This window comes from Strix uralensis, chromosome 18, assembly GCF_047716275.1.
Source record: "Strix uralensis isolate ZFMK-TIS-50842 chromosome 18, bStrUra1, whole genome shotgun sequence".
Classification (NCBI taxonomy): domain Eukaryota; kingdom Metazoa; phylum Chordata; class Aves; order Strigiformes; family Strigidae; genus Strix; species Strix uralensis.
Window position 1 is genome coordinate 6,488,651 of NC_133989.1, and position 127,274 is coordinate 6,615,924.

General features: G+C 43.2%; 3 protein-coding genes across 5 annotated transcripts; all 3 read right to left on the bottom strand.

Moving 5' to 3' along the window:
• Positions 1-43,511: 43,511 nt before the first annotated feature.
• Positions 43,512-59,413, bottom strand: RBM38 (RNA binding motif protein 38). Its single transcript, XM_074888592.1, has 4 exons — positions 59,036-59,413; positions 58,174-58,297; positions 57,509-57,563; positions 43,512-44,952 (listed from the first exon to the last, which is right to left on the bottom strand). The coding sequence occupies exons 1-4, from the start codon at positions 59,201-59,203 to the stop codon at positions 44,652-44,654; spliced, it is 648 nt and encodes a 215-aa protein (XP_074744693.1). The 5' UTR covers positions 59,204-59,413; the 3' UTR covers positions 43,512-44,651.
• A 14,394-nt stretch (positions 59,414-73,807) lies between these two features.
• RAE1 (ribonucleic acid export 1) lies at positions 73,808-83,123 on the bottom strand. 3 transcript variants are annotated; one of them, XM_074887909.1, is made up of 13 exons: positions 83,020-83,123; positions 82,369-82,465; positions 82,112-82,216; positions 81,232-81,324; positions 80,724-80,810; positions 79,087-79,173; positions 78,752-78,823; positions 78,086-78,193; positions 77,651-77,757; positions 77,490-77,565; positions 76,788-76,982; positions 75,087-75,172; positions 73,808-74,172 (listed from the first exon to the last, which is right to left on the bottom strand). In XM_074887909.1, coding segments are annotated over exons 2-13 (1,107 nt in total). In that variant the 5' UTR covers positions 82,459-82,465; positions 83,020-83,123; the 3' UTR covers positions 73,808-74,171. The 3 variants fall into 3 exon arrangements, with proteins under 3 accessions (XP_074744010.1, XP_074744009.1, XP_074744011.1); XM_074887908.1 differs by having other exon boundaries at positions 73,808-75,172; XM_074887910.1 differs by lacking the exons at positions 82,369-82,465; positions 83,020-83,123 and having other exon boundaries at positions 73,808-75,172; positions 81,232-82,012.
• Positions 83,124-83,670: 547 nt separating this feature from the next.
• On the bottom strand, positions 83,671-106,194 carry SPO11 (SPO11 initiator of meiotic double strand breaks). The gene is made up of 15 exons (XM_074888072.1): positions 106,013-106,194; positions 100,530-100,615; positions 99,241-99,367; positions 96,569-96,682; positions 93,537-93,625; positions 92,861-92,927; positions 92,547-92,655; positions 91,819-91,905; positions 90,096-90,132; positions 89,765-89,874; positions 88,744-88,843; positions 87,399-87,436; positions 85,755-85,831; positions 85,438-85,549; positions 83,671-84,711 (listed from the first exon to the last, which is right to left on the bottom strand). Exons 3-15 carry the CDS (start codon positions 99,336-99,338, stop codon positions 84,592-84,594), a joined length of 1,158 nt encoding a protein of 385 aa, XP_074744173.1. The 5' UTR covers positions 99,339-99,367; positions 100,530-100,615; positions 106,013-106,194; the 3' UTR covers positions 83,671-84,591.
• Positions 106,195-127,274: the final 21,080 nt, after the last annotated feature.

Genomic DNA, 127,274 nt, shown 5'->3' on the forward strand with positions numbered 1-127,274 from the left:
ATGCCAGGCAGACCAGGCTGCAAAGAGGGATGCCCAGGAGCTTCCCCATCTTTTTTGAGCTTCCCCATCTTTTTTGCTTCTTCTAAAACCCTTTACTGGAAAAAGGCTGTATTTTTTTCTATTAGTATTTTTCCTAATCAGAAGACATCTTATGGAAAAGGATTTCCATCTTGTGGTCAGCTGTGGTAATAAAACACTCCTGCTGGGGTTTTTTTTAATAGCAAACCAAAATGCTTTTAATAAGAAATAATGCAAATCTGCTGTAGTTCCTTGTGAAGGTAAATGTTGAAAACCTCACAAAGCCTGCTTGCATTTGTACTTGGACATGTCTGCCTATTAGGAGGTAAAAATGTTTCAGGATTAGCCCCCTTCAGAAAGTCATCTTTGGAAGAAAACAATTGGAAAAGGTATAATATAAACTGTTAATGACAGAATATTCTATTTTGACAGATTATACAGTATGTTGGCCCCAGGAGCCATGCACGGGAGCCCAGGCTCAGAATTACTTGTAGCCTTAGTGGAAGAGAGGCAATTATTCCTGAACTTCTGGGAAAATTTCTATCCAGAGCCAAATATTGTTGCTTGGATTTTTTTGCTATTCCAGGATGACTCTTAGGCTCAGTACAACGTCATCATAACTTCATGCAGATATTTGTTCTTCAGGACAAATTTTGAAACTCATGCTCTAATCTCGAAATAGTAAAATGCTGCAAGGTTAAGTGCTAGAGTTCACTGGAAAATCTACTCACTTCAGTGGGAAAGATTTTTTAACATATTAAAAACAAAACAAATTTGGAAAGGTCATTTTAAATATTAAGAACTGTGACTGAAGGGCAGATCTGTGAGCGCTGGAGAAGTTTAGAGCTCCTGGCATTCAGGATCTAGTGTAGGTTGTATCTCTGGTGCTCCTTAAATGACCTCTATTGTACAAGCCTACTAATACAGGTGAGGCTGTTAAAAAGGAATAATTTGATTCTTATGTTTAAATATTATCTTATTTGTCCAGCTGTATACTGTGATGCCACCACTGATTACACCAAAGATACTCGGACTTCAGTGAGAGTAGGACCAGCCCTGAATATTTATGAGGCGAGTTAAGTAAGATCTCAGTTCAAATTCTTATAGACACATGTAAGAACTTTATAAGCTCTTTTTATTTTGAGGGCTTGTAACTAAAGAAGATGTTCAGTGTGTTCCTTAGCGGGTGCCAAAAAGCTTATTTTCAGAAGTGTCTGAGTTTCAGGGAAAGTCAGTGATTGCTATATTTAATCTGAAGTCTATGCAACTGCTGCCGAAATCAAGTCATGTTTCTTTTTGTAGGAATAATAAGAAAAAAAACCCCAGTATTTAGATGAAGAGTCAGGCACCATACATATGACACATAGAGTTATGTGATTTAAAAAAAAACAGTTCAACAAAACCATCTGAGGTTGTGCTTTAAATGTTACTGTCAGGAAAAGTAGAAAAGAAGAAAAAACTGTGAACTCTTCGTAGTATTTGGTAAACAGTTTCTTGAAAAACTTACTTCCAAAGTTTGTACATGGGCCTCGTTCTATTGGTAACTGCAGTTAGTGGGAGTTTTTGCCATTGCCTGTACTGAAACAGGATCTGATTTTTTTTTTTTTTTTCTTATGTGGAAGTATAAATCTTGGACCTTAATCACAAGAACACTTAAGGAGGAAAATACTTTGGTTTTGTATTAAAAAAATAGTCATCGGAACTACTGGTTAGCAAAGCATTAAAAAATACTCAAGGAAAAGCTTCCTTAAATAAAACAAATCTCTCATTTTGCTTTTAAACCTTCCTGGAGAGTGCTGTGTTTATACCATTTATTTTAAGTGTGAGAACTTTATGTCAGATCAAACCATTAGCAACTCTCTGGGGAGCAAACAGCAAAGTGCCCGGCACGGCTTGGGGCTGCTGTGGAGAAACACAGTTTCTACACTTTTGTGTTTCACCACAGGAAGCGAGCAACGGGGAGAAATCAGCCAGAGCGAGGAGAGAGGCAGAGAATTTGGCAATGAAGGGAGCTGCTGACCCCTCCCAGGGTGGCTGTTGGGCAGCTGACGGGGACGGCAGGCTGGGCACTCTGGGTGTCCCCAGCCAACCCTCGCGACTGAGCTTCAGCAGACGATGTGTGATGTGAATTATGCACCCAGCAGGCCAGGCTGGCTGCAGCCCCTGGGGTCCCTCTCCAGTTTTGGACTATTCTGTGAATTGCAGTATGTACGTGGATGGGCATTTCTTCTTTCAGAGTTTTGGGAGTTCAAGCGTGGTCCCATGCCCATGGTAAAACCACCTTGAGGAGCTTTGCTGGGCCTGCTGGTAAAGATGCTGATTTAGTTGAGGGATGAACAACTTTTTTTCTTCAATTTTCTGGATTGCTTCCCTTCTCTGTTTTGAACTACTAAGTAATTATGTCCTTTGAACAACTTCATTTATCTAATGATTTTGACCAATAATGGTACCCAGTGCACTGTGTTCATGTTGGTGAAGAAGTGTTTTATTTGTCTGAAATTGCATTGGCAAATGTCCACTTGCTTGTATAGAGGTGAGGTTTGTGAACGTGCTTGTGTTTTAATTTCAAAAAGTTTGCCTTATGCAAGTAACTGTAATACCTGTGTAAGCTCTTGTGTATTCTGCAGGCTTGACAATAGTGGGTGGGCACCATCCTCTCTGATTTTGCCATTTCCAGCCCTGGAGAAGACTATTTTGTGCAAGCTTTGGTTCCCACATCCTCACCTCTTCAGACTGTGCAGAGGGAAATAAATATGGATGCTGGAGAGAGCTGGCTGACCAAATGGCCTGTTGTTTTTTACCTTTTATTACCAGTTGCTAAGAAATGTCTGAAGGAAGCTGTCAAGCACACTTTTGTGGTGTTACTTTCCATATAAATGGCTGCTAGGGTCACCAAAGCAAGAGTGTGTGGTTGTGGAGGAGAGAAGTAGCTGCTCCCAAGGTCAGGGACAGCAGGGAGGTCTCCCAAGTAGATGCCAGCATCAATCAAATAGACAGGGAGGCACTTGTGATACAGGCTCTCCCGGGCATGGTCTGTGCTGGGACACATCCATGGAGAGTTTCTCTTGCCTTGGAAGGGGCTCTCCTGGCTACTCCACTTGGTTCTGCTTGAACCTGGGAAGTCTCATGTTTTGCAGTCCCAGAACACAGAGTGGAAATCAAATGTCTTGACAAACAATGGAGTTCACAGTACCTCGGAGCAGGGGTTTCACCAGCCTGAAACTTCGGTTGTTTCAATGACCCAAATACGGTGCGTCTTTTTTATTGGTTTTGTATTTTCTGCAGTTCCTAACCGTGGGTGAGCACTGTGACACCAGGCTGCCAGCTTTCAACAGCAGCATCCCAGGAATACTGGTTAATCACTAGTTTATTAGCTTATGGCCTTAGGCAAACCTGAAATCATTAACAGCCCATTTGTTGGGCTAATGACTCTTTTTTACTGGATGTATAATTTAATATATGGTAACTTTCATGCTTAATTATGCTCTTCAAAGCTTCTTTTGAAGGAATTTATTTTTCTGCATGCATGTATATAAAAGGGTTGGGAGCTGGCTGACTTTGCTTGCATGCTACTCTGTGTTAAAATCTAGATAGTTTATTTAAGAAGATTTTAATTTAGATATGGGTATTTCCTCCTTTGCTTGTTCTTTCAATATTTTTGTCTTTGAGTGCTTGAAAAATAAATAATGATGAATTACCAACATGTTTAAAATGGCATCATTTTATGCCCCATCGTATCTTGCTACATTGTTTTGGACAAGACATAAACCCAAAATCCTGATCAACAGGGCCATTGTGCCAGCAGTTTCCAAATGAATGCGAGTCTTGATCTCAGTGTCCTGGCCGTGTTCCAGCCTGGTTCACATTTTACTCAACGTCAAGTCCCACTTCTGTTCTCGCTAACCTCAGTGGGAACAGAGACAGACCACTGTAAAGTGCTGCTAATCCCACGTGCCATTTGCATGCAGCACATTCTGGGATCAGTTTGGATGAAAAAGGCTATGCATGTAAGATGTTTTTCATTGGCATCCCAAATCCGGTAGTATATCAATGAAAGAAGGTTATGACTTCGTCAATCGGGATAATTTTTTTGAGCTAGGCAGCTGATTGAGAAGGATAATAAAAATGAATTCAATTTTCTTTCTGTGAGCTCTAGTGTCCCCTTCATGGAGATTAAAAATTTCCCGGTACTGTTTTCAGCTCCACAGAGCAAGCAAAAGATAATCTCCTGCTTGGATATACTCACACTATTGCGATCCACTAATAGGATCGCCATACAGTTTTGACTTAACAGGCACTGGGAGAGGATAATCCTGTTTATTCGGTCATCCAAAACACTGATGATCTGAGATAATCAGTGGGCTGAGAGCAGGGTAGAAGGAGAGATGTGTAAGGTTCTCTTTGCCTGGGTGGTTAATCTGGTGGGATGCTTAGCACTGGGGAATGGCTTGATCTCATTACTGCAGCCCTGACAGAGCATGGGAGAGTACTAAAAACCTCCTCACAACACCAGCCATGAAGAGGCCAACCTGATAAACAATAGCATTTGGCAGAGCCTGATCCAGATGTTGTGCTCAACAATTTTAAATTGTTCTTTTTGTGACTGATTTAATATAGAAAGACTCAGATAAGTGTCTGGGTGGCCACATGAGGTTCTATGTACAAAATGCTTTAGCTACCAGTTGGCAGTGAGGGCATGGTAGGTGGATCACCTGCCCATACTCACTCACATTTGGGAAGTTAAATAAAGCTAGTATCTTGTACTTGGATCCAAATTAGCTAGAAGTACAACTAATGCCATTTTTGCTAGACATGAGACACTGCTGTTTCATAGGACATTGAGTATTTGTATGTGGCCACTAGATCTCTGTGAGTGTAGGACCACATTCTGCAAATCTCTTTCCAAAAAATACAATCTGTAAGACACTTTCTTCTCTGATGTAGAGATATGCCTTGAAACTGGGGTGTACAGAATCTCTTGAGAGGGCACATTAGTAAGCGTTCAAAGGATTTTCATGTTCTGTCCTTGTAATCATTAAAGCTTTCACACTTCATATTACATCCTAATCACTTGCCCATTAATTTATTGGCTCAGGTTTCTGTGAAAGGCCCTATCTTCACTTCTATTTTATCTCAGGCAATGTGTATGTTTAGCAGTCAATACTTTCCTGTTGTAGATATTTTTGTATTTGTAACATTAACTTTTACAACTGACATGAGCTTCAAATAGTGATGTTGACTTCTAAGCCTTATTTTATGATCTGAGCTTGTCATATTCCAGATGACAGGTTTATAGTTTGGAAAGCCAGTAGCAATGGCTGAGCAATTGCTCACCAGTCTTTATAACTAATGCACTGTAGCTAGGTGCAACTCCTCACCATGGTGACACTTGCAAATATTGAACACACAGAAAATGATTCATGGGACCCAGTATAATACTTTAATTAATATTTTAAAAGATACTAGCTTTATTTAACTTTCCAAATATGAGTGGATGGGGGAGATGATCCAAAGGACAGAATGTTGCTATGTAAAATTTATAGACACTCATATTTGTGTGCTTGTTTTTAAAATCAAATTTAAAAAAAATATTTTTCTTCTCTCTCTGTTGGCAGGTGTTCAGGGCCCTGCAAGTGGCTCCTGGGGATTTTTTGTGTGTGTATGTTGAATGATGAACTCTGAAAAGGGACGTTCTTGCTCTCCTGCCTTCCTCCCTCCCTTTGTGTTCAGATGCAGTCAGTATCGCAGGGCTGTGTTCTTCCTGAAAGTACTTTAGGATCTACCTTGGGCAGGGAGCACCATGCTGTGGCACAGCCCCGGTGGGAGATGCACAGCATCACTCTCTACCTACTGTAGGCAGGCACTGCCGTACCCCAGCCATCAGACCCTTCAGACTCAAGAATTAGCCACTTTCCCCTGCAGAAATGACATGTTTTGGGCAAGTAAAACCAGATTCTTCACTAGAGTTGGCAGAAAATGAAGCAGCGTGGTGGTTGCAGACCTCTGGGGCTCTGTGAATCTCTTCTAAAGAAACAGCAAGGGATAACCAAGATTAACAAAACTTCCGGCACTGCCTATAAGTGGTTTTGTAAATACATGAAAAATCTTGCAGGGTTTGCAAATTGGAAACGACTGATGTTATTCAATGGGTTGAAGTGGTTTTGCAAGGTGCTAGTACTTCTGAAATCAGCCCCCAGGGAGCAGTAAAGCGGCACAGGCTTCGTTGGGTTTGGTGAGTCACTGCAGGGACAGAGCGGCTTTCCCCTCTGCTCATGCCTCTGCCAGTTGAGTACCCTGCCTGGCTGCAGGGCCCGTCCTAGGGGGACTCTGGGCAGCCCCTCTTGCTGGAGAAGACACTGTGGGGGTGGCTGTCCCTGACCTTCCTTCCACCCAGCAGGGCCGTGTGGCCAGCACGCGGTGAGGACCGAGCGCCCAGTGATGCCCATTCATCGACTGAGCAATGCCGAGCGTCCCCCCGCTCAGAAAGCTGCTTCTGTGGCACCAGAATCAGCCTCCAGAATCAGCCTCCGTCTGGAGATGAGCTGGCTGGAGCTGACACTGGGTAGGTGATGTTGATCTGTGAATGCTGTGCTTTCGGGAGGTCCTTTCTAATGTTCCAGTGCTTTCTTCTTCCCAAACACTATGGGAAATCCAAACAGCCATGGCAGCAAAATGTTTCCATAGGAAATTAGCCACAAGACTGTACTTCTGAAGTGGACTGCTGTGATGAGTTTATTCCAGATCTCCATGCACTTTATCTGGAATTCATTCCACCTAAAAATCAGTCTACAGACCAGGAAAAAAGTTTCACCTGACAAGAAGATGCATCAGCCCATCTACCTAGATGGTGTTCACACCATCCTTAGAAGTGATCATATCCAGGTGCTTTCCCTTTGGTTATGTCCTAACAATCTGAGATACCACTTCACATTCATAGCCATCACCTCTTACAGCAATGACACGATGACCAACAAGGAGGAGGCTTGTGAGTGCATAGCTTCACAATGTGGAAACCACTGAAAAAAACTTGTTTCTCAATGCTTAGGTTTATATATAAATTTCCCTTCTACAACTAAGATTTCCTTTTGTAATTTTTCCAACCATAACTGTAAATGAGCAAACATTATTAGATCTTTTAAACTCACAACCATTCTTTTGCAAGCAGGGAAAAAAAATGGCCTGTCATTACTCCTGTTTGTCACATGGCTCAAAGAAGTGCCCATTAGTATCTGTTCAACCCCTTTACGTAAAACTGAGAACAATGAAGACACTGACAGCACTTTTATTTGTCTATATTGAATCCTGCAGAGATACCAGAGAAAAAATCCTGCATTAATAAAATTATAAATTCCTATTCACATTAACATAAAATACCTTTACAATGATGAAAAGATTTGGGTTCACTCCAGTGTGGTTTTCCCTGCATGGTTGGTTTTTGCATTTTTTTTTCAGCTTGCTCTTTGTAATCCATTTCCAGTTGGTTTTTTTCCTTTCCAAGTCTGACATATAGCATGATGTTACAAATTCTGTCCTATGACTGCTTGAGGACTGTGTTTATTTGTTTAGACAAAATCTCTTTCCTTCCAAGTCTATTTTAAATGCGATGGAAATGTTCTCTTAGTCCTGAGGTTTTGTTTGTCATTGTTAGTTATTAAAAACAAGGTTACCAGTGACCCAACCATCCTTTGCAGGAGGCATCTTCCACAGTCCAGGAATGGCTTCGGGAAGTCATGAGGGGATGATGGAGTGGAGAGGAAGATGGAAGGATAAGAACTTTTTCTAGATGATTTGAAAGGTTTCTTTTCCTTTGAAATGTGCACAACCAGAAGTAGCCATGAGGCAGGAGTTGAAAGCTGAAACTGTGCAACACTCAAGCCTGGCGCAGCCCAGTGTCAGGGGACAACCTCTGGTGAGTTTTGTTTCTTCCCCTGTCCTCAGGGTTGGGAATATGCCATGATTTAAAACCACTGTAGCATTAACTGCCCCATTACACAAAGCAGAAAGCTGAGTGACTGACCTCATCTGCTAGAACAAGTGTTTTAATGCTGTCTAAAGTTCAAATCAATCAAAAGGTCAAACTTGTTTAAGGCAGTGAGTGATAAGAGGGGATGGCTCAGGAAGCTCATTCCCAGCCGTTGGAATAGAGCCAACCTAGCTGCAGGAAAAACTCCAGATAGCACAAACCCTGGAAAACAGTGACAGCTCAGAAACTGAGAGCTGGGCCTCCTCTTGCTGGAGTCAGTGGCTGAAGGGAATTCCCATCAAATGCAATAGAAGAAAACTGGACCCTGGTGAATAGGACTTCAGGTAGTTCTCCTGGCAAGGCCTGGTCAGGAGTCATGGTTTCTTTAGTTAGGTGAAATTTTCAGTCAGGTGATGGAACAGACTGTTAGAGGAAAATGTGATTTTCTAGCTGAAAGATTTGTCCCTGTGAGGAAGGAAAGACTGAGGTAGCATTTGTAATTAAGTGTGCTCATAGCATAGTAGTTCTCTGAAATGGCAGATCTCTGGTGGCATCTCCATCAGCATGGGCATGGTGGTTAAAGAGAAATGTGCAAAACTTCTGGTCAGTAAGAGAAGTTTGAGGGAAGCTGAATCTGCCTGAGAAAAAGAGGACAGTTTATCCCCTTTGGGAGGGATGGGAGCGAAGAGGAAACTCATACCTTGTTCAGCTGAGACTGGAACAGACCTTTTTGCCGCACTATCAAAGGTGGAATTTTTCCCTCCCAGTGTTTTCTTCTGTGCAGGGGAGAACATGGGCTCTGTGGAAAACTTACCTTCTGGTTCTGTGTGGGGCTGCTCAGCACCTCCAGCAGCTCTTTGGAAACCTCTTTCCACAGTTTGTACTGGCTGCTTTTCCAGGGATCTAATGGCTTTATTTAAAACAAACCAAACAAAAAAAAAAAAAAAAAAGGAGAGAGTAGGGACTTCTTAGAGTATGTTCCTGCCTTTTGAATTATGATGGGGGACATTACTGGGGAACTAGAAAGCCCATTAGCTTCCGTGGCACATGGCCATGCTTTCATAAGCTTGCAAGGGATGGATTTTTTATATATCTTTTTTTTTTTTTTTTTGGTCAAAGAAAGCATTCTCCAAGGGCCAACTACTGAAAAAAACCCTGGCCTTTTTTGGCAGAATTCCCTGTTACTTAGCCAGGATTTTCTGTGTTCCAGCTCTTGTGTGTGACCCATGTTCTCAACACATACAGGGCCAAATGAGGATCTTTTCACTCAGGGCTGAATCTGACCATTTTTCTTGCATGGAAAAGATGTAAATAATTCTATGGGCAGATGAAGAAAGGTGATACTTGGGATGAGGAAAAGTGGCCCAGGCTACTGGCCTGGCGTTAAGAGGAAGGATGGGTTGAGGACCAAGCCACAGATCTGCAGTATCACAGGACCACCATTGCTTGTTAGATCCAGTGGGAGTGGGGAAAGGACCACCAGACCTGGATGGAGGCTACAGCAGCTTGGGGCTGCGCTGGTCGGTGAACAGCAACTCACTTGTGTTATCATGCATTACTGTTACCTAACTGAAAGTAAACAATAACTGAAAGCAACATGGCTGTCTCTGTGCTCAGTTCTGCAGGAGCAGCATCACAGTGCAGGCAACAGGCATTTTGTGATATTCTGGGCCTCTTTCTGTTGAGCATGGTCTTCTCAGCAGGGAGCAATACTGTGACCCCAGGTTTGACAAGCTGATGGGCCATTGCACAGTGGCTGCACCCCAAAAACATTGGCATGGCAGTAAGAAATACAGGGTCTCCCTTGGGAAGACAGGAGGCATCACGGATCTGGGATGCAGGTGAAGACCAGGCAAAAGTTCCCTGCAGTCCAGCTCCAGACTGCATGGCCCAGGAGAGCGTCTGCACACCCCGTCCCTCCAGCCTCAGAGGTTAGATTTGCTCTGCTTTTGACTCACCCTCAACTTCCCTGTTGGCAAAACCAATACCAGCAGCAACGCTGCAACAGAGAATGTTTTTTTTCTGAGCTCTGATTCATGAAAGCAGATGTGCCTGTGCTTTTTTCAAGCTCATTTGAATGTATGCAATGGATTTCTAGCTTTGCAAAATCATTAGTTACCAGATGTCTTTAAATTGTCTACCTTGCAAAATCACCAGTTACCAGATGTATTTTAAATTGTAAACCTCTGTAGCCAGAGGTTAAATCTGTGTCAAAACAGTCACTGATAAGAATTTATATTACACTTAAAATACACTATGATTTCTTCCAGCTCTTTTCCCTGAAAAGTTCTCTCATGGAGATTTTATGGCTCACAAAAGATTTGCCATCCACCCATTGCTATAGTTTCAGTCCCAGATTTACTGATAAATGCTTTTAATAATTAACAGTTGCAGGGGCTCTGTAAGTCTGTCTGATAGATATCTCATCTCTCTGACAGTAGAAAAAAAGGCCTATTGTAACTGGAAGAGTCATGAGGGCTGTGTGCTGGTGGAAGGTACCTGCAGCTGTACAGTCTGGGTCCAAATGCGGATCTGCTATGACTGGGGTTGTTCATAAGCAGAATTTTGTCCTGGGCCCAGTTTTGAGCTTGAGGTAGCTGGAGGAGCAGGGGTGCTTGCAGAATTCCTAAGGTAAAAGAGGTTTTGGGGCCGTGTGGGGCTGGGAAGGAGCTAGCTGTGCAAGTCAAGAGGATAAGCAGGTTGAGCTGTGACTTTCCTTCCTAACCCGACTCTCCAGGGTCTCATCCAGCCTCTGTGCTGGCTGCCAAAAGCTCATACTGAGTGGCTATTTTGGGATAAAGCAACACCGAGTGTTACTTCAGAGATGTTTGGAGAGAGACTTAATAAAATCAACTAATAAGGTTTGACGTGCTGAAGATTAGAAAGAGCCATGCTGAACATCTGCCCTGACCTTGGAGGTGGGAGGCTCAACAGAGACATGCATGTCCCAGGGCCGGGATGTCCTCTCCCGAGATGGCTGGTGGGACATGGCCTGCTGCTGCGTGCTGCACAGACAGCTCACCTCTGCAAACCTCCTCTGAATTGTCAGGGCAAGCCAGCAGAATAACCTGGCACTGGCTATTTACCTTCAAAGAAATAAAAGAAAAAAGCCAGCTCTAACTGTTGTGTGTTCAGGGCCTGGGAGCAGCCAAGCTCGCGGTGCAGCAGGCAGCTGGGGGTGGTGACTTTGGCAGTTGTCCCCGTGTAAATCATCCTGTCCTGAGGTCAGAAGACTCACGTGTTTCGCGCTGGGGGAGCGGGGGTCCCTGCGACGGCCTGGCCAGCTCTGCTGAAACAGCAGAGCCGCGGGCGCTGCCCTCGCTGCCTGTTACGGGCACAACTGCAAATTGCTTTGGGCTTTCAGCTTCTGGTTTTGTTTTGATGGTTTGGTGGGTTTTTTACCTTTTTTGTCATAGGACCAGCCCAGAATAGAATCATGAGATCAGTTTTTATTACTTTCCAAATAATCTATACACTGTTTTTAGTGCTGACACTGTGTATGAAAGGCTGTGTCACCGCTGTGCTCATGTTTCCATGTGACACTGCAGCTTACTGTTTTTTCCCATTTCATAACTAATAAGTGAAATGAGTTTGACAGCCTTGGTTTCAGCTTTAGCCCGTTGGTTCCCATGTCACAGATAGGCTCGGCTAGCAGCAAATTCTTGTCAGGAGAAGAGAATTACAGTTCAAGCTTGAAATGTGCTAGCTTCCAGTGCAAAGTTTTAAATTCTTGACCAAAGTTAGTTAAAGCCGGCTGAAAGCGTGACGTTTGAAATACACTATCTATTTATCTTTTCCTTCTGACCAAAAATACCTAGAGTGGAAGTATGTGCCTTATTTGCATCCAAGCAGAGAACAGCTGAGGTCCTCTAAAGAAAAGAGTAAATACAGCATTTTAAATATTCTATTTTTTAAAAATCTGTGTAACTCTTCCTCTCCCTATATATGTATATATTATCTATATTTTTAAAAAAGAAAAAAAAATGGTATGTATGTATACACATATCTTTAAAGAAAACAGAATGATTGGTTTTCAAGGTGTAAGAAAGCTTATTTAACTGGTTATAAGAAACAAATAGCTCTCCCACAGTAGTCATTAATAGCTCTGAGTTCCAGCCTGAGTACAGATGGAGCTTTGATTTTACCACAGTTTTGCAGTGGGTATGTGCTGTATATCCTGCTGCTAATCCTGTGGTGGAAATCAGCTCCTCTTAACACCCGGTGCCAAGACACAACCATTTGCCTGAACCTGACACAACTGCTTTCAGCTACATCATATGCAGCCTTGTGGGCTGGATTTGGGCATATCCCAGCTTGATAAGTCAGCACCGGGCACTTTCTCTGACTTGTGCTGCGTGCTGAGGTCCTCCTGCCTCCTCGTGTAAAATCATTCCTCCAAAGCCGCCGTTCTGGACTGCCCTCCTGGGTCTCTTTCAGCTCAGCTATTTATTCAAGCTCCATTTTTCTATGCTCGTTGGGGACTGCTCCTCCCCTCCGGGCACACAGAAAGAGGATTTGTTTTTAGACAATGTTTTTAGTTATAGTTTCCAGCAGGATGAGCTATCTCACATCCCAGCTCCAGCTTGGGCGAGGGAGGAACAGCATGTGAAATACAGCAGCTTGTGGGGTCAAACGAGGAGCAAGTGCCTGTGGAGCTGGGAGCCCCCAGCTCTCCGGCTGCAGCCCTTGGCTTCGTCCGGGCAATGCTGTTTACTGAGCCTCCCCGACTGGCTGTGGCTGGGCAGGGAGCGTGAGTGCTGTAAAACTGAAGTCAGATGTAGAGGCCTGATGTTTTCGGCCCTCTTTGCTAACTTTCGGCCATCAGATCTTGTTCTTTAAGAGTTTTCTAGAAGCTGAATGGAAGACTTTAGGGGGTTTTGGAGGGGCTTTTTTTGGTAACGGTTTGCTAAATTTATGTTTTAGATCTGAAGGGACCCTTAACCTAACCTCTGCTTTATAACACAGAGGATTGAATTTCATGCCCTTAACTCCCACAGTCTATCCAAGAACTGGCTGACCACAGTGCTTTCCTAAGAAAAAAAATGCTCTTAAATGCAGTCATTTCAGCATGGTAGAAATGTTTCTTATTCCTAATAATATGCCAATAGCTAGGAGTCACGCGGATTTTCAAGAAGGCTCTTGGACAAAGATCTCCTGAGTGAGGCTCTCCCTGCCTTCCCCTTGACCCCATCGCTCTCCCCAGATTGCACTCTGCCTGCTGCTTGTCTCCTCTCCTGGTCTTGCTGGAGGTTAGAGAGACATTAAGTAAGCTAAAGGAGCAGAGAGAAAAGAGGTATCCATTTTGGGAATAAGGAAGGGACAGACTGGAAGTGGGGATCATTTAACCCAGCTCAGTAGCAACAGGGTTAATCTGACCTTGCCCTACATTTGGGTGGGAAATTGTCAACTCAAAACATGTATTTATTATTCCACACAGATGTTTGCAATGATGTATGAGCCATCAGTGCTATCCCTTTGCCTTGCAAGAGTGCTGCAACACAAACCCTGTTGGTCTGGGCCCTTCATCAGTGCAGAGCAAAAAGCTGTCCCTACCCCAGAGAGGTCTCAGACTCACAAGGTGATTACTTATCTTCATCTGTTAATTACCTTTCTTCTTTTTTTTGCAGTACCCAGATAATATCGTTTCTCTCCCAGACTCTCTAAATATAATGCCAAATAAATGATTTCATGTAACCTCCTGAGACAGGGAGAACCAAGATAGACGTGTTGCCAGCACGCACAGACCCTCCTGGGGTAATGGAAGATTGGGGGATTTGGCGGGGGGTGCACAGATCTGGAAATTGGCAGCATGGCTTTTCGAAAATGACACAAAGATATTCTAGAGATTATCCTTCAAAACCTCAGTGGTCAAGGGCTTAATGACTTAAATAGCAGTCAGATGTCTGCTTATTATCAATCACCTATTGCCAATTGAACTGCATTAATGAAAGTTTCTTGCTAAAAGCTGCCTTATCATCTGGAGCTGAGATACCCAGTCTAATGTGCTCCTGCAATGCTTGAGGAAATGCTCCTTTCAGCAGCAAAAGAGATGATGTGTTGGTTTCCTGAATTAGGCTGAGTCAAATGGTCAGTCAGGCTCTTCAAAAAGAAGCAATTTCCTTCACCTTTTGGTGTAAAAAGGACTGCGTTATCCATGTGCCAGAAGGGATTCTGGCTGCCTTGCAAGAGTGTGGAGTCCAAGCAAACACACCTTGCTGGCCATTTGCAGTGGCCTGGGCTGAAGGCCACTGCCACAGCACGGGGCAGTGTGATTGCACCCTGAGGGGAGAGCACAGGGGGTTCACTGTACATCCATCTGCCATAACCCATACCGCCCTGGAGAAAATGGGTTGAAAATGGTATTTAATATTGTTGATTACATTTTTTCCAGATTTATTACCTGGTTTTTTTGTTCACTGTTTGGCTGCCTGCTCCCACTCCATCTGCCAGCCCTGTAATCCACCTCCTCTTATCTCAGCACAGTTCGCTCCACCTCTTGCTCATTTTCATTTTATTGCCTAGCTAATCTCATCCTCCTGCTTTTCCTGACACTGCTCCCCCCTCCCCATCTGTGGAGATTAAATCACTGCTCCTTTTGTTTAATGCCACTCAAAATTCCCTCATTTCACTCAGGCTTTGGGATGCTTCCAGGCACTTTTGCTGTTGTTGCACACATCCGTTTTCCTGGCACAAAAAGGCCCGTCAGCATCTGATGGAAGCGTTAGTGAGTCCTCGTTTCAACCAGTTTTCAGAGATGTCCTGAATCTGAAATGGAGCCGAGCTCAGTCTGAAACATGCACAGTGCAACAGAGGCAGCTATATGTGTCTGGTCACTACAGGAACATCAGCAGGATGCTTAGGACAGCTTGGCAGTGGTGTCAGAGCCTGGCACCTGAGTATTAGCTGGGAAAAAATTAGATCTAAGGCATGGACTAGAAACTCTCCAAGCCACCAAAATGTGAAGTTTTGGAAGTGTTTTCTGATATTGTTAGGTGATGTATCAGTGCAGTCAAACCATCATCCCTGTTTACAGCATCTAGTGGCATGCCAGTATTCATGGCCTCAATAGTCTCTCATTCTAGTTACTGCTGAGAGTTGCTGAGGGTTTTAGGCTCAAAGTTGAAACTAGCTTCCATGTCCAAGGGTGCTAAGTGCATCCTGGTTTGGGGTCACAACTGCAGGTACGGGTGGGGACACTGGATTTTCAAGCCATGTGTTTCTGGCACCCTCCCACCTTCCCACAACTGGGAACAATGCTGGAGACTCTCCTACCAATATTTCCTCCACCTGAGTGACCGTGCAAGTCCACTGATTTCAGTGCTGCTAATGTCAGCTCAGAACTAGAACCAGCAGAGCCTTTAACCGCCTGGCAAAGCCCAGACAATTTCAAAATGGCTTACAGCTGAGGGACCAAGTCCATTTACAAGACTCCTTGCAGCTGCCAGTCTGCTGTCCTTCCCCACTGTGAGCACCCAAGTGTGTTTGCTGCCAGCAGTTGGACAAGTCCTGAAGCCTTGATTCAAATAAACCCCGCCTTGAGCATATGGGAGATACTCCCCTCAGTGAGGACCACTACTGTTTGGCCCTAATCATTGAGTTTAGGTATTCATTTTTAATCTGTTTGGTTTTTGTCTCTTGCCTTAATTGTCAACTTGCAATGCCAACCATGATGCATTTGCTATATCTCCCCTCACTACTTTTATCTGCCAACATGTTTTAAATAAGTTTAAAGAGTCAGGAGCTTAAAAAAAAAAATCAGGCAGCTTAAGATAAAAGCCAGCAGCATGCTTTTAAAAATAGGCCAGGCAGCCCTGCGAGAGGTGCTGAGTAAGTGGGTGCACAGAAGGGGAATGGAGGGGGCTGAAGAGGCACTGTTTAAAAAGAAGGTAAATAAGTGGCAGGGGGAGCTGCAGTTCATTTTGTTCCCTTACGTGTTGCTCAGATAATGCAACATATCTTCAGGCAGCCTGGTTCTAAAAATGGATGCAGCTCTTGGGTTTCACTGGGTGACTCTCAGGCTGTGGCTCTTGTACAGAGTCTCCTGTGAAGCATCCGTGGGAGTGGCGCGAGTGCATGCCAGTGAAATGGCATTTAGTGTTTCAAAAGCAGCAGCAATATTCAGGTCTCAGCACTGGTACTTTATGAAGAAGACTTTTGCAGTGAAAAATGTGTGACTTTGTATTACTGAGGTGCCTGATGCAGAAGCTGCCTGTAAATCCCTGAGGTCAGGCAATATTTTGTTAAAATTCCTGTTGTGGTTGACCTGTGAAAACAGCAATCATCTGACAGCGATAATGGCGCTTAATTAGTAATTCAGGACTGAAGTGTCCTGTCCAATGAGTAATTTCACAGAAGCAGAGTTTAGGATTGAAGGTGGTTTAATATGACAAAACAGTTGTCTTGAAAGCCTCCTTGGCATTTTAATGGTGTTTTTCTTTGGTCTAAATATACATGAGAAGTTGAGAGGATGTGTAAACCTGAGCAGAGGATAAAAGGGGCCAAGAGAAAGGCTCAAAGATCTTGTCCAAACTCCATGCTATTGCACAATCGTGTGAGCCACTGTTTTCCCTAGAGTAGGGCATCATCCCAGGAAGCTGCACTAGTCACCATTCCTCCCTCACTGCTCCAGGATGAGCATTAGTGTCTTTATCTTTCTTCTTACCCTCCTGTCTAGTTGAGCTCAGCTCAGCTGCGAGAAGGATGGGTGTTTATTAACCTTCAGTGTCTGCGACAATGATCAACCAGCTCTTCCCTGCTCCCAAGGAGGCTGCATTTGAATTGGGCACATGTTGCTCACTGGCATGGAGAATTCTCCATTTTTTGGCTGAATGAGTCCTCTCAGGCTGTCCCTGTTCTGTAAACAGCAAATCAGGAGAGAAGGGGCAGCAAGTGCTCCTTGGCCAAACCATGGCAAGTAGTTATGTTCTCATAAAAAAGAAGTCAGAGCATGCAGCCTTCCTCCTGGGAATAGAGTGTTCCTCTGTAAAGTTGGTGCCTGTTGGACGAGTTGTTGCCTACAAGGTTAATTAGCTGTAGAGAATGAGCTAGAATACTTGGGATTAATGAATCATCATGAATCGTTATATTTGAGGAGTGACTAGCTGAATTCATGCATGTTTTGGACCTGTTTTAGTCAGAATGGAAAATAGTGCTATGCATTTTTCTGTTGTTCTCCTTTCATTTCTAGATGTTGGGAAGTAAATCAACATGGCCAGAGTTTGTAAGGTCTTGCAATGCTTGATTGCACAGTGCTTAATCTCTCTCCAGTTCTTGAGCTGGTCTAGGAGGAGTAGCTCCTCTGAAATCAATACATTTGCCCTACCTTCAACAAATGGGATTTTGACCTGTTACTGAGAAAACATGAAACTTCTCCTAAGCTAAAAGAGCTAAAAAAATGTTGTGTTGTCCTAATACTATGAGTGGTAGTGTTATCTGGCAGTTCTGATAGAGGTGTAGCACCCTCATCTAGGAAAGTAGATTAAATGATAGATTCACCTCCCATACCAAGGTGAGTCAAGGGACCTATTGGTAGCAAGATTCGTCAGATCCTCCAAGCTCCTGCTGGCCCCAGAAGAATCTTTGGAGTTTTTTCTATGGAATTAGACCTAGCAAAATAGCAAGTTAAGGGGTAGACAGACATTGTAACCCTTGAAATACCTGGGAAATAAGGATAAGCAAGGTACTCCTACCTGGAAGATAGCTTCTGGAATCTCAAGGTAAGATGAAGGACACTGAAAAAGAGGATCTTGATGATAAGAATTTGTTCTTAGTCCCCTTCAAGAATCATAATGTGTCCCTGGGTGAGCTGAAGCCTGACACAAGCTGTTGTGCTTGATTTGCGTTTTTTTGGTGTGGTACCAAGGTTCAGCTGGTTCAAGGTTGGAGGAGCTGTGAGCTGCGAACAGTAGGAGGATTTGAATTCACAGCCTTTCTTTTAAATAGATTGGTGGTTCCAGGAGAGTGAGTGGGACTGCTGCAATGTTTAAGTTCTTTGCTGGATTGATGCCTCTGGAAGTGTTTGGAGAGATTTGACAAATCTTTCTGTCTCTTGAAGGTTCCTACTGGTGTTAGCCCAGCCATGACTATGTGAGGCAGGCTATTGTTTCTGTCACCGCTGGGAGAAGACATCTTTCTCATTCACAGAACAAAGAGCACTTTGGGGTTCAAAGACAAAAGGTACCAACTGACATTTAATATTGCTACTAATTATGTGTCAAAAACTAATATAGGTTAGGACTGAATTAGTGCAATTCTCCAGATGTTTTCACAGTTGCCCTGACTGCAGCACAATGGGTTATGTTCTGAGCTGTTAGGTACTCGTACTGATCTTTCTCATCTCCACTGATGTGGTTGCTCCTAGCATGATCAGGTACAGACTCCCACTTACTAAGTGCTATAAAAGGCATCACTCTGACACAAAGTGGAAAATTCTCCTTGGGGTGCAGATCTCTTACAGGAGGCAGTCAGTGGGGGTGACTGCTTATAGACCTGGCCCCATGCTTTGAGATGTGAATTCATATACAGTATCTTCTGTGAAAGCAGCTATTCTTGCTCTTGCCAAACTGCTCTGAAGACCCATACAATGATGTTAATTGTAAGCCACAAGCTGGCTCTTATCTTTGAATTGTTTTTCTCTAACAATTTTAAGAAGAGCTCAGCATGTTCTCAGTAGGAGCTGATAGATGCTGAGCACTTCTGAAATCCTGCCAACTTCATTTAGGTTCTTAAATGGGGACTGAGTGCTTTTGAACATATGATCCTAAGGGTGCATTTTATAACACTACAGCTCTGTCCATATCATTTCTTTCCTCTCTTACTGTCCCCAGAATGCTCCCAGAAGTGGCAATAACACTAGGAGCACCAGGCTAGTCAAGGCTTGAGTGATGTCTCAGTTATTATGTCAGCTCAAGCAACACTGAACAGAATTAAATGACAGCAGTTAAAAGGCAAGTGCCTGTCTGCATCCTGTCTGCAGTAGGGTCCCCATCATTGCCACCAGCAGACAGATACAGTTGAGATGGCTGTAGTGGATTGTATATATATATGTATGTATGTATATGAAAACAAAAATCTAGTGCTAACTCTGCCTTCTTTTTCAGAGTATTTAATTCTGTGTTTCAGGCTACGTACACTGTCTTGATAATGCTCTGACTCTCAATTTCAGGATTCAGATTTTCTCCAAAGGAAGTTCTTGGGGCAGATATAATGAACATTTTTTAGTGTTTGTGGGGCAGAGGAGGAGGGAGGACAGGCCTTTATCTGAAGCTTTTCCAACAGAGTTAGTGCATGGAAGGCATCTGTTTTGGTCCTGTGAGGCTGACATCCTCTCCCAGCAGACTTGGCAGTGAGTGGAAGAACCACATGTCAGAAAATCTGGGGGGCCCACGCGCTGTGGACAAAAGTATGGCAAAGAATTTAAACATTAGCAACTGGAGTGATGTTGGAGGGCTGGCTAAAAGCGATTAGCATAGCGCTCTGGAATGTGGCGTTTCAATAGCCGCTCCAGAAGGATCTGCAGCCCCATTGACTTTTGCAGTGTCAGGAAAGAGCCCTTGCACTCCGGCTTTTGCCAGTTTGAATGGGTGAACGTGCAGGGCAATATGTGCAGCGATCACAGAGCTCCCTGCCCTGGCTGCTCACAGGGCACTGTGCGCCCTGCCCCACATGCCTGCTGACTGGGCTTTTTTCCTTTGCTCCAGAGAAATCTGATGCCCCAATGCCTCAGGTGGCTACAAGGTCCCTGTGCATTGCCAGAAACCCCCTTGACAATCTTCATCAGTGTTAGGCCATAGCCTTGCTCTTTGTTTACCCGGGGCCAAAGCACTAAAAGCCACCTTTGGCTGTGATCTGGCTGTTGTTAGCTGTGCATTGGGTGGTGTGTCAGTGTGGGGTTTGGGTGTTTTGTTTCCACTGCTGCCTGGGTTTTGGTCTCTTTGGGAATGCACCCAGTAGGACTGAGCATGTGTCTGTGGTCACATTCACTTGTTTTCTTTTCTTTTCTTTTCATTTTTTTTTTTTCCTTTCTGATTTCTAGGTAGATAAATCAAAGTGTGGAATCAGTTAAAAATAACGCTGGGTAGAAGGCCTGGCTGATGTGAACACATACATTTTTAGTTGAGGTGGGAAAACAATGCACTCATTCAAGCCCTCATCTAGGGCAGGGAATTCCCTAGCTTTTGTCTAAATATGGCATGCAAGAGCAGAGCACAGGCAACGCAATACTTCACTGAGTATTGTTTAAAAGGGTGCTTGGCACTGACCAGCAAATAGGATTCTTGTAAAAACATGGCACAAGGAGTTGTTTGACAGATTCTGACATAGCGAAGTCTTTACAAGAGGAGAAGAAAAAATAAAAGAAGGAAAAAGAGAGTACATGAAGCCAGAAGCATACTCTCTGCCTAGGAAGAATGTAGAATAAAAGGTGCTTAGAACCAAGTCATACCCTGCATGCTATGTGGGTCTGATCCTATTAGTGATCAATGTCACCAAGTTAAAAGCCCACTCCTAAATGATTGCCTGCTGTCAATCATTCAGGAGAGGTGATGAAGAAGTAGTGAGAGCTGGGGAAGAGACTGCTGTGGCTTGAACCCACTGACCAGCGTGTCTATCACAGACTTTCCTGGTTGGATGGACCTGTCCTCTGCTGTCCTGATGTTGCTGTGTTTCACCCTGTGGGTAGTGGCATTTCAGTAGCAGATCTTTGGATGCAACACTCAGTCTCAAGCAATCCCGTGGTTTGGGGAGGTGTCTCCCTTTTGCAAAGCTTATGCTGAATTGTGGCTTTGAATACCTATCGCAGCAGTGAGCAACAATTTGTGTCTGGGAAAAAAAAAGTTTCCCACTGCCTTTGTCATGTCTGGAGACATTGCAAGTTCCTGGAAGCACAAAGGCCTTTACACATCTCAGCAATGCAGATTTTTGTCTCCAAAATTCCTAGTCTGCTCTTGAAATATGGCCATTATGTGAGTGTGTTTTGAGGGAGGGAAAACTTATCTGGGATTCAGTCCACGTCTGGAGGTCTCAGATGAGGACACCTCACTCGATGACTCTATTACTGACACCAGCTACTCAACAGTCTGTGTAGCTCATACAGAGAAGGTCTCAGCTCAGCCTCCCCTGTGTAAAGTGAAGCCCTTCCCTGAATTCGCCTTGAATGCAGCATCCATACTTGGTCACAGCTGGAGCTTCCTCACATTGAAGATAAGATTTCCCCAGGCTGGTTGATTGGATGGTGTCTTGCAATGTAAACTAGAATGATAGAGGAGACAAGAGTAGTCTGTTATTAGCACATAACCTCAGGCAGTTTGGTTGTTCCTGAAATGCAAGGATCAAATTGTGTTCTGCTGCAATAGTATTGGCTTAAGGTGTGTCCATTAGCTGCTCTGCATTTGTACTAGTGATACTGAAACCTGTTCCCTAAGAGCTGCAAAACTGTCTGGTATGGAACAGGAACCAGAAGGTCTCAGATCCACTTCTGTGGTTGTCTTCCAGTGAAACCAAAGGGAAACACATCATATATTTTTATGTTGCCTATGAGATACACTCAACGGCAAAGCAACAAAGTCCAAGAGTTTCTGGGTCATCTTAGCAAAGCTCAGGAGGGAGCAAAGGCACAGAAGCACTCACCCACCATTTTTGAGCATTTCAGTTGATGTTGTTAATTGTAGTGGAGCTGCTACAAATATTTCTGAAAGCAAATATTTGATGTCCCTCTCCACTAGAAAATAAGTGGAAGAACCAACCTCCTGCCTACTCACCTGGTCATCTCAACAAAGCCAAGGCAGGGCTGAGAATAAATAGCAACAACTGCTGAGCTTTTGTAGTCAGCTTCTCTACGAACAAGAGCTGTGATGAGAGAGCAAACAACACCTGCCTGGGAGGAACTGGGTGCAGACGGGAAAGGGAGCTGAGGCCCGTGGGCAGCAGCTGTTTGTGCAGCCATTGGTCTCCAGGGTGGGACTGCTGGCAGGAGCAGAGGAAGGTGGTATCGCCACCAGCCCATGCTAATGCAAGAGGCAGGATGGGCGAGCGCCCTGCTTCCCCGTGCCCCGGCTAGCGAGCAATGGGTAGCGGCTCCTCCGTGCCTGCCAGGAGGAAAGCCTCTGGAGTGGAACTGCCCCCGAGTGGGTCCTGCTCTTGGCTGGGGTGTGGGTCACACCAGAGAACAAATCGCAGGGTTGTCACAGGGGAGAAGAAAGGTGGACAGTCCCTTATCAGGCAGAGGAGGCAAATCATTCACCACTCACACCTCTACCCAAGTATGAATTCTGCTGAGGAAACCAGTATCGCTTTGCCCTATCTGGGAAGCAGGGGAGATGGTATGTTCTTTACGTGCTCTGTCTGGGCATATGCACGGCCCAAATACCCAGTGTCCAAGTGATTTGTGTTTGGTTGCTGGGTTTTTTTTCTTAATTTTATTTTTTTTTGGTTTTAGCCTTCTAAAAACAAACTTCGAATTAATCAGATGGAAATGATCTCATCGAATTACAGATTCGCTTTCCTGGGAAACTAAACTTCTGGTGTAATCATGGGAAAGTCTCACCTTCCCTTTTTTATTTTCCTTTAGCTGAGTTTCTATTGAAATTAGCTTGGCAGGCTAACAACTCAGAAGCTAAGAGACAAAAGACAACCCTTTGTTACTATTAGTTTTTTTCCAATCTCATGATTTGCTTACCAATCTCATGATTTTGGGGAGATGGCAAGTGATTTTTTTAATATTTAATGACATATATCCGAATCTATAGAGAAGGCAGGCTCCCTCATAATATATTTTACCAACACAGTAGTCTGTCCCACTGCCAACAAAAAAAGAAGTAAACCCCAATAATTAATTACTGCTCTATCTTTTGTAGTTTTCTTTGAGCTGCAACACTTTCTGTTCACTCCTACTCTTTTTCTACCTCTTAGAAATTCTTTGCACAACTGGAAACCCAGTTCAGCAAATCCAATCCAATATCACTATAGTCAAGCGAGGAAGGACTTGGCTCCTCTTCAAAGGGAGCTTTTATCAAGTGTTTAGTGTGATGTGACAAAGCAGGGAAGTGTGCCATGGATGAGATGGATCCAAATCCCCCCCTTCTACCTTGATTAAACTTGAGAGCAATTACCCTTGCCAGGGTGATGAACCCTGCCAATGTGTATCTTGTTTACAGCTGTGCTGAGTTTTTAACAAGTTTTCCTGTTTTGCACTAGGACAACATGCTGCCCTGGATAAAATCCCCTTTAAAATATCAAGTTTCTATTATTTTGCCACTAGAACTATAGAAACCAGAAAGCCATGTTTCAGACTGGCACCCCAGATGCCCCAGGACACCATTGCTCGTGTATGCAAAGTTACGCTTGGGCCCCAGCAGACCTGCAAGGTCTTGCTGTCAGTGCAGGAAAGCTTTCAATGGGGCCGGTAGAAACTAGAAAGATTTATCCTGGGACTATTTTATTGTGCCTGGGACAAGCATATGCTGTCTGGTGTGAGCAGACTCTAGACGCTGCTGTAAATTCCAGATGAAAATTTCATAGGATTTGCCTTTTCATTTTGCCCTACTTTATTTTGTGTGCTTCCTCTCATTCCTAGATTCTGGTTTATTCTGGATTTTGATAAATTTAGACCATTGGATCAAAGTCTTATTTAAAAAAAAAACCAACACTACAATTTGGCAAAAAATACATCTTTATTTTACCAATTTCCCAGTTTCCTATAGCTGTCACTTTAAAAATGGCTGCATTTAATGAGTTTTCCTTGAAACTATCCTCTTTTTCTTTTTTTCTCTCTCTTTTTTTTTTTTTTCCAAGTAGTCCAGTTTTCAGAGAAACTTTAACAGGAAAAATGCACATCCGCACCCTGTGAAATTTCCATGTTTGGCTTTGAATCTGTCAGTTTATGTGGAGAAAAAATATATGTTGTGAATTTTCTAGTTCAGTGACTTTGTAGTTTGGTGTTCTTGCCTTGCAGTTTGGGCAGAATACACTGGAGGACAGGAGCTTTTCTCCCCAGTCCTTCCTGCCTCTGCCCTGTGTTTCATCCAGCTGGCCCCAGCCCATCACTCTGTGCCCAGGCAGCCAACTGGCTTCCTCCTCTTTTCTCTGGGTAATCTTCTTTTTTTGTTGACTAAAATGACATGAAACACTATTTCAGTTGCAAGAAAAATCAAGATTGTGATATGGCACTGAACCTTTCTTTGCCAAGGACTCACCAGTTGCCTCAAGCCATTCGTGGATGGTGGTGGGATACCAGACCCAACTCCTGGTTGAACTTGACTCTGTGCCGTGACTCCAAGCAAGGCCCAGCGCTGCAGCTGCGTGTGCACCCAGGACTGGCATGGGATCACACACAGCATGGTCCTGGGTGCAAAGGCACCCTCTGTGCAGTGAGGAGGGCTTTCTCGTGGGCACATGCTGAGGCAGCACCAGTTGAGCTCTTTGCTCCTTCGCCTACCTCACATGTGGAAAAAAAACCTTGGCTTAGCCTGGGCGAGATCTACCTTTGAGCGCTTGGAAGGGGGAAGTGCCTAATTGCAGGTTAGTAGCACTGCTGGGAAATAGTGTTGGCCCTCGGCCAGCCTGAAGCAGGGACGTGGCAAAGCTGCCTTTGATTCCCTGGCTCCTATTGAGTGGTAGTTCTTGGAGGGGTGGCCCTGCGGGCAGAGGCATGGCGAGGCTCTCCGGCAAGCTGTTCCCATTCCTGCTCACTGTGGATGCGGCAGCACACCTGCTCTCCCCTGTGCTGGAATATCAGCCGGTGCTGACGCCTTGGCTCTGTTGTTTCAGGCCACAATGGGTAATTTTTAATCCTTCTATTCAGAGAGTTTTGAGGAGCAGGAGGAGAAACATACAGCATATGCTCACCTCAGCTCCCAGGAGGTGTGGGGGAGTGTGTCCCAGCAGCTGCTGGGGTAATCCTTGTCCTTCTGTCCCTGACCGCATCCAAAAGGTGCACGCAGAGTGCCTGGGCATCACCCCACAAGCAGGTGGGCTCCACCAACTGGGCAGGGCTGAGGGGACAAAGTCCCTTCCTCTCCTCTGAGGCCCAACAGGGTCATGGGCAACAATGTGTACAGTGCAGAGGGACCCGAGGAGGGAATCCATCCTCTCCTGAGTCTCCTTCAAGCAGACCAGCTCCACAGTAGTGTTGAGGGCACCTGGAAAACACAATTTTTCCCTCAACAGTCACACTGGGGCAGAGGCTTTCAGGATACAGGTGCCTTAGGCATTTGGAAGTTGGTTGTATTAAGGTTTCACGTTTGACCAAAAGGGATCTGTGGTGAGATCCGGGCTGGACGCAGCTGTGGCCTCAAAGCACATGGGGGGCAGGCTGCAGTGCTCAGCCACCGGAGACCTGCCTCCTGGGATCCTGTACCACGCGATGCCTTCCCTTGGCAACAAATCTGCAGCACGTCATGTCTTGATGTACTGTCATTGCTTATTGTCCTGGCTCTCATCCTGACCCTATTTCAGTCAACAGGAATGGTGTTGGTGGCGTCGGTGGAACCAGCATCTTCTCTTCTCCCTTCGCTTGTTCCCTCCTGTATCCCCTCCTGCCTGCCCTGATCTCACTCTCTCGCTGCATCGCCTGCTCTGGGCACCATCTGGTGAATTTTGGGCTGTCTCATCTCACCAACTGTCGTTTGTCCTGGCTGTGGTGTAAACGTGCTCACATTTTGCATCAAAGGACCCCTAAACCATTTGCTTTGTGGACCAGCCAGCCTGTCAGAGAAGAACCAAGCAGTTGGCACTCAATAAGCAATGAGCATTAATAAAAGCATTACAGTGAGGTTAGTGCCTCATTAAAGTAATGCTAACGAACCGGCTGCCTTCCAGAAATATGAAATTTTAACTAACACTTCCTCCTTCTAATTTTATGTATAATTAAATCTTCCTAGGGAGGCAATATTCAGTTCTCCAGGCTGCTGCAGTATAAGCAAAGCCAAATTCAGAGGAGCTGCTCTGGAAATGCACCAGTGCTCTTGGGAGCGGTCTCCAGCCCCATGCTGCAGCCTCATCGTACACCGTGCAAAATCCCTGTGCAGCCGTGCTGTGTGGTCATGGCAGTGTCCTGGAGCTCACTGTACCATAAACACCAGGGTGCACGCCAGCACTGGGGGATGCGGCTGTGCCTGCAGCCCTCCCTCTCCCCCCCGTGCTGGGTCAGGGCTCTGCCTGGTTTCCTTAGCGTGGGGTGAAGGCAGGCTCTGGACCCACCTCTGACCCACGCTCCCAGCCCTGGCTGCAGCCAGCACACCCGGGTGTGTGGAACTGCTAATTCAGACCCAGGCTGGCAGGGATCTGGCCCTGGGGTGCAGGCAGTGCCATTCATCGTGGCTCTTCTCCACTTGCCAGAAGCAGGGTGCAGCTGGGAGACTGGGCCAAAGGCTGCCATTAGCTTGCAGAGATACTGGAATGAAAGGCTACGCAGCTTGTGCTTGCTGCTAGCAGCCTTTTCCAGGCGTGTCTGGGAGGGAGAGGTCCCACCGCTTATGTGCCGGAGCTGCAGTGCCCTGCGGTCCACGGGCGCTCGCTGCTCCACAAGCAGCACCCGAGCTTTGCCGGATGGAGATGGCTGGGTTTGGGGACTGATGCATCCTGGCCGAGTGTCTCAGATGGGAAGCAGCAGGGATTTGTACTGGAGGGGTTTAGCCCTGGGCCCTCCTCCAGCCTCCTCAAGCACCCTTAGGGCTGGCTCCAGGTGGTGCTCCTGGCTCCCCACGCAGCCCCCAGGCTGCAGCAGCTCTGTGCCCGCTGCAGCAGACACCCAACTGCCCGCCGAGCCCCATGGCTCCATTGTAAAGCAAATTAATTCTCCCCTGCGCCGAGGAATAGCCGTGCTCTCGGGAACGTTTGGCAGCGGCAGTGAGGAAAGCAGCTGCTCCAAGACTCACAGCCTCTTTTTATTTCCTTTGCCTGGGTTTAGCAGCATGTGATGGGCACATGAACGACATCGCTGCCGGACACGCAGCCACCAGGGCATCTTGCTGGCCAGACAGCCGAGGCTGCTGTCTTCCCCGCTCATGTGTGAGCACATGTCTTCTCTCTGCTGGTCTTCCTCCTCTCACCTCCGACAGGTTTTTATTCTCATGCCCAATTTGAAGCAAACCCAGAGGTTTCATTGGCAAAAGATGGTGTTTGATGGATGAATCCCTCTCTTTTACCTTGCCTGATAGGGAGGGTACAGGGCAGACCCAGTTTTTTTAATGATAAATACCACTTTCCTGAATGGAAACAACCAATTCAAATGGTTTCTACTATGTTTAGCAGTCTGTTTGGATGTTCTGCCCAGGGGAGAGGGCGTCTGCAGATGAACTTGGTGTTATACCACTGTCTTATGTTTGACCTGTTGCAGAGACTGACTCAGAGCTGAGCGCAGCTGCAGGTTTGTGCTAAGGATGCTGCTTCCTAAAGCTTATGGGTTAGAGGGAGCTACACAAGCAATCCCTGGCTTTTGGGTGTGCGTGCCTGGGACTGGCAGTGTCTCAGGGTATGGGACAACCACAGCCTGGGGGAGTTCACATCTCGCAAAGTTTCCTCTTTGTTTCAGGCGTTACGGCACAGATTTTCATCTTGCAAAGGCCTCAGCTCTGCAGACAAGCACTATCTTCACTACAGTGAAATTAATAGGGTGTCTAGGGGCAAAGGTAAAACTAAAGTACATAAGTAAATGTTTGCAGGATCAGGACCTTATTCAGGCATAAATCAGGTAGCTCCAGCCAACAATAGAATTACCTAAGTATAAAATCCCATGTAAGCCAGTAAGATCAGCTCCAAACCTGCTATGAATTTGCTTTTTGTTTCCATGCCAAGAATATATCACTTCTAACTGCTGCAATCAGGTCTGGTCCTTTTTATTGTTTTTAAGTGCTTTTGGGCACATTTATTTCCCGTCACCAGCAGATACGCACAGAGCCTGACCCTCCTTTTCTTGGGCATGCCCCAGCCTGCTTTGCCCACAATAAGTTGTCACTATCAGGAAATTTTTTTTTTCCTTTCCTTGCCTTTTCTGTTACTGCATTCAGTAAACAAAGGGACAGCAGTGACGATCCAAAACCATTCTTTATATTTGCCTGGGAACAGAGTCAACTATCTGTTGGTCTTCTGTTGTTATGTTTTTTTTCTTTTTTAGCTGGTGACCATTTAAATGGCTATTGGTACCTGTGGTTCAACATATACCGGTGTTGCATGCAGGATTTGTTACCAGATGGCACTGGGCAATCATGGAGGAGGCGGTGATGAGGACAGGGAACTGCATATGGGAGGTATCAGATCAACCCAAAGGTCCAGGGCACCGTGGTCCGTACTGTCCCTCCCAGAGAACATGAAAATAGCCTGAAGGGTTTTCCTGGTCGTTGTATGTGCCTCAGTTTCCCCAGTTCTCAGCACATTGTTTTGAGATGGTGCCTCAAGACAAGAAGTCTGGTGATGTTTGCACCTGTTTGAGCCAGAATGAGACTGGTTCTTGGAAATGAGCTTGGGCAAAATACCTAGGAGAAGGAAGGCAGGGAGAGATGGTAGAAAGAGAAGGAAGCTGGAGGTGCCTTTAGCTCAAGGGTAGACTTTTGTTGGCCTCTCCATCCCTGGGGCCTGTGCAGCAGCAGAGCAGGCAGTGAAGGCAGCTCCTGGGCCAGTCTCTTCCTAGCAGGCACCAGGAGAAGTGTCCTGGCTGCCATTCCCATCCCCACCTGTCCCTCCAACCACAGCCCACAAAAGGGTGCTCCGAAAGCCCAGGCAGAGCCTTCCCTGCCCCATTACACCAGGACACCGCAGTCCCCGGGACAGCAGCTGTGAGGAACAGGTATGCACTTTCCAAGCGACATTGAGGCTCTTCAATTATTTTTTAAAATGGCCCAGAGGGTCCTAATCCATATGCTGTAGAAAAACGATGCCTGTGACCTGCTTTGCTGTGAACACACCATATAGTGGTTTTTTTTATAGGCTTTGCCTTCTCAGTCTTGTGTCTTGAAGCAGAAGACAAATCCACCAGGTAACTGTAACTGCTGTTCCCACCGTTGTGTTTTCCTTGTGGCATACCTCTGCCATAATCACAGCTTGGTATCTTGGGTATGTCTGAAATGGGAGCCCTTCTCTAACACCCCAGAGGGGATGGCTGGCTGGCAAGGAAAATAAATCACCCTGAGCTGGCATCCTTTACAAACCATTATTTCAATAGACCACAAAAATGAAGAAGTGCTGGGGGGAAGCCAGGCCTGACTTGCAAACGGCCACGCTGGAGCGCTGGCCCAGGCTCCTGCCCTCGGGACGGGAGGGCCCATGTGCCGGGCTCGGCTTGGCTGCCAGTGCTCTCATCCCGGCAGAGCGGCTCCCAGGAGGGGTCTGCAGCGCAGCAGCCTCCTCTCGCCTCTCCGAGCTGTTTCAGGGAATGTTTTGCAGCCCAACGAGGATTTCCACTTGCACCATTCAGCGTGGGAATGGGCAGGTGGGCACTTCTGTGCTGCTGCCCTTCTCGGGTTTTTTGGTGCTTAGTTTTGTTTGACTCAGGAGCAAAACCCAAGGCCTCTGAGTGACCACTCAGACAGTGTCAAAGCATCCTCTTGAGCTCCAGAGTGGTGCTCTCCTCCCATATGTCCCCATGCTTTGGGCACTGTCGTGGGCTGGGGACACCGTGATGCCATCAGACCACTTGTCACCCCCTGGTCGCTCAGGAGCAGGGGTGGGGACTGATCCCCTGCCTCTGCCAGCCAGAACCACTGTGCTGCAAACCAAAACCCCCACAGTGAAACATCCCTGGAAGCCATATGGCATCTCTGAGGCTTTGATCGAATTGAATGAAACCCAAAGCAGCCCAGCAGGTTGGACTGTGAGCCACAGTGAGCCCGGGGTGGGGTGGCCTGTTCTACCCTGCTTGGGGTGTTCAGGCTGCCAGCCCAGGCGTTAAAGCAGCGTGTTGGTGTCTCCTGCCAGTGGGGCTGCTGGTGGGATCGGGGGTTTGCACATAAAGGAGGATGATTTTGTGGTCAAGTGATGCAAGTGGAGGGAACAGCATCTCAGGCTCATGTTTGAAACAGCCAGCAGACAGGGAGAGGGGTCAGGGGAACATTTGCTGTAAACCCAGGCCATAAAAGCCACGAGTCAAACCCGTTCTCAGGACCAAGGCTGGCTCTGCCAAGCCACCATGAATTGCAGGAGAGCCCTGACTTGAGCTCTGCTCTTTCAGACAGGGATAAACAGTCCTGGAGCACATCAGAAGGAGAGGTGCACATGGGTCTTGCCCGCTGGTCTCCACCAAAACAAGTCCAAAATTCACAGAAGCAAAAACCCCATTACCTCACAGCTCACTGCGGTACTTTGCAATGCTTTGAGTTTGCTATGGAAAAATAAGCATCCCAGGTCTGTTAAATCTCAAACCTTAGATTAAGCATTTACTGTCTGGTCTGCAGGGCAGAACTATCTTCCTGCTGTCGGCCAGGCTGAGCCATCAGCCCTGCCCGTGGTAAGACTGGGCAGTGGTGAGCAGCATCCCCCTGCGTCGGGACGCGGCAGGCTGAGGAGGGGTGTGTGCCCCTGCTGCCAGGAGCCATGGGGACAATAACTCACTGATTTCAGGGGACTGCCCATAAAGGAAAGGACCTGGTGCAGAAGATGGATGTTTAATGTTGCATAGGTTTCTGGAGGTTTGCTCTATAGGTCTCGTTATGTAAAAATGTCAGATTTCAGAGTTTACTCTAAAAGAAAAAAGGGGGTGGAGGGATGGTAGTTTCTGACTGATTGTGGATTCATTTTTCAATTGTGTACCCATAATGTGATGGCATGCAAAAAAAAATCTAAGCCCTACAGAAGCTCATTTCAAAATGAGTAACTGCAACATTTTTTCAGTCATTGTCTAAAAGGGATGTTTCAGTATTGCTGGGACTTCCCTTCTCCCCAACTTCATCAGAATACAATATTCTGATATAATTGATGGGGCATTTGGACTCTGATAACATTTGCTTCCACCCAGTTTCTTGTGAAAACCCTCCTGTTGCCTTACAGAACTACATGAAGGTATGTAAGCTTTACTTCCCCAGTTTCTCATTCCCAGAAGAAGGATAGGAACTGGAAAATTCCTCCAGTTCTTCAGCAGAGGGATTGAGGTGATACTGCTCTGCACAAAATAGCTCTAGCAATGGGCTCTCGCAGTACTTTTATCTGCCTGCTGGGCTGAAAGTTGTGACCTCTGCCATTGCAGCAGATGCTCTCTGGAAGCACTCTGCAATGAAATCTGTTTAAATAGCAATAGCAGAACTGTTGGAATGATTTATACATCATCTGAACTAGCAAAGGTGTTAATCTGTCTCAAGGGCAAAAAAAAAAAAAAAATCCTGTGAAACTTCTAGGGGCTTTGCTTGGGTTTTCTGCAGCTGAACAGGCTCTTAGGCCTGTGCCTTGTGCTTGTGCATCGCCATATGGAGGAGAACGCTCGGCACAAAGAGGCCACTTCTGCTAATAACGGGAAAGTTGGTGTTTGGTCCTACTGTCCACAGCCTTTAGCTTGGAGAGAAACCTTCACTAATCAGCTTGCTTTGTAGCATTTTTACAGCAAAATAAGAGATGCCTGGAATTATCTGTTGGTCACCAAGAAAATGTTTTACTGTTGAAATATTCCAGAGGCTGTTTACAAAGTCTTGATCGGCAAAAGTGCTGAAAACTTACAACCTTCCACATGTCCTCCCTTCCCCGGAGGCAACCCAGGCCCATGGCTGGGATGGGAGATGGAGATGGAGATGATGGAGATGGAGATGGAGCTGGGGTCACTGGGGGCTGAAGAGCGGGGAGAAGCTGATTTGTTATGCAAATGTCTGCTTGAGCCTGGCGTAGACAGTGGAAAGCTCTTGAATTATTTTAAGCAGAGGACAAAAGTTCTTTCCCTCCCCCTATCAACTTGGATCCTTGTAAAAACAAAACAAAACAGAAACCTCTGTGTGAACCATCTGACAATGATCAGCACTCGGCTTTCCTGGCAAGAGCGGGGCAGCCGGGTGTACACGGCTACATGGAAATAGAACAATTAAGAAAAAAACTGTATTGGAACCAGACGGGCTTTATTTTGTCTCGATGACAGCATGAACTAATCATCCCCCAGCCTTACCTGTGCTGGGGACAGACATGCTGCAGCAGGCTGAGGGGCTGTCCCTGGGTGACAGGCAGAGATGTTTCCCTGCTGCCTACCTGGGGGCAAGGGTGGGCTGCAGCTCAGCCCAGGCTCTCCGGGCAAGGAGGGGACCCGGGGTGGCTATTTTGGATGCACAAAGCAGGCAGAAAAGCCTGTGCACAAAGCTCATGCAGAAAAGCCACCCGTGCGTGGTGGTGAGCTTCCTGCGCCGGCCGGCGGCTGGGCTCTCCCGCCACCCACTCCCACCCAGGGCACCAGCCGCAGCTTTGCATGAGCAGATGTGCATTTCACAGCTGCTAAGAAAATCCTGTCAGTATTTACATAGCATCACGGGGCGCTGAGGGGACAAAGAGGAGCCTTTCCCACGTGGGCTGTGGGATGGCACTGCTCCACGCCACGCTGCCACACGCGGCTGTTCCCATGGGGAGAGCGGCCGAACCTGTGCCGTGTGCTCCCGGAGCAGGGGCTGTGCGATGGAGCACCGCTGCCCATACTCTGCCCACAGGGAGCTGCAGCAAAAAACAGTTTTCCAGATTGCACCTCTCTGGAGTGGTTTTTCCCTGAGCCAATTTCTCCCCCAGCCTCAACATCCCTGTGACCCCACACCGTGCAAAAGCCCAGGTGGGCAGCTGAGCTCTGGCGAGCAGAGGACTGGTTAAACTGAGGAGAAATCAGCTTTCAAAAAGGGGCTTCAGATGGGTCATTGCCCTACGCTGGCACTTAGGTGACTGCTGGCTGTTCTCATATTTTGGGATACCAGCATGGCAGAAGGGGCTGAAAGAATGCAAGGTTTAGTTAATGTGAGTCTTTTGGGGCCTGTGACTGGTCATGTCAGTCACCACTGGGGAAGCAGGGGGAATCCCTGCCCCTCGAAGTGATGCCTGTCTGCCTCTTCCCCTGCTCAAGGCTGCAGGGGGGTGAGGAGGAGGTTTGGGTCCCCATGGACCAGAGACCCCCACTGGCTCTGCAGCTCTATGGTCAAATGTGGGTGTAGCAAAAGAGCCCTTTCCCGTGGGGCTGCCTGCCTGCCTCGCTGGGCGGCTGCTGGCTGGTGCCAGCACCATGCTGGCATGATCCGGCTGCTGATGGGGGAACCTCGCTTTTTCCAAGCAGCACATGCCATGTGGGATCAGTTCCGATGATTCCTGTGTGGGGCTTCCCCACAGCCCTGTCCCAAACACATCAGGGACGTGGGCTGCCGCTCCTGCCCGGAGACACCTGGGTCCCCAGGGCTTTGCTGGTGTCACTGAGGGAGGTGATCGAGGCCAGAGAGGCTGGGGAAAACCCTTGACAAATATAAACACGCCCCCAAAAGCCCCCAGCCAGCCTGGCAGAGTTAACTTCAAGTCGGTGTGAGCTCTGCCAGCTCTCAACTAAGTACGAGCTTGTATCCCAGGATCCCACCAGCGCACATGGCATCCCTGCGAGCTCACAGCTCGCCTCGTCCCCGGCTCAGCTCTCTCATACGTCATGCAGGGGAACCAGAGGCACTTGGCTGTTACGTGTGGCACCGGCCGCACATGTGTGGGGATGAGCCACTGTGCTTGCGGGTTCCCGGTCACACACCACCACCCTGGCTCGCTGCTGCCTCATCCCATGGGAGCCCGGGGGGGGCGTGGGAGAGGAGGGAGTGCATGCCTCCCCATGGGGAGGTCTGGACAAAGCCCCCACCATAGTCTGCACCATGGGGTGGGAATAAAAAGGCTTGTTCCAGGGCCATAAGCTAATTGGAGTGAGCTCTGTTGCTTTAACTAGTCATATCATAAATAAAAGAATTAGTATCATGAATAAAAGAATAAGCATGGTGCACCACAGCAGCCTGTCCTCAGAGCCAAACTGTGACCAGCCAAGACTGAAGGTGACACTGAGTCGGGGAGGTCTGTGACCACCCCCTGAGCACTGGCTGGAGCTGTGCAACGCGCCTCTGCGGTAACCACAGGGCGGACAAACAGCATGATTTTCCTCGGCATGACCAGGTGATGCGGGCAGGACTGCCCCAGTAATCCCAACGTGCCTCCGCGAGGCCGTCTGCTACGAGGCAGGTGTGAGTCGCTCGCAGTGAAAGGAGCTCCGGTTTGCAGTGTGGTGGCGCGTGGACCGCAGTTTCCTCTCTATATAAAACGCTTCATTTCCTTAGTGCCATGTCTGCGCTGCAAATTCTCCATTGCAGTTCTGCACTGCTTAAAAGCAGTTGCTTTCATGGGCATTTTTGAAATTGTTAGAAAAATCTGTGTGGGCATTACAGCGTTTGTTTTCTCTGATGACTATTTTTAATCTTGTTTTCCATTTAAAAAAAAAAGAAAGATCAAGATAGATATGAATCGAAACTGTGCCTTTATATATGGCATGCTAATAGCTGCACAAAACTAAAAAAAAATTAGGAAGAGTTGGAGTATGTGCCTAAAAAATCTGTGAAAGGCTAAAGCTTTTTAATGACACTCACTTGGCAGCACCCCTGAGAGCCCAGGGACCAACGCCAGGGCACTGCACTGGCCAGCTGGCAGCAGAGGGGTTAAAGAAGTGAGTTCACCCTGCAAGGAGAGACCTGGAGCTGGAGCTGGAGCTGAGTTGGCCTTTCCAGGAGTGGATGCTGACATCAGCTTCCCCAGTCTTCCCCACGGCACCCAGCCTCAGTGAGCCCCGACAAGGCCCAGCCTGCAGCATCCCCGGGCAGCGCCGGGAGCGGGGGGTGGCGAAGGCAGCAAGGGGGATGTTTCACTTTTATGTCCCGTTGGTTTCCAGCGTTGGAGAGGAGCCATGCAGGGAGCTGCACCCTCCCCCAGCTCCCTGGCCCGTCGCTGGGCTCTCAGCTTTTGTTCCCTTGCTGGGGACTTGGCCAAGTGGTGTTCGGCCCGAGCCAAAGGAGAGATGGCCAAGAGGGCGCGGTGCTCCCTGCAGCAAGCTGGGGATGGAGGGCCCTACAGTGGGGCCCTGCGGGAGCAGGGACACCCCAAAAGCAGAAGCAGAGTCTTGCTCTGCAGCACTGGCAGTGCCACATGGTGCTCAGTGCCGTGCCGCCCAGAGAGCGTGATGCTTGGGGACAGGAGCAGTTCTGTGTCTGTGCTGCTTTGGTTTTAGGAACCCAGCCTTCCCCCCGGGATGTTCATGCCCAAAGCTGGGGAGGGAGGATGGAGGACAGCAGCGTGTGGGAAGTGTGGTGGCACAGACCCTGGCGAATGTCATGCCGAGCTATTTTAATATTTTTATCTTGCTGCCCTCTGACAAAAATGTGCTTTGGAGCAGAGCTTATCATGTGCAGTTTGGCACATGTGGGGCCGGTGAGGGGGCAGCGCAGTTTATCCCCATGAGCGGGGGGCAGCCGATGCAGAGCGGGCAAGCCAGCGGTGCAGCAGCGGTGGGTGCTGCCGGCACAGCCACGGGAGATGGGCATGAACGGCACGGGCCTGACCCAGCCAGCCCATCTGGCAGCTCTTCAAGGGGGCAGATAAAAAAACAGTATCTGAGCCAAAATCCCAGCTCAGGTCTGAATCGGGGGAGCACCAAACTTTGCTGTGCTCCCAGCTTCCCAGCATCACCCAGCCCATGGGGCGGCTGAGGAGGGACCTTGGCTGGGACCTTCCCTACCTCCAGTTTCTAAACTTTGGCTCATCCTAAACAGGGTGATTTATCAGACGAAAGATGCTGCCTACTGTAGCCACCTTTCCCCATGGTTATGCCCCAGGGAGCACAGGCCATCAAGTGCAAAGGCAAGACACAGGCCAGGGTGTGTGCCCTGTGGTTCACAGCACCACCAGCTCCCGCTGGCTCCCAGGGGAGGGCAAGGGGGTGCTGGGCTGGCGGGGCACACTGCAGAAACACACACAGTTCCCCCCCTGAGGTGAGGGCAACTCTGCAAACATTCAAACCGGCAGCACACCCCCCCACCCACCCCCCCACCCACTGCTGCAAGCCTGGGGTTCATGTGAGTTATCACCCTCACCCTCCTGGCTGCTGGGGCTGGAGATTAGGGAGCTGCTTCTTATCAGCCGCCGGCCCCGCAGCCGGCCCCGCAGCCGCGGGGCTCCTCTTTCAGTCTTACTCACTGGAGAAATGAGTAAGCCTGTTGTAACCGTTACGCTGTGACGCTCTCAGGCAGCAGGCCCGGGCTGTGCTTGGTTGGGTTGGAGTGTTTGTTTTTTTTTTTAAAGCATCTCAGTACACAAAGTTGTAGCAGCCAGGGTGCGTTGCAGACACCTGCGGGAGCTGGGGCTCGGCTGGGGTTCAGTGCCTTACACGTACGGAGCTCACTGTGTCTGATGAGGCTGGGAAAAGGAAAGTCTCTTGCATCTGTGTGTGTGTGCACGTGTGTGCGCAAGAGGGGGAGAGGGGAAATCCAGGGTCCTCACTGTGCCAACTATCTGGCAGTGCCTCACTCGCACAGAGACCCCCAAACCCACCGCCTGTGCACAAAGCTCTTGGTCCAGTCCCTGAACCTGGACCCAACTCCTCTGTGTGTCCATCCATCCATCCATCTGTCTGAGCAGGTCTCAGCCTCCGTGCCAGGATGCTCTGCACAGCCACCATTTCTGGCAGTTTAGATGGCAGCTACAAGAAAATATTTGTGCACTCTTCAGCTTTACTAGGCATATGACCTGGACAGTGCCAGTGGTATAAACATTTGGATTCAATTTATGCTTTTTTCTGCAGGCTCTGTCTTGGCTGGGCAGCTGCAGAGCAGCTCTGGGGCTGGGGCTGGGGCTGCTCCCCTGCCCGGAGGGAGAAGGGCTGGGGCAGGCAGCTGGCAGTGCCTGGCTGGGGCAGACTGGCAGCATTTAACCAACTCGATGGGATATTTTTAATTTTTTTTCCATTCAAGCCCAGGCAGAGCTGCTGGCAGGACCAAAGCTTTCATCCAGATTGCAGATGCCCAAAATATCTGTATTCTGGACTGAGCAGACTGAGTGCCCGTGCTTGGCTGATTGAAGAGAGCATACGGGAATGCAGAAAGACAGACACCCACAGGCACAGTGCCTGAGCATCTATGGCAGCAGCAGGCAAGAGGATGGGAAACGTCACCGGGCACCGCTCAGCCCAGGGCTCCCTCTAGCAGGAGCCAAGGATGACCCCAGACTGTGCGTGTCCATGTCCCAGCCACGACTCTCACATCAGCATGTGATCTTTTTACTATTTTTTCCAGCCTGCTGAAACGTGAGCTCAGTCCAGGACATGGTTTTGACCTGGACTAGTTCGTGCTCATCCCAGCGATGGCTGGGCACAACTCAAGGGCTGGGTCCTGCCCAACCTTGTCCAGCCTCCCAGCAAACCGCCTGCGTCCACACCAGTGATGGCTGCATCTTACTGGGACAGAGATGGTGTTTCCGTCCCTAAGTAAATCAGAAAAACAGTCCAAGATTTAGCCTGCAGCCCAGGGCTGGGCTGAGCTGCAACAACAGTAAGTGATGGGGCTCCTGCAAAGCTCAGTCAGCCCTTGGGGTGCTCTAGGGTGGGCTCAGCAAACAGAAAGCCTGGAAAGGGAAAACGCTTCAGGAGCGGGGCAAGGGAACGCTGAGCCCAGCACAGTTCATGGCATGAAATGTCTGAGCACCTGTAAACAGGTCCCACCTGCCATTAAATTTGGTTATATTGCTGTTCTCCTAATTCTACAATTCTTCTAATCTACAATTAATCTGGCATCTTCAACAGCCAGAATTCCTGAAATAAAGGTTAAAATATCAGCTGAAATAAGGCATTCATATTTATACTTTCACACACACGCATATGTATGAATACACACAGCTATTGATAGAAAACATGTGTTTGTTCATACATACATGTTTCTAATCAGATTTATATGTAATAGACATATATAAATATTTTTGTACATATAAAACTTATTGGAAACAGGAAACAAAATTAGTTTACGTTATAAAGTGACATGAAATAAAGAGTAGCGTACACTGCTGAAAATAAGGTAGGATGTGGTTTTTGGAGGCTTTTTCTTCCCCTGAGGGCTCCTTCTACCATGTTTATATCTAAAACCTGCTAATTTTAAAGCCAGCTCACAGAAAACTAATGGTACAATTTATTTATTTCATTTCACTTTCATTTTGCAAAGCTCAAGCTTTGCCCAGTGTGCTAGCATGTAAGCAGCTCATGTAAACACATCCAGCTGATGCTACGGGAGAAAGCAAATGTCTCTCGGTATCTGCGTGCGCACGCTGATTGCCCCGGTGTTTATCTAGAGGTAGAGATTAAGCAGGAACCACTCAAGTGGGCTTAGTCTGATTTTAAAAGATCTTTTGAGTGTTAAACATGCAATAAGATGCTTAGTGCTATTTTCAAACCCAGACATGTTCCTGGCTGATTTACAAAGGCCATGGTCTCCAGCTCTATGTAAATGGTGAATGCTTCTAAAAATCAGCTCCTAGGATCTAGGGGCTCATGGATTCAATCAGACTTAATGATCAGGCTGCCCGAGCTGCTTCCCAAAGTGGGAGTTGAGCTCCTCTCTCAAGTCAGTTGTTTAGTTTATCTCACCTTACACTTCTTTATCTCATTTATGCTTAAAGATGGGTATGGTTGCTCTTGAAAGAAGATGCAAAACATCCTTTAATAACAGGCCAATAATACTAGTGGTGTCCTGGTGCCATTTTTAATACTGCTTCTCTCTCCTCTCTGCTTCACACTAGTTTGGCAGACGGAGTGTGTGATGGTGGTGCAGCCCCCCCCACTGCTGCCTGACACCCGGCAGGCAGCTCCAGGAGCCAGCCAGGGGATAACGCAGGCCATCACCTGGATAGCGGGGCACCGTCACGCCTCCGGTAAATGTGCAGCTCGTGGCAAGCCCGGGGGTTGCTGCAGAGTCTGCAGCTCAAAGGTGCCCACAGGGAGAAGGAAAAAATACTTAGTGTATATTTTTACATGTAAACTATATATGTGTGTTTAAACATATCTGTATATAATTATATATTCAAATTATATATGTGTTTAAATATATATACAAATAAATAAATTCACTCATGCACATATATATAGGGATCTCCAGAGAAAGGCACATATGTCCTGTGCTCATGGGCAGCACTGCCCTGAGCCCCTCTGCGGGCAAACACCCGTGCCATGGTGGCACTGCCCTTGCCCCACCTCATCCTGAATTTAGCAGCTGAGGCTGGGCACAGCCTCTACCCACCACAGTCTGGTTCACCATGGATGTGCTGTGCCTTTATTGCCCAGTTTCACCCTAAAACACTGCAGCACTTTCAGAACAACAATCTCTGACTTCTCCATCTCTGATGTCTCCATCTCTGACCTTTCCATCACCACCTTCTCCATCGCCAACCTCTCCATCATCACCATCAGCCTTCCAAGCACAGGCACACTGCTAATAAATCTGAGCCTTTAATTGCCCTCCCACACAGTGTGGCCTTATCTGAGCCATTGTACTGCTCGCTCTGCCTCGTCACACCTGTGTGTTTTCAGGTTTGTGCTGCTGGTGTCAGCAAAAGGATAAAACTGCAGTTATTTGGCTTTGGTTTTAGGTACAAATCCCCCCAATAACACATTTCTGGTTGCGTGGTCCCACATGATGTGTCTGCCATGGCAAGGTGGCTCTGCCGGGGAGGGATTTACAAACCCTCTGCTTTTATCTCATGCAAGGTCACACTTTTTTCTCTATTTATGTAGCTAAGACTATGCAAAAATTAGTTGGGGGGAAAAAAACCCATAAATCCCATTGCTAAAGACATCAATAAGGGTGGAGGGGGCTGCTGCCCCAGGGTGACCACTGACGCTGGAGAAGTCCTTATCACCACTTACAGCTGGTTGTCACTCAGGTCACAAGAAGACCTGATGTCTCTGGTACCCAAGAGAGATTTATTTATCTCCCTCACCCCTATAAATTCAGGAAGTTTTCCACAGCCCTCTGGGAGAGCAGGGCCGGTGCAGAATGGGCGCAGCGGTATCAGCAGCCGCAGGTCTATCGGGCTGAGCAGAAGCTTTTCCAGGAACTATCTAGTGAAACACATGACCGTGCCCCTGGCCGAAGGGCGATACGTGACAGGCATTCACCGGGCTCCCGGAGAGTCAGTTGACTTTGTTATTCAAACTATTTTAGTGATGGTTTTTAATCCCAGGCTTAAGTTTTTCTTTTTCTTTTTTCTTTTTTTTCTTTTTTTTCCTTTCTTTTTTTCTCTCTGAACAAGGGAATCTCTACGCTGGCAGGATTCAGAGAGGCACAAAGGAGGGAAAAACAAGCTTCAGCCAGAAGAGAAAAAAAAAAAAAAAAGGATGCTGTTAGCATTCCCTGTATGCGAGGGGGTAAAAACATTTTGCTGTGAACTTTATTTTAAAGGCTAAGTGCCAACAGCAGCCCAGTTACTATGCAAATAAATCCTGCACTTGGCCTTTCCCTCTCAGCCATAAAGTTTTGGCGCTGGGGCTCGTTTGCCGGGAGCTGGGCTGCGGGGGCTGGCAGTGCCCCCCGTGCCCCCAACCCTCCCTCCCAGGGACAGACACTGGCTTTGGGTGGCACTGCAAAGCCCTGGACCTCGATGGGGGCCCACGGGGCTCCCCAAGTGTCTCAGCCAAATAACGTGGGGTGGCAGGGGTGAGCGCTGCACAGACATGGGGTCGGTGCACCCCTGTCCCTTATCACGAGTGGGTTCGGGTGGCTACTGGCAGCAGAGCCCTCAACTGTGCCTCTGCGACATGGGACACCCCAGGGTGAGGTAGTGCCTGGAAAGGGCAGAAATCTCTCCCAAGCCATCCCCTTCCTGTGGCGGGCAGGTGGGGAGGGTCTGGCACCAACCATGGAGCCCCACAGGCAGCCTGGGGCACGGGGCTGTCTTGGCTGCTGCAGGGTGGGAAGGGAGGCGATGCCGGGCTGTGGCTGCGCTCATCCAGGTGATGACCAGGACCCCAGCACTGGTATTTATGGTGACACTTCCCTGTGACAGCAGAGGAGTTGCACGTGCTCCAGCCCACGCAAGCCAAAGCTCACCCTGACAGCCTCAGTGCGATGATTTCCTATGAAAAAGATTTGAATTTGTGATGCAAATGACTGAACATGTGGGCACAGCTGCTGGGAGGTGGCCTGGACCAGGTCAGCCAGCAGCATGGCCACAGGGATGTGCCCAGGACAAGGTCTGGTCCCCCACGGCTGCTCCCACTCCCAGAACCTGTGCCAAGCAGATGGTGCTGCTGGGGCTGCCCTGCCAAAACCATCCAGCCCTTGCCACTCCTCCCTGCGTCCCTCTGGCTGCACACTGCTGCGCTGCTCTTACAAGGGCACCGTGACTCCCCGGCTCACGCCCATCCCGTCTGCCCGGAGCAGAGCTGAGATGCCTGGGGAGAGCTTACTGTGCGGTGGGATAACATAAGGCACATGGTGCAGGTGAAAGAGGATGCTCCGTCAAGCAATGCATGCAAAAAAAAAAAAAAAATTACACTTTTAAGCAATTGCAAAGTGATTTAAGCACTTGTCCTGTGCTACCCTGACCAGTCAGGAGCCGCACGGCCACTGCCCCTCATCCACACCCCACTGCTCACTCACTGCATTTAACTTTTGTCCCTCGAACACAGCGACCCATCGAGTGCTTCCCACTTTCCCAGCCTAGCACTGGGCCAGGGAAGCACTTGGGCTCCTTTTTGGGGGGCCACAGTCTTCCCTTGCCACCTGCCACTGCAGCCCCACTTCCACCTGGGAAGCTGGACGGCGGATTTCATTATTCTGTCTGGCCGCAGTTTCACAGTTGGGTTTTCGCAAACAGGAAGGCAGCAGGTTGGGCTGTTGTTTTGATGTGGTTGGTTCTCGAAATGAGCCCAGAGCAAAACTGAGCAGGATCCAGGAACGGCATTGGGCAGCGGCAGGCTGGGTGCCGGGTGAAGGAGGCATGCTGCTGTTCAGCACCGCCTGCGCCCTCGCTTCCTGGCCGGCTTGGCCACCTTTCGGGAAATTAGAGTCAGCTAAATGGAAAATCACCACTCTTTTCACTTTAAAAAACACCGGACACATTTTTTTTCAACAACAAATTAATTTTCAGAGGCCTTGGTCTTACAGTTGACTGGGGAAGACGCGGGTCCTCAGTGAAGACAAAAGCTGACGTTCAGCAGTGCCGGAGCCAGGCAGCTCTGCCCAGGGATGGGCACCCCAGTGCCATAGGGCTGGGGCTGAGCACTCCCCGGCAGCTCCCAGCACCCCCATCCACCTCTGACATCCTTCCCTCCCTCCTCCTCCTCAGAAGGACTCATGACAGGGAGAAAGAAGAATTGCTGAATAATCTCCGGCCCCGATAGTACTTCAAAGGCAGGTTTCTCGGACCAGGCTGCGCTCCCTGCCAGCGCCGTGCTGGATGCGGCGCTCAGCTCTTACTCCTCTGGCAGCCCCACAGCCATATCCAGAAAGTAATTACTTAAAAAGGAAATAAATGTCACCCACATGGTTATAAGCAAAACCCTGGGCAGGATGAACAGAGCCCCACAAGGATCTGCATTCTCACGCAATATGAGCAAGGGAGGAATGAGCTGTTTCCATTCATCGAGATGAGCTGTTTACTCTGAGGCCTACCGATGATGTTAGACATGCCCACTGTGTGCCTTTAAGTTCACCAGGGCAGTCGATCACAGTGCTAAACTGCCTCTGCTTTTATCCTATGGCATCCTCTTCCCCCAGGATGGCTCTAGGCATCATCACCTTCAACAGCAATGTACACTGGTGCCACATGATGCAGGGACTTCCCGGCACCAGTTCTGCCATAACCTTTAGAGACGAACTAGATAACTGGCATGATCAAATAGAATAATTTTATTTACTTTCACAAACCAAGACTTGAAGTTTGTAATTGTCAAAATCTGAAAACCAAACTTCTACAGCAAGTTGGTTTTCTAAAGCAACCATCTCACTAGCACAAAGGAGGCTCAGGGGTGCGAGCACCCTGCCAGAGCCTGCCTGCAGCCTGCCCGGGCCCTGCTGAATCAGTGAGGTCCTCAGTGACCCTGCCCTTAACCAGGACAAGGCTTTGGCAGACCACTGACTTCTGGATGGATTCAATTTTGGAAAAAAAACTTATTCTAAGCAAATAACAGAAGGAAAGGGATATCCTGAGGATTCTGGGACGAGATCCGATCTCAGCTGTCCTGGTTTCCACCAGAGCTGCACCAGGATGGCAGCACTTCACACCCTCTGCTCCGCACAGGCTGAGCTGGGCCGTGCCTGGTGCTGGGTGTGAGCGCTGGGGACCGCACGGCTCCGGCACGATGCTCCAGGAGCAAAAAAACCCCGAGGTGACTCGGGACATGCAGAGCAAGTAACGGCGCATGGGACGTGCTGAGAGGGACGGCGGCACCCCCGCAATGCCCGTGCGATGCAGGGCTGGGCCAGGCTCCGCTGCAGCACAGGACACACGCTCCCAACCCACCCTGGCATGCACACGGGCGAAGGCAGCTGGAAAGGACTCCCTCACGGGCTTCAGCCAAGCAAACATGGTACCGTACAGTATCAAATAATTTTAAAAGTTAAAATAGTTTATTGCTGTTCTTTGTAGAAATGCACTTAACTTACATTGTCTGTTCTCTTCCTTTATTTGGCTGTTGGATTATAGGCATAAAAAGGTTACGTTTACCCATTTGTTCAATGACATAACACCTTTTTCTCTTTTGCTCTGCTCATGATATTCTCCTAAGCTTTGTTGGCCAACAGCCCCAAATCTCTTTTACATAAATACTGTAAATGTCTCCATAGGTTGCAGCATTGTAACAAAAGATCTACCAAAGTAGACAAAATGTTCGGTATTCTTGGTTGGTTTTTTGCATTTAAAAATATACCTAAATTTGAGATAATCTTAACAGAGTAACAATTACAATAAGAAAATAGTACAGTGCGTTGACTAAAGGAATATTCTGCTCTCCTTCAAGCCAATATTCCCTTTTGCATGTTGAAGTGATTCAGCAATTACTTAAGAACTTTTACCTACATACAATAATTTAGTAAAATGAGAATTAAACAAGGCAGATACTTACTACTATTCTTCCGTCTGCAATTCACAGCTCATGCGAATAAAATCGCAATAAATATTAAAAAATAGTTTTTCTTTTTCTTTTCTTTTTTTTTTTTTTTTCTGTAAGGCATCTCTGAGTATTACAAAGTTTTTGTACAACCAAAAAATAAGATTGCTTTTTTCCATGTTCTCCGAGTACCTCTGTACCTCAACAGTAAATAAAAGGATTGCAGGTTTGATGGGGAAGGAAGGGCTGATGGGGCAGATGGGGTAGGGGTGGAAAGAAGACCACGGGTGATGGAAGCAGACCACGATGTGTGCAAGAATCTGTAGTTTTCCTGTGAAACATTTCAGTCACTTTTCGAACATCTTCAAGACAGTATCTGTCCAGATTGAAAAACAAAAAACAACAAAAACTTACCAGAAGTCCATTTTCATAAGCACAGTCAGACTGCCAGGGTTTGGGTTTGCCCTTAACACTATAAATAGCTTAGGTATTGATATGCACCTACGTAAAGGGGTAAAGGGGCAGGGTGATTTTTTTGTTTTGTTTCTTTTATTGGGTTTTTTTGTTGCTTTTGTTGTCCTAGTTGTCTCCTTCCATTGTATAAGATTGTCCCGGGTGGCAAAGGCGCAGGCAGGGCCCTTACTGCATGCGGTCAGGCTGCAGCTGCTGGGGCTGGTACTGCACGAAGGCAGTGGCGGGCGCCGCGGGGTTGCTGGCGGTGATGGGAGGCTGGACTGCGCCCGTGTAGCCGTATCCCACAAACCCGGCAGCGGGGGAGGCAGCGTAGGGGTACTGATCGTAGGCAGCTGTGGTGTACTGGGAATAGGCTTGGCTGGCGGCGGTGTAGTCGATGTAGGGAGACGTGATGGACTGCACAGGGGTAGGGATCACCACGCTGGGCTGGATGATAGCTTGGGGGTAAACATAGTGAGGCGTGAGTCTGTGGAGGCAAAGGGAGAGAGTGAGCAAGGGGCTGGCCTCCCTCCAGCCTGCATGTCCCCCTCCTCACCCCCAGATTCATGTGCATCAGCCACAGAAACGGTGCTGCCCAGCAGTGCTGCCCTCGAGGGAGGGGTGCTGCTTGGGGTGGAGGGAATGAAAAGCAAAACACTCCTAGACCCCAAGGGTCGAAGTAGCGCAAGGTGAAGCACAGACTGCAAGAACGGACACACGCCCTGGTCTGTGTCTTCTGTCTCCCAATATCCAGGCTGCTGGTCCCCAAAATAACCTCCCTGGATAGCTGCAACACAGCCCCTGCCTGACTGGCTCGCCGTATCTCCCTGGCCCCCACATGCCCTGCCTGTCCCTGCCAGCCTCGCTGCCTCCCGTATTCTCCAGGTCCACACTCCCCTCCCCACCCCCCAAACCCTGGTGAAGGCTCCTGAGGATCCACAGCCCCCATGAGGCACCTCCCAGCATGGGGGACATGGGATGGCTCCTCCATTCACCTCCTCAGGGCAGCATCCCACCAGGGATGACCACTGTCCCCGGGCACAGCCACGGGCCTTTCCAGCTTGCCAGCTGTTATCAGTTACTACACATTTAAGCCTATGTTTCCATAACACTGGATGTTTAGGGCAATGCTACAGGGTGTTTGTTGCAAAACATGAGATATTAATTCTGGTTTTCTTCCCCTCAGTAACACTCCTCAGTCATGACCGTGCCAGCAGCCCCCAGCCCGGCAGTGATGCTTGTGTGCCCATGAGGTTTTACATCCAGGCTCTGTGGCCAGCCAGCCCCTGGCATTCCTCTGCCCTTTCGATGCAGGTCCTAAAGCACTGCTTTGCACCAGCTGGTTTGCCCCTGCCCCAAGGTAGCCGTGCTGCTGAGAGGAATTTAACAACACCACAGTCAACTTCCACAGACTGAAAGATCCCAGAGATGATTAATGAAGGATTGCCCACCAATTTGCTAGAAACTGCTAATGAGGATGAAAGAAAAAAAAAAAAAGGCAGAGAAATGAAAGGGCTATATTTTCTGAAGGACCCACAACAAGTCAGGCCTCAAACAAGAGCAAAAACTGCACAAACCTAAAGGTTTAGGTCCATCCACACAAACTGCCATGGGCCAGACAAAAATGGGCAATTACACATCAACTGCAGAGTGCAAAGAGCCTGCCCAGCCCTCAGCAGCAGAGAGCTCCACTGTGCACAGGCTTGACAGATTTAGATTAAGAAATACGGGGGGTGCAGACTGTCACCAACAAATGGCATGTGACCACTGAAAGATCAGAGCTACATGCACCAAAAAGTACACGCTGTGGAAAAGGTCCCTTTGGCCGGCTGCTTGCTGAATCACGTAAGGCAACAGCACAAACCAAAAGCCATCCTCTGCAGAGCTCATTCCACTCTACACCCAAACCCAACTCGTTTTGGCAAACAAAAAAAACTCAAGGTAAAACTCTGCAGAGAGCTTATGCAGATTCAAATATTTTGGGGATTTTTGTGTGGATGTGTGTGACAGCACATTTTCAAACACGACCACTTTTAAAAGCCTCCCACAGGCTTTTCACAAGACACAGGCCTAAACTGCTCTTTAAAGCTGAGCTCAGCTGCTCGGGGACAGGATATCTTGCCCACTCATCCATCTGATCTCTGGGGCTGGAAACCCCAGCAGATTCAACACACTGCTCAGCAGCGGGACCCCGCGCTCTGCTGCTTCATGGGGACTTGCAGTCAGGGACTGGACACATGCTGGGTGGGTCACTGGCCACCCTCGTTCCACTCAAGTGTCTGTCCTAGGTCTCCGCCACCATCTAGAATGTACTGGGGTCCACCTGGGGCTGGTCCCTCCTCTCCAGCAGTTATGGGACTGTTCCCATTTGCTTTACAACCAGCACTGGATGGTTTAACCTGCTCTTCAGGCAGGAGAAAGGCTTCTCGCTAACAAGTGCTCATCTGAACCAAGCTTTCTCTCATTTTCCCACTCACATACGCACTTTGGTTTTTCTTGAGGCAATTTGCATGATGAGAGAATGAGTGTTCTCCTCCCCCCACACAGCAACACTGCCTCTGAAATCAGGGTCCTTAGCTATAATGAGGCCACCCCCAGAGAAGCAGCACCGGGGAGGATGGATGGTGGAGAACAGCACCTCAACCTTTGGCTGATTAAGTGCAAGAGCATCTCCAGAGGTCAGAGCCATCCCTGGTATAGTGCAGAGAGAGGGACCTCACAGACCTTCAGTCCATAAATGAATGCACCATATCCAATATCACCCTGTGACTAACAAGAATGAGAAGAGGTAGCAGAAGTTCACTGAATCACTCTTGGTTTAGCTTTGATCTAAACTGAGGCCAGCATGACTGAATCAGAGCTAGAGCTAATGCACCAGATCAAGGGGACTTGATGTCCCATACTCGCATCAAGCAGCAGCCGCCCCTTCTGAGGAGATGGGCCTAGTCCCAACCCAGAGGTTCCTCACGCTTGGTCACTGGTTTTAAATAATGAAGAGGTGCAATACTGCTCTCTTGGCCTGCCAGGGTCAGGGGAAAGGCTCTGCAGAGGCACCCCCCAGCATTGGCCCGTGCAACCGTTGGGGGCGAGACAAGCAGACCCCACGCACGCCTCTTGCTCTACCCCCTCGTAAATCAGCAGCTCGACCAACAGCCCGCATCCCAGATTGGTGACGGATACTCTGGCTGCCTGTCGCTTCTCCCAACACATGGTGTCCCACTATGGGGCTTCCTGCTACTTCAGGGCTTGATAAAGTTAAAACCACTCCATAAATGCAACAAAAAACAAATGCACAACCTTCATGCTCAGGAGTCACTAAAAAACACCCACGGGCATGAGCAGAGGGAGGGCCTGCACTTTCCCTGCACATAGCCTGCACCTGCAAAATGACCAGGAGAACTGAGGGCCTCCAAGCAATCCAGCCTGAGCACCCCCTGTTTGAGCAGCTCCACAGGTCACCCCCCAAGGTCCCTTGCTGCCACCCAACTGCTCTTTGGAGCTGGCACACCCCATGTGGGGGACACGTGCGGGGCCATCGGGCCAAGCGCACGCTCCCAACTCGTTCCCAAGAAACTCCGCACGTCGGCTTTGCTTTCATGTACGCAGCTCCTCCATCGCAGCTCCCACGGTGTGCTCCAGAGAGACAGCAAATCCACGACATCCTGCACTACTTTTTTTTTTCTCATCAAGGAAAAATTCCAGCTCTTCAATGCTACTTTGAATAAAAAGCACCATTAGCTAGGAAGACAATAAGTACTCTGGTACTCTGTTTCCAGAAATACATCCCGGCCCAATGCATACACAAGCGCACATCACACACCATAGTTTGCTGCACTAGAAAAATCACACTCAGCAACTCCACAATCTGCTTCTATGTAAAAGGGAAGGTTCTTTTGGTCTGTGGGGTTTTAATAATTTAGCTAAAAATTTCAATCAAGATGTTATGCAGTTTGGACTTCTGAATTAGGTGGACAGATGGCAACTCATCGATCAAAACAAAACACACAACCCAAGGTAAGGCCACTTTGCTGACTTGCAGCTACAAACAAAACAAAACAGTGCAGTACAATGAAGTTCTCTGCTGGCTACATTTAGCATCCACAGAAAGTCTTAAAATATTTCCCCCCCTTCCATTATTTCTGAAGAAGATCTTTCAGGGAAAAAAAAGCTCTTTTGGAGATCTTTTTCTGGAAATCAGCAAACTCTAATCTGAATATCTACAGAATGAGTCACATCTGTGTTTTAAGATGCCTTTCCCTTCCTCCCTCCCTCCCTGCAGTTTTCCTCCGTCCCCCACGATGGGCCCTGCCAGCCAGAAGAGAACTTCATCTAGAATACACACACACAATGTGATTATAAAACATCAACCAAGTGATCAGCCATTGCCACCACACATCAAAGTCATCCCGTGAACAGCAGATGTACGAGATGTTTATGGCGTTGCAATTAATCACGGGCAAAAGGCCACAAAACGCAATGAGCATGGTCAAACCTAAGTCTAGAGCCAGCGGTGGCTGCAGGAAGGACTCAGGAGGGCCGTCGTGGTGCAGGAGAGCAGCCGGGACCGCCACGCTAGCCCACGTTCCTAACTCCATGGCACAACGCCACACTGCCCCGGCAGCCAAAATTGAAAGACACAGAACAAAAGAGATGGTTGCAGAGCCATTGGCAGAGGAGATGCAGGCTCGGCTTCTGCTTTTGCTGTTCAAAATACGAAGGACAGAACAAAAGCAGTCCGTTTTTGGTGCAGTCCTGGGCGGAGATGTTCAAATTCATCAGGTGAGGCTTGCAGCTGCCTTGGCTCCCAGGAGGTGCTGCCTGCTGAAAGAGCGGACTTTTTAAATTCTGCCATCACCCAGCTCTCCCACCACAGCGGCAGGGCTGGTGGGGGCAAGCTGCAGGGCAGGGGTGGCTGGTGGGCAGCCGCAGCCCCAGGAAGAAGGGACAAGTCAGATGACCATGTGTCCCACACCTCTTCCCAAACAGCAAGAGGAATGAGCTAACGAGGCCCTCTCCCTTGTCAGCAGCTCCATCTGGCAACTCATCTTGGAGGCACTTTATATATTTGATTCTTTTATATCAGATTTACACCTAAAATGTGTTTTAGCTGCACTTTCTCAGCTCTCTCCCATCCTGCAGGACTTCAATGCATGAGCCATGAGCAGCTCCTGCAAGTTGCACAGGTCTGGGAGAGCAGCGAGCAGTTCCTGAACCCCCTGATCTCTGCCAGCCATGCTGGGAGCTGGTTTTGTTGCTTCTGGAGAGGTGGGAGACAACTGCAACCCTCTGTCAGGCGGGACACAGCATCACACAACCACTTGGGAAACAAGGAGGGGCACAGGGCTCTTGGCAGCCTCACAGAGATCAGAACACAAATGCCACCGCCACGACCAGCCTTTTATATCTTGAAGAATAAAAGAAACAGAGCCCTTTGTGTCTGCCAGTGAAGGCACAAATTCTGGCATTTGACCCCAGGAATTTGGCCTCCATTTCCACTAGAGTTGACCTATTAGCTGCTATAGGGACACCCACACTGTCACAGCACGTGATGCAGGCGGTGCCAGGCTTCAGTTGGTAGGTGGTACTGCAGAACGAGCTGAGCACAGCCACAGCTGTCCATGACAGCAACATGAAAGCTACCTCTGGTGAAGTAACACCTCCAACCACAGCCTGGATGACAGATCTGAAGATGTATTTTGAAGTGGGTTTGTAAGTTTAAGAGCACCAGAGAGAAGGTGCTCTGGGAAGCACACCCCAGCAATACCAAGGGAAGCAGCAGCAGTCCAGGAGCTCCACACTTGCATTAGCAGTGCCGCAACACCACCCTGAAGTCGGTGATGCACAGACACATCCTGGTGTCACTCGCTCCCCAAGAACATCATTCCTGAAGGACACTCCCAAGCCAGCAAGCACTCACCTCGTGGAGCCACTTTAAGTAAACTTGTGCGGAGTGGTGGCAGGCTTGGCAGTACGTATCATATGGGCCCCAGCCACAATGACAGGCTGTAGAGACATGAGAAATTCAGGTCCTGTTCACAAATCCAGACGTGATGAGGAAGGACTACAGGCTGGAGCGTGGCCAGGGCAGTCCCTGCCTGCCAGCAAGGACTCTTGCTCCAGGAGGAGATCACACAGAGTTTATCCACCAACACTCCAGTGCAGATCAGGACATTCATTGTGCCCCGACCACTCCACCATCATGCACTGACACAGGCTGGGTTTCAACCACTGACATGACAAACCTCCAAATCCTTAAATGTCCCCACTAAAGCCAATTTAAACATGCATTGAAATGTCAATGGCTTCTGCCTCATCAGCCAGCTCAGAGTAAGACAAGGATGAACTCTGCAGCTCCATGGTACAGTATTTATCCTCACCTACTACAGTATGACACAAAATAGCAAACCAACCAATACAACTTCTGCTCATCTTGTAACTAATTTGCCTGTCTGTCTTCTATTCATCCTCCTCTGGCCTTCTGAGAAGATTTACACAGCAGCCTGTGCAAACAGGTACTTGACTGGGTTTCCTGCTTCCCTGTCAGGACCAGACGTCACCACACTGGTGGCAACCACCAAGGAACAACCTGCTGCTACAGACTGTCCCAGGCTGGAATCAGTACAAGAGAAAAAGTGAGCATATTGCAGAATTCAGCGATAACCTCTGCTGGTTGCTGAGCCTACCAGAACCATTGCTTGAGAAATACAAATGCCAACTTAGGGGTACAAAAGCAATCATGATTTCAATTTATTTCATTTTGGCAGGAGAGAGAAAATTTAAGGAACAGGAGGCACGGCAGTAGCTGAGAACTTATCATAGCCCAGCAATATCCTCATTTTAGAGCATTAGCACATCCTGACTTCATGATGCAACGAACCAATGGCCCACAGTGGAGGAAGGTGGATCCCACAAAAACAAGTAAAAAGAAATGCCATCTACACCGTCCCTCATAGCCAGTGCAGAGGTATGGGGAAAGACCAAAAGAAATTAAAAAAAAAAAAAAGAGGTTGCAGACCAAAGATGAGAGTACATCTTCTCACAAAGATCTAATCCTTTTTCTCAGCTTAACTAAGAGTACGAGATCAACAGGCTGAGCTCCAGCACGAGTTAGCCAGACTCAAAAGTTTACAGCTTTATCCTCTGCATCTTGCTTCCCCCACACCCAAAGGAAAAAGGAAAAAAGAAATAATCCCAAACAAAGGCATGCTGGGCCAGACCAAAAATAGTTTTGGAGAAGCAGGCTGAAAAACACTCAGGTAGCAGGAGATAACATCTGCCTGAAACAAGAGCCATCTGGCACCAAGGAAAAAGCCACATGGAAGTTTATCCGCAACCAGTCAGCTATCCAGAGAAGGAAACACCCCTCCCCTTTCAAGTTATCAGCACAGCCAAAACAGTAATGAATTAACAGAAGAAACAGAAAATGCTTCACACCAGTGCACTACAGGAGCCTGAGTCCTTCAGCATCAGTGTGAGAAATCCAAGAAGATGCTAAAGTCATGTTGTCCACATAGGAGGAAAACCAGAGGCTCTGACAGATTAATCCAGGAAGCCCCAGGAATTCTGCCTTTAACCAAACTTTTCAATTTTCTTCTGCAATTTGGAGAAAACCAAAGTCTGCAGTCACACCGCTAAAGTCTTCGCAAGCACCTGACAAGTTTTGGCATAATATATATTAAACTGACTACTTTCAACTGGTTCCATTTTTTAACAGTCTGTCTTTACACATGATCCCTTCCACTGACTTGTAATTAAAACCATCCACACATTTGATTTATCAAAAACCCTTTCTTGGATAGATATTTTGAAGTAGAATGCTTTAGCTATGGAAGAAGCAATGAAATATCTATTTTTCATAAAAGAAAGCCTACACTGATAAAACAAGTAATTTCTCAGACAAGAAAGAAATTCTATTTTAAGAGTTTCTGTGATCTGCCAGTTGTGCCTTTGTTGTTCTAGTGCGTCTGAGACATCTCTCTCCACACCTTCCTGCAAGCTGGAATCATGGGGAGGTGGGCTGCGAGCCTGCCCCTGGCATAGCTTTGGCCGGAGCAGAGCCAGCAGCAGCTCAGCTATGACACAGGAGAGCTGAAATGCTCAAAGCTGGCAACAGGGAAATTGCAGTGGACAGCACGATCCTGTTTACAGGATTTAGAGACCAAGAAACAGGAGACTCAGTTTTAACTCTGAGGTCCACAACTTTTCATCTTTTGTGATCATAGAGTATATTTAGCTTTGGTATGTAGCTTGCTCCCATCTGTGGGGAACAAGTTCTTCATATAAGTCATATTTAGAAGTGACCCGGTGTCCTTGCTACCAAATTATCAGCACAACAACTGTCTATTCCCTCGCTGGTGTCCTCAGCTCAGAGGCAGGCCAGTCAGAGCTGCATTTATCATTTGAATTACTGGGCATGTGTTTAATACTACAGTTAGGGACCAGTATGCCAACAGCTGTGCAAAGGAAAGATGAGATCAAGTACAAGCTGGACTGCTCTGAAAATTTAGACACGTGCATCAATCTGCCACATTGGGACTACACGGCATCAGCCAGATCAGAATAGGAGAATTCTGCATCTGCCACTCCCCGGCTCCTGCAACAAGGGGAAAGGACTCAGGTCTCTGTTGCTAAGGAGGCTGCTCTCGCGCTGGTGAGGCTGAAAAGCAAATCCACCAAAGGCAATGGAATCACGCAGAGAAGACAGCGCAACTTGAGCCATGTCCTGTAAAGACAAAGCTAGAGCCAGCTCAGCCCGGCTCTCCATCACACGCAGGCCTGTGCCCTGACTGCACTGCAGTGGCACATGGCACCCTTCACCCAGAGCCCATTCCCCGCAAAAGGTCTACTACTGCCTTGAGCTTGGCACACCCTTTATGTAGCCAAGTGTAAGGTCAATATATCAGACCATGCTCTCCTTTAGTATTGTTCTACGGGCCTATACTAGATGTGGGACATAAACAATTGTGCCCAAAACCAAGGTGAATTGTACACCAAACCCTTGGGTCCAATACCAGCATTTGCCACCTTGAAGAAGACATTCAAGAAAATTCACAAAGCCGTCTCATTTGTTTATAAATACATGTCTACTCTTAAAAAAAAAAAAAAAAAAAAAAGGGGGGGGGGAGGCCTCTTTCTGACTGGCAAGCATTTCGTCTGAATAGCAGTAACCATGCCCGAGAACTAGCAGCTGAAGCCATTTGGAAAATAGATTTGAATGTTTTTCAGGAAATCCCCCCCCACCAAAGCTTTCATGTTGGCAGCACACAATAAATAACAGGTGCCAGGTGTGCCATCCCCCAGGAAGCTCCTGTGACTGGCAGAGTGGGCCGGGGTCCCGCAGTGGCCAGCTTCTCGGTAAGTGCTGCGATAGGGAGCCGGAGCATGGGGGATGCCAGCTGACAGAGGCTGAGCAGAGCACGGCCAGCGTGCGCTGGTTTATAAGCATAACCACAGAAAAGATGAAAGTTTGTTTCCTTTTTATTTTTAACCCAATGGAGAAGTTTTAAGGATAAACAGCTGCGAGGGAGGGTGGGCTGACACAAAGAGGGACTTTCTTCACTTCCTAACTGCAGCAACATCAATGCATGAAATTTCAAACTCAGAGAGATTTAACTCTTTCTGATGCTGCCTGAGATCAACTGTGGGCCAGAGTTAGAGGGCCACCAAAATAAGCAACTACACAAGGATGGGCAGGGAGGTCTCTGAAGCAACAACATCCAATGTGCACATATGGCAAGAGCAGGATCCTGCCGCAAGAGACAGCTGGATGTTTCCAAGAGCTCAGTCACTTACTCAGTCACTGGTAGATCTCCCACACAGATAGCTCCTTCGCTGAGGCACAGCCGCAGGAATGCATCCGCCATACGCTGCTCGCGTCCAGAGCGGCAAGCACGGCTGCGAAGAGGAGACCCAGGGAATCCCCGCTCCCCGCACAGGCTGAAGCCTGTCTCGAGCACTGGAGTCACAGAGGAGAGGACCAAGAGACGGGCACCAAGCAGCTCTGCCACGTCACCATGTGCTCCATGTCAAATGGTCTACACAGCTGCTCTGAGCAGCTTCCAAGAAGTTTCATATATTTCTCAAAATTTCTTAAAAGGGACACTGCTGCAGTAAGAGAGCGCTCCATTTGGAGAGTGTCTCTCCCTTCTCTGATCACCTAAGCGCAGCTCTGTGCTGGCCGGTAGCTGCAGGGACATGCTGAGGCATTGGCAGCTGCCTCCAAGCAAAGCACAGTCTGTAAGCTCTGGGCTAAGCCCCCAGGCCTAATGCTCCTTCCCTAAACGCAAAAGCCAGATCTCGGAGTCACCCTGACACAGACGCATCCTTTGCCATGTGTTACTGTTAAGATCTCTGGTTACAACAATCTAGAGACTACTTTTCAGAACAGGATTTACTACCGACTCCATGCTGTCTGCTGTGCGAGTGCCTCCCCTGCCAGGACAGCAGGAGGAAGGAGAGAGGCTCATCATGGTTTCTCTTTCTGTTCCGCATACCCCAGGCAATATTTACAGCTGCATTTGGGTGCCTGAGGCTGGGGGGGGAAGCTGTCAGTTTATAAATAATCCTCACTGATGTTTGGGTAATTTTCATAGTTTCCATTCATTTCAGGTTTCACCAAAACCTGCATTTTGTGGCTTGATAGCTGGAACGTGACTGGCTGGCTTTCTCTTATTTAACTTCCTAGCAGTTAATGGGTTGTTCATTCATTTCTTCCTCGCCAAGTCCAGCTTGCACACCTAGAACCCCATGTCCCACAACAGTTGTCTTTTGTAAACCACGTGCCAACCCCTGGGCAGAAACACTTTGCAGAGACAGGAACTGCAGGAGGGAGAACTGGGCAACATCTTACACCGTGGGCAAAGCAGACAAGCCACTGAGCTTCATCTGGGGAAGGTCAGGATCCTCTCCAGACAGTGCAGAGCAAATGGACAACAGCAATTCGATGAAGCTTCCAAAGACAGAAAGACCCTGATAAACCGCTCATCTATCCTCAGATCCCAAAGGGCCAAGGAAACTGTGGGTTCAAGGCAATGCAGGAGTGGAGCCTGGAAGGCTCTTAATTTTGTTGGTCTACTGACGAGACAGGGAACCGACAGCCAAGCTCTGTTGCCTGACTGAGCACCTGATGCTTTGCTCAGAAGTCACAGAGCAGCCCCAGCCATGGTGCTCAGGTAAACGGCTCCGCATTTTGCCAAAACCACATTTTCAGTGATTCTGCCCCAGCAATGACTGAATGCAATGAAACTCTTGTTTACTGATGCTTGCAAATAATGATATATAATCCCCTTCCTCCAACCCTCCAGTCTCCTGGTTCCTGTCTCCTGGCAACTGATAAATAATTTATAGTGCTCTCTGCTGTATGTGCTAACTGCAGCTCCGCTGGTTTAATGATGAAACCAATGCCTAAGAACTGGAACAGTAACTGTCTAGATCACAAGGAACACGTAGTCAGTTGATCCCGCACTCCTCTGTATGTGAAACTAAAAGCAAACTGTTCAAAAAGAAAAGTGATGTTTTCCAGAGCCGCAGGCCTGCGGCTGCTGGGTAGGAATTGCAGATTATCTGCAAGAAGAACAGGCGTGCGCCGGCGCTCCTGCCAATACGAGGAGTTTAATGTGCTTCACCATTTTGCTCTTTTCTGTTAGCATGCGTGGAAAAAGTCATAACAGGCTGGTTTTGTTGTCAACTTCTCCTGTGCACTCCTGTGCAATTTGGAAAGCCTCTGGGTACATCCCGAAGGTACCGCTGCTGCCTACTCTGGGGGCTACAAAGCTATTGTGGCTCCCATGCAAGGAGAGCTATGGAAAAGCAGCATCTTGTCTACACAGACTACTGCGGCTCTTGCACCAAAAAAAACCCTCTTCATTTCATGACAGATGTTCTTCAAGTCTTTCCAACAGAGCCGTAACCACTTACGAAAACTGGCATGTTTGAACCGTACACAACGCACATACACTGGGTGTGCACTATTGTGGCAACACAGTCTCTTACATCCATAAACTCATTGGAATGAGATTACCCAGGCAGTTGGCAACTGCAGCCATGATGGCAGAGGAGTGAAAGTTTCTGTTTTGTTGTTAGCAGATATTTTTCTTTAAAAAACAAACAAACAAACAACACACCACCTCAAAAAAACATGAGCAGAGAGCAGGAAAGGGATGAAGTATTTCTGTTGACAAAGGCCAAAATCCCATCTATTTATATTAGAGTCACACAAAAACCACAACAGAGCAGTGCTCAAAAGCTTTAAAAAAACGCACCTACTTTCTTAATGCTCTTAGAAAATAATAATAAAAACCCCCTATCAATATTCACTTTCTGAAATGGTGTAAAAAAAGAACTGCATCAATCATTAAACAGTTAAATGAAGGCAGTATGACAGTCACTATTGTTCTCGTGAAGCACACTTGTCTTTTGCCGAGCAGCTGCCAGATCCTATTAGATGTATAAAAAGAGGACTTTTCTAACCGAGTAGGGATGGTATAAGCTATTGAAAACAGCAGACAAAAGCCCACTTTTGCAGACTATTCAAGCCTTGTATAACATCTGTCCAAAATCAATTTTTGACCTAATGTTACTTTCATTAAGTAACAGACTTTGTTTCCAATGCAATTTGTTTTCTAGGATAAAACTGTATCCTAAGCATTATTACGTGGGAAATGGCACAGAAGAAGCAGAAGATCTTATTTGAGAAACATGAGAACAGAATTTGCTTAATTGTTTTGACACCTTAAGTACTATAATAGAGAAACTATTTTCCATTTATTTGAATTCTTGTGAATTCTCAAAGCTGGCAAAGCAGCACTGGGTTTATTATGACTGAGATTTACTGAGGATAAAGGAGGATCTTTGGGAATTACATTAAAGCTGACAAATGCACAAAAGTTCTGAAATCTTCACCAGAAATAAAGTACTTCAAACATTAACAACAGCTGTTGAAACTGTCCACTCTTGACGGCTAAGGCTATTTTCACGCATCTTAAATGAAGAGGAAGTTGATTCATGAATTTGATTTCAGACTGTTAAGAATCATTTCCACTTACCCAAAGGGTCTCTGGATGAAGGCTGGATGTAGCTGCTGCACACCTATGGTAAAACCTAAAAACCGTTCAGAAAAAAAGAAGTATTAATGAATGGCATCCATTGTACCATTCAAATTGTAATATACATGCATAATTACACCTCGGACCACACGGACGTGCATTTTATCCGCTCTGTACGCGAGCAAATTCAGAGCTCCATTTAGAAGCAAGTAAATTTTAATATGCGTATGTGATATGCACAAGGGCCAGATGGGAATTCAGATTAAAGAACAGTGTGAAAGTGCTGTTATTGAACAGACAACAGGGTATAATGCCTTATTTTACACACTGGGTACTGTGGTCATTAAACCAAAGGGCAGAATGATGAAATGGATCTTGCTGTTAATGCCGACGTAACAACGAGGATAGAAGGAAAACAGCTTAGCCATGGAAGAAAACAGCTTTAACTCGGTTATATGAACTTAGGTGCATAACATTAGTGTAACAGGTACGAGTAAGAAGATACCAAGAGAGGTAACTGGACTACACAGCGTTCTCAGTCAACAATCAGAACTATGAGGGGTAAGCACGCATCGTCAGATCAGATGAATCCAGCCTGAGTAACTCGTTTCCTCGTCTTACAAGTTATTCTAATAGAGAGAGATGGGATCTCCTGGATGCCTCACCAGTTTGAATACTCCTTGGTTTTGCTCCCAAATATGCCAGGTTCACATTTGCTTTCCTGCCATCAATGATGGGGTTTGGGTCTTTGCAGGCTCTTTCAGCAGCAGCTCTGTCTGCCATGGTCACCTGCAATTAAGCACAGCCTTGTTTGTAGCAACAGCACTTTGTAAACACTCTGGCAACAGGCACTAAGCGGAGTTTATTTATTGTTCTGTTTTGAACCAGGAGCCTGAACTCCGGTTCATGCAGAGGGGGCAAGATGCGAGGGGCTCCTGGGGGCTCGATAGAAAAGAGGGCTCCCCCCTCGCCCAGTTACTCCGTTGGGCTTACGCCAGTTGTTTTTCCCTTGCCTTTCCCCGTCCTCCCCCGAGCTTTTTTAAGAATTCGGCGGAGCCAGCCGCCGGACTCCCCGAGGCAGCGGCAGTTCAGGGGAGCTGGCAGGCGCAGATCCGCGCCCCCAGATACGCGGGGCGCGGAGACCGAGGGCAGCACTGCGCGCCCCGCTGCAGCCCGCGAAGGAACAAGGCGGCGGGACCGGGGCAAGGAGGTGCTGAAATGAACGGCCCGACCTCGCCGGCACAGGGCCGGGAGGGCGCTTTCCTCCCGGGGCCCCCCAGCCCAGCCTTTGTCCTGGCCGAGCCACCCCGCTCCCGCCGTCCCCGGCCGCCAGCGCGAAGCGGCAGCGACGGGACGGGCGGCAGCACCGAGCCGCTCCGCGGCGGGGCAGCGCCCTGGCACCGGGGGGGTGTCACCGACTGCGGGGGAGCGGGGGGAGCCCCACTGCCAGCCCCCTTCCCCGGGGTGAGGGGCGGGGGTCAGCTCCGCCGCCCGTTCCCGCGGCGCCCGGCACGGAGCGGCACTTACAAATCCGTATCCCCGGGATTTGCCGGTCTGGCGGTCGGTGATCACCACCGCCTCCTCGATGTCCCCGAAGACCTCGAAGTACTTCCTGAGGGAGGAGTCGGTGGTGTGGTAGGGCAGCCCCCCGACGAAGATCTTGGTGAAGGTGGTGTCCTTCTGCACGGTGTGCATGGTGCCGGGCGCGGCCGGCCCCAGCCGGCATCCACCCCGCGACGAGAAGAAACACCCCCCACCCGCCCCCGCTCCGAGCCCCCGCGGCGGCCGAAGGGAGCGGAGCGGAGCGGCGGCTGGGTCCCGGGGGCCTACAGCCGGCTCATGGCCGCGCTTTGTCCCGGGAGCGCGGGCGGCGCCGCGCCCTCCCGCCGGTGCCGGTGAGTAGCGGCCGCCCGCCGCCGCCGCCGCCTTTGTAGGGCCGCGCCCGCCCCGCCCCGCCCCGCCGCCGCGCAGGGGCGCTCGGGGCGCGTAGTCCGGTACCGCGGCCCGGCCCCGGGGGGAAGGCGGAGGGTGGGGGGGGGTGGGGGTCAGCCCCGCTGCGGCCCCGGGCGCTGCCCCCCCCCCCCGCGTTGCCCCACGGAGGGGAGAGGCCCCCCGCGGGCCGTGGAGCCCCTGCCCTGCAGGCAGAGCACCCCCGCGGGCATCGGGACCCCCGCCGGGCCCTGCAGACCCCCGGGGAAAGGGGGGGGTGTCCTCTGCGGTCCTCAGTCTGAGCCTGGCCCAGACTACAAGTCCCGGCGGCTCCCGGGGAGCAGCTACAAACCCCGCGGGGACGGGGCGGGGGGGGGCGAAGGGACGGCTTCTGCAGGAGCCCGCCAAAGAAAACCGCCTCGAAAGAGGGTTTTTTTCACCCCTCCTTCCCTCTTTTCAATTGCACAATAATCTCAACTGCAAGTCTTTAATCCCGGGCAGGTTCGGACACAGCGACAAAGCCATCAAGCAGTTTGCCAGCCTTTGGGGCACGCAGGGTGGCAAAGACACGTTAGGAAGCCAAGGCAGGAGGAGGGGATGGTCCTGAACCAGGTCAACAGGGAGAAAGAACTAGGGGTTTAAACACTTAACAGAGGTCCAAAAGAATCTTTCTTAAGCAGGTCCCTAAGCTTCCTGCTTCTCCACTGGACATACGGACAACACCTAGCCCTGCAGCCTGCCTCTGGGGGACAGGGATGCATTATTCCTGTTTCCACTGGTAGTCATCAGTGGGGTTCCCCTCCACTGTCCCCTTTCTGCATTTTGTTCCCTCTAAGGACAGGCAGCTCATACAAGGGAGGTTGTGAAATGCCTCCGATCTGACCTGCAGTTTTCACCTGGGAAAGCTGTGATTCAAATCTAGGAGTATTGTTACTGTAGTGCATCCCCATATTCAATTCGTGTTCCTCTCTGTTCATAACTGCAGGAAAACAAAATCCAAAAAGTGCCTCAAAATCCGCCCTTGGAGAACACTCCAATGGCAGAGTACTTGCAGCGCTTTAATTCCTCCCCTCGGGTAGAGTCTGGCGTGTGAGAGAGGGTCCTAGAAATCATTTTTCATTCACAGTTTCCATCACCCAGATACTCATCAGACGGAACCTCAAGAACTGCTCCCGTGCCTTAAGGTTTATCTTGCCTCTACAGGATTATCATTTTGCAGAGAAAGAGATTTTTTGCCACATGATAAATGCAGAGGTAACATTTTAGCAAACAAGCCTGTGAAGTTCTAAATCACCAGCAACTTTGGCTTCTATACAGCAGGTTCAGACTCTACAGACATTTGTCTTTTACAGAGAAAAGCCAGTTATTTCAAGAGAAAGGAATGCATTAATGTCTGCACGCCATAGTTATTCATTAATATTTTTCTTGCACTGCTTCCATAGTTCCAAACACCCTATGCTTCGTAAAAGAAAGAGGGGGGGTGGGGGGGTGGGAAGCCAAGGAAAGCCATTAAGCTTTTCATTCCTAAAGCACCAGACTTCAAGACACATTTCCATTGATTACTGTGGAAGAACGATGGAGCGGGGCCAGCAGCACCCAACACCACTGCAACATTAACAGCCTTCTGCAAAAGGGTCCGTCACGTGGGGATCCTCAGAGCCTCTGTGGTTTACGCAGCGATGTGCAGCCACTAGCTGTCCCTGGTCCACCCCAACACAAAGCCCAGAATACACCTTTGGGGTCGGAATATTGCCAGAGGCCGGGGCCTCTCCACCACTGAGTCATACCCCTTCTGTCTGCATGACTTCCACCACAAACTGCACATCAGCTGCTTCCCGGGCCGCCCGAGCTAATGACAACCCCGTTGGCATTCAGTCACTGTCCTTTTACAGAGCTTCATTCTGCTCCAAATGATGGCAAAGATTCAAATCATCCAAATAGACTCCAGCTCCTCTGCAAGGAAGGCAAGGCTCAGCTCACAGTTCTCAAAAGCTACCAGAAGTATCTCAGTTTGCAGTGCTTATACTGGTCAGGGGGAGAAAAACATCAGAAACTTTTTTCCTCTTCAGACACGAGCCCCGCATCTCTCAAAATCCCAGTTCCTCTTCATCTTTAAGAGGCAGGAACAGAAGTTCCCTTACAGGCAGAACAGAACAAGAAAGAAATTAGGGCTAAGCCTGTTCTTGGTGAACACTGCAAACCCCACAGTCCTGCTGGTGTGGCTGGGGGGAGTGTGCATTTGTTTTGCCACACCCTGGAAAGCAGGACAGGAAATGAAATGTCCTGTCTCATGGTACAGCTACTACAAGCACAGGGTCTAACGAGCTGTTAGACAAACACAGTGGGAAAGAGAAAAGAAAGCGAGTAAGGGTAACGTTATGGGAGTTTTGGGGGGTTTTTTTACATTTTTTCCCTTGTTCTTGTGACAAACAGTCATCCTCCCTAAAACACCAACAGATTAAATCCAGCCATCAGATCAAAACTGCAGGAGCTTGGCAAAGCTAGTTTGCTGACACCTTCCTGTGCTTTTACTACGATGATAAGAGTACCCAAGAAGAGCATGTTTTGAGTTTCTCTGGTCGAAGAGAGCTCCTGCAGAGACAGGCATATCTTAAAGTACGAAGCTGCCTTGGGGAATGCTAGACAATGCTTAGCACAGATCTGAGAGCAGACTGCAAGCAAAAAGGGGGATGATACATATCTGATACATGCTATTGTAGAGCTGTATTTACTTCTTTGTAGTTATTAATAAATAAAACTACACTGGTCAATCAATGAGGAGGCTGGAAAAAAAAAATCATCTTTAGCAACGGTGTACAACCATCCATATTCTTAATGTACAGGATTTGTATTGCAAATCCAGAGCATCCTATTCTCATACAGACTGGGAAGATTAATTTTATGGTAATTCAACATAGTTAAGAGCACTCACTAGCTTCTTACTTACATGTTAATATATTCCTTGAGGCTTATGCAAAAGTGATACACAAAGGCTCCTTCTGGTGGACTTCAGCAGCATTATCCAAGACATGAAATGGAGCGGCTGCAGATCACCAAGCTAAGTGTCCTGGATTCCACTGAAAATGGCACTGCAAGACCATCCAGGTACAGAACCATGTAGAAATGGTCCCTGTCTAAAGGAAGAAAAACAAATTATGGCAGAGGGAGTTGTACCTCTGGGAGCACAAGAACAGGACAGAGATGGGGAAAGAGCAGCAAATTCATTGCAGGGGAAAAGCTAGCCCTGCTCCTTGCCCTCTGCAAAGCCGCAAAATTTTCTGTTCTTGTCCCTCCCTTGGGGGGGGGTAGAATGAATGTCAGTGAATCTCTGTGGTGCTCTCCTTGTATACTTGTCTGAGCACTTCCCTTTCTTCCCCTGGTGTCTTTGGGAGAATTGTGTTGAGAGATCCCAGGTCTGATCTGAAAGCCATTGAAGAACCTCCTTCATTTCTTAGGAAACCGATGGGCTTTATTTTTAAAATGGAGCTGGGCTACTGTGGAGCTCTGACCTTTTTCAGTTTCTGCTGCTGCTTAGCCAAGACTTCATTGCTGTAGGGCAGTGCCCTTTGGTTTTGTCATGGATACCCGCTTACTGGTTATTGCAACAACAGTAAACGAAACAGCCCTCTTACAAGCTCCACAGTTAAATAAGTTAGCTGGAGAGCAAGGGACTTACTGTGGGAACTGTTTGGTTTGTTAGTTTTACTAATGCTCAGTCTGGATGCTGGCCACCAGCTAGGCTGTGAACAGTAGCATAGTTGGGAGATCTTGAGGGAAGCTGCATTCAGTGGCATTTGATTTAGGTTTTAGCAGGAAATTCTGCATCTAGGCCCTTTGTCTCAAATTTTCTGCTTTGATGCCCTGAACACAGTATGACCATTGCTTAACTCAGCTGCTGCTGCAACAAGAATCAAAAAATAAAAATTCTTCCTCTTCGGGCCACTTGTAACAAAATATTTGAGTAGAGGATGTTCCTCTTCAGGACTGCTTTTTGAATAGGCTTTTGCTTCAGTAGGAATCTTCCAATAGGACTATTTCCTCTTCCGAAATATTTCAGGACCAGGGATGCTGAGTAAGCTCTATTTCCTTTGCTGGCTACACTAGTTACATAGGAGCAGACCATCAGCTCTAGTGGTCACAGAATTATCTGTTTTAATAGTGCAAGTAACCTGCAATAAAACAACATAGTAAGATGCCACATGGACATTGGTAACTCTGGGATTGAGAGAAGCAACAGATGGGACACCTGACTCTACTCTGCTGGACCACAAAGACATTTTAGGGAGAGAGTGGTGAAAAGAAATGTCATTAAAAGACAAAGTTTTACTTCTCCACACCATCCAGCCCTCCCACTTGATATCCCTTTGCAAAATGAAAGTTGTGGGTCTGTGCCATGACAAAGGACAAACTGAATCATGGTAACAGCTAACAAGATTCCCTAAAAATAAAACAGAGGCTAGGGAGAGAAATTGCAGAGCTCGTAACTGCTTGGAAGATCTTGCCACAGGAAGGCAGAGTGCAATGGAAGCCTGGGATGTAAGTCTAGATTAAAATACAGGCGTAAGAGGAATAATGGTCAATGAAACTAAGAGGCTGTGCCATCATGCTGCTTATACACCTGCAACTACCAGCAAGGAGAACTTCTATATTCAGGAATGTTGTGCTTTGTTCTTTAATGATGGTATGTGTCCAGAGCTTGCTACTTCTTTCCCCCATTCTGGTCCTGCACTTCCCAGGACCAATGGCAATGTTAGGAATCAAAGTCCACTGGATGGTAAACCACTTCCAATTGCAATTGCTGGGTGCTGCCACTGTCAGAGCTTCCTTTGCTCCCATCTGCGAGGAGACAAGTTGTGGCAGTAAGACTCCCTGCAGCTCACACCACCACCATCACCATTTCCCGAGTTTATCAGAGACCAGGCTCAACTGCAACACAGCAGCTTGGCCCTTCTTCCACACGCTCTTGTGCTGATCATGCACATCACGGGGGAAGAATGAACCAGGAAGGATTGGGTCAGCAGGGAAAGGTGCTTCAGTGGACTGGTGGCGAACACGTGCTGCAGCACACCTCGAGTGGTCAAACCTACATTTATTGGTGCTGATAACAGAAAACTGGTGCAGGTTACTTTACTCTCGGGGAATTTCTCCTCCATCATCTACAATGCACTGTTTATCACAAGTAGCCTCCTGGGAGTTGTATGTGTAAATGTCCCAGTCAAGCAGACTATACCCCGTCTTGGCAAAGCATGCTGGGGAGCTGGAATGACAGTGCACCAAGGACGCAGTAGATCTGCTCGGGCCTGCCAACTGGGGATTGTCACAGTCTGACAGCAGGGAGCTGGGCTGGCTTTGAGCAATGAAAATATTGCCCTTGATTAGGATGGTGACTTGTTTTCTGGCATTGTTGGCATCTATACCAAATAGTTTTGTCATCATCAGTATTGTAATGTCTTGGCCTAGAGCAATGGTAACCCTTGCCTTTCCTGTGACCTTGGGGATGACTGCTCTTTGGCCCATTAGTGAATAAACTAATGAAAAGTGCTGTGATGTTCATATTGCAACTAAATTATGCAACAAATCCATGAAACCCTTTACTAGCTGATTTCAGTTTCTTCTTTACTTTGCAGGAGAAGGCAGGAAAGGGACGATAAAGGTTAGAAACAGAAAAGGAACAGGACAAAGCAAACAACTCTTGTTGGTTTCTGGACCAGAAGTTTCTAACACAACTCCTTCACTGATAGTAAGTAATAGTGAACAGAAGCTGTAAGATCAAGAGAGATCCAGCAAACATTTTCCTCCTGTTGACAGCATTAGATGATGTCAGAAGAACACTAAATATGTAGGCCAAAATACTGCCCTTGTCCTCAAGTTTACCTTTGGTGATGCCAAGAAGGAAGAGCCTCTTCAGAACAGGCTCAGGTATCCCCAAATCTGAAAAGCAGGGCATGGCGAAGGGAGAGAAAGATAAAGAAAAACCATAAGCCATCATCAGCTAAATACAACCCTCCAACAGAGATACTGTTCCTTTCCTGAATTTCTGCACAGAAATTCTGGCTCTCTCTAATGGAAATATTGTCCCATCTCTCTCCCTCCGCCTGGGATTTAATTATCAAAAGTGTTTTCCTCCCTGAAAAAGTTTTTTAGAAAAAACATTCCATTTGAGTCAAACTGCAAAGCTTACATCTCAAAATAGTTCAACAAATGTTTTCACTATTTCAATTTTATGTTGTACTTTGGGAAAATATTAATTGTAATTTCATACTTTTGTTAGCATTTTGAAAACCATAAACTACATTTTAAAATGAGCAAGAAATTATTTCATGTTCTTCAAAGGAAAGAAACAGAAAATTTCAGGCATTTTGAAAGAGCGTTAATAATGATTTTTACTTTTTTTTCCCAAATATTTATTGAGCTGTTATGTTAAAACTAAGTGGTACTTTCCGATTTAAAAAAAGAGAAGAAAATGCCGGAAGGTTCCTAACAATCTCTGCCAGAGCTGCCAGGGCCATGTCCCATGACCTTTTCATGGGATTGCACATGACACTGGTAGCACAAACTGAGCAGGATCTGTCTACCCACTGCAACCAATGAATAGTCAGGACACCGAAGAACATTAAATAAGATGTCTCAGCTCTGGGACATACCACACAGCTGTATGGGCATAACATTCTTTAAAGAAAAGCAAATTCAGATCTGGAACACATCGGTAGCACTGGGTCAGATCTCAGGTGGGCCCTTTCTATCCAAATTCCCACAGGCGAGCATACCCAGGTCTCACCCACCTGGACTGCCTCCTCAATCTGGTGGTGTTCTCCAGGCTGCTGTATTTTAGAGCTTACTAATACAGACTCTCCTTTTTGTCACATCTAATGAGATAAATAATCCATCTACTCTGATATCACCCTTCCAATCTGTAATACTTTTAGAAGGTATTTAATGCCCGCAATGAAGCTGGCCAAGTGCAGAATACCATATACCAAAAAAAAAAAAAAAGGCAGTATGTAATTTGCAATTAACCTTCTGTAAAGGTTTAGTTAGAAACTCTTAGAGCCTTCTGGTTACCATGTCTACTCTATTCAAACACAAGGTAGCAAAGATTCGTTGCAGTGGCTCTGAACAGGATATGAACACAATTGAACTGTCAGAGACATCAAAACAACATATCACCACTGGATACAAAAGTTATATCCATGGAGCCTAGAAAGGTATTTAAAATGAAAAGCACTGTTAGCTGGACTGAAATGTGGGCAGAATGATTCCAGCTTTAACATGATCTCAAAAGGCCTAAAATGTGCCTTTTACAAAACCCTTAGTTACTACACTGCCACAGAAGGGCAGCCCAATCGCAGACTGCAAGGGTCTGTCCAAACTCCCTCGGGTGATGCCATCCAGTTCCTTACAACACCCACATCCAACCAGCTCGAGCATCATGGTCATTGCTGATGAGGAAAAGCCACCAATAGCTCAACAGGCAATTGCCAGCAACACAATGTCCCCAACATTGCAGCAGGACAATGACATCAGCTGAACATGACAACTGAAACAAAGGCAGGCCATCTCCTGCTAAATCACACGGACCAGTTACTACATCATGCTTTTAGTTAGTGGATAAGCACACAGAGAAGAGCATAAGACAATAAAGAGGCTATGCATTACATGCATTCTTAGAAGGACAAAAAGGTTTGATAGATCAGTTGATCTGTATTTTTGAAGTCAAGCTCGTGAATGAAGAGTATGGATTGGTACTAAATCAGGAAATCCAAATGCTTTTGGAGTATGGTTTTCCTTTTGCCAGCCTGGGTGGGGGGGGTCAAGGCCAGTCCTACCTCAAAGGACATTTTCATCAGCCTACAAGAAGAAAAAACCAACTCTTCTGTTACCTTACTAGAAGGGCAGCTTTGACAGCACTGTCCATGAAGATAAGGAGGCCTAGTAAGAGCAAGAGAATAGCAAGTCAGTTCTCAGATGACTCTGTGATAGGAAAGTTACTATTGGGGAACTTTTCCCTGGGCCAAGCAGCGTTCAGAATAGTCTGAAGAGTTCAATCATCTTCTCTCATTTCCTCACTGCTGGACCACCAAAGAAAGGTGCTCAGTTGAACTGGATGACCCAAGCCATTGTGAAAGACATAGGTCAGCGTTACAGAATGACTCGAACTGCATCACACTGCCTATGGTTGAACAAAAGCTTGATAGGAGAAGGGTTCAATGAAAAAGGTTTTGCTAAGCTCTTCTCTTTTAATAGACATTTCCCATCTTGCTGTGTTTTTGTGAAAGCTGTTTCAGTCCAGTGAATGTCTTTCTGAAATGCTACATACTAATGCTTGAAGTCTGACAACATTCAACAGATGTAAAAGTTGTTCTTTACAAATATATAGGTACTGTTCCATAAATTAAGCATGAATGCATAAACAACTAATTACTCTCTGCAACCCTGCTGCTTTAGACTACGAATGAACATTATGTAAAAAAAAAGGAGACCTCCAAGGAAAAAGTCAGATATCTGCACAAAGCAATTACCTGTCAGTAAGTGATATCTGTCCTTTTGAGTCCATCTAAATCCTACTCTGTGTTACAGCAGGAGCATGGCAGACAGCTGTCCTTCCAAAGAAAAAAAAGATTGTATTCTAACTCTGGTTTTAGTCATTTGAGACTAGTTTGAGTTCCTGCATTATGTCTGCACTTTACCGAGTACAATAATCATGGTCTATTCTACACAAGATGTATCTCCCTTGTTGTAGATTAGTAGTTCTATTGTAGGCTAGCAGAGGAAAGCGACTGAACCAGTTGACAGGGGCTCAGAAAAGGACATTTGAACTTATATCCTTCTAGAAGATGGCACAATTGTGATAAAGTACCTTGGGATTATTTCAAGAAAATCTGTTACTTTAGTTTTGCTTCACAGTGTTCCCATGAACTGAACATTATCATTCTCCTTCTCCGGTCCAGCAAACCAAAGAATGCAGCACTAATGATTTGCATTTAAGAAACATTAATAACAGAAAGCATTCAGTGTCAAACTACAGAGCATTTGTTAATACACCATAAAGGAGGAGAGACTTAACTGACCTGGGTATATAACATAGTTTCCAGCATTCTTCCATTACTACAACAAACTCATTACTGGATCTCAGCGTATACATACTTCACTGTATAAAGCAGTTATTGCCTGCAAAAGATATACTGGACAGTAAAGGGTAAACTTTCCCTATTCACAGTTAAGAGCATTACCTTAATCTTTTATCCAGACCTGCTTTTCAGTGGCACTTGATACAGGAGCTATACGAAACACTTCCTTGAATGCATAAAGCCAGAGATTGAGTTACACATGATTGAAGATCTATGCTGCTAGTAAGACAAAAGCTCCTATATTACCTGGCACATGCCTGCTGAATTATTGAAGTGTCTCTTCAAACTGAATATATTCACTGGATAATTAGTCAACAGAAGAAAACGGTCTCTCTTTACAAAGCTAATGTTGACAGGTATTGTATATCTTTTATGCACTGTAACAAAAAGTATTTGCAGAACTGATGCAACACAAACATTTGGAATTGCCCTGTCAATGCGCAAGTGTTCCCGAGGCACATGGCCCCCTTTGTGATATTGCCTCAGCCTCATATTACCTTACAAGCAAGTCCTAAACAGCGTGAATTCCTTTCACCTAATGTAGAACTATCCCCATTTCAGAACCAGGTAAATGGTACAAATAAACAGAGGCTTGCTTTGCATTTGAGGAATGAGTCTGATCAAACTGAAAACCGGTCTCTGTAAGCCTGACCCCAGCCCTGTGCTGCGCTAGCCTCTGCTGCTGTGTCAAGCGGGACCTACCCAGGGCAGTGCAGGCAGGTCTCTGCCACTTTTAATTCATAACACTTGCAGTCGTGATGTCCCAGTGTGCCACTCCAGCGGCTGTATTCTCATGAGCTTGTTTCCTGCTGCAGATATTTGGGAACACAGGCTACTCCATGTGTCCACAGAGCACACCACACAATGAAAGTACTAGCATCTGTCTGCTGAAACCATCACGGCCAGCCAGCTGATGCTGCTTCATTTATTCTGACCTGGCAAGGGAAGAACAGTAGCAGTTTCCACACTTAAAATGGCTGTCCTATGGCTGAGAGCAGTAGGATGGTCTCTGTACTGCCTGTATATAAACCCAAGCTTACCTGGAAATAAGAATAGATGGCTTTCAGATGTTTGAACATGAGCTGTAAGATGAAATACACAGTTGTACCAACTCCAACTCACAGCCCAAGGTGTGCTAAGAAAACATTCTGTCAATGAAGATGTTACTGTTTTTTTTTTTCTTTAACTAATGGGACAGACAGGTTCTTTTAGGGATTCTTGGCAGAATAGCAATGGCACTAAATCGTAGTTAAAGCTTTATTTTCTTAACAGGATATTATGATTAGTATAGCACAGAATTTATGATGTTCTTATCATAAATTGGCACAGGATTTCTACAAGCAGAATTGATATATTACAATCTATATAAAACAGAATTTATAATACAGCTTATAATTTCTTATCACCTAGACCCTCTGCAGATCAGGTGGGATCTTAATACATGGTCTGCTCTATCAATGTAACAATCATAATCTAGACTTGAAAATCACATAAAAGACAACAGGCCACTCAATCCTCGGAGGAAGCAGACAATGATGGAGGTGTCCCAGGCCACTGGGAGGTCATGGGTCTCACTGTCCAGCAGCAGTTTGGGTCCAAGTTCCCCACTTTGGACTTGAAACTGCTTGATTTTATAGTGCTCCCTGTTCTGTGGCAGGGTCATCACCATCACCTGACTGGCCAGGTGCCTGGGACCTTCAAGGCCAGTGAGGAAGGGAGTAATTGGCCTGGCACCCAGGAATCCTGAGGCCAGCAGGGAGGAGAAGAAATCTAATTGTTTTGTCTACTTGGTTCACAGGACCTTCAGGTAATGAGGGAAAGGGAACGAATACATGACCCACTCGGTCACAGAGAATGGCTGCTTGCCTTGTAAAATAGCGTTAGTTATGCTAACCACGTTACCAGGAGTCAGGGACAGGGGCTACTGGTCACATGTGCCCCAGGGACAAAATAGCTACATAAGGTAAATAAGCAATTTAAAAATATATTCAAATCTTGTAATTCAAGATTATTCCTCCCTTTCATTATCTGATACATTTCCCAGCTTTGCAACTGAAAAAAGACATTGCATTTCAAATTTTTTGGAAAAAAGTGCCCTTGCTTTAAGTAGCTTATCACAGCTTACATGTTTTTAGTGAAGTATTTTTATTGGCTTTTTAATTTCAAGAAATCCCATTTAGAAAAAAAACCTAGAGTTGCTTACCAGTTTTAAAGCTACAGTCTCCTACGACAGCTGTATGAAAACTAGTCTAAGTTATTAAGATTTGCCTTAGAAAGATAATTTAATTAGAACACTAGTAGCCAATAGTCCAACTCATATGCTAACTCACTCAGCTCCACCCTCACTAATTCTAACATCCTTAAATGTCTGGTCCCCAAACATGCTACCAACACCTTTAATACCACCTAGGTCCCCAAAACTCAGGCAGCCGTACAGATGTGTCTCTGAGCAGCTAAAACAGCATCACATAGATTGTTCTAAAAAGGTCTTGGTTTACAGATAGGTATCACATACTCCTGTAAAACTCAAATTAAAAACTATTTCCATCTTGTATGTATCTTCATTCATTCTCTGAGTATTTTGGGATAGCTTGATACTACAAAATAACTACCTTGTATTACAGCACCCGTGCAGTAGCTCTGCACGGCACTGCCAGCTCCACAGCCAACTTCAGTAGAGCCAAGGGAGCAGCAGTCCATGCTGCAGGGAAAGCTTTCGTTAAGCACCATCAATGCTGCCATCTCCTGGCGTAACAGGAGATTTACAGCAACAGCTTTAAAATGCACATTTAGAGCGTTCTGTGCACACTACAACCGCTAGTATAGAAGACTTTGTTAGGGAATTGTTTTTATTCTGAATGGGTTCCATTTATCGTTTTGCGTTGCAGCACTAGATGATGATTCTCACCTGGCTGGTAAGCTGAACAACCTAGGGGAAGTCTTATATGTAGTTAATCTCTATCAAAAACTTTTGGAAATAGGTAAGTTAGTCTTACCTCCCACTGCAAATAACACTTAGCTAGTGAATCTGGAGATGTAAAAATGTAACAGCATAAACCTTAACACTTCACTTTGCTCTGGTTCATCTCTACAAACAGCAACAGCAAAAAACAAACGAGGTAAGTGGCTTCTATCATTTCAAAGGCCACAGAGTAAACCTTTTGAGCCTTGTTTGACACAATTATATAGTGGACAGTTGCCCGAACACCTCATCTGCAAACATCACTTAATCACAATTAAATCAAACCAGGCCTAAGCAACAGTTTCACGAAATTTCCCACATATACCAAACCTCACCTCTATCTCAAATCCATACTTCTCTGGAGAGTGACTCAAACTAACCTGTTTTCCTAGCCTAGGAGCTAAGCTGGAGTAGTCACCAATTCAGCTATTGCATTTCATCTGACAGATGGCAAATTAAGATACTCTGCCTGGTCACTTGCCCTTGTGCAAACATGTCTTCCTTTCATTTGTGAAAGGCTTTAGCAGACAATCTTTTTGTCAATTGCTTCATTTTCCAAAGTACACCTTATAAACCAATGTGCAAGACCACATGTGAGACTAGCAGGAGGAAGGTTACAATAGTTTATCTGAAAATGTTTATAAAATGTCCTCATTTTGAGGGGCTTAACTGAGTTGCTCTTTATGCCAAGGATTATTTTTCTGCAATAAAACACAAACATTGACAGCAAACTTTCAAAAAAGGAATGAAAATAAGTTATAAATCTAGCATTCCTATGGTTAGCTTTGTGTTCACACGTTAGAACCTTACATTCTACTTCAATCAGTTTTTTTGGACAGGTAACTGCCATAGAACAGCAAGTTCATACATTTCCAGACCGTGCAGTAACACTTACTTGTGTGTGAATAAGCTCTCACTACATGTTTGATGCTTGAAGGGATACAGCTGTGTGTACTTTACAAGAGAACCTCCCAATAATTCCAGGGAAGAGTAAATTGCCAATGCATTCTCTTAACCTGGGTAATGGAAAACAAATCAGCTCAAAGTTTGACTCTGTCCTCCCAATTGAATTTATCGAATGTGCACAGCAACACAATGGAAAATATGCCCTTCTAAAAAAAAAAAAAAAAAAAATCTGAACAATTAATGTAATGAATAAACTGAAACCTTGCTGACAGATAAAAAGAAATTGATTCCAACAGGAAAATAAGGACTCAACGTATTAACACAGAACTGTATTACCAAGAAAGACTTACCAGTGCTGGCTTCATAATGAAAATATATTTTGGCCAAACTTAATATCCACTTAAGTAGGTGCAAATCCATTGGATCCAGTAGAAACGTACCTGCTGAACTAGAGTGAATCTATTTTCTCATCATGCATTCACATTAAGTATTTCAAAGAAACAGATTTTTTTTAAACAAGAAACAGATGATACATTCCATTCTTCCCTGTTTACACCAGTGGGAGTTCTGCACACAAGAGATTAGAATAATATTTTTAATTTTTTTTTTTCCCACCAATGATCACACACGCTTAACCTTGAGCCTGCAACTGCTTAGTAGCATTAATTTGACTGGGAAGACTGGAAAAATGTACTAACCACCAAAGACTACAGCATAACAACCACAACCTTTAAAAATAAAATTCAACAAAAAAGAGAAATGTTTGAGCAAATGACCAGCTATTGATGTAACTGCTGGAAACTCTTCCCTATCTTCAAGAAAACAAATAGTCCATGAATGTGAAATCTAAACCCATGTACAACACAGAAGTAGCCAGAAAAAAAACTAGATTGAGAAATAAAACCCAGAAAAGAGCATCTCTAAACAACAACAGAGTGTATTTTGTGGACTTTCCTCCAGTATACACCTACACCAAACAAGAAATACAGACCCAACAAAAACTGACGAACACTGTAAAGAGAAGAGTCTGAAGTTGAAGGACCAGGAGGCTATAGAAAGTTTGAAGATAGTATGATTCATTTGAACTAAAGACAAATTGTCAGGTGTTTGGCTGCTGAGATAGGAAGGAACTTAATTCATTCTCATAAAACAAAAGGCCTTTCACACTAGCCCTCTTAATTCTTTGATGCAAAGCCACAAGAATCATTCATAATGAAATAGCAACTGGAAAAACCATTAGATTTCCAGCTCAAGCAACTGGAAGTACTTTCAGAAAATGTATCTGAATTACAGTGAAAGGACAAGAAGCTGCCTTTAGAAGTGAAGCACACCACCTTGCTCATGTTATAATAATAGAAATTTTGAATATAAAAAAAGCATTTAGTAGAAATTTTATTTGAAATGTAGCATGAATCCATAACCATAAGTGTTACAACATACAGTTTTACAGAGTATTTGTACATTATGACAGGTATTTCTATACATGCGCCCCCCTCCCCCCCATTTTTATTTAGTCATTATCAAACAAACAATAGTTAAACAAGAATAATAAGCATTCACTTCTAAAAAGAAAACTTTGGCATGTATACAACTGGCTAGTTAAAAGTAAACAGTGGTAGATTCAAGTCAGAAAGAGACCCTCTTGTTTTGTTTCACAGCATTTTTGATCAGGATGAAACTCACCAGCATTATTTTCTAGTTAATACAAAAATGAGTACTTTTTTTCAGTCCAGAAACCCCTGTTAAGGGACAAAAACATGTTAAGAGAGATGCAAAGGAACCAACTTTTAACTCTAAAAGGTGTCAGTTTTAAAGCAGTTTAGGCCACACGTATTTTGCACACATTGGTTTGGTCATGAACAAAACAAACCCTTTAATGGTTTGCTCGTATTACTGAACTACATACCCCTTGGCACAACCGACAATTTCTCCTTTGGACTAGAATAAGCATAAGTATCGTTGGCTCAAAAGTCATTTCCACTGCTGGAGCGTAAGAAAAATAATAAAGTAGAATTTGCACTATGCCCATCTTCTGTCTCGAGTTTCTGTCACTGCTGTTGGCCACTTACATACCAACTAAATTCATCCAAAAAATGAGGGAAAACAATTTGCAAGGCATTTCTTCCTGGTATACAGTAGACAATATTTCCATTTTAAAGATCAGAAAGCAATGAAAGAACCCCTGAAGAGTAAGTAATAACAAGCCTCCTTTGAGAAGAATTACTTGCAATTCTTCAAGTACTTACAAAAAATACAGTATTTATACAACTTCTCCAGAGCTATTATAATTAACATATTTTAATGTCATACTAATAAAATAAATCCATAGATACAAATGGTTGCACTTCTAAGCAGGAATATCTTAACTCAATTTAGATTTTGCTGCAATTTCATTATTGCTGTGGAACAGACAGTGGTTAAGTCATGTGAATACTAGCCTCTCTTTCTTATAACATCAGAATACCTAATTTGAAAAAAATGTTCTCCAGCAAGTCAGAATGCATTTAATGTAATTTTTACAGTTCCTGCTAAATGTTAGCGATCCAAAGTTGGCTGAACCGTGGTGCAATAGGGCACAAATGGCAGAAGAGCAGTGGAGTAGGCAGGAATGGCAGAAAAATAGTAGACTAACACAAGTCAGACTCATACTCACTACTTCTTATTCCTAGGCTTTAATTCTTCTGCTGCATTTCGCAGAAAAATGTAGTTTTTCTTTTGTGGATTATAAAATTCATGACCCTAAAAAGAAAAATCATCTGTATTTACTCTCTTCAAAGAGGAAATGTCAGCATTACCTTAAAAGGTAAGAATATGAATATTCCATTAGTTTGGTTTATTAAGATTTAATCTTAAAAGTCTTAATCTTAATTAAGATTTAATCTTAAAAGACCAGATATTGGACAACATTGGTGGATCAGCAACAGCTTACTATAATAAGTAATTACAAGAACTGTGCATATAGAGTAAAATTTAAGGTATAAAAAACTTCTCATAAAAAAATAACCACTCTAATAAATAAAGCTCTACGTTATAGAGGCAGCATTAGAGCTCAATATGATTTCTTTTTTAAATGTCATTCTAGACAGAGAAGAAACTAAAACATTAATGGCCACCCAGTTTCACTTTAAAGTTTCTATCTTTTAAATTAAATAAGGTCACATTTTTTCAAAGTGAAGCCCAAGTTCTATAGGCAACTCCAAAAATGTCTCTGTTCCCTTACTACAGATGCAAATGTACTGCTTTGCATATTGACATTCTTTGCATACACACGACCGACTCAATACTTAAGTATTCAAATCAGGGAGAGTAAACATTAATAAAGCTAATAAAGTCCAATGCACAACTTGAAAATTACCAACTCCACTTGTCAGAAATGGTTCTAGAAAGGAAATTTAGTACCTATGGTTTTACTACTCAATATTGGTTCACAAATCTGAAAGATACCTCAGTACATATCTACCACTGAAGTCTACCCAAGCACCTAGTACAGAAGAATTCATCTGCCCTAGAGTCTAACCAAGTTACCTTACTTTGGGCAGCATCTAGAAGACTAGATACAATCCAGTAAATTAAAATTTTGCTCTCTTTGTGGCATGCAGTCAAGTTCACCTGTGTGATTTCTGTATTCATTTCAGTCAAAACCACAAGGAATGTTATCCTCAAATTTAGAAGCACTAGTTATAACAGGAAAGGAATACTTTTAACGAAAGTTGCTATTCCATTAAAATCAAGTTACATTTCAAACTTGCAACCCCCTTCTTAAACTATTAAGCAGCATTGATTCTCCACATACTAGGGTTTGTTATGATTCCCTTGCATCTATAGGATTTATTGTTGAGTCAGGTTTGGAAGAGAAATACATAAGTGCTGCCAGTAAGCTGAACTGAATGGTACTGGAAACTTACTACATGGCATTCAAGCACAGGTTTAAGTGTTTATAACCAGCGTCACAACTTTTTTTAAAGTTAAAGAGAATCTGCACAAGAAGCAGAGACATGCATTTCAAAGGGATTTGTGGGAACCTGTCAGGGTGCCACACTGCCCCATCACACTCCTCACAGCAGAATGCGTGTGAGCAACCAGAGTAACTTCTGAATCATGTAATTTACATTTTGCTCATCCACATTTGCAAACCAGCATTGTTTAGCAACCTTATCCTGCTGTAGCTAAAACCCAAAGAATGCACTGCTTCAGTGTTAAATTTCTTCAGATGTCTAAAACGACCATTGTAAGTTCTCTTGCATTCTTCTGAGATTCGAAAGACTCAGCTACTATTTAAAGAACAGTGAAAGCCTCATGTGAATAGTCTTAGTTGTCAACTGCAAGTATGAATATGAGTCTAAACCTTTCTTACCTTTGACCAATCATAACTTGAAGCATATGCAAATATATTGCCATTATGGTTAAAACAACAAGCAGATATCGGCTGGTCAAGTTGTTCTGATGTTTTTAGCTTCGTTCGTGCATCTTTATCCCAAAAGCTGAATCTACCATCAGATCCTACTGTTGCAAGAGTACCATGGACAGGGTGAAATGCTATGCCATTTACCTGCAGAACAGTAAAAATTACCATGTAAAACACCACACATGGGAACACTCACAACACGTGCTGACTCTTGAAAGAGTAAATACACAGGAAAGATTTTTTTCAAAACTAGATACAGTTTTGTTTTTTAATGTTTTCAGATACGTTCTCTAGAAAAAACAACAAAAAAACCCAAACCACCCCACCAAAGCGACAAGGAAAGCATCACCTTTTTTGTAGTACCTAAAAATCCAGTGCATAATCCCATTATACAAATATATTAAGTATTGCTTCAACATCAGCAAAAGCACCATCTCCACCAAGATGATTTAAGGAATGGCTGATACGGTGCTTGTTACAAAAATCTGTCTTTCCTCTTAACGTATACCTATGAGTGGTCTTTAAACATACATCTAAGATGACATTAGGCAAGATAAAAGGTCAGGGAAAACAAACAATTCATAGCCAATTTTACATTAAGAGTGTATATTGCCCTGTATAAATGATCTATGGTACATGCTGAATACTTACAGCATAGATATCCTGAGGTGCTGATGTGTTTGTTCCATTGGAGCGATGACATTTAAAAGTGAAATTATCTTTTGCACTGGGGAGGGGAAAAAAGAAGTTTTTTTACCTTCCTCATTGTAAACTGAACAATAAAGAAATTACGTTTATCAAATGATACTTACGGATTTGGGGGGTTGATATAATGAATAGCTACTCTTCCTTCAATACTTCCAAGGGCAAATCCAGTAGGTTTGTTCACTTTGTCTTTAAAAATAGCAACACAGCGATGCTAAATTTGAGAAAGATACAAAGGATTTTAGACAGAGGCCTGAGGGCCAGATTTTCTGAACTCTGTGTTCCATGCAACACAAAACATCACATACGTCAATGCAAAATAAAGCGAAAACATAAACAAGGTCAAGAGATAGATCAAATTCTGTTGAGAATTTGGGCCACAGTATTTACATCTCTAAATCCTTATGAAGATCAGCAATAGGTCATGTGCCATACCAATATAAAGTACTTCAGCTTTGAAACATTTGTTTTTACCAAAAAATGGCAAGCCCAAAATTTCAACAACCTCTATAAATATGCTTGTAATAAATATAATCATTTACCTGGTGCTTAAGAGGAGATTCTATTCTTCTAAATTCAGAAGGTTGATTCTCTAACTGATAAACTATCAAGCCCCTTTCTGCAGTGGCCACAGCAGCCATAGGATGAACCTGGATAAGGTTGTAAAATAGATTGGAAGAGAGACACTTGTGTTAATAGTATGGCAAAGAATTCTATTATTTCGTAGAAATCCCTGAAGAAGTTAAAGGAATTAATACTATTTTCAGGGGAAGAAGAGAGAGAGGGAAAGGGGAAGAAGAGAAAGAACAAAGTTAATTTGTAGACATATCTTCAAACAAAACAAATCAGTTCTTCCATGCCACTGGGAAATTAAACATACCAAAAAATCTTCTAATTATTAGCTGACCTTCCAATGTGAATCGCAGTAGTGGTAATGCAAACTCATTCAGAAATGAGGGTAGGTCAGTCCTAGTGCTGACTTGGTTTTGTGATGTTAAAAGGATACTAAACATGTTTTGTATGATGCAAATACCTATTTTCCAGAGCCTGCTCAGGATCAATTTATGTTTTACTGCTAAAATCACACAGACTGATTCTATACTAACAGTCAGTATTTAGTGCTAACCTACAGAAGCCTCAAACACCACCAGTTTGTTCATACTCCCAGTCATCTACCCGACTCTAGTTTACCATATACCATCGCTTACCACATCAGCACAGTAGCATCTTTCAGGGAGCTGCAATGTCATCATAGGTGTTGGTGAACGGGTATCCCAGAACTGATGGAAACAGAAAAATGAACAAACTTATGCTTGGAACTGAGGATACACCATGTAAATTACTTTAGTAAAGAGAATACAATTGATACCAAATTGTTTCCTTCTTGTCTATAGTCGGAATACTGCAACTCTCTGTTAAGTGAGGCTATTTCCTTAATCTGTTTTTTGCATTAGTGTTTAATAAAATATTTTCACTTCACAAATACTTTCATACACAGATTATTAGCATGCTTCGTGTCCATTTGTTCAGGTAAAAATCATACCTTCAAAGTTTTATCCCAGCTTCCTGTCATCACACAGCTATAATTTGGTGCTTTAATCCAATGGATAGTCTTCACAGGAGCATCATGCTGAAGAAAAAAAGGACAAACACATACAGATTTACTAAGATAACAGTTCACATTTGTTGTTTATGCTCCTCATATTTTTTGTATGTATTTACACTTTTTATCCATTCAAGAAAAGTGATTATTTTAGTCACAACAGTTAGGATAAGGGTTGGTCATGACCTTACTGTGTTGTTTAGTGCTGTAAAATCACTCACGTAAGAAAAAAATGGTTCCTGACCCAAAGAACTACAATCAAGTCACCCTATATAAGAAGATGGTCACAGCAGAAATACAAATTATGAACAGCAGGACTTCCTATTTATTTATAAAGGTTACTATCCATCATGCTGAAAATCAATACTTTGTAATAATTTATTATATTAAAATAATAAAAACCCAGCTTCCGACAACAGCTACAGAAGAAGGCCTATGTTAATTACACCAACAAGATTTTAAAGTCAAGGCTGAGAATCTGAACTTTATTACCTTAAGTAAGATACGAGAAGCAACATTAAAAGGATTCTCAACTTATGTAACTGCTAACTCACTTTAGTCACCACAACTACATATTCTATGAACAGACATTCACTTCTAAATTGCGAATGTAAATTATAATCCCTGTTAGTGCTGCCACAGAAAGCTGGTATTTGTGAAAGTGAATTCGATGATTTCTTAAATTTTTTTTTTCCCCTATAATGCAGCAGAGCGACTGCCCTGGTTTCAGCTGGGATAAATTTTTTTCTTCTTAGTAGCTAGAATAGTGCTGTGTTTTGGACTCAGTATGTGATTTGGTATGAGAAGAATGCTGATAATGTACTGATGTTTTTAGTTGATGTTAAGAAATCAAGGACTTTTCGATTTCCCATGTCCTGCTAGTGCACAGGTACACAAGCAGCTGGGAGGGAGCAGAGCCATAGCAAGAGACCCAAACTGGCCAATGGAATATGCCACATCGTACAACATCATGCTCAGCATACAGATGAGGGCTGATTGGAAAGCTCACTCTTACTTCCAGGACTGTGGTTTCAGGATTCTTGCTTCGCTGAGATCGTTAGCTGGGAGCAGGCTGGGCATCGGTTGGGGGGTAGTGAGAAATCACACCATCCATTATTTGTTTGCATTTTCTATTACTACTTTTATTATAATTTGGGGGTTTTTAAAGTTTTATTTCAATTATTAAATTGTTTTTATCTCAACCTATGAGTCTCCTCAGCTTTACCCCTCCAACTGCATCCCCCGGGGCAGGGGGGGTGAGTGAGTGGCTGCATGGTGTTTGGCTGCCAGATGGGTTTAAACCATGACAGTGACTTAATAAGATCACTGCAGCAACGGAAAGAGCTCTCTCAAGTAAAATAGAGAAAACAGCTGCACAGGTTATTCAAATCACTTTGATTGCAGGTCTCCCTACTCACGTGCACTTCATTATCTCAAAAATACAACAATCTCTTCTTCTTATAGCAATATCTACTTCAGAAGCACTAAACATTAGCTTAATTTGCTAATAAAGGTAGCTTTTAATAAAAACAGAAAAGGAAAAAACCCACCTAACAGCTTAGGGCTTGCTTACTTACTTGTGCAATCTGAATAGCTTGATTACTGTTGAGATCCCACATTTTGGCAGTTTTATCACAGGAAGCAGTAAATACTTTACTCCCATCCTAAAAAAACAAAAATAAGGCCAAGAGATTAAACAGCTCTATCATGCAGTATCTATTAGAAAACCGCCAAGTCTTACTCTCTTTTAGTAAAAGCTTAACAATATAACATATACAGGGATTGCAAGACAAAAAAAGAAACATAAAAATGGAAATTTATTTACAACTGTATGTCGTGAAAAAGTCTGCTAGCTATTATCTAGCTTTAAATACATTCTTACTTTTAAACTCACTTTTACCCTTCTTACGCCCAAGTTAGCCTATTCTATTAGGATGTGCTTAGCACAAATTTACAGTAACGTAAGTCTATAGAATAATCATGGGCTGCATCTACATGTGGCATTTGTGTCTGTCTGGAAACCACATGCAAATTTATTTAGGGTTTTGATAAAAATTGTTTATTTCTTTTTGAATAGGAACATACATCACTCCAACAGCCATCTAGTACAGGTCCTGTGTGCATCTGCTGAGCCTTTGGAATTGTCTGTCCATTATCCTGAACTTCCCAGCAGCGAACCTGAAACAGAAGCACAGACAGACATAACATATTAACACTAAGAACTTAAAAGACCTATTCTTGAGGATCCCAGCCTTAGTTTATCCAATGAAAAGTATGATTATAAACACCAAGCTTTTTTCAGAACTGATTATGTTTCTTTTATCTGTACAGCCACAACTCAACCTCACCTCAAAAGTACCCTACAACCACATAACACCTCACAGTGCTCTCCTGAAGAACCCTTAACCATCAGCTAGGAAGAAGCTGCCTGCTGCAGGCTACCAGCCAACAGACCAAACAGAGCAGTTAAACGGACTCACGCTTGTCTTCCCCCGCCCTGTTTGTGCGGTGATTGCACTCTTCAATCCAAACAAACTTCAATAAGCTTGTGAGCACTTCAATCTTTTTTAGACTACACTGTCAAACTGGATGATTTACCACGATGTTCATGGTTCTTTCACTGGGCAAAGCGTAACTACGTTAGCCTAGTTGTGTAAGAAAATGAAGCTAAAAACCAAACAAGTAGGACAAAGAAAAATCAAATAAAAATCTAACAGTGAAAACACTGACTACATATTCCAAGCTGAAGCCTGAAACACACAGGTGAAGGAATCACTTATCTGAAGATCACAACTGAATTTCTCAGTCAAAGAAGCTCAGCTATGTCAAGCTTGCTGCCTTAGCACCAGACACAAATTCAGCAGTTCTGCAAAGAAGAAGATTTTTCAGGTGCTCTGGCACAAGTTTTTAGGATCACATTTTGCTCCCACTTTATTCATCTGTAGGTCTGATTGTGAGTACTTACATCATTTGCCCATGATCCTGCAATGAGGAAATTACCCGGCAAGGTTGGTGGACTAAATGCTAAACAAGATATGCTGTCATCAGGTGGAGATGTTACTTCAATATCCTATAAAAAACAGAATACAAAGCAAAATTAGCCACATTTGAAAACTGTGCACTGAGATACTATTCTTCTATAGAGTGAGTCAGTAGGTACTGCTGTGACACATGAAAACACATCAGCAGAACAGTGGTTCCCACGGGGGCTAATGCACGTACCTTCATGGGATTATGGTTATCTGCAGTCGTACTGCCAAACATGCTGGTACCTCCAGTACCAAACCCTGATGTTGATCCAAACAGACTCATCCTTGCCCTGCAAAGAGGAAAAGGCTCAGTGTGACCTGCAAGGCCCTCAAGTATCCAGCCCTACAGTGTCTCACCACAGCCACTACACCAGCACACCCCTCACCCTGCCTGGGAGCCACCCAGGGATATAAAAAATATATGGAATTTTTAACATTTTAAAAATCACCCTTCTCATTGCAGTTGGATCCCTAAAATCTGCCTGTCGACCACTCTGCCACCGCTGTCAGGGATCCCTGTCCGATCGCCACCTGGCGAGAGCCAACCCCCCTGTCTGGCCCCGCCGGGCTGCGGGAGCGCCGGCACCTCGGGAGCCCCGCGCCCGGCCCGGCCCGGCCCAGCCCAGCCCGGCCCGGAGGTGCTCCCCCCGCTCCGGGACACAGCCCAGCCTCGTGTCTCTGCCTACAGCCCGCCCGGCGGGGCGGCGAAAACGCGCCATTTCGCGGGGGTCCCACTTCCCTGTCGGCAGGAGCGGCCGTTCGGGGGCGGGGAGGGAAGCCGCCCGCAGACGAGGCAGGGCCGTCCTGGAGCACGGGGCGGACCCCGGCGCCGCCCCTCACTCACCCGTGTGACAGGCCCGCTCCGGCCCGCTGCCTCCGGCGACGCGGCCCAACAGCGAACGCGGCGGCGGCTGGGGGAGGCCGCGTCTCTCTGCGCAGGCGCTGCGGCCGGCGGGGCGGGGCCGGCGCCTGCGCACTGGCCAGGCGGGGCGGGAGGGGGCCGGGCCCGGCGGGGCGGGGCCGGGGCGTCCCGGCCGGGCGGGGCCCGATCCTGGTGCCCTCGGCCTGCTGGGGTCCTCCGTGGCGCTGCCGCTAAGGACAGAGAAAAAGAAGGAATTGTTTTTTGTTTCCCCGCGCCGTGAGGGCCGGGGCCGGCGGCGCAGTGACGCCCGCAGCGCTGCGGCGCACACTGCAGATACGGTGGTTCTGTTCGGACGTGGGGGGAGCGCAGGGTCTGGCGGGTCAGAGCACGTTCAGCTCCCGCCGGTGCTGCCGCGGCACTCAACCCCTCCCGAGCGTGGGGAAACCTCACCCCGGCAATCCGGACAGTGCCAGCCTTTGGTGGAATGTCGCCCCGAGGTTCCGGAAGCTCACCCCGACAGTAACGCCCGCCCAGGGCGGGAAGGTGCCCTGCTCTGCCCGGCACAGGGGCCGCCTCGCCAGGGCACTTCGGCGGCACCGCCCGGGGCTCGTCCTGGCCCGAGACTGCTGCTGCACCCGGACACTAGAAGTTACTAGGAGGTAGTAACACTGCTAAATAAAAAGGAATTTTAATTCCCTCTGAATTTAATACTGGTGGAACAGTAATAAAAAAACCCAACTAGATAAGTCTACTGAAAAATATTAACTGTAAAACCCGTGCTGACTCTGTAGATCCATTTTGGAAGTATTTTCTATGCAGTCAATCTGGTTTCCTCGGGTAGAATTTATTGAACACTTTATAATCACCACTTTCCTGCTACTTTTTGCTGTTTTAGAGTCACCAAAATAAAATCAACAAAGGATTCTGTTATGATGTGCATCATTAACAGGATTGTTTATTAATCAGTAACATCTGCTTGCTTACTTGTTCATTGAAGACAAATAGTAATTTGGTTGTTGGAACATTTATAGTCGCTTGAGATACGCAGTAGTGAAGAACTATCTCTGACTTTTTGGTCTGAATTTACAGCAAACACAAAATGCCACAATGCCATACTTAAAATAATTTCCAAAAGGAGGCATGTGCAATAAATTAACAAAGTCTTTTACTCTTTTCAAAATTAAAAAGGTTGGTACAGCATCATCTTGTGCTTTAAGACAGAAGGCAAAGCAATTCCTTGATACGTTTTTAAACTTCATATTTTCTGGCCAGAAACAATATCACATCTTTCATTATCTTTTAATGTATATACTATTGCATTTGGCATTGTTACACTGCAGAAGCCACAGAATGGAAGCAACAGTATTCTGTAAAAGAATTGTAATTTCTCTTACGGTTTTAAAGAGGAAAAAGAGATAATGATATTCTAGATACGGTGGTAAGGAAACCTGACAAGAAGCTAAAGTATACTCCTCTGTCTCTATGCATTTTTTCTAACAGCAGTCAACAAAATAGATCAGTATCAAGAAAAACATTTCAATTGCAAACAAGCATTCATAGCCATCCACCAAATTGCAGTTTGTTTGGTAAATAGACTCTGGAAAGGTAATCTGATGAAAGAGAAGTTAAAACTTGAATTTCAGCCTTCAGTTTGGACGCTGCCATAATTTCCAGCTAAAAGAAGAACAAATTATTGTGTGATGCTGTAACAGCCTGATCCAGGGTTAGGTAATTATTTAAGAAAGAATTACACTTGTTGAATGTGCATGTAAAACTGTAAAGTGAGTACTATTGGAAACGGTGCTGCAAAATCCCTGTCACTGAGCTGAGATTTATTTTATTGTATGTTCATGTGTCCTCTAGTGTGTACCTTGCAGTAACAGACAATTTATGAGTATAAACAGGAAGAAGATACACAATACCTTTTCTTCCTTTCTAATGATCTCACACAATATATGCCTGAATTGAGATGTATGCTTTAAAAGCTACGGGCAAGATTAGAGGCCTAGTACTGAGTAAGTAACTCCTGTAAGTATTCCCCTATTTGTAAAGACATAATATATTCTGTACTATTTAAGAAAGCAGTAAAATCCCATGTCACCATCAGATGACTAATGCCAGGAAAGCTTAAAATGCTGCCAGTTCTGGCCTGTGAGCTATCACAGAATCATCTAGGTTGGAAAAGACCGTGAAGATCATCTAGTCCAACCTATTGAAGCCCCCTGATTCAGAGAGACATCCCAGGGCATGGGCTTTCTCAATCTTGCCTTCTTCTAGGGCTGCAAAACCTTACTGGTTCTGCTATAGTAAGAGTTTGTCATCACAAAGAGGAACAGGATTGCAGACGATAGATCTGTCCTGTGGGGAGTAAGAAATAGGAAACAATAGGTTTATACATACTTCTTTTTTCCACATTGGCTGACAAGCAATGTAAGGTCTCTTTTGTATACTTGCTAACTTATTTTGATCTTGCTTTGTAAATGGAATCAAGACATCTTTGTGTATATTTAATCTGAAAAGAAAATAAAGTTGTTAAATTTTCTCATATACTTTAAAAAAATATTTATTCCAACTTATTTCTTTATATTAAGTCAAAATAATGTATGAAAAAAGTAATGGATTTAAATGTCAGTTGTCTTTTTGTGCATTAAGTCAGACTGCATTTCCTGTCTATGAAACAGAAGAATAGTTCTGTTTCTTTTGGGGAAATAACTAACCTCTCAAGATCAGATGGAAGGAGACCAAGCCACTTTATAGATGGAACGGTGAGATGATGGGCCTCAAAAGACATTGACTAAAATAAGAAAGGTCAGCTATAACATTCAGTCAGTGACTTCTATTTTAAATTATTTGAGATATATGCTTTCCAAGGTCATGGCCAGATTTTATTACAAAGATAATCAGGTATTTTCACCATCAGAATGATATAGGAGAACACAGGACAACTGAAGCTTACCATATCCCCTTGCCAGAAACTGTTCCTTTGCTAAAATTTGCATCCTTCAGCCTATGACAGATTCTAGGCTAGTCCAACTTGGCTGGCCTAATCTGAATAGTTTCATTGTGTCTTTTACAATCAATATAAATCTGATTGCCCCCCCCCAAAAAAAAATTCAGCCAGGAGGAGCAATAACAATCAAATCTGGAAATTTCTGATATTTTCTGCTGGAAAGTACCATATCATTTAAAAATAGCCCAAAGGAAGGTTCATCTGGTCCAGTATCATGGCTACAGTAAATATCTTAGGGAAAAATGTAAAAACAAATAAGCAATTAATGATAATTCTCAGAATACTCCCCCTGCTCCCAATGATTTTTGACTCCAACTTTCTGAGCCAGAAGTGGTGGTGGTGTAATACTTGATTTTGTCGGGTTGCTTTTAGAATCCATGAAAACTTTTGTCATCTACAGCACCCTACAGCAAAGTATCACAGTTAAATTACATGTTGTATAAAGGAATACTTCCATTGTTTGCAATGAACTTGACACATTCTAGTTTCATTTGATGCACCTGTTGCTCTGTAACTGAACAAAATAAACTTTCAAAGGAGTCTGACAATTTAATCCTGGAGGATGGTGTTTTATCACCTTGGTAGGAGAGCTGAAGGTGTGACAGCTCACCTGAAAACTTGGGAGTTCTGTCTCCCTCCATGTCCTCGAGGCATATGTTGTGACACATATTTGAACTGACATCATCGATGTCTAACAGTTTTCTGAAGTTCATTTTGTTTTGGTATTAGTTTTTTTACTTTGGATGTTCTTTCTCCTTTGCTCTACTGAACAGTTCACCTATCTGCTCCTGCCCTCTGTCTTCACCTTAGTCTGCCTGCCTTCCATACCCTCTTCCTGTACCTTGTCTTTTAGCAATGTAATACAATAATGCCTTCTTGTTCCCTGTGCCTCTTCTTCCATACTGTTCCACACTAACGCATATATCCATAAGCAAATTCTCAGCCCAAAACAAAACCTTTACCAACATAACATGATTTTGTGGAGAATCACCCATCTCACAAGTTATGTCTTCCTTCTCCTCCCAAGGTCCCTCCAGCCTTCGTTTCTCTTCTAAGGCAGAAACAAAGCAAAATGGAGAACACTTTTCTATTTGGACTGCCTGAAAACTGCCTGTGCAGCAGGGGAAAACTGTGAAACAGTTAAATGAAACACCTGTCATCATTACCCTGTTTCTTTTTGTTGCAGGTAGAAGCCATTTTCTGCAGATACACAAGGCCTAAAAACTGTGTCTTTGCATTGAAACAAAATTATAAAAGGCAGTAACCATTCTAAGGCTATAGTATTTCGTACATTCCAGCTTCAAGGCTGGGCTACAAAACAATGTATTTGAAGTGGAAAAATTATACTCACCACAGATCCATATTTGTAGATGCACATTATTTCTACACCTAGGTTGCAGAATACCAAATGTCAAGTGTCTGTTTATCTGCACACTGGGCATGTTTAAGAAGACTGCATTAAGAATTCAATTTTATGGCGTAACAGTTATGGCTTTATGATTAGTGATGTTTTTTATGGTTTAACAATTATTTTTAGAGTATGTCAAAATAATCAGAATTTGAGCATAATATGTCACCTTTATATAGTTAAATGTTTCACGCTGTCTGCGCCTAGTCAATTCAAAACAAAGGATAATAGGGTCTTTTACACATCTTCCAACATCTATCATGAAAACTGTGTTTCTTTATCTTGTGTAATCCCTATCTCTTCATACTATTGCTTTGAGCAGCTGCTTCTTGTTTTGCAGTAATCTCCCTAATTTCAGATGGGATCAGTGTAGATACATCAGAGATTTTCTATTTTGTGTATGTGGATTCAGATTCTGAATTCAGACTAAGGCATACACACTCACATACACAGAATCCCTCACAAAATGAGGGAAATTTCAGACCTGCCATTGATGTAATAGAATAGCACATCCAGAATGGGATGGACTTGTTTTAGGATTAACTTTATTCCTGCTGGCATCAGATTTGTAGTTTCTAGCTTTCACTACTGTGAACTGTTGACATGAGTGCTGAATTATTAATATAAATGTGAACTACTTTAAAACCAATAAAAGACCCACTTTGCTCAAACATACTATTTTCTTCATGTCTGTCTGGCCTAATATAGCTTAAAATTTTGCTTTATACTAAACTGAGCAACATTTACAAAAGTTCCTGTTACGTCCTTCTATTTTACGAAAGGAATAGTATACCCAACAGCCGGAATTCTTGACAGAGCAACATTTTCAATGGTATTTAACTCTGTAAAGATATAGCTAGGACCTCCTGAGACTTTTAGAAGTGGTCAAGTGCCTAACTCCCATTAAAATCAGTGGAACCATGCAATGGATCATAAAATACCACTATTCTTATCCTCATTTTTAGGCCCACAGGCACTTTCAAAATTGAACTCTATTCTGAGCTACAAATTCTATAATTTTTTTTTCCTTATTAAGTACAAGGTAAGATTCTTATTAATACCTCAAAACACAACAAATCGTCACAGAGGGTAAGGGTATATTCAATGGGGATGAAAAGCCAGTACTGATATTTTAGTTAAACTCCTTTCTGCATATATTCTGCATAAATCAGGAACTTTCTGATTGTGTTGGAACTCTGTGTTCTGAGTACCTTCCTATAAAAGGGAGAAAAGACATTCTAAATAAATTTTGCTTTCCTTTTATGTCATTGAACTTCTACAGATTTACCATGTGGATCTGCATCCATAAGGGCAAAAATAGGAATTTGGAAAGAATCCCACAGCTTTCTGACCAAAAGTCGTGTATTAAGATCTGGTACGCCTCTTCCCTAAGGAAATAAAATAAAAGCAGACAGTTTTAAACTAATTAAAATGACATCTGGCTACCTATGTGTTTACATTTGTCATTTAAAAGCAAGCAAACAAACAAAACACTGGCAGAAATATTTCTCCAACAGCTATTTTGCAGGGAAGGCTCCATGTTCCTGTTCTGGCTCTGTGAGGAGGGAAGGAGGAGTGGGCTGGGGAGCAGCACGGCACATGCTCTGAATTACAGGCACTGGAGGAGTATTGTACATTGCTCTATACAAGGAGTTAATCTGGAACGTCTGGGAGTTGATGTATAGATGTACCCTGGTATCTGTATAAGCTGGTGTAAGAAGGCCAGTTTTTTCTTCTCAGAAATACTTATGGCACTAATGAAACCACATAAAACAAGTTCTTGTTTTGACTGACTATAACTGGACAACACGTGGCATAGTATAAGTGCTTCTCTCTCTTCAGCATGGGGATACGTTTTTTCCTCATTGTGGGACAAATTTGTCCCAGAACAAGTAGGTATGCATATTCCATTTACATATTCCTATTAACTCTCCAAGCTCCATAGCTCTTTCAGTACAATCCAAAGTCAACCAATTCCGTTTCGTGTGGGTTTGCTAATGTGGGATCCTGAAGGACAAAAGGTTACTCAACAGTTAAGCCTTTCTGAGACTGAGTGGGGCAACTACTTTGCAGCAGCATGTGAAGTTGATAAGCTACCAAGCTCTAAGGAGATGCTGGGAGGAAATAAGTCTTTAGAATGTGTATTTTGTATTTCTATGAGGATAATAAAATCTAAAAAAAATATTGCTAGATATGTTTCATATTAATTTTATTATGGTCTTTTGACCAACTTTGAGCACCACTACAATGCTGAAGTATTATTTAAATTCTTACGTCTAGCTAGACGATATGAAATGTAAGATGCATACCGTAATCATTATACATGGGGACAATTTATTGCAGAAGTCATCATCCAGCAGTCTCTGAAAAGTTGCATCTTTTTCTACAATTAATATAAATTTGGCATGTGAGATTAAATCTTTTTTGTTAAGGCTAGCTGCATGTAAAATGATCCATCACACCAATCAATTAAACTAAATGCTCTAAAATACCTGTTCTGGAGCCAAAAGCAGTGTTCATGACTCAATTTCAGAGCCAACAAGCAAAGAAAAAAATTCCAGAACATTGTTTAACTTGGAATATTCTTTGTTTTTACTTTATTTTTTCAGTCTACAACCAGAGTTGTTGCTCAAAGGATACTTTTAATTCCTTGAACATTAGATGGCACAGTGACTGCCTAAAACAACAAAAATGAGATTAATAATTTTAAATAGAGAAAATGATATATTTTAAAATAACAACATTAGGTAATGAAGGACACAATTACATCCTGAAACAACAATTCATCTTCTATATATAAGATCAATCTTGACATTTTCACCTCTTTATAAGTGTATTCAACCATTCCTATCCTGCTCTGTTGTGTGGTTGTGTAGGAGTCCTGTTAAAACAAGATGCTTTTCAAAAATGTTTGTGCTACTGTCACAGGAGATTGTTCATCATATGGGCATTACAGAGATAACAATGTCCTGATTATTTTTTTATCCGTTTTAGCCAGAAAAAAAAGTCAGCTTGGTGTGAAGACTGCATTTAATATAAGCTTAAAACATTTAAGTATTCTTTTTGGAAGACCATTAAATCCTTTCTTTTATTAACCACCAACCTGATTTTTTAAGTATTTTTGAGCAATAATTTGAAGACATAGTAATGTTTACTTTATATCTCATATTAGGAATGGCTCAATCTGGCAGGCATATGGGTGAGGAAACAGGAACTGGAGGAAGAACTTGGCAAAAGAGTAAGTATATATTGAAGTGTGTGGTCTGTTTTTACTTCTGACTGCTAAATCACCTCCGGTGCCAGGGTGGAACAACTCAACAAATAAAAATATGAAGAGCTGCAGAAGAGCATTAATAACAGGGGACTTTACGCTCTGCTTAAAAATGAAGTATAATGGGCAGCTCAGGTTTATCTTTCTGTTTTGAAGTTACCAAATTAGGCTTACAGTGAGCACATTTTGTAGGAAATCATGACAACAGTCAGCAAGTCTGAATTCTGTTCCTGCTTTCACATTCTGCATGGTCATAGGAAATCTTTCAGGACTAGATTAGTTGAATCTCATCTCCTCAAACCACTTTTGGCTCTTGACTCTTATGAAACCATGTTTATAAATTTCTCTTAACTCAGTACCACCTTTGATAAAATTAGTTGATAATACAAGACCTTCTAATGTCTGTATAAGTGATAATCCTGAGACCAAACAGCCTGATACTATATACCTTTGGTTGTACAGTGCTGGGCACATGAAGACAATATAAACACTTATGCTGATGGAGTGTCATCATTAAACTTCTGTAAATGAAAACACAATTTGACTCCAGAAGGAGATTTATTTCTCTAATTATAGAGGCTCAGTTCAGTCTCTTATCTGTGCTGTTGCCACTAGAGGAGCCTACCCAGTGTGCTAGAAGCAGCTCACTGAGGACCATATGAGTATGTTAACTCAGGCTGTAAAACTTGTTTTCTTACTCTGCCAGAAATCAATCTATTGTGACAGAAACAAAAAATGTTCAGAGTGCCCAGGGTTCTTTGATTCAGAGCACTTATTTGACAGAACACTGTAATATAAAGCCTAAGATACACTATATATATATGCCTTCCTCTGCAAGGCTCCCATGGTAGAAGGTAGTGCTAAAAACCTTATCCAAAGGATATATTCCTGGTGAGTATATAGCTGAGCTTCAGGATTGCAATACAGTTGAGCAATACTTTTTATCTCTCTTTTTTCACCCAGTCTGTAATGTCTCAGTTTGCCACAAGCACAGGTCTGTATAGTAAATGTGTACAGTAACTTGAGCTATAAGAAGTGCAGAATATCATGCTAAGGTAGATGCTATGAATTCCTGTTTTTTATAATACATACTGTTGCAGTGCAGGTACAGTTCACTTTTGTACCATCTTCCTCAGTGTAACTTAAATTACCAGCAACAAAACCTTTAGTTGTAGATAGCTGAAAAAAAATAGTAAGCTGTATACAGTAAACGGGAAGCTACATGCTGTTATGTTACTATATTGCACAGGCAAAACAAGAAACTTCTGAAAAGAATTCTGACTGGTAACAAGCAGTTATTGACCACCATCAACCTTGTAAACACTAAGCAATGTTGTTGTCATCATGGACATAAAGGCATACTTACAATAAATTGTGTTAATAACTGCATGTTTAGATACAAAGGAATTCTTGTAAGGCATGAGATAGGAGTAAATTTGAAAGGTTGTTAGATCTCTGACTACTTTAAATTTTCATTTAACCCCCAAGTTAGCAAAATAGTTTGAGCACAAATTGCTAAACAGATGTCTTGCACTCTGAAGTTTAAGTACTGCTTTCACTAGGTAATAGCAAAAGGCCCTGTGTTTTTAGCTGGCAGTTAGTTCCAAACTCTTTGGAGCAAGCAAACTCTATGAATTGTCTCTGAAGAAAGAAACCTTTCGTGTGCTATGATAAACCATAATTACGTTTCATTTGCACAAATGACGCTTTTAATTTAACCCATGTACTTCCTAATGGTAACCTTTCTTGATATTTCACCTTTCAGTTCAATCTATATGATTTGGAAATAATGATAAAAACATTCGTAACAAGCCACTTACTATATGTAGACTTCTCCGAGGTATCTTAAGCATGCAAGAAATGTCATTGATTATATTGTCCACAACACTTTGGCTACCAAACAGTAGTGTATCTGAATAATATATATCTCTATCAAGACAAAATATTGTATTTGCAATTATAATACAGAAACAGCTGTAGACTCATGAGAATTTTATAGAGGGCATGGATAATTAGAGGGCATTTTACATACAGGAATCCATTATCCTACAGGTTTGCATCCTACAGGCTGTTTTTCACAATAACAGTCTTAAAATACAACTTTATTTGAAATTACAGGAATGTAGCATGTTACCTTTTAGTTGCATAAGTATTGCTCTGCACCATCTTATAGATCATAGATAATATCTTGAGCATCAGAGCTGAAAATATACATTTTACAAAATATTTTATCCATTTTCATAAATGCATATACAATAATTTGTCTTTATATTGAGCCATATTTGTGTCTTGTAAAATAAAACTTTGAAACATATATTTTAATGTGCTGTGAAAATACAGAGAGACTGTACTAATCAATAGACTCAAGAATTTCTAGCATAATTAGAAAAAATATGATGGAGCTAAGTGACAGAATGTATGCCCTGCTGTCCAGGCCAAGAAATTAAATGACTGAGTTAGAAAAATAAATCAGCTTATTATCTGTATTCCAACATTCCTTTACTAGCTAGGTTTTTGAAGAAGGGTGATGTTTTTACATTAAGGCCTTTTGAAAATGCCTTCAGCTGTTATTCATCCAGGGAGGGTAGAAACTGTAAGAATGCTGTATTAATTTCACTGTCCCTCACTATAATTTAATAGACAAGAGAAAAGCTGAAGGGCTGGTCATAATATGAGGTTATATTAGCCATACACATCTAAATCACAGTGCATAATTTTTTTGTGTGTGGTTTGTTGGGATTTTTTTAACAAAGTTTTGAATTAAAATAAAGAAAAAACAAGAATTCGGCTTTGGACTGTTTTTAACTTACCAAATTTTGGTGCTGATCTAGGGCAGTCACTTCTTATTTGTTTTGTAGCACAATGTGGTATCATCTGTAGACCTACAGAATCTTTAAATCTGATACATTGCAAACAAATACAATGAAACTGTAAATGTACTGAGTATATGTAAATTGTTCTCTGCAAGGTAATTCAGACTCAGACCCCTTTCTGATAATCAAATATGCTACTGCTATTTTCAGACTTGGTACAGATACCATCAACCTGGGTGGAGTTGGAGTGGCCTAAGGAAAAGGCAGGCAGTAGTCATCATCTGCCAAAATGACCCATTCAAAACATTACCGAACTGCCCTCCCTCTGATCATTGGCTTCAAAACATGAAACAGCTTCTCAAGAAGATGCTTCAAGACTGAATTTAAGCCTAAAATATGTAAATTTCCAGACAAAAGTAGAGACAACAGAAATATTTTATACATGTTTTAACTGTTAATATATCAGCATCAATTATTATTTAGCATTAAAACAAAGGAGTAAATGACAGGAAAAAATGTGAAACATTATTAGAATACAAATCAAGTCTGACACAGTGACTTTCTGATGTAGAATGTATGAAAAAGTAATTATTTCATATTACAATAACATTATCTGATTTATGTGCTTAAATTATCAGAATAACTCAGTTATATTCCATTATTAACTTTTGGAAACAAAAATGTACTCCATCCTTAAACGGCTGTTTAATCTAAATGAGCTCCACCATTTCACGTTTCAGCCTTTCACGTCTGAAGGTGCACATTTCACCAAAAGAATCAGTTATTTTCTTAATGACACTTCATTATTATAAATTATTTTAGTGCCTTATGATATGACAGGCCTGTCTTTTTCATTTCAGAGTTTTCTATGTACTTTTAAGAAGTATTGGCAGTAAAATGGCCATAATTTTATTTAAACCCACATAATGTTTCTAAATTTATTTCTTTGTCAAAAGTTTTGCTCCATGCGTCCTTTGGGTGGCAGAACACACACACCACGGTGCACATATGTAAAAGTGACAGCAATAACAAACAGCAGTGTAGCATCTGCCTGCCAGCTTTAAGGTAACTTTCTTGCCTTTGTGTTGCAACATTTAAAAGATATTTGTGCTTTTCACTTGGACACTCCCTACATTATAAGCACATGGGAGGAAAACAGTAATCAACACTTTGTTGGATTGTGCTCTCAGGTTAAGTAAGGACACCCCTTTCAGAAAACTGTATGTTGAAGAACCTGATCAATGTGGCTCCCACAATTCTTCCTAGGACTGCATTTACCCTGCAGAGTAGTTTTCTAGAAAATCTTCTTTCCACTACTAGGAAATCTGTTTGTTTGTTTGTTTGGGGGTTTTTGTGTTTGTTGGTTTGGTTTGTTTTTCTGGAAAGATACAGCTGGATAATGGAAACTGGTTGTACTACTTTAGGCCTGGCATTCTCACTGATTGACACCACTCAAGTAAATACCTCTCTGAGTATCTACAAAAGTTTACAAGGAACAGTTCAAACATGAAATCATTCTCTCATTCTACTAGTTCCTGCCCAGCAGATTCCAGCTGTGTAGATTAGGTATGAAAAGGCTGCCTAAGAAAGAAAAAGAATGCCCCACTGACTATATTTTCTTCCATTCATATTATATTTTGGCAGACTGTTTTCATTTTTATTTGTCTATTTTCATTTTAATCTTCTTAAACTGCTGTATTAAAGTGGGATATAGGTCACTAATCAACAGAAACACATATCTGAGATTACATTTCTCCTCCATAAATAATGGTTCAGCTTTTTTTAGTGTGATTGATGAATCTTATTTTTAACATACTGTGATGTTAACTTCTTTTAATTTGAAAGTTTTTCCCCTATGTGTTCTGATGGCAAATAACATCTCACTTTTGTTTTTCTAGCCTGGAATGCCATTTCCCTGAAGATTGCCAAAAATTGCAAAGCTTTGTTTTAGTATTTTAATTTTACAAACATCTGAGCGAAACATTTTTGTCAAGCCATCAAGACTTAAACCATAAAATTCCCTGGAACATACAAGTCTTTCAGTTAACTGATTACCTTCAGGCCCCTCAGGTTTTTTGATTGACAGAAATTTATTGTTCTCATTAAATGAGTATTCCACCAAAGTGTTATGCGTGGAAGGTTTGCAATGCTTTCTCAACCTCAGATGTTTGTAATGTGTCCACTTACAAGCATTTCTGCGGTCTTATCAATCTAAATATCCTTCAACTCACTGACATCCAAAGCTACTACAGGGCAAGAAATCGATTTGTGTCTTCCTTTATCCTTTTGCTTCTGTATTATAAAAAGCAACGAATCTCTCAGTTTCAGGTATTTTCAGTTTAAATGAGCTCCTTGGAAAAATACTGTTACACAAGCAACTTCTACAAATCACAAAGTGTGTTACAAGGGAGGACAGGTTGGGTTTTCTCTGAGCCTGTCTAGATAAACTGGCATAAGATCTGAAATTTAGATAATACGTTAGAAACTTGTTTTGCTTTATTTGGCTGGTAATGAACTTAGAACACAATACAGAGGTAACAAATACAACCGGAAGAGGTGGGATGCATCTCTGAAGAACAAGAAGTTAGGTTTATCACTGTCATTTTAAGACAGGAGATACTATGAGGAAAAGCAGAGAAAAATAAAAGAGGAAGCACAGAAAGTGCATTAGAGGATGAAATTGCTGGTAATTGTTTCCAGCCTAAAACAGATTTTTTCACTCTAACACAACTTATCATTTCTGGTTTCTACTGCTTCCAGAAAATGCTTGTTTATAGGACCTCCCTTTTCCTTCTAACCCCTATTACAGTAGTTTTACATTACCCTTTATGCTATGGTCTGCTATTACTTAATACATGATGCCTGTTCATGCAGAGTGGTTACTAAGCATGACTTTCTATTTGTCCATTACTTTTTAAGAAGCCAAATTATTTATTGATTCTAATACTTATAGAACCATGTATGATTAACTTTAATGAAAGTTACATAACCAAATTTGTATTTATATTGCAGGATTTTAAAATACTTACTCTATGTTCCTCCAATCTGATCTGCTAGCCAGTGTGAGAACAGGTGCTTTTTTTTGGGCCAAGCTTTTAAGTACATCTTGAATAACGTTTTCTATTGCTTCAAGAACTTCAGAACTGAAACAAGGAAACTTAATGATACAGATCATATGATAAAATCTAGTTCTATATTGAGTTTTGATCATCTATCCCCACTCCTACAAAAATCAGGTAATCCAAAACTGCTTCAAAGATATATTTGTTTCAAAAATGTAGAGGAACTCTTTTGTTTTTTAATTTTGTTTTGCTCAGTTTCCCTAAAACCTTTGACTTTCCATTCCAGATGTATGACTGAGGACACAATTAGAAGTACATTTCTATTCAATCCTGAAACCATCAAATTTTTCACCAGCTGAACTTTTAGACCAACTGGCTGGTTTGTGACTAGTGATTAATGTTTTACTATAAATGATGTAATATTGGCTTTGGCTATGATCTGGGCTAAGTTGTTTTTAAATGCTGTATATTTAAAAAATGTTCAAGAGTACAAATACTTCCTGTTGTACCATTGCACGTTAACCTGTTGATCTGCTGCCCTGAACAAACTGTTAAGGGTTTTAATTATATGAAGGCTTTGTCTCAACAGATTCACCGTGAAAAGAATAAAATCTGTATCTTTCACCTAAAAAGACAAAGTAGCCTTGCAGCAGATCCCTTACAGCAAAACTGTAGGCTGGTTTGAGTGTTATGACAGATGCTTTTTATTTTCATAAGTCATCTGACTCCAACATTTCAGCTGTCCTTAAAATTACAAGTGCACTATATACCATCATAAGTTCAAGTAGGAATTAAAAGAATAGACAAAACTTATTTTAACTCAAAGTTTTATCAGCAAAGTCCAATTTTGTCATTAAGTAATATACTAAGAAAAGATGAGTCAATACCAGTGCACACCACACAGAATGAATTATCCCACTGTTACAAAATCAGCAAGAATGATTTTTAAAACCTAGCTATGAGTCTCCTTAAAAAATAATGAAGTGTCATTAAAGTTCTCTTCTATCAGCTGAATATGTTTCTTTCATTTTGTAGCTCAGTTTCCACCTACTCCTCATTCTGCTGAAACTAGATTATCATTTTTTAAAAGCAATTTCTGGAAAGTATTAACCTTTTATTTTAAAATGTTATTTGTAATAGTATCTGTATTTAAAAACCCCTACTAGTATTTCTAACATTTTTGTCCAATAATATTAAACTGTTCAACAAACACAATGTAAGATATTTCTGTTTTTCAGATGAGTAAACCTGGACATAGAGAGACTAATGGCTTTCCAAAGGTAAAACAGTGAAGTATTTGCAATGCTAATAATACAAGAAGGCCTGGTCATGCAGCCAATATGTAAATTAATTTTCTACTGTATAATAGCTTCACAATCAAGTCCAAGATTCCCTAACTTTCAGACTCATAGTCTGTTCCTCCAAATTAAAATCCTACATCTCACTGCCATATCCAAAATAGAAATTCTATTAAGCACATAGGAAATGGTTAGCTGGTGAGCTACATGTGTAATGCAGCAAGTGGTAAGAGTAAAATAGGTAAGCAGAGCTGACTACGGTGCAGACCTCCAACATAATAAAAAAATTGGCTGTTGAAGATAATAAAAATATGTGTGGGCAGATGGATGAAAGAACTGATAGGTAGATAGGAAATCTAAACCAAGTTATTGCTTTGATATTCATAAACATTTTACTTATTCATTTGATTCTGTCCACTGTAACAATCTTTTAATATTCCAGATGTACTTCAAAGTTTGCTGCAGAATTTGAAAGTCCAGGTTTCTGTTCCAATCCCAATTTCATGATTTGTTGCAGAAATTGTAAAATGGGGCAGATAGGAGTAAGAGGACAGCAATTCTCTGTGTACCCCCTGCTGATATTCTGTCTCTTTTTGCAGAGATTAACTGAATTTTAATAAGCAAACATACAATATTGGCTAAGTATGCCTACTTAAAAATGACTCTGGTTTAGTTAACAGCGAAAGGCACTGTATATCTCACAGAATCATCTAGGTTGAAAAAGACCTTGAAGATCACCTAGTCCAACCATAGGGTTCACCTGATCATTTCTAACAGGTTGCATCATGAGTAGATACTTGTTTCTGTATAGCACAAGAAATTATCTTCAACATTAATATAAAAGATTAATATTATAGCACCTTTAGCAAGTAAACAATATAAACACACAAGATAAACAATTACAAATATAAATCTGCAATGTAATAAACTAACACACTCTAAAACCTAGAACTGTACATTGCTAAAGCCATGCAGTTCCCATACCCTGCCACAAAGACCTCCTTTTCCTTTTAAAATACTATTAAGATGATCCCAGTCTGTTCTAGCCTCTGAGGCTGATATACTGTGTATGGAAAGAGTCTTTAAAAAACTGATGAGAGTTTTTTGTTAGTGAAATTCAGTATATTTGTTTTGTCATGGTTTTCTGTATTTCTGTCTGTACCTACAGACTTTTTGAAGAGGTCTGAGGGAATGGAGGTGCTGTTTGCAGTGTGAGAGCCCCTTTGTTTTTGTAGAGGCGTGTTTTCCACTTTTGCCAAGCCCATTAGGTGCAATGGTGCACTACCTGCTCAAGTATTACCACAGAAAGAGAGTATGGGTGCTATTTTTCACACCTTTTACCTAGGGACGTGGCTCTCGTGACCAGACAGGCTTGCTTCCCTGAAGCTGGCCTTGCTCCCAGTTGGCACTTCAGTGGAACACACACTGTGGTCCTCCATGAAGGTTGGTGCAGACCAATCCAACTTCTCTGGAAGAGATGAAGCCATGTTAAAAAGAGGCAAAAGAGATTACCAAAGAAATGGGAAAAGGCTATTCTGTGTGCTGGATTTAAAACTCACAATCTGAGGTCAAACCATAGGGCCAGAGAGAAAAAGCAGAAAATTCCTGTAGAAACCAAAGTCAAGATCTTCCCGCCCTCCCTGACTGATTGACCAAGGGATTTTCCCTCCCCTTCTAACAGGCAGGAGCTGGCCCTGCCCTTCCTGACTGAGGGCTTTTCCCGCTCTTCCTGACTGACTGAGGGCTTTTCCCGCTCTTCCTGACTGACTGAGGGCTTTTCCTGCTCTTCCTGACGGACTGAGAGCTCTTCCCGCTCTTCCTGACCAATGGCTTTTCCCGCTCTTCCTGATGGACCAATGGCTTTTCCCGCTCTTCCTGACAGACCAATGGCTTTTCCCGCTCTTCCTGACTGACTGAGGGCTTTTCCTGCTCTTCCTGACTGACTGAGGGCTCTTCCCGCTCTTCCTGACTGACCAATGGCTTTTCCCGCTCTTCCTGACTGACCAATGGCTTTTCCCGCTCTTGGTGACAGACAGAAGGTGGCCCCGCCCACCCTAACTGACAGGGACCTTCTCCCACCCTTCCTGACTGACCATGGCCTCCACTGGGAGCTGAACCTCAAAACCGTCTCTGGAGTTGCTGTGTGTGGGCAGACATTTAGTCACAAGCTCTGTAGCACCCAGATCTCGGGGGCACTGGAATAAACCTGGCCAGACTGGCTAAGAAGCGAACAAATAGCTCATCAATACTATTCTCATCCTTTCTGAATGACCAGCAGTTTTTTTCCCTCAATATCAAATGTCTTTTTCGGACTGTTCTTAGTGGCTTTAAGAAATCTGAGAAAGCTGAAAGCTCCAGTGCAACTCCCAGTGTTGAAAAATCAGCTTCCTTCCCTGCAATGAAATTCAACTTCTATTGAGATTAAAGATTTAACACTATTTTTATCATTTGCCTTCAGTATTCTGATGTTTTAGAATAGACTTGTAATAGGTTTTCAAATCTTTCTCAATACATTGTTAAAAACTTATGTTCTGAACAAACAATAAACACCCAATTCTAAGAGACATAAATCACCGGCTTCCAAAGAAGCTGAGATTTAAGAAAAAAAATACTAAATTTTGTAAGCTTACAGCAGAACCAGCAGCTTTATGATTCACATGGCATCCTCAGCCAGAAGGCGTCACTTCAAAATTGACGATACATGGTCAGAGGCAGACTGTGAATTTGAAAAGAAACCCCACATGAGATTATCATTTTAGTGCATTTCATGCCTGTTGTTCACCTTTTCCTACAAATGGTGTTCATCTTTTCCTACAAAAATTCCAGCCTTCTCTTTCACTTTAAAAATTTTAAACTCATTGTGATTTTAAAGAGAAAATACAGTACTTTTGGGAGACGTTGTGAAGGGCAGAAGGGTGCACCAGTGCGTGGCCGAAACAGCCCCCCTGCAGCCCCAGGTACTCCTGGTGCAGAACTGCATGCTCGGTGAGTTTTGAGTGCAGAGATCAGGGCTCCTTCACTGACAGCTTGATGGTGAAAAAAGCAAATCCTAGAAATTTAAACTGCTCTTACCTTTGCAGTTGTGATATGCCAAAACGTATTTTCAACTCCTAACTACATCATTGTAATTGACTGCCTGATAGTGGTCATTCTGAGAGTGTTAGCAGTTACCTAGGAGATAAACATCTTAAAGTTTCTCCTTTCTAGAGAAATTTTTTTAAGGGCCACCGTTGATAACATCATCTTTTATGCACAGCAGACAATAATATTGGAAGCTGTGCTGTATCTAGCTCACTGCCAACAGCATTTTGAATGTTGCGATGCTTAGACTTGTTGTTAGCAAATTAGATGACATAGTGTTTAAAACGTTGAAGGCAGCTGGTTTCTCCTGCTGTTCCATTAGCTACTATCACTGAACCTTTCTTCTTCGATATTCATAAGAGTAAGCAGTCCAAATCCAGCTTGGGTAGGTAATTAAAAAATTCATGCATTGATTTATTCAAGGAAAACCTCAGGCTATGATGATATGAACACAAGGTGCTTCAATTAACAGAGGCAATCAAAAGAAAGGGGAATTAATAAATTGAAATTTTCAGATCTTTCATCTAAGTCTTTGGCCTTTAGGTACCTTGAGATCACTCCGGAAATATTTATGTAAAATCTCTGTAGAGCTTTCCAACAATTCAACATCAAAATCAACAGATTTTTGTTTGATATAGAACTGACAAAATTATATCATGCCCCTAGCAACAGACTGCAAACAAAACTATATACATCAACTTGGGAGAAACTAATTTAATGACTTGTCTCTTCTTCATAGTAGCAAACAGCAACTATAAAAAAGCACAACCAAAGTACTCAATGCCTATACCTGAGTTAACAAAACAGAGAATGAAAAACAAGCGACAATAACAAAAATTTCCATGCTTCAACCTTACTATCGCACACATATATGTAAATATATATATACGTATATGTAACCACATAAACTACTATTCAGAATATGACCAGTAAATGAACTACGATCAATAAATGCACTAGCAAGTTCATTTCCTAATGCCCTCTTCCTTTATTTATTTCCTTTTAAAATTCTGCTTGCAAAAAAAAAAAAAAAAAGAAAAAAATTTAAATTTCAAATATTGACTGCATTTTTATATATATTAGAAGGAAAATTATTAGGAAAACAAATAATGAACCATTATGAAATCTTCAGATGGAAAGAAAAACATAAAAAACCGTAACCAATGCCGTTACCTCAGTGTTTGTTTTGCTTCTACAAAGATGTGCAGTAGAGGGCACCACAGATGGCAGAGAAAAGATTACTACTTTGAAGCTGTTAAGTTTAACACTATGATTTCACTAATCCTTGATAAAACAAGTATGATAGGTAATGAAACACTTTCAGATCTGTTTGCTTTAAAAGACAGCCTGTTACCAAAAATTCTGTTAAGATTGTCTCCTATTATAAACATACGCTCTTATCAGGATACTTTTGGAGGAAGCTATGGCATGAAATAGTTTGTATGAACTGTCTGATGCCAATTTCAAAGTCTGTAACTGCTGAAGAAGAACCTGTCTGGATCAAAAACTGTTGCTATCACTACATACTACACAACAAAAGAGCTGTACAGAACAAAAATGTGCATTTATCTTGGTGCCAAGATTTTAAATTGCTTGTTACCGATTTCCCATATATAAATAACTGCATCAGTAGAATAAACAAAATACAAAACATGTAAAAGCGTATGTATGCATTTTCCTTTTCTTCACTGCATACCTTATGAAAAGATATTTCCTCTTTTCACTTCTAGTTAGTCTCTCACATTAAGTTTACATGATTGCTATGGTAAGTATTTCCCTCCAAATGGTCTGTCCTTAATTGTTTTAATAGACTGGTAGGCACACCAGTGGACCTGATATGCCTATTTTCAATTAATGTCAAATAGCATGTGAAATCCAGTCTTTCACTTAAGCCTAAAAAAAGAGGAATACCTCTGTAAAAGGTAGTGATTCAGTGCAAGCAGAAGTATTTGGGCCAGTAAGGAGTGTTAAGAAGATAGATGGAGGCTTAAAAACCACAGTAAGAACAAGGAAAAAAAAAAAAAATCCACACCAGCCATTTAAGAGCTTCTTGGGAATATGGCTACTGTGTTCCAGCGAGATTCAATTTCTTTCCAGCTTCCTTGGTTGTGATCTGGACAATCCTTGGAAGGACAGGCATTTTGTGAGCCAACAGGTTTTACTATGAGTAAGTTAGGATGAAACAGGAGCCAGATTTATCACCTGACAGTTACATGAAAAGTTACAGATCTTTTTCTAATGAGCAAAGCCCAGAGACACAGGACATGAAAAGTCATTCACTACTAACAGCTAACAACTTCAAATGAGATATCTCCTTCCAACCAACACGGCTGATTAAAAAAACCCCAAAACTAATACATGTTTTCAGTTTACCTAGCTCTGGAGTGAGAAACACCTGTAAAATATTTATTCTATGGTGAGCCAAATCACCGTAAGAGGAAGTGGTTTTTTGTTACCATCCTTTTTTTTTTTATGTTTTATCTTTCAGCCAGAAATAAACTCTAACAGGCCTTTCTTAAAAGGAAAAGTAACTTTCATCTAACCTCTGTCCCAGTGATTTTCAGATCCAACATTTTCTGATGCTTTTAGGGGCAGTAATGTATTTTGGGTGGTAGGGCAAGACAGGTATTTGAGACAAAGAAACACAAAGTGAATTCAATAAAAGAATACCTTTTCCCAATTTAGCATAAATGCCACATGCACTCTGGTTCATTGACAATAATTAATCTGCAAACAGGCAGGATTATGTGACTGAACATCTGAAGACATAATTTTTACGTGCTGAGAAGATTGAGCTTGCCCAGGGCTATCATAGCCACTATTTCTCATTCCTAAACTGATCTCACTCTAAGACAGGACACTCCTTCAGCCTGTTTCTCTCTGGGTACTGCCAGTTACTGTTTCAACTTCTCATACTTGCTGGAGTTTCAAAACAGGAACTGCGGGCTGTAGGCATATACCCTGCCTGAAAAAAAACCCATAAAAAATCAGTTGTAGCAGCTCTGAGGCTTGGATAAGTTAGATGAAAACAGGAATAGAATTTTATGTTGGGCATTCTACTACTTTTGTTATTCTGTTGAAGAGGATGTTGTGGAGGAACATACAGAAAATATTTAGAAACATCCAAGCCTCCATGTGTCATAGAATCATAGAATAGTTTCGGTTTGAAGGGATGTTTAAAGGTCATCTAGTCCAACCCCCCTGCAATGAGCAGGGACATCTTCAACCAGATCAGGTTGCTCAGAGCCCTGTCCAGCCTGACCTTGAATGTTTCCAGGGATGGGGCATCTATCACCACTCTGGGCAACCTGTTCCAGTGTTTTGACACCCTCATCGAAAAAATTTCTTCCTTGTATCTAGTCAGAATCTACCATCCTTTAGTTTAAAACCATTACCCCTTGTCCTATCACAACAGGCTCTACTAAAAACTCTGTCCCCATCTTTCTTATAAGCCCCCTTTAAGTACTGAAAGGCCACAATAAGATCTCCCTGGAGCCTTCTCTTCTCCAGGCTGAACAACCCCAACTCTCACAGCCTGTCCTCATAAGAGAAGTGTTCCATCCTTCTGGTCATTTCTGTGACCTCCTCTGGACCTGCCCCAACAGGTCCATGTCCTTCCTGTGCTGAGCATAAGTGACTGCTGAAAATAAAACAAAGAGATTTGCTGTTGAAGAACCTACAGGTCTCTCACATACAAATAATAAATATAATTGTCTATATTATGGACAAAACATTAAACTCTTTCTCTGCTGTCTTCCATATCAAAATCCCCTGACAGCTGAATAATAAGAGATCAGGCAAATACATGGCACCACTCTCTGCGCCTAATGCCCATCTATTTCTAAGAGAGATAAACACCTATCATTTACCTATTACCCCATTTTGCATTGCTGGGAATGGGAATCAAATTCAAATGTGGATTGAAATGCTTATATAGCAGCTAAATAAATAATAAGGCTAACAAGGGAGTTACAGCCAATTCCCTCCACTCTCTCTGGCAAGTCCCAGAAATCAGCTGCTCTTATTGTCTGTATAGCAAAAATCTGACCAACTCACCAACAGTGGTAAGTTCTCTCTTCTATGGTATGTCATACCATAGGAGCAGGAATAATATCTAATGAATTGATTTGTAAACATCTATATACTTGCAAAAATCCAAATCTGGTTTTAACTGAACATTGAATAAACATGTTATTAGGAAAAATTCTGATTAAAAAAATGTGTTAAAGGGAAAATATGTTGAAACAAACAAATGGAAGACATTTGTGCTAAAACATAACTGGAAAGCAAGAATGTCTTCTATTCCATGCTCATGTGACAGCTTGAACATAGCAGTCTTGGAAACAGCTGCACCATTTCTTCTGGCTTTCAAAAGGTAAAAAGTCTTGTTTATTTTCTGTTTTCCTTTTGTTGGCAAAATCCTAGAAAGCATGAAAACTCAGGTGTGATTTTGCTCTTTAAACCCAAAAATGCCAGCTGCTGTACATTAAAAATACTTGAGCCAAAATCTGTTCTTTCATTTATATGAACAGCTACACCAGTGCTGTCATGGCCCCAGATTTATGCCAACAGGTAAAACTTGAGATGGACTTTAGACCTTTGTTATTAACTATTTAATAATGCCTGGGGAAAATGAAGTAAGAGGATGACGTAGGAGTCTATTCTGACACTGAGTACTGTGGGCCATATAAATAATGAAAAGGGTGGGGCAGTTGATTAACAGACTTCTACTTCATTTTTGGAAGCCTAGATTAAAATCAACTTTATGTCATCCTTTAAAATGCATTTGGTGATTTTAATTAAGCTACTAATGTTAATTGGTCTACACCACAAAAATGCCAGGGGCACTGTGACGTAATTTTGGATAAATGGCAACCTTTGCTTTTGAGGGTCCTAAGGCTCAGTAAAAAGTGTATCAAATGAAAAAATAGTGTACATGTCTTACCTTGGTTTGCTGGAGTTTTTTAGTGTTGGAGAAGAGAAAAACCGTGATTCAAATATAAACGTGAATCCAGCCCAAAACATGTCTTACTGAGTTGTTGTATAAGTAGTTCTGGATGCAGTGAGATTGTTAACTGCCCTTCAGTGAAGACTTCTCTGTGCTGCCTTTCCAGAATACATTTTCAGTCCATTCAAACACTTTGTAAAGTCTTTATGTGTATTTATAGACCAGTCTTCTCTGTACTCAGAGCAAACTCAAATGTGTCATCTGGATGTCACTGCTGTAAATCGTCTTCTGTATTTGGGCGTGGAAGAAGGTATGACATTTTGCTCTGGTTTGCCTTGTTTCACTGCTGCTGGCGATGAAAGCTACCAAGCGTCTTTGAGTCTGGCTTGATGGATCTTCTTCCAGGCAACTTTCTGTCTTCTTGTTTAGGACTGGGCTCTAGAAGGTACTGGACCAGAAGAATCACAAGGATGTCCCACAGCCAAAAATGTATAGAGCTCACATCTACAAGAAAGTGTTAATTAAATGTTTGGTTAATAAAACTGCTGAGTCTGGGCACAAAAATATAAACTTCTACAATATAAAGCTCTCCCTGGCTGATGTCATGTATTGATCCCAAAGGGAGTTCAGTGCTGAATTTGGGCCTTAAATTATTGAATAGAACAAATTTATACTATTCTCTAAAGACAAAATCTTCTGGCACAAACAGGAGTTTGGAGCTGTGGACTAAGGCTTTTCTGCGCTGGAAAATTGACTGGAATTGCTATTGCAGAATAAGCTATTCTGCAACAACTTACTGTCTGACCCGTGACTTTTCCAGACTAGAATATCCACACAGGGAGCTATTATGGATAGTTTATTCAAAAATAGCTGTTGCGGTCACTTTTCCCACACAGATAAATGTGCAGTGTCCATGCATATCTGTAGTGAGGAAAAAGCTTGGGTTTTTAAGGGAAGAAGACTTTTTTTCTGATATATAACATGTGGCAAAATGGTAAAGTAGACAGGGAACTTTTAATCAGATCCTGATGCAATTGATTAAGACCCTTTATCGAATTTACTAATATAAGATATATTATAATAATTTACTGTGATTACTTACATGCTAAGAACATCTCTACATCTGCAAGGCTATGTCCATTACAGGATGTTGCATCAGCTTAATTAAATAATTTTTAAAACCCCATATCTAATTAAGTCAGTGCAAAAATATTAATGAAATTATTTGCTGTAGTCTCTGATTGACGGATCTCACATCTCAGTCATTAGCCTTCTGATAACATCATACACATTGTTGGAAGGAAATATACAACAGTTCCATACCTCTGCAAAAGCCAAGCTTTTTTGGTGTTAGCTCATTAATTTTAATAAACAATAAATAAACAATAAATAGCTACTTGCTGTCAGCAGTACATCCTCTAGGTTAAGAATTCCTGTTTGTGCCTTAGGCACAGGTGGATGACTGGTAGGTCTAGCACTTGTTGCCAGAGAGAGAGTTCCCTTCTAAAAATCTGATGTAGTGTTAATTTATTATTTCAATATTTTCTGCATGTCCTCTACTCTATAATGTTAAAGGGCCTCTTGTGCATTCTGCTGGAATGCTTCCATGTTTGGATCCACTCACAAGGAGTTTTGAGTGCCAGGAATGCAAGATTGGGACCCTAACATCTCAGGGAGAAGAAACAAAAAATAACTGGTGTAGAAATGGCATTGCTGAAGATACTATCATCCATCCATTAGTTCTAAGAAAACAATATTTAAAGCTTTCTCTATAAATTAAGCTCAAGGTTTTCTTTCAGTCATTTAATAAAGTTTGATACTTCATCAAAAGGAAAAGTAACATGTTCATCAACCAATTCAGATTCTTATTTGGTGTGGAGAGCTGGATGAGATCATATCCTCAGCAAAATTATAGAATGCTAAGCAGCAAATCAGAAGAGCCAATTCCCAACTCTTATTTTAACGACAGGGTGCCTCATATTAGTGATGTAATATAAGCAAATAATAGGTGTTGCTGAACAGCTGCTATTACACTATATTGGCTCTTCTCTCTTAAAGATTCAAGCAGGAGGACTGTTCCTTTAAGTTTTAAGTAAATTGATTTTCTAGACATTTCAGCCATATTATGATGGCAAATACATCAAAATCTTCATTTTGACTTAAAATAATTTTAAAAATCATTCCATTAGAGTTAGATAATTCCTGTAGAACATGCATATTCTACAGAGATGACATTTTCTGAAATGTAGATTTACTTCCAGAAAATTGGATTCGCCAAACAAATTATATTGTGACATGGAAGGAAAGTAGTAAGGAAAACAGAAAGTTGCCTCTTGGATACTTTTAAAATATTTTCCACTTTCTATAGTTTTTCAAGGACTCTTGATTGTAAAGATTTACAATCTAAAATAAATATTCATATATATTATATATTCTGACAGAGAAAGGTAATACTTTATATAAAGCCATTTTTGCCAACAAACAAAAAAAAGTTGCCACAGGAAAATACTCAGATCCACACAAACATGCTAGCAACAAAATGATAATTTGAATAATTAATAGGAGGAAGACAATTACACCACATCAGTTGTCTGAAAGGATCCAAATCTCTACAGATTTGTGTATGTATTGGGATTACTGACACACTACTGAAATATAGGCACTTCTGGCCTGGCATTTGGAAGTAATTCTAATGGTTCTAAGAAGTGCTGTGCTGATGGTATGTTTTCTGGGAATCATGGCTCTACCCATGGGAACTGACGGGAATCAGATTGTCCACTCATACTGACAGAATGAATGGCCACAAGAACAATTTTGAATAATCTTCTTGGGGAGAAAAAGGCTGTGGCAAAAGGATTCCCAGGGAGTCCTGGGAAAAAAGAAATGAGGTTTCATTCTGGTGCAGCAATCCATTAAAAGATTATTACCTAAACCCTTTCATGTCACCGTTACACTGGAAAGAACCAAAAGAGTGGCTACTAGGAAGAAAATGATAAATAGAAGTTGGAAAGCCAAACTAGACATCTCTCAGGCTAGAACTGGAAGAAGCAGGACAAAGAAGGGCCAAAATAGGATAATTCAGTTAAGCAAACAGGTGGAATTATGGAAGAAAACATTATATTCTTTTCTACTGGAACGTATTTTGAAAAACTAGGGCATAGCCTTCAAACTCAGAGACTGGAGGTCTGAAAGATGACTGACCGAAGAGGGTTTTCATAACACTCTGTGCCCATTTTTTGATTTCAGTGGTGTGCATCTCTCAGGAACTTATTTTGCATTCATATTGTGCTTATTCTCCTTGTGCGGAGAGAAAAACAACACAACACAAACCAAAGAGGTCACTGCACTCATATCAGATGGATTTAGTCACCGATAATGTAGAATTCAAAAAAACCCCCAGTCATTTACATGATGCAAGAGCCAATATTTGTAGAGATTCAAACTGATTTCCAGTCCTAGTGGAAAACTTCTCATTTCATAAACTAAATAATGACTCGTTTACAAGGTACGTTCTTGCAGAATATATAGTCATCATCCTCATTCATACTAATTTTCTACTATTACGGGGTAAAAATAACAGTCTTGATTTTTTTTCTGTGTTACAGATCATTCAGTCCTCTGACAGAGAATTAAACTGAAAGCAAACCTTACTTTGAAATGATATGTTTCAGTGTTTTGTATGACACATTTGTAATAAATACATTAAATGATATACTGAGGTCAGTCATGTTAAAACACTTTCTGCTGAGTGTTTGAGAAATTATTATCAATAACTGTTTTCAAGTTTTCATACTTGTAAAATCCCCAAATAGACTTGATATTTGAGAAACATTTCTGTGCAGCACAAATGCATATTTTTATTGTAATTTTAAAAAGAAAAAACTGTAAATTTTGCCAGCTGACTTCCTGCCTTGCCTATAAATGCAGTGAGGCAGATTGGTGCTAACGATATGTAAAGTTCATGTTTGTACTCCATTCATTCTCACATCATTACTGGCAAGATCAGTAATAGCATATTTGCATTGATTTACACTAGCTATTTACAGTCCCCAGGGCACAGATGCAGAAGTTATTAATCCATGGAAAAACCTGTCATACTCTCCTTTTTTCTAGTCATGCCCCTATCTATGTGGTGATAGCGAGATGGAGTTTCTGTCACTGCACAGAATTCAGCTTCTCTAAAGCCAAGTATAATGGAAAAATACAGCTTTGCTAATAGTTGGGGAAGGTAACCCATAAAGATGACAATGAGGAGAAGGGTCAAGTTCTTAAACCCTTTCTTGTACTGATTTGCACAGGCACACCATGCTCCCAGACCTCTGTGTGTACCAGCACAATTTGGCAAGGAAAAGGGCAGTCAGCAGTGGTGGAGCTGTTCAAGGGACTCCATAGTGAAACTGGACATATTCAAGTAGATGAGGCTGGTTATACTGTGCCCAAGTTTTGGCTCCCACAATTCAAGAGCACTGTGGAGAATCTAAAGGAGGTTCAGCAGAGGGTTACCGAGATGCTGGGCCAGGAGCACGTGACCTAAATCAAGAGACTGAAGGTGCTGGGCTTGCTTATCCTGGCAAAAAAAGAGGCCAAGGACTGGTCTCTGCCTGAATGGTAGCTACAGAGATAATAGCCAAGTTCTTGGTAGGTGGTGTCATATGACAGAACAAGGAGCAATGGCCATAAATTACAGCATTGGAGTTCAGCTGAAAATTAGAAAAAAATGTTACTCGTTTTTCAGGTGTTCTTTGAAAAACAAAACCAAAAATCCCCTCAATAGCTATAAAAACAACACCCAAGGATGACTACAATTGAAAAACCTAATATAAAATAAAAATTTGCCATCCTCTGGTTTCTTACTGTTTCAGGTATCTCCTACCTCCAATATCACACATATTACACTGTTACACATACTTTATCACACACGTATGTTACATACCTATGTTACCACATTTTTGTTTAAAATTTTTTGTATGCAATTAGTGGTTGACAGAATGCCAGTTTTTTGGTAAGGAACGAGTTCTTTTTGTAGAAGCGAAACCCAGAAGTACTTAATTTGCAATGTAATATTGACTATCATCTCCTTGAATCAAGAATTAGCTTTTTGTAACGAATTCATTAAATTGTTTGGGCACCATTGCATCACTTTGTCCAACAGGATAAAGAAAAAAGTTGGAAAGAAAAGAAAAACTATTGAAAGGAACTGCAAAAATCCATTGGCCCAAAAAATGCAAACATGCTAATTAACTAGCAGCAGTTACTTGAATAATCAAGACAGGTTATTTCTTGTATTTATTACAGGTGCTTTCAGGTATTTATTACATCATCTGTAATATTTATCTAACCATCTGTTTAGAACACCACATTGGAACATGTGTGCTAGAGTAAAGGGGTTGATTTTGATCGTTTAAACTGCAATAGTCTATTTAAGCCACTTCAGGACACCAAGAAGTTTTCACCTTTCCCTTACGATTTTAAATCTACTAGCACTTTTCAGACAGGTTATACTAATTTTAGTGCTTCCCAAATCCAGTTCCAACCATTCAGCTTTTCGGTACCCAGCGACAAAATTGGTTTCCTTTCCTTTGCATCTTTTCAGTTTCCACAGACCAGTGGTTAATATTTTCAATACAGACTCTCTATTCAAGAAACACAAAATGTTTAGAACATGGGTGACATAATTATCTCCACAATGTTAAAACCTGAGGCATGGACTCACCTACAGACAAACCATTTGATTGCTGTCTCTACAGAAAATTTGCAATGGTAAAGATAACGACTGGAGGTATATAAATATTGATTGATACTTTATCAGATCAAGTAGTGTGTGAAACTTTTTTTTTTGGAAAGCCATCCATGAGAGTTCACCCCCATTATACTGAATTCATCAGTTTGAATCTGATTTAATAATGTCTCTGTGCTTCAATATACTGCTGAAAGGACTCATGAATTGCCACATAAATTTCCTTGATGAGAGAAGCTTTTATATGAACTTTTTAGAGCAGCTGGCAACAAAATATAAGAAACATCTACCATGCTTCCCTGGATTGGTTTAAGAGATGGAAAAGTAGGAGGAGAGCAAACACCACAACACTTTGTAGTCCTGTTTGACAACTATGGACTAAATTGCCTCCTGCCTTCTATTCTTAATAGAAAGCATAAGACATATTATACTTGTTAATCCAAAGTCCACCTAGCCTAATACTCTGCTTCTGACAGCAAGCAATACTGGGCATCATAAGAAGAGTATAGGACAAGCGTCTAGTGATGCTTTCCCAGCATAGTCTCCCAATCTCCTGTTTATGACTCAGGGACTTCTGGAACCAGAGGTGGTGTCTTTGTAGTCATCAAATTTGTCTTCTATGGATTTGCACAGGCACATTATAAATATACAAAATGCCCTGTGATGGGGAGTTCCACAGGTTACTTATTCACTCTCAAAGATGCATCTCCTTGAACCTGCTATCTGCTAGTTAGTTATGATGCCCCTTACTGTGTTGAACAAGACAGTGAACAATCAGACTATGTCCGCCTTTCCCCTGCCACTTAGTTGAGGGGGTTTTTTTAGATTTTTAATATATCCCTACACTGTTTCCCTTGAATCCTATTGTCATGGACTAGGGAAGAAAAAAAAAAAAAAAAAAGGTGCAGAGGAAATTGGGAAATAGCAAAGACAGAACCACTTAGGAGCCTGAACCAAGCAGAAAGGAACACAGTGCTCAGGATGTTTGCAGGATGATACCTGGGGCACAGAGTGAGAGCAGGAAAATAAACCGGGAACAAACACACAGGAAGGATAGTGCAAATCCCTAAACGACAGGAACCGGTGACAATTCCAGGCAAGACCTTCTGTCTTGTTTTGGACAATACAGGTATCGAGATTTAAAAGGAATTTTGGCCATCTGAACTTGGCTGGAAGCTACACACTCCCTCTGTTCCTTCCTGCCTTCCCCCATACATGTCAGCTCTGCAATCAAACAAACAAATCAGTTTTAAAATTCCTTAATATTTGGGCCTACATAGGCAGGTTTTACCTCCCTTATGCTCACTGCAGTCCCACTGATATTTCAGCCCATGGGAATCTGAGATCATAGTTTGGCTCCAAGGAAATTCAATGTACAGAAGTACATGAAGGAGATATACCATCTTTTCTCACCACTGGAGGGAACTTTTTTGCCCTAGCTTGAAAAAGAACTGGGGTGTGATTAAGATAAAATAGATTATGGAGAATTTGATCTATGTGTAAATGCCTCCAGATATTTAATCAATGGGGAAGCAGTGGAACAGGTTTGGGCAGCCAACAGGGTGATGACCTGTTCTGATAAAACCTGGCTGGACTATAGAAGTCATTCAATATCCATCCTTGCTGCAGTTTCTCATGGCCAGCTTCATGGAGCACAGATTCCTGATTTTATTAGACTTTAACTTACCACCCTCATACAGGTTATTGCATTAGGATATAAGAAAATAATCTGAAAGGAACATTGAATTTTTACCTATCAACCCCCCCCCCCCCCCCCCCCCCAACCATTATATATCCAGATTGGGATGGAGAAGAGGAAACTGTCGGAAATATTGGCTAGGAGTCCTACTATATGCATAGACATGAAATCTTGGCTGCCCACTGTATGAGCTAAAATGTTGGATAGTAACAGTGCTCTAGAAAAGATTGAACCCTGGGGCTTACTGCTAGGCAATGATGGATTTAATTAGCAGGGTGTGTCTAGAGGGAATGAAGGAGATTCTTCTCAGGACATGCCTGCACTTGAAACTCTGTGGGTTTTGTGCATCTCTGTTAAATCATTTGAAAAAACTATTGTATGATCAATGCACACATACCTCATCACAATACTTACTGTCCTGCACATAAGATACTCTTATTTTCTGCAGTTCTTCATGCAATAATAACATGCTCTTTATGAGCTTAATTTAATTTCTCATCTTGTTCAAAGTCCTTTACTGTTTTGTGCTATTTCCCACATGTTCAGTAGTGAACTATTTCACACCTTTTCATTTACAGACAGAATAAAAACTGGCAGATTGGTGTGCAACTGAAACAAAAATATCCAGTGAAAATGTTAATGCTATGGTTTTGCCTCTGATCAGCAGACTACATTAAATAGCACATTTCCATTTATGCAACAGAAGACTTTGTTAGTCAATAAATCCATGCAATCTTAGAGGAAAGAATTAATCTTACATAATTGGAGTTTTGTTTCAGGAAATGAATTTATACTAAGAGATTCAGTCTCTTAATTGAAAAGATTTAGTGTGTTTGCGTTCCATTTAGCAGTTTTATTTGTTCTTTAATTTGCAGGAATCCGTACTAGGAAATAATTTAACAAAAATGCCAAGAGAAAAGGGATGGGCATACTAGGTTTGTGTGCAGACAAGAAACAGGGTCTCTTGAGCTATGCTACTAGTCTTTGCTCAAAGACCTCAGAAATTCTCTGAACGTTTACATGCTAGTTGCTCTGTCTGTAAAATGGAAATTGAGCACTCGGTTATCTCACATAACTGCTGTTAGTGTTGGTATTCACAGAATGTGCAGTTGGTAAGTGCACTACTAGTATTACGAATGTAACAAAATCAAAGAAAGCAGGATAAGATTTCATGGATGGGAAACACTGCCTTAACAAGAGCCTTTTTCAAATATCTTTCTCTCCTGACAAAAGATGAGGAAATTACTAGTAAATGCTTTAAATTGTATTACAGGAGGAAAAAAAAAGCTGCCATCTTTACATTCTGCCAAGAGGAGAAAACCAGCATTGAGCTGTACTACGTACAAAAATGTTTGTATATTGAGAGTGATCCTGTCTCAAGCTTCTGTCCCAGTGTGGGAATTTCGTTTGCAAAAGAACTGCAGGGATTGTTCTGCAAAGAGCATCTAAGCCTACGGACCCCCTGCCTTTCCCAGGAACTCTTGCTGCTTAGCTTACTCTTTCTGGCTGTGAAGTCTGAAAAGAGTTCACAGAGGAGCAACAGGATCAGACTTCCCCTCTCACCTTTTGTTGCAGCAAAAGAAAAGGTCCTCTAAATCCAGCCCTCTAAAAACACTTCAGACTGAATTAGACCACAAACCCATATTACGCACAAAATGTACACTCGCAAAACCCATCACCTTCCTAACTCTTGGAATTAAAAGCCTTAAAGCTGCTTTGTACAACCAAATACAGCCAAATATCTTTAAGACCTAATACAAATGATACTGAAACTATCAGTCGCTATGACTTAAATAAGTATTCCATGGGTCTGATTTTAGCTTCCATGCAAAACTGATGTAAGGAACCACCACCCATGGATGCACACGCACATATTTCATCCTACCCACCACTACCAGTTCCAGGTCACACTGATTAACACTTTCCACATAAACACACTTTTTCTTATTTCAAATGTTAATGCCTGCTTAGTGCAAGGTGAAAGTCTATCCAACGATAGAATCCTTTAAGAGTGTTAATTAAACAGGACAATAATAATCCACTGGTGATTTATAGTGAGGTGGATTACTAGACCATAGTGGTTGGTCTGATAGGCATTTATTGCCTACTTAACCATTTAAGTATAACAAAAAAAATCATTGTGGTACAAAAGGTGATGAATGTTTCTGCTAAAACAGTCCATTAAGATGATTCATTAACATTACAAAGAGGTCTGCAGCCTCTGTGCCACTTGGAGCCTTTAAAAGTCTGGGAAAGTGAGAGGCATTACCATAGGAAATGCTTTATGCAAAATGTGCGCTGATAGAATCTAAAGTCCACTTTCTGCAGATAACATCACTTTTTACATTTTGCACTACAAGGTCGAAGGATGCTTTGTACTTCTCAGTTCTCCAGCTAGAGAATGTATCTTCCTAACAGAGGAGTGCGGGAGGAGAGGAGTAATAAAAGTCACAATGCTCTGGCATACATTTGAGTCCCTCATACTTCCCTTTGAACTGATGTTACTGGAATGCTGAATCGCTGGTTACACCACTGCAGAATGACATGGGAGTCATGAGTTATAGTCACAACAGCTACAACTTTATTAAATGCACACCAAATAAAGCCAGTATAATGATCTTTTCAGGTCAAATAACAGCAGATTCCTGCTGTGTAACAGCAAGGCGGTATACCAGCTACAACTGACACACGGAATTGTAGACGGGTTAAATCAGCGCGTAAATGTATCCAAAATACCAAAATTAAGACCTCAATATTTTCCTAACAAATTATTCCCTGAAAAGTGGAACTAATGAAGCTTGATTCTCTATGGATTTATGTTGCATCTCTTACACCTCCCTATTGGAATAACCCCAGCTGTCCTCCTGTCCTCTGCTGCATCACCCTGCAATGCCTCCAGCCCCCTTCATCCTTCCAGACTCACCCCCCGCCCAAGAACATGCAGTATCTCTTATTCTGTGGGGAGTACCCTAGCATGCCTTGGCATCTTTCCCCTAGCCATCCCTTGACTTTTTTGATTTGGCAGCTGAATAAAGCAGTGCTTTCGCTAAGGAATATCAGAGCAATGTGCAAATGAGTCGAATCGCTTGCTGTTGTCAAACACAATGAATAATTGCCGAATTCTCCCTTCTTCCTCCATGGGAGCATTAATAAGCATTCCTTCCTCTACTTAGGTGCTAATTCTTGCAAAACTGGTAAGGACATAGTATCTCTGAAACATCTATGTAACCTGTGACAAATGTGTCAGCATATTGGAAACTGGGTCAGACAAATAATAAGACTGTCTAAGTAGTTTCCCTAGGGAACCAGACTAAGAGGCGTGATAGGATCTCCACTGACCAGAAGTCAGTAGAATCTTGTTTATATATTTCTTCTAAAGTAAAGCATCACCCAGCGCTTCCTCAATTACAGGAAGTGTGTACAGCACCTGTTCAGACTACCTGCGTTGGCTCAGAACAAGCTAGACCAGGTTCTGGGAGCAGAACAAGAAACTTGCACCAGAGCTAATAAATTCTGCTTCTCAGTAGGTAATTAGCCTATTTTATTTCTCAGTAGGTGAATTAGCACACCTGTACCAAATCCTGGGCTGGAGATGACTTAGATGTCTTTGCTGTCCCTGCATGGCATTCATTTTCACTTCTAGATGCTTCAGTTCAGAAATGAATGTTAAAAGTGAAACATTACAGATACTGAATGAGTACAAGGGAATGGCACTGAGAGGCGCATATGACATCAAACATAGCTACCCCCAGTATTGTTCAATGTAATTTAACTGCTTGGGGAATTGGGCAAGACACATTTAATGTCTGATGAAAAATATATTTCCAATTTATTCTTCTAGGAAAACAAGTCATTGACTGCATACCTAATCTGTAACAACGCTTTATTACAAGGCGTGCTGAACTGGATTGACTTCATCCTCAGTAATGGGATAACTGTTTTCAAGTAGGGCCATTAACCCAGTAATCTGCTTTCCAATAACCAGTTGCAGAAATGGTAAATGTCTTTAAAATTAACTATGCTGATTAATGAATTGAGAGTGCTGAGGCATGGAGGTAGTGTGCTGTTGAAACACCTGCTCTCCACCTCCGCATATGCCTTTAGATTCCCCTGGGACACTTGCAAGCCTCAGTTCTTAGTCAATAATGCCCAAGGGTGCACAGCGCTAGGGAAGTGCATTGGTCATAGGATGGGGCCTGGGTGTATGGCAGACAGCTGGAAGGAAGGAATACAAAATAGTGGGAGGTTGGCAGGAGCACAGGCTAAACCAGAAAGAGAAGCTGAGCATGTGTATCTAGTGGAGCTTGATGAGATTCAGAGTGGGACTGGGAACAAGGATGAAAGGACTGGATTGACAGATCCATGCTTGCAAAGCAAAGGAGAAGAATTGAAATTTCAACCCAATAAATTTTCTGATTTTTTTCCCTGCATACTGAATTTAACTTAATTATCTGAGAGACAGTCATCAACAGCTTTTTATATTTTACTCTACATATTCCTTACGAAGTTCCCACAAATTTACACACACAGATTTTATCATCCCAAACCACACTTCGCTTGTGATCTCTTCTTAAATCTAAGAAAATACTGAAGGGAAATGCCACACATTTGTACATTACAGAGGTAGGTCTCAACTCAGAAAAGCTGGTTCGGAATTTCTGGGCAAAGTGCTTTTTGCCATCAGAAAATGCCAACTTGCCAAAAATAACATTTTTAAAAGTAATGTATTGATTTCCATGGAAATATAGTTAGGCAGGCTCAGGTATTTCCATGAGAAAAATCTGTTCTGAATGAGAATGGAGTAGAAATGTGGATGTTACTTTATTCATTCCCAAAGACAGAAAAGTACCCAAATATATGATAGCACCCTACCAAATGCAACAGAATAATTGTCTGACTGTTCTCTATACAGATACTTTACTTTATTTAGAAAAATAAAATTCCCTAGACCAAAGAAACACTGAATGATGATACACCCCGGTGACTATGTCTCACCTAAGCAGTACAGGATTCCAAGCAAGCTCTTTTTCAACCCACTTCAGAGCCCAAATTTGAGTCTGACAAAAATAATGTTGAAAACATTATGTCAAATGTCTGCTCCAAATCCCATAAAGCACTACTTGGATACGGCCCAAGTAAATACCCTAGCCACTGGATGTTGGCTATTCTGGGATGTCTCATTCTTTCTATTCATGTTTTGTTTTTTAAATCATTCTGTGACAAATCTAAAACAAATGTCAAAACCGTTAATTTTTTTATATACTGGATTTTTTTGTTTCTGGACAACTCTAATTCTCAGTGCACCACCCTTAACTCTTCAATTCATTTTTTCTCTTATAACTTGATCCAAGTTGCTGGCCTTTAGAAGAGTGAGAGACACTTCACTTTTGCATAGGAAAAATTAATTTGATTTGTGCATTCTGTATTGTCCTATATCACTGATTTTTAAAGTGTGCTTCACAAGCATTTGGGGCACATGAGCTGCTTTTACGGGATGCAAAAAGGTAAATAAGACAGATTGCTTTGATATGACGTAAAGAATTGGCTGCCACCAAAGTCTGCAAATCAGAAAATTTCAAAGATCACTGCTTTATACCAATATACCTGTGTCCTACTGTTGTTAGTATAGGTTGAAAGCTTGCAATAAGCTTTTATTTGCACTGGGATAAATAATTACTAAAATCTAAGAAAATCACAAGATGGTTTGAAAGACAGTAAGAAGAATATTTTGGCTGAGGAGATTCATGTATAACCAGATTCATTACTTTCAAGAGAAAACAATTTTACTTCAGTCAAAGTTAATATAAAGTTCATGTTATTACTTTTTCCTCATCTTTATCCTAATGTAATCACACAAAAACCAGGAAAAAATTATACTCTTTGACACTGTTGTTCTTCATGATTAAAAGTTATCACATCTCTCATAAGACCCCTAAACATGAGAGTTTCTAGTCAAAACATTAAATAAAATCTGGTTTACATGGCATTAAACACAGTTAGAAATCCACTTGTTCATTTATTCTGAGAAATTAATTCCCATAAGCTTCTGCAGACTGATTCAGAAAACAAGGTGTTTCTTCAGCCTACCCATGTGGACTTCTCAACCTGAAAGTCTCTGAGGCAGCAAATTTTAGTCAGATACGGTTAGGCTTTTTTCAGAAATTTTCAGTAAAGACAATCCCCAAATGTTGATTTTTGAGGAAAGATGTGACAAAATCAATACTGTACCTTCATGCTATCACATTACACTGTTCCCGTATTTAATACTGAAAACTAGATCTACAGCACTCTGTACAATGCTTACATGCATACAAATAAGAAAAATAAAATTGCATTCATCAAAAACATTGGCACGTGCTTATGGAGCTCAGCCACACTGCCATGAAAACAGTTGTTTTCACAAAAGGCCAGGTCAAGTCTCAGCTGCTCTTCCTCAGAAATGTCCTTTAACAGAAGCTTTTTCTCTATCCCTAGCGCAAAAACACAGCTTGCAGTAAAGAGACGAATTAGGCTCTGCATTTTATTAGCTCCCTTGATGTCCAAACTGCTCTTCCATACATACCAAATATAGTAAACAGTAAATGCTCAGCTTTTTGTTCCTGCCTCAAGGCTTAGAAACAACTTGCAAATCCTCTCAATTCATTTTAGTCCCCATTCCTTCCATTAGACTTGCTAACAGTATCTTTCACAAAGATTCTTTTGTTTCTATTGGAAATCTCTTAAAGATTTCTTTGACGTTTCTCTTTCTCTCAGTATCCTGTCACAGGGCACTAGACCTTCATCCTGCACTTACTCAAATCCTTCCTTTTTCCAAGACACACTGAAACCTTCCATCCCGCTCTCCTATGAAGGAAGTGTGGACATTATCCGTAACCAAAAAACAAAAGCCCAAAGCTGCGAACTGCTGAGCACTTCCCACGAATGGCTGAGTGCCCTCAGACCCCCATCACAGTGTGGAGACTTGAAGGTGTTCTGAACCCTGTAAGAGTTACTTTTCTCCATGATTTAGCCTTTACTCAGAATATGTCATTCTTGTCTTAATGGATGTTCCTCCCTCTTTTCCTTCCATGATCTCTTCCTATCTGTTTCCAAATGAAGCAGTAGCCCATGCTTTAAGTTAGAAACACCCCTAGTAAAATCTGATGCTAGAACGCAAACTCCAGCTTCTTTCAGAAGAAACTGGCATTTCTATTTGCAAATTTAGTCAGTGTAATTCCCAAAGCATCCAAATTATGGACTTTTGCTGCCTGACCTATCGTTGTTTCCCAATTACATACAACGAAGATGCTCTGTAAATAGGTTTTTGTTTACGTGGAAGGTCTTCTATGCTATTCTTCTGATGTATTCAGGACACAGAAATAGGGACAGAAATAATCAGGAAGTGATTCATAATCTCCATAGCCCTCAACTGCGTGAAGACACACTGCCTATGCTACATGTATCTGTACAGAGCATCCTACAGTTACTCATCTGGAAGAACAAGAGTTTGGTCCTTAGTGGTTTTAGTTTGTCTCCATATCTCCAATTTCTCTAGAAACTAAACAACTGAAACCTTTCCCCTGCTCCTGGTAAACACACATTATTCACAAAGACAATTTTTACCCCCCAAACAAGGATCTTACTGGAATGTAAGAATCTTAACTTCTTTGGACTTTACATTTTTATTTTCATATAAGTTTAACAGATAACAACTAATCTCTGCCAAAAAAAAATGTAAGCTTTTATATGGAACTCATAAGAGTGTATTTTATAGCCCCTTTATTTAAGTAAACAAACAAACAAACAAACAAACTGCTTCCTTCTGCTCTTTTCCCGACAATCCAAATATTTAGAACTCTTTATAGGATGCTAATTGTGGAAATTCATGCTTTTAAATTATTCTTTTTGGGTCCCTTGAACAACAAAAACAACAGATTCTCTCTTGTGGTCAGACCACCAAAGCGGAGTAAAGTGCAGTAACTCTGAGAGTTTCTGCCCCATGTTCTGCTCTGCTTGTCCTTTTGAAAGGGGTCTCAATGAAGAGCCTTGTTGAGACCTCCGCTGGTGCCACTGTTTATAGAGGGGGTCATTAGGAACAGTTTAGTCAGAACAAAAGGGGTTTTGTTTCTATTGTCCCGCTTGCAGTTTGACGATGTCTTAACTGAAAAATTATCTTAATAGTCTAACAGTATATATTTGCCTATGGGGCTCAGACAACTGCAGAAAAGGCTTTGGATGAATGCTGAAAAGATGCACTTTACAAAGCAAACTTAGTGCACGCTGAGCACTATTTAGGAAGAAAAAATTTTCCAACTGAAAACTTAGAAGTCCCGGTCTCAGAAAGATAAACTCTTACAGCACTGCACTTACAACTAAAGTATCCTCCACAAAAAGAGCAGCACTAACACCATCCACTCCATATACAGTCACGGGAGAGCGCCGGGTTAGTTCCTCGGCTGGTGTAAATAAGCATACTTCCATCTACTCACATGGTGCTATGCCAATTTACACCAGCAGAGGAAACAGTCCTGTCATATTATTTTAAAATCCTCCAGCATAAAATTCTGATTAATGATTTTCTGCTGCTAAAGCTCTGGGAGATTGCTTCACGCAGCCACTTGTAATGTGGCAAACCTCCTCCCTCGGCCAGACCGGGAGCTGGAACGTTCCTCAAACCATGGAGAATTGGGGCCAAACTGTGCTACTCTGCGCAACTTGGGAAGGGATTTTTGTGGCCAGGGCTTGAGAGAATCGAATGAATCTCCAACTTCCATCTTGTTTCAAACCAGTTCAGAAACACTGCTATAAATCATCGCAGATATAAAGAAAGTTATTTTAGAGGCAGAACCGGAGACAAAAAATGCACATTGTATCTCTGCAGCCCCATGCAGCTCAAAATTGGCAGCTCAGAACTTCCAGTTTGAGTGGCTCTAACATGTATTCAAAATAAACTGTTAAAATAATTGTTCCTATGGAAATGAAATATAAATAAAAGCAGAAGCTGAGACCATATTAAGATAATGTTGGACCAAATTCTGTTTCCTGCTTATTTAAATGCACAAGATAAGTCTCAACAGGAGAGAAACTGTGGGGTGCAGCTGTTGTATATAATTCTGCTTCCTACAGACCTGTAAAACCCACAGTCTCCAAAGATCTCTCTGCTCCAGCAACAGGAGTTTTATGATTCAGGGGCATGGTACATATGGTTTAGCATACACACCCCAATTTTCCATGCAACCTCCCCTGTTAGGATTACTAATACTTGTGGCATGAGTAGTTTGTACAGCAGCTGTGCAAGGGTTATGCAAGCATTTATGTACACATTGGAATAAAGGCACAAAATAATGGTTCTTTTGAGGTATTACTCTGCACCTGCCTGGAGAGGAAAAGTAAAGCCATCCAAATTTGTCCCATTGCATTTTACAGGTCAGAATCAGGTATTGTTGCTGCCTTTGAAAACAATGAATAGGTTCTATATGCTCTTTGTACATAGCTGAGTGTAAAAATACCAAACATCTCTACCTTTGGTGAATACAAACAGCAGAAAAACCAAAAAACACTGTAGAAGACATAAATATATGTTAATAAGAAGAATCCTGAATGTCTGATGCTGGACTGTAAAAGCAAAGATCACCATTTATTATAAGAAAAACGTTAAAACTAAGCAGACTTTCAGAGGCACATTTCCAAGGTGCTGCAGCAGGGCTTAAGTCCACTCCTAACAGTGACACAGGAGAGCGGTCTCAGCATAGTTTTTCCACAAATATAAGCCTAAAATCTCAGATGTGCAGATTACAATGTTACCAATGAAGGAAATGCCAAAAGCTTCAACAAAATCAAGTGTGCACAGAATACGAAATTAAAAAATTCAATAGTACAAAATTAAATTCAGTTTTGTTTGGGCTGCTTTGGCAAATATATGGACCTAAACGTGGTCCTACATCAAACAATATTCCTGTGTATGTATCCGTGCTACAGAAATATATTTCTTATATAGAGTTTAAAGACATTATTGAAGTATACTAGTGTATGCACACATACATATGCTCATACCAAGATACAAACAATTACATACAAACATATATATAAAATATAACATAGGTCCATATTCAAGCTGCATATAGATGTATGACCAATATAATAGTACAAATGTTTCAGTGATATGAACTCATTTCTAATGTTCTCTGGAGTAAATAATAATAAAATAATCCCCACAGAGATCCAGTTTTATAAAGTGAAGTCCTCTGAAGTGAACTGAACTGTGAAGGACTGAACTTTTCCCACCTTACTAAGCTGATGAACATTGGATTCAGCACCACAGTCCCATTTCATAAATCCAAAAATCACTTTCTATTTTAGTTATCACTAGCATCTCCAGAAGCAACAATGCCCCTTCTTACCCTATAACACAGATTTCATATCTGACTCTCCTCTGATCAGTAGCAATGAGAATCAATACTTAATTTTTATAACGTAAGCAGTATAGTCCAACCCAGCACAGTTCAACCTAGATCTGTTCAAACTCCAGGATTAAAGCTAATATAATGGCTTACCCATAATGCGATTACTTTCATATTGGTGAATATGTTCTCAGTAATGATGCAGAAGGGATGAATAGAAACTTTTGATAAGATTGATCCGATATAGCGTAATTAAATATGTAAGCTAATTATGTGTTCTTATACAAATAATAATGCTATTATTTTTGTTATATAAGTGTTTTGCATGCACAGGGCCTGGAGGAAGAGTTCAAAATTCCCCAAACACATGCTATTTTAGTGGGAGTATTTGGATGCAGAAAAAAGTTTGCTATAATTTAGGACTTGCGCTTTGTTCAAGACAAATGAGAGAAGATGCAAAACAGAATGGAAAAGAAACATGGTTAAAGTTAAAAAGTGGACATCAAAGTAGGAAGGCAAGGACCTTGAAACTGATTCAGCAGAAAGGAGGAAAAAATGCTTTGTGTCTGATTTTTAAAAAGTCATGAAATGAGTTTGTGAGCAGAACCCCCACTTTTTGTTGACCATTTGGTAAAACTGAACGCAAATGGCCAAATTCTGCCACTGGCATATGCCTAATATGGGTACACAATGATGACAGTAACGCATACAAATTTATCAAGCACAAACCTGCACATTTTTGTCCATGTCGTGTTTTAAAATCAGGCCCTTCATCTCCTAAATACATGCTTCCAACTATACTGACTTCCACACAAACAAAAACAATGGCAGTAGTTGGTACAAAAATCAGATAAGAGTTTACATGCAAAGCTCAAAGAGATCAAAAAGTTACTCAATTGGTAATGTGGCTTGCGCAGAACCTCAGAAACATTGGGAGTTTGTTTTTATAGAAATTATCTGAAGCAGCAAGTGCCAACAAACAGGGATTACTTCATCATAAGCATTTAGTTTTCCTTCTCAAGAAGAGGAGGACAGACAAGAGAAGCAGAGAAGAGTAAGAGGAAAAACTGGTTTCTTAATTGATCCAGGAAGGAGGAGAAGAAAGACAATGACATGAGGGTGCCAATATTTCAGCAACCTGTGTGGAACTGATCCTACAGGAAGCAGGATGGGGTTTATGTAGCAGGCAAGAAAGGAGGGAAGAGAAAGACGTCGTCCATGAGAAAAGCAATCCAGTTTGTACCTTTTCTGTTTGAAAGCTACTTGAAATTCAAGCTCGGATCTGAGGGCTGAACCATTGCAGTTTGAGCTGCATCATCCTTTATTGTATGCAGCAGAATAAATGCTGCTCTTTGTTGTGTCCCAAAGCAAGCTGAAGTCAAGAGCTGAGGACTTCACATTCCAAAAAATGATTAACAGATCCCCTTTCTCATTGCCTGCTCCTAGAGTGTTTTTGTAATGGTGTTTTGAGAATACATGCAAGCAGTACCCCCACTGCAAACTGTCATGCATTTGGTTAATGCTGTACCTGGTGCAAGAAGATCACAGAAAATACTGCTAAACCAGATTAAACTCTGGCAACCATTCCTATGAAAGCATAGGATACAGTGGCAGCATTTCCCCCTCTTTGAAGAACATACCCTGCATTAAATCAGGATGAATCTAAACTTGGCCAAACCCACCACTTAAACAGAAAAAACAAGAAGGAAATAGATGCAAACATCACTTTTTCAAGAGATTTCAAGGTTTACTTTTCTTCCTCTGCTGTTTCCTCAATGACACACACAGCTTCAACAATAGTTACCTAAGGCGTTAACGAGTCAGGAACCAAACCTCCCCAACTATCTTTTTATTTTCTTTCTCTCAAAGGGTGATGTCATTCTAAACCATGACACCGACCTGAAATTGAGTCAGTTTTTAAATGTGAGCTACAAGCAATTCCAGTGCAAGTAGTTTAGGCAGCAGAGACACCTGCTCTCCGGACCACTGTTCCATCCTTACGGATTTTTTAGTCTCATTGTCCATGACAAAGGCAAGTCTCCCTGCCCTGCTGCTGCTTGATGAAAGGCCAACACTGAAAACTCCGGAAAAACAAACTGCCTACAAGGAACAAAAAAGAAAGTGAAATCAAGTTATCTGCAGCTGAAAGGGAGAGCGAGGGATACTGAATCATCTGTCTGCCCTTCCACCACCAGTCTAAGCCAACCTAAGGCAACCCAGCCTAGACAACCTCTCCTTGCCCCCAGCTGTGCATTCCTGTGGCCTCCCTAGTTCCAGCACAACATGCAGTCAGTCAGACCAAGGAGCTGATCCAGCAGAAAATTAATTCAGCAAAAACAAATACATAAATGGTTAAAAAAAAAGATTACTTTTCAAACCAGAATCAGCTTCCTGACCTGTGTGTGGATGTGTTAGTACTGACATTGGAGAGGGGTGGGGTTGCACGGCTGAAGGTCCAGGCTAGGGTGGGATGAGAAAAAATTTCTCTAGAAACCACACCCTCGGCAAGGGAGAATTTTAGGCAAATACCTGCCTGGTTAAGAGCAGGTTAGTGCTGCTCCTCAGGAAGTACAGAAGATGCTAGAGAGTCTGATCTTAACTGGGCATCCAAAATGCAACTGCTTAGGTATCGGTGTTTTCATTAGTGGGGAGCAATGAGAAGGCAGCTACAGGGGTGGCATTTGAGCATCCCCATTAGTACCAGTGAGTTTAGCAAGTGATCTCGTGTTACCTAAGGTGGATGTGGTTTCACAACCTCTCTCCCCCCACCATCCTCCCAGAGCTTGAGCCATTCCTAAACATGTGTTAGGACTGAGCTGGGACTTTAATGCTGGTTCCACCACTATTTCAATAGCTCCGTGAGTCATTTCGATGCCATGCCTCAGTTTCCCTGTTATTAAGAGATACACATGCATGCATACAAACACACTAAATCACTCTACGAGTTTCCTATACAGCTTTTTTGACTAGTTACCTGCCGTTCACATGAGGATTTTAAACATAAAGAGCTAAAAGAAGTGCTGAATATTAGCTTCCAGAACAGATGCAGGATCTGGTGCTGGATACTACTGGATATTGCTCGTCTGAAAACATCAGATGAACACTCTATCAAAAAACCAACGCTGACCTCCTTTATCCCCTGCCCCTCTTCTTCCTCCTTTGCCTAAGGAACAAATCTTAATGTCAGCGTAAACTTAGTGTACATACATATGGTTTCTGAAATTACCTCGGGCTGGATTCAGTGACCCAGATAAACCCTTCCATCCTGCCTTCCCCTTGCTTTCCAAGTAAGATTTGGGAAGCAGAAGTCTTTTATCGGAGATGATGATGATGATGATGTACTGTTGCAGTAGACATCTACCTGGACTAATCAGGACTGGAGCTCCATTACTGTAAATGTGACACCCACAGTTTTTTTTTAAAAAAAAAGTCACTGCTTTGAAAAGTTGACAATCTATCTCAAGCCAGTACTCCACAAAGGCACGTGCCAGAAAGCAGAAGGGAAGGGGAAAGTGAGAGCAGGATATGTAA

Bases quoted from the DNA above. Each gene is read 5' to 3' on its own strand.
- RAE1 (XM_074887909.1), bottom strand. From the start codon at position 82,458: ATGAGTCTGTTTGGATCAACATCAGGGTTTGGTACTGGAGGTACCAGC. The intron at 77,758-78,085 runs GTAAATGATTAT...TCTCAAATTTAG, and splicing joins AATCTCCTCTTAAGCACCAG to CATCGCTGTGTTGCTATTTT. The intron at 77,566-77,650 runs GTAAGTATCATT...TCCCCTCCCCAG, and splicing joins TATATCAACCCCCCAAATCC to TGCAAAAGATAATTTCACTT.
- SPO11 (XM_074888072.1), bottom strand. From the start codon at position 99,338: ATGGAGGACCACAGTGTGTGTTCCACTGAAGTGCCAACTGGGAGCAAG. The intron at 92,928-93,536 runs GTAAGTTAAAAA...GTATATTTTCAG, and splicing joins TAGATCAGCACCAAAATTTG to CTCTGATGCTCAAGATATTA. The intron at 89,875-90,095 runs GTATCCTTTGAG...TTAACAAAAAAG, and splicing joins TAATGTTCAAGGAATTAAAA to ATTTAATCTCACATGCCAAA.
- RBM38 (XM_074888592.1), bottom strand. From the start codon at position 59,203: ATGCACACCGTGCAGAAGGACACCACCTTCACCAAGATCTTCGTCGGG. The intron at 57,564-58,173 runs GTGAGGCATCCA...AACGGTTTTTAG, and splicing joins ACCAAGGAGTATTCAAACTG to GTTTTACCATAGGTGTGCAG. The intron at 44,953-57,508 runs GTAAGTGGAAAT...TTGCCTCCACAG, and splicing joins TTCATCCAGAGACCCTTTGG to ACTCACGCCTCACTATGTTT.